Genomic DNA, 144,179 nt, shown 5'->3' on the forward strand with positions numbered 1-144,179 from the left:
AAAGTTGATCGTCGATAAAGCAGATGCCAGACTGAGATTTATTGGAAGAATCCTAAGGAAATGCAATCCGAAAACAAAGGAAGTAGATTACAGTACGCTTGTTCGTCCACTGCTTGAATACTGCTAACCGGTGTAGGATTCGTAACACATACGGTTGATAGAATAGATAGAGAAGATCCAACGGAGAGCAGCGCGCTTCGTTACAGGATCATTTAGTAATCGCGAAAGCGTTATGGAGATGATAGATAAATTCCAGTGGAAGACTGCATGAGAGACGCTCAGTAGCTCGGTACGGGCTTTTGTTAAAGTTTCGAGAACATACCTTCACCGAAGAGTCAAGCAGTATATTGCTCCCTCCTGCGTATATCTCGCGAAGGAGGATAAAATCAGAGAGATTAGAGCCCACACAGAAGCATACCGACAATTCTTCTTTCCACGAACAATACGAGACTGGAATAGAAGGGAGAACCGATAGAGGTACTCAGGGTACACTCCGCCACACACCGTCAGATGGCTTGCGGAATATGGATGTAGATGTAGACTCCGCCACACACCGTCAGATGGCTTGCGGAATATGGATGTAGATGTAGATGTAGAGAGTATAGCAGTGGAGTGTCACAACACCAGAGTTGTGAAGTCTTCACGTTTACTCTGCCTGCTGTGCTGAGGGTATCATGAGGCACAATGTATCGTTCTTTATGTTTCCCACAAACTATCCAAATAACGTGACTCTACGTAATGAGTGTTGTCATATGGCAAATCATATACAGGGTGAAAAGTATTTAAACCTACAAACTCTGGGAGGTTGTAGGGGACATCAAAACAAATATTTTTCCCTAATGTCATTTTTTCCTATGAGGATTATTAAAGCCAGTAGAGGCCATATTCAGCTCTTCAGTTGTTAGAGGCCATATTACGATCTTCAGTTGTTAGAGGGTGTATTATGCTCTTTAGTTGTAGGCGACTGCTGTCTACCAGTGTAGTAGTGCATTGTCTCTGTTTACTAATGGGTCCTTCCACCTGGAGTGAGTACACTGATATGATTGGTGCGTACTACGTAGCACACCACAACGGACGAGCTGCACAGCGGGTTTATCAACAACAATGTCCTAATCGCCGTATTCCGTATCATACGACCTTTGCTGCTGTATACCAACGTCTGCTTGAGACCGGGTCATTTAGCAGATTACCTGGGCAGGGATGCCGTCGCACGGTAAGAACGCTCCAATTTGAGGAAGCTGCCTTGCAGCTTGTGGAGCGGGATCCTTCAATCAGCACTTGTGCAATTGCACGTAACATGGGGACGAATCAGGCGAATGTGAGAACAGTTCTTCGAGAGCAGTTGTTGCGTCCATTTCACTTACAGCGTGTCCACAACCTGGAACCAGTTGATTATCCACCCAGAGGAGTTTTCACAGTGTTACCTGGAACAGTGTGAAATGCATCCTACATTTCCATCTTCTATGCTGTTAATCGATGAAACAACGTTCGGGCGTGATGGTGTCTTCAACATGGACATTTCGCATGTTTGGAGTGAGGATAACCCACATGCCACAGTTACCAGCGCTCATCAAGTGCTGTTATTCGTTAATGTGTGGGGGACTGTTTAACTGGACCGTAACTGCTACCTAGGCCATTAAATGGCAGGCACTATTACAATTTTCTCGCCAGAGCATTGCCAGAATTGCTGGAAGACGTCCCGCTCCCTACTAGACAACGCATGTGGTTCAAACATGACGGGGCGACGGCACATTTCAGTCGCCGTGTGCGTCGATTCCTGGACCTAGGGTTCCCAGAAATGTGGATCGGCAGAGGTGATCCTGTACCATGGCCTGCTCGATCCCCAGATATGTCCCCTCTGGACTTTATTGTGTGGGGAGATATGTGCAACCTTGTTTACGCAACTCCTGTTGCATCAGATGAGGATCTGATTGCCCGGATAGTAGGAGCAGCAAGAACAATTCGGGATACTCATGTGGTTTTTGCCCATGTCAGACAGAATATGATCCGATGGGGTAACATTTGTTTACGTGTCAATGGAGGCATTTTTCAAAATCTACTGTAATTCAAATTGGATTGTGTTACTGTGTTGTCTCTTGGTCATAAAAGAATGAAAAAGTGATTGTTGGTTAAATTAATTTGCCTTGAGATAAATCTTTCTCTACCGGTTTAAATACTCCTCATAGGAAAAAATGACATTACGGAAAAATATTTGTTTTTATGTCCCCTACAACCTCCCAGAGTTTGTCGGTTTAAATAATTTTCACCCTGTATATTTAAATTTGAAATGCTGTAGGCGTGTATTCCAGTACGGTTTGTGTGCAATAGGTACACTGAAGTTAAAAATGTCCTTTGCCTCTAGGTATTTGTATGTACATATATAAACACAGTAGCTACAAAAGCGAAAATAACATAATCTGTTTTCATTAGGTGCCACCAATTTGTTTGAACCTGTCTCTCTTTTAAATTAATCATTTCTTTAATACCTCTTCATCTATTGGTTACTAGGCTAGAACTACATTGATTATTATAGAAAAAACGAAGAGCAGCGAATCTTGTTTGATTCATTCTATGTACTGTACAGAAAAACGAAGTTCCTCATTTTAACATGAGTCGATTTTAATATGCATAAACAATTAAGCATTTTAATGTTTGTTTTTCATACAATTGTAATCATAATAACAATTTTTTATTTCGTAACTACATATATTAAGCTAAAAATTGTATGTCCCTGACACTATTGTATGAATGTTTCATATACAATACTAAAGTGCTGCTTTATGTCACTATGAAAATTCGACAGACCTGTCCTGGAGTATGCTGACACACCCACACTCAAGGTCTTGACATCAACTACCACCGCCAGATTGCGCAAGACCCACTTCGTTTCGTCAACAGTAATCAATAAATTGTTTCCATATACTTTCAAACAGCACCCTTATGAAAAAAAAGCTACTGAACATGGTGTCTGAATTCAGTTTCATGACCTTTTCGTTTTATGTAACCTTGTAAGTATAAATTAGCATGAGAAATTACCAGAATTCCTCTGACTATCTATAAACACTAACAAAGGAGCAGAATAAACATTTCAATAAGCCTAAGAATTAACTATTTGAGCTCAAAATAAAATAACTCTGAACATTCATCCAACCTCAGTCACATTATGTAAATATAAATAGTGAATGTAGAGTCTCGTACCACAAGGAAGCAAGGCATAGGATGGTGTTAAGGGTTGCCAGTATTCTCTTTCTACAACACAAATGCACTCGTGGATTAATACAGGTCTTACTTTACTGTGTGGCGAAGGCTTTAGTGTATCTCGTCAGGGTCGAAGATTTAATGAAGAACGCCATTCTGCTTAAGTTGTTTGTCTTTCTTGAGAGTCAGTCACTTGTTAATTATTCTGTCTTCTTCTTCTTAGCAACTGAGTTTCCAAGTGTGTGTCCTGTGTAAAAATCTTCCATCAATAATAATGGTATCTGTATCTAAACATGTTTAAACTCATTTCCTTCATCAGAGTCACGATTTCATTATCATGTGTTTAAAAAATTACCTAGTGCATTAAAACACTGACCTGGGTTTGTTTAGTTGTTAAAACGATTGTGCACCAGTTATGCACTATTGTTGGACATTTTCTTATTTATCGCAAAGAATCTGCTTTGTTCTGAAACTAAGTCTGATTGTATTACAATATATTATATATAAGACTCTGAAAACTGTTGTATGGGAAAACTGTTCAAAGCGACTGACTCGTATTTCTGTGTCTGTTCGATTTTTCGGGTGGTGCAGTGAAATTGTCTGCAAATGACTTCAATATACCGGTTATTTCTTACCTTTTTTAATGGTGATATTTGGTATTCTATGAATTTTCCTCTCAGAACCTTACTTATTTTGCCAAGACACAGTTGAAGAGAGCTAAAGCCACCATGTCGTCTTATACCTGTATTTATATAGAAGGCCTTAGAAGTTTTGACAATGGTGTTTACTACTGTGACTAACTCTTTAACCGTTTCTTGCATTACATGTGTCGATTTATTATTATCACAAAAGTCTCGGATTACTCTGTCTAGAGCTTTCCTATCAACAAAGTCAAATGCCTTTCTATTATTTTTTAAAATTTTAACATATCTTTATGTACCCATAGAATTCTTGAATGTATGTCTTTGTAGATAAAATAACCAAACTTTTTGTCTAGGGTTTATCCATTAAAACGAACTGGTACCATTCTACTGCATGCATTTTTTTCTTTTCTGAAAGCATCTTGAACTTGCTTATAAACGATGTCAAAAGTATACCTTTGATTCAAATTACAAATAGTCTTCTTACAGTACCTGACTCAATATTAAACCTATTGAAGATGCCTTGATGCTTGCTCTTTTTTTTCCTAGACGCCGTCTAGAGTACAGCAATTACATAAAACTGCTAAAATTTAAGGGTTTTTGTGACTAATTATTGTACCTAAATGTGTATTTTACTCAAGACAGTATACATTTTCCAGGCTTCCAGGGTGGATTTCCTATGTATAAATGGGAAAACCAAAATGGCCAAAGCTTGTTGATATGTGCCAAAATTTTAAGACTTAAATTATGTCAACACAGGTTAGGAAGGACCCTTCTAAACAAAAAACTTGGTGGGTGCCCAATGCGTTTATTGTGGATTTTCCAATTGATCACATAGCAATTTCATACCCAAACTAGAAAGAAATTTTAAAATGTACATGTTAGGAAAGGGGCTAATATGGATTCTGACCATTATTTAATGCAAATAAAAGTAATACTTCAACCTCAAAATCTCTTCAAAAGAAAGAATGTTATCCCAAAATCTAACACTGCTAAAATAACCCCAACACAACAAGCAAAATTGCTAAAAAACAATCCTACAATTCACGAAGTCTACAAGAAAAGTTAATCAGAACAGCACAAAATTTAATTCCGCTTCGAAAGAAACAAAAACACTCTTGGTGAAAAGCAGATTATGAAACAGCAGTTAAGTCAAGGCACGAGGCATTCAAAAATTGGAACAGTAAGAAACTGAAAATATGGACAACACCTTTGTAACTGTAAGAAGAGAAACACCTAAATTACTCCAACAGACTAAAAAAACTCCGAAAATGCCCAACTTTTAGAAATCGAAAAACACTTGTAGATGAACAGTACAAGAGACCTTTATAAAACATTCAAACCAAAAGTAACTGGTTAACAATCTCGAAGTCTTTATTTCAAACTGAAAATGGCTGTTGACTATTAACAACCAGGGAAATGGTATTTTCTAGTTAATTTGAAAAACTATTAAACTGTCCAGAACCAAAGAAAAAATTTCAACCACAGCAAACTAGTAAAACCAACCCTGACGCTAAAGAACATGACGAAAATTAAACAAATCAAGAGACTTAACAACAATAAATAGAAGACAGTGCAATCGCAGAACTATTAAAATCAGCTGACCCTAACGCTATAAAAGAGATCACACAACTAATAAGACATATCTGGCAAACTGAGATAATACCTTGAGAAAACCGGTGTTAAACTTCATGGTTAGTTTCAAAAGTCTCATGATGCGCAGGAACTTGTGAGTTTTTCCCTGTACCTCAGCTTGACCAATCAGCGATTAGCTCACTCGGCGCCATTTCCTTGTGTAGTAGTAAATATTGATGCCAGTGGTGTATGTTTTCTGATCTGTTCAGTTATTTTGTGGAATATAATTCAATATAGTGGTTGGAATAAAACTGATTTGAGACACAAGTCATGGAAGAAAACGTTACACCCGTTGGAGAAAGAGGAAGGCCAGCATCCAGAAATGTGGAAAAGTCAGGAAGCCAAACGAATGATGTTAGAAGATCCTGTTTTCTTCATTGTTTTCATATGAAACTGATCCTTGTTATTGGTTTGATTTGTTCCTCCACATAAGAATGTATAGGACTCTTTCTTTGGCACTTAACAGTGAGGAATAGCAAATTCAATATTTTAAGTCCATTTTTGAAAAATAAACAGAACCTCACAGTGTAGTTTGTTCTATCATAATAGGCAGAAGCCTTCAGTGCTGCCCCAGTACCCGACATGTCAACACCATGGAGGAGCATTTAATTGCTGTTCACTTTCTATGAACTATATTAAAAACTTTCATGATTTGTTTTATAAAACACCGGAAGGAGATTATCAGAATTAGTTCATATTGAAGTATGTGGAAATTCGCAACGTCACTAGACGTCGACCTAGAAAAGACAAATCTAGTCAAAACCAAAAGTCGCAGCTGCTTAGAACGACGAAATATTTTATACGAAGCACACAGAAAAATAAAGTTCCATTTTGCATGTCAACCTTCATAAATGTATTGGGAGTGTCACGATTCAGAATAAATAATATCACTAAACAGTTTCATCAGCAAGGTTTTGTACAAGACCGGAAAGGCGGCTTCAGGAGGGCGGCAGAATATGAACCCAAGAGAGACTGTGTCATGAAGTTTATCAATAGTCTAAAGTGTGTAGAGACACATTACTGTAGAAGACGAACAGGAAGACGGTATCTGCCTGCGAATATGAACTGTAAAATGTTATGGAAAATTTATTCCTGCAAGCCTGAAAACATCCTTGTGAAGCTATCTTACTTCAGGTACATCTTTAACACAAAATACAACGTAGGCTTTGGTACACCAAGAACTGATGTGTGTTGTGCATGCTTAAGCCTAGCTGAAAAGTTAAGACATCAGAGAGACCGATAGCGTCCCCAGTGCTACATTACGAAAAGACTTAGAAAACGGTATTTATTAAGAAGAGACATTTAATAATTGAAGAATATGTATTTTTATCATTTCTCTGTGTAAGTTTCGAGGGCAAAGAAATATAACAAAATTGTCTTCACTTCTACTCTTGTCTTGGTTGTGTGTAGATGGACATCTTGCGAGTGCTGGCAAATGTAAGCATATTTGTATGAGTTAAGCGGATAATATATTGATTCAATATTATTGCACACTTTTATTTTGTAAGAGGTGATCCCAATTTCATGGCCGCCTTCCTTGAATTAACCAGTATTCAAGTAATTTACAGTTCAACAATCGCAGTTGCCGATGCAGCCAACGACGTCATTACGTGACAATATTAACTTATAAAATTTATCGAAGCGAAATACTCACCCACCATTAAGGTAAGGCACATTTTTCTCCACAGCCGACCAACGTTGCAGAAAATATTTAGCTTTAAGATTCTTATTTTCAGTACCATAGCCAAGAGTCAGAGCCAGGACTCCGACTACAATACAATGGTTAACGGAGGTTAAAAAAAATACTGTCGCGCGTGTGTGGGCCGCAATTGTAATTAATAAGTAAAGATCTTTTGCTTTAAAGTGAACTGACTAGCCGAGGAAACTAATATGAAAAGTTTATTCCAATGTTCAACTTGTAAGCTCATGCTTTAAGATTCAGCGAGTCTAACATTCATTAATGTAGCAAATAATTTAAGATTCATATTGTTAAAAAGGAGAACTTCACAAAAGCATTTAACCGTAAGTCAAAATTGAATGAAATATCATTTTTATTAAGGCCCACCACATAAGTCGGCAACAATCAAAATAATACTAATAATATATTAAATTCCGACAGCTGACAGACGCGAGAGACCCTAACAAGAAAACTGAATTAATTACTGAAAAAAGGTTTCACAAGTTAAAGTATATGGCATTTTTAACACCCTGAAGGACAAAGATGTTGAAACGTTAATTCTTTCATTTGATTGTGAGAAGAATATTCTATTACCCAAAGTTCCAGATCAAGCATGCTCTTACAGCAGACAAATTTATGTCCAGAATTGTACCAGTGTTAAAGGTCACAGTAAATCTGAGTTAAACCGTTCCACTGTCACTTCTTATTGTTGGACAGAAGATGAATTCGGTCGAGATTCAAACCCTATAGCCTCATGTGTGTTTATTACATGAAACTCCCTAGGCATACCCCATTACAAACAAATTCGATTGGTATGTGCTGGGTCTCCTGCACAAAATAAGAATTCTACTTTGATTGCGATGTGTACGTTTTGGATTTCCATAAAGTCTCCCCCACATAACGATGGAATTGAAATGATTTTTCCAGTCACCAGTCATAGTTACATTCCTCAAGACCGTCTGTTTGGAAATATAGAAAGGAAAATGAAAACAATGGTAGTAATAGTACAGCTTGAACAAATGTATGAGGTAAGTTCGAGTCAGTCAACATTGAAATTGGTAGGAAGAGACTCCAGTGTTTCCGACTTCAAGAATTCTGTGAAAATTGCATTACGAAATCCAGGATCATGGCATTTTTCAATTTCAAAATGTAAGCGCATTTACATAAAGCGAGGAGTGGGAAATAAAATTCTTGGTCGGGGTGAACAAACGTACAGAAATGACTTTGGAGTGATTAGATCTGTGTTTAAATCTGGAGTAAATGCACTTCCACATCCCGAACTCATCCAACCAAAGAATTCAATCTCTATAGAGAAAAGGAGGGATGTTGAAAAACGTCTGACAGACCAGTATGGAAAAAAACTGGAGATAAACTGAGGAGCTCAAATTCTATAAGCACGTCATTGATGAGAATACATCAGATCAAACTGATCATGAGTGTATGTGTGACATGCTTCAAGAGGAACTTAATGGTGTGATATAAACATAGAAGAGTAAAATTATTTTCTGTTTTAGAAGTGAATCTCCTTCAAATCTTCAGTTTTCTTTTAGTAGCTTATTTTCTTTTGGTATTTCATAGTTTTTCTTCTCAAAGAATGCTTAATAAGTTTGAATTATTTTCCTGATTATAATATTCTACTTTTCTTTGTGATCAATAATTAGTTGCCATGAATGGAAAATTTGTAAATTTCTTTGATCACTAAACTGAAGAAATGTGCATGGTAGACATTTCTTTTCTGAAATTGCAAACGCTATTCCAAACTAGAGAATATCTTTTGTATACTAACACAAGCAAAGTCCATAAAAGATGATTAATTGGTATTTATCACGATTAACATCGGAATATAATGTTATATAGACACTGTAGAAGAGAAAGAGGCTTGCAGTCAGAACCAACCGAGTCACAACACGATAGTTCCCGCAAATCCAACTTTGTCCAAACAGCTCAATACCAAAACTCACAAGATCCAAAATGGGGATAGTCAAAACTTACATGTCCTATAGTTCATTAACAAAACTCACATGATCCATAATACAACCTTAAATAATTGTAATTTCTCAATAAGCAAACATAATCTGAAATGTAAATAATGATTTATAGCCATTGTTCTTGCACATACTGATGTCAATATATGGGACATGTGTATGAGACACGTAAAACACGTTTTTAGTCATTTGTGAAAATGTAGGTTTTTGGAGCATGTGAGTTATGCTTCTAACCAACTCATATGACTCAGTTGATGATGAATCTCTTTTCCATATTTTAAAGGAGCAAGGGCTAGATAATAAAACTGTAACACTGATTAAGGGAGTGTTAACTGACACTAGTTCTAGTGTTAAATTCATGGGAAAAATTTCTGATCCATTTGATATAAAGATGGTGTTAGACAGGGAGATGGACTCTCCCCATTACTGTTTAGGTGTGTTTTGGGAAAGGTGATTACAGAATGGCGAGAGCAAAAGTCGAGACAAAATCTAGGTAAATCAATCAAGTTAGGCAGAAGTAATATTAGAGTAGATTGTCTCACCTTTGCAGATGGTCTGGCAGTTTTAACTAGGGACATTACCACAGCTCAAAAACACACTGAAATTCTTAAAGAAGTTCTGGACTATAAATATCGTTCAAAAAAATGGAATATGTGACATGCATCAAACAAGCACCAAAGTTTTTGAACGTAAAATACGGAAAAATAAAAAGGGTTTTTCAGTTTACATACTTGGAGGAAATTATAAAACAAAACGGTCTGGAAAAAGCTGCGTAGAAAGGTAGTTGTCAAAAAATGGTACCTGCATTCAGATTTACACAAACAGTTTATAATAAAAAATCACATTCTATATTTAGTAAACGTAGGCATTACAACACTGTAATCAAACCTGAATGTCCTAATGGAGCAGAAACTCTAATTTTAAATGGAAAAAGGGATAATGAAACAATTCAAAAGAAAGGAAGAAATGTTATTAGGAAAGATATTATGCTCCATACTTACTGATGGAGAAACTTATTGGCTGAGAAGTAATAAGGATATAGAACAATACACAGACACACATGCTGACATGAGAAAACGAAGACTTAAATTTTATGGGCACATTAAAAAAGTGACACTCACTAGGGTGACAAAACAAACAGCAGAATTCTAAGAAAACGGAAGTAAGGCTGAAACTGAGTGAGTTAAATGGATCACTCCAATTAAGGAGAATCTTAAAGTAGATGGTATAAGTCAGGCAGATGTTACAAATAGAAAAATATTCAGGCAAAAGATATTTGCTTGGAAAGGTGGTCAGAGGGAAATCAGAATACGAACTAGACACAATGGTCTGATGAAGGAAAGAGACTTCATTCTGAGGGATGAAACAAATTCGGACACAAACGAGGTCAACCATCAAAAGTAGATTGTACCTCGGGTGGTCCAATAGGACCCATACGTGAATAATAATAGTAGTATATGTATGGGCAACAGAGACAGTGAATCCCTGTACTTTTCAAACAGTTTAATATCTGGTATTCACATGTTAAAATTGATCTCATAGATACATCTTACGATGTTTTCAGACAGATGCTGCCCTTTAGAAATATATTACTATTCTGTACTTCAGAGAGTAGATTAAATTAGATTCAGTTTTCGTTCCATAGACCCAAAAATGTGATGATTATCGTGGGTGTCGAGCGAGTCAGAAACTATAACATAAGAAACATAAAACATTTGAATATAAAGCTAACTACCCTGAACATTCGTCGAGATTTTCAAAATATGGGAATACATTACATTAAACTGGAACTGATAATATTTACAGAATTAATACAGTGTCAGAATGAAACATAGAGAACTCAATAGAGCTACTATAAAAAAGAAATGAAAATGGTCATTAATGGAAGAATGTACAAACTAATTTATTTTACTAAACGAAATGTTTTTACAGGATAGGCTTCTTGTGCTTTCTTGATTTGATTGGATTTTTTCTCAGCGCGAGAGGAGACCACCATGTTCCAGTTATGGCTATCCATGGGCGGGTACGGCACATCGAACATGGCGTTACCTAGGCGATATAGTTCATCCAGCGTCTGAAACAGCAAGTGCGGGTGTCGTGAGGTTTCCAGGAGTCACAGCGAGAATCATATGGCCCTTAGGGCTGTGCCGAAGATCGAAGTAACCGTACAGTTTGCGTGAAGCACATTTCTAGCTACGTCTGGTATTAGCGTTAATCACACTGAATGGCTGGTGTAATGAGTATTGACTCAGAAAAATGAAAGAAAACAAAATCATATTATTACAGTGACCACTGAAGATGCTGTAGAATAAAGCGAAACGCGTCTGGTCTTTAGAAGACTTTCATTACTGCTGCAAAATATAGTATGTTTACAACTGTTAGAAATCTTGCGTGGACGCACACATATTCGTCTTGACACGTGGCGAATCTGGACTGTCGTGTTACGAATATAGCTGTCAAACGCCAACTATCTTTTAATCGCAGTATTTATTTTTATTTATTTATTTAACCTAGCAAGATTCATGTCATTAGGGCCTCTCTTACAGCTAAACACCCTATCTAAATATTTTACATTGCATACACTACGATAAGCATATTATAATTTACAACTAATACAGATTACAAAATTTAGAAGTAACAATAGTGCAGAGGAAATCACACAGTTTACATTTTCTCATGACAAGTGCAACAATAAATACAAAAGTAACAGTCCACGAGCAGCAAATGAAACAGTCGAAATGCAGGGTCAAGTTATAAGAAGATTGGATTATGGAAAGCATATTAGCAAAATTTAATACTTAGACTGAAACAACACTGAGGAAGGACAAAGGCAATACAGCAATACAGAGCGTAGAGGAATGAAGCCAACAGAGAGTCAAGAAAGGCTAAAGAACCATTTTTGGATGACCAATCCAAAGAGATGAGTATAGTGATCAAAGTGGGGAAATTGGAACATGCCAATAAATCAGTTAAATAGTTCTTTGGACAGAGACGAATAAAATGACGTGAAGTGAAACATGAAGATGGAACGGTATTGTATGGGAAGAAAGACATAGCAGAAAGGGGAAACTAATACGCTGAAAAGCTGTAAGCAGTAAACAATGAAGGTTTAGAGCAGAGAAACACTGATAAAAACGACGCAGTAGACGACTGAGACTATATCTTGGGAAGCGAGTTCAACCATGCATTCAGACAACTAAAATGTTGCATAACCAATGGATCTAACAATATAGCAGAAAAACTAATCAAAGTTTCTGGAGAACAAACTGTGTCGTCTCATAAAACTTATATACGAAAATAGGGAACTTTAAAAAATGCCAATGTCAAAGAGAGCATCTTCAAAACAGATGTGAACACTATAGGAGCCTCGATTTGGTAACAAATGCCTCTCGGACTAATATTATTCTATGGAGGACGGTAGGCAGGATAGATTCAGTGATCGCAGATGACCAATTTGGCTATAGGTTAGATGTGAACACGTGAGAAGCAATACGAGGCTAACGATTAATTCTTGAAGAAAGGCCAAAGAAGGATAAAGCTACACTTAGGAAAAGCATTTGACAGGATGGACGTTGAGTTTGCTGCAGATATTGGAGCGTTAAGTGAAGCGATGTGATTAGAAGTGATGCTTGCCCAGATGCAAATAACCATCAGCTCTTCCTATAAGGCGAAAATTATAAAGCTAAAGTCGAGAAATCTTAGGGTGAGTATACAACACGCTGTTGTTCATTGCTCACTTAACAATGATCGACTGGAGACTACAGAATCCTTCTTCTATCTAGGGCGTAAGTAAACTGCACCAGACCCAATACCACAGAAGAGTATTCTAGTCCGAAGGACCTTTTTTTTTTTTTTTGAATGAGCAGTAGTAAAGGAACCGAAAACAGGTACTTGGGGAAGCAGAAAAATAAATAACACCCTTCGAGATGCGAACGCAAGGGACGGACCGAAACTGCAACACATAAACTTGGTCATGGAGGGTACCAGTTGCTCCACCTAACCTCTCTCAAGAGGATGGCAGTACAGAACTGTGAGCTGCTTCCAACCAACCCGACTATGCAGAAGAAGAAATACAGGGCTTACTACAAATGATTCATTCGTTTTTAAAGCTCTATATTTTCCAAAGTATTACATGCACAAATATGCTTGATGTATGAACAGAACAGCAAACTCGCCAAGTTTGCAGTTTGCGCTGTAGTAATATCCTATGAGTGTCCCTCTGGTCAAACGATGCACGACAAAGCTGCAGTAAGATGCGTCACACCACTCATGTAGCAACATCCAGTCATAATAGCAGCACTGACGCATTCTCTGAGCTGTTCCAGTGTTCTTGGCAGTGGTGGTACGTAAACACGGTCCTTAACGTACTCCCAAAGGAAAAAGTTACAGAACCTTAGATTAACCTCATATTCCTCAGCGGTATGCCCAGTCCAGCGATGTGGGAGTTTTCTTTTAATTTTTTACATCATACGTCAAGTTCCGTAGGGTCAAACTGAAGCGAAAATCTCGAACGTCAGCGAACGTGTCAATGCATGATATTACACCATAAAAGTAATAACAGATAAAATAAAATGATTATCGATAAAAAAAGACAAGCCATAAGTATATGTAATCGCAGTCAACAATATAACACAAGAATCAGATAAATTTTCCAAGGAACTCCTCGACAGAATAGAAGGAGTGACCCATGAGGAAACCTACAGTTTCGATTCGAAAGCGCGTGGATTACTGCTAAGGTTCTTGAATTCTTGTGGTACCGTAGCTTATTGAAAATGGATTCAGCAGTATACTGCACGTCTTTCAGCACCAGAGTCAAGGAAGTGCGATCCAAATACAGATGGGATTTCCCCCTAGTGTTTACTGAGTGAAAACTGATAATTCTTGGGAATAAGTTTATACTGTGAACAAGAAACGAGAGCAAAGAATATATATATTGAGAGGCCAGTGCCAGAATACCCTGACTAATGAACAGGGGTCGATAAGAGAATCGCGAACTTACACCACCTATTGCCCGAATCGCCCGTTTCTGCGCCAAAAATATCAATTGCGAGTGGGAGAGTTACTCCGAAATATAGTACCATACGTCATAAGCGAATGAAAATAAGCGAATTACACTACTTTTCGTGTCGAACTATCACTTATTTCAGATATCGTTCGAATAGTAAAAATGGCAGCATTAAGTCTTTGAACAAACTCCTAAATGGGGGCTTTCAACGACAGTTTACTATCTATCTGAAGACCTAGAAATTTATACTCCTCAATTTCAGAAATTTATACTGCTCAATTTCAGTAATAATATGATCTGAAATTAAAATGTCGGACTTTGTTGAATTTTATGTTAGAAACTGTAAAAACTGAGTCTTAGTGTGATCTGGCGTTAATTTATTTTCTACAAGCCACGAACGTATGTCCTGAACTGCACTATTTGAAACAGTGTCAACGTTGCACATAACATGCTTTACTAGCAATCTAGTGTCATCAGCAAACAGAATTATTTTAGAATCACCTGTAATACTAGACGGCATACAATTTACATAAATAAGGAACAGAAGTGGCCCCAGCACTGATCCCTGGGGAACCCCGCCCCCCACCCCCACCTCCCAACTCCATTAGACCATGCCCCATTCAGGCCCCACATCACAGCCATTCTCAACACTGTGGAGAATTACCTTTTGTTGTCTGCTGTTAAAGAAGAGGTGAACCAATTGTGAGCTACTCCCTGTATTCCATAATGGTTTGTTGTTTAGGCAACAACGAACTTCGCTGCTCCTACGGGGCTGGGAGTGTCTGTGCGTTGTTTTGTTGGCAGATGGAATTCTCAGATTAAATAGTCGGTTGTGAAAATAGCCACAGCTGCAAAACATCTTTACGAGGTATCCGTCACAGTCTCCTCACAGAAGCAAAACGGCCCATACCGCTACGCTTCTGTCAGTGCAGACATTAACATTCGGCGTATTTAGTGCACCTGCCACAGTTTCATGAGGATTTTCAGTGTCCCACACCCACACATTTTGGCGGTTAACCTTTCCAGATAAATGGAAGAATCCTTAATCACCGATTATTAGCCTGGAGCGAAATGTACATCCTCAAGTCCTTTCTGCACTGGGATGCAAAGTTGAAGGCGCCGCCCATAATCTTTCAGGTTAAACCGTTGCATGAACTTCAGATGGTGCAGTTTGAAATGTAACTGCCATCGCAAAATTTTCCACGCACTTTGCTGCGGCATTCCAAGTTTGTGACTGGTACTGTATGGCTGCATCTGGTACACTCGGTAGACTGATACTTTTTTGTTTATATTGGACTAGTCTCCATAAGCAGTCGATACTAATGCACAATCCTCTGTTTACATGGTGGTTCTTTTCCATAATTCCTTGTGAGTGCAAGCTGTACTGTTGTAACACATGATCCTGTAGTATCCTTGTCGCCACTGCAGAGTCTTGCACTGTAGGAAGCAAGGGACAAGATGTTGTTATGGGTGGCCAGTATACTCCTTAGCAAAAATGCACACATTGATTAATACGGTTCTTTATTTACATGAACAGATAGCTGCTACTTAACTTGAATTAAGTCCACGTTCTGTGGTAAACACTCATCAGTAATAATCCTCTTGTACACAATATCGGTAATATTGCTATTGCAAGCTTTAGTCTCACTGCTCGTCTCGATGTGGTCGCTATGCGCTGTCGTAGATTGAATGGAACAGTGAGTCAGTGAAGTGAGCGCTAATGTCAGCAGCGGCGGCCTGAATACTTGCTGACGAGAGGGCATTGGCGGCACGTTGCTTGTCAGTGTGTCTCTGGCCTCTCTAGTGATAGGCGCTCTTGATCCAGCGCCCACTGTCGATCTTACGCTACATCTTTTCCAACCGGTGTGCTGGCGACAACTTACACCAGCACAAAACCTCTCACATATTTAAGCATACAAAAACTCTTTCTTTACTTTGTCGCCATTTTGTCAAGGTACTGCACTTTTAATGTCAACTGGTGGACATTTGCCATTCTATTAATGCATCATTGATACCTGTACAGGGCATAGTTTGGAAAATGCAGAAATCTAAAAATGAATGAATCGTTTATAATCGCACTGTGCAGATTCCAGGAAGGTAGTTTGAAACTATGATGGCTAATTGCAGTGAACGTGAGAGAAAAGGTTGGAAACTGGAGAGATGTGGTAATATGGTACAATTAATGAAGACAAGAGGAAAGAAATTGGTGAGACTAAGAGAAAAGAGGATGAAGTAGGGTAATTACGAGAAGGTGGAAGCAGTAGCTTTACTATATTACGGAGGGAAAATTGTCCATACACATTAATTTTTTGTGGGTCACGCTATGAGGACGAAAGGGAGAAGTGCTTGAGCTTCCTCTTAAAACCGAGAGGGCATCGGACAGTGCGCAGAGCGCAAAGCCGTTCGTTATGGAGGCGGACGGAAGCGGAGTTGGCGAGTCTCTAGCGTCGTACCTTGGCGGCGCGCAGCAGATTGGGAGCGTGTGGGCGGTAGTAGCGTGGGATGATGAAGTCGGTGCTGCCCAGGGGCTTCATAACGCGCCGGCCGCCCTCCACGTCGCAAGACAGCAGCATCATCGGCGGGCCCTCCTCTGGATACACCACGGGCGGCCGCCGCGGCGGCTGCAACACGCCGTGCACTCTGACGTCACAGCAAGTGCCACAGTTCCTACACAATAACCTGAAGCGTCAGCCCTGTTGTCCACAGCTCTGAGGATTCGGCAGTGTTTAGCTCGAGGGTGGTTAACCTGTTCACGCAACTTTTTACACTATTTCTTATAAAATATTTCATACAGCATAAGTTGTAAAGGGACGTCCTCCTCTAGCATTACTTTTCATCAACAGTAGTAGTCGACACCTGTAATATTTATCGAATTTTGGTAGGTTCAGTATTATCTCTGCTGTTTCTCCGAAAAATTTGGTGTAATTTTATATACAATATGTTATATTTCAAGCTGAAACTTTTGAATACGAATTACTTTATTTTCGTTGTTACACTCGGTAGGTAGTGGCTCCGAATGCACAGCTAAATTTTTTTTATAAACATTTCAAAGTTGCGAATTATTTGGCACACTTAAAATTTATGTAATTAATTACACAATATAGTATTGTTTATTATGTTTATTTCTGGATTTATGTATAATATCATAATCTGAACTACTAGAAATTCACTTGTCAAGAAAAACTGTAAACCCTTTGGAATATTGTTATTACTGGAGAGTGAAGTAGTAGTAAGCATACCTCTGATGTGATAGGACGTACTTTTGTATTTTGAATGAACAATATAATTTCGTCTTTATTAATGTGAAAATTCGAAAGATAGTGTGATGTAGTAAAATGGGAGACAACAAATTATCGTGAAAACAAAAATTCTGCAATGACATTCTATAAAATTATTTAGATCAGTTGCGCCATTATAACCTAAAATGTGAGAATTTCCGCTTCAAGAATCAGACCTCCTAGACGTGGAGAACTGGAGCCAAATTTACGATATAAGATAAGTAAAACTCTGTAAATTTTACTCATCTCGAATATTCTGAATAGACTTTGCCAAAGTGTACAATAGCAACAACAAAGAAGGGAGGGGTGGATCACAAAGTGTACCAGACAGTAATTAATGTGTGTAGAGATTTTTAGAATCCCTTTTCCATATAACAGTAACGTTAAATGTAATATTACACAGCTATAGAAATGTAAGCTCAGGACATGCGCGGTAGTTTGTAAATATTTTATGAAGTGAGTTAATATCTCGGTACCACTGTCTTCAAATAGGAGTGTGATGCAATACCAACCAGTTCTGTTTATTAGCTTTCGATCATATAAAGGCGCTCGCAAAAGTAGGGTTTATTGTTAATCATAAATAGATATTTGAAGTAAAGCATTTTCACTGTACAGATGGGAAAAAATATAGTTTCATGTTACAGTTTCGCTTAATTAGTATACTTTACATGTACTAGTTAGTTAGTTGCATATTTCATGGATCATTTTGCATGATAGATCGTAATTTAGTGGAACGAGTCATTTTAAATATACATCGCAAATTAATTTGTGCATTTGGTTACATTCAGAAAATTTACAAGTTTTCCCCAAAGAGAAAAAAAAAAGATATACACATCTGAGGTAGTAATTCCTACCGACCACATTTTACCCATTAGAGTAAAAAAATTATTCTACAGAACAGAAGAAGTTGTCAAGGAAAACCTTTCGCAGTGTGTTTCCAAATTTTACTTTGCGGCCGGACATACATTTTATATCACTGGGTAAGTGATGAAAAATTTTTGTTGCAGCATTGTGTGCCCATTCATGTGTAAAAGACAACCTTAGTGTGGAGTAATGATATTTCTCCTTCTGGTATTGTAATTATGTATGTCATTGAGCATTTTGTACTGTACTGGATTATTTACAACAAACTTCATGAGGGAACAAATACACTGTGAAGCAGTAGTCAGAATGTCCACCTCCTTAAACAGCTGTCTACAAGATAATCTTGGGCGAGCACCACATATTATTATTACAGCACGTTTTTGCGCAATGAACACTTACTTTCTTAAAGATGAATTACCTCACATCAATATTCCGTTTCACGTTAATAAATGAAAACCTGCAGAATGTGTCAGCTTACATATTTGTCTCTGACAAACATTTGCAATGATTTTAAGCGCAAATGCGGCTGAACTACATTGTTTTAGGAGTTCCAAAATGTGCTTTTTTCAATTTAAATTCTTATCAGGATGTACACTTAAGAATTTTGAAGTTTCCACCGTATCTATTGTTTACTCACTATGTGTTACGGTTATCACTGGTGTACCATATAGATGTGCACATTCAGTGACATGTAACTTTTTAAAATTGAGGTTGAGACAATTCACAGGAAACCAGTAAATGACTCTTTAAAGAAATTTGTTTACGATTTCTTCTGTTTCTGTATATATGCTTGAATTGATTACAATACTAGTGCTATGTGCAGAAAGAAGTACTAATGCCTGTTGTGTGTTCGACAGAAGATTATTTACATATATGAGGAACAATTTTGGACTGAAGACTAAGCCTTGAGGAAGTCCATAGGTGATGTCTCCCCAAACAAAATTATGTCTTCGTAGTATAGTTATTATATTACTAAGTACAACTTTCTGCGCTCTTTGGTCAGAAACGATATTATCCGTTGGTTGCCTATACCACCAATTCCATAAAATTTAAACTTATCTATGACAATACTTTGTGATGTGTTAGCAAACTCAGTGAGGAAGTGATGGAGAAGTATCAAAAAATAGTTTTGTAGTTCAGTCTCCTATCTAGGTATATCATAAGCAAGCAATAAAGCTTCGGGAAAACATGATGCTAAAATGAACACACCTAATGCATCATAAAAGCACTAGAGCCTATCTCATTCATACCTTCAAGATTGTTATTTCATGTTATTGCACCTTAGATTCTGTTTCCACAGTTAATGCCTATAATTTAAGTTAGTTAGCCATTCAAGATGTGATTCTATTGCTTCTGTTCAGTGTGCAGTTCCTAGAGTTGCTGGCTACACAGAACTAGTGTCTGTCACATTTGAAGAAAAAAATTATTTTCAATGTATTTTTTTAGAAGTCTAAACATACGTAAACCATTTTTGCGGCGGTTAGTGCAGTTCACAGCTGAGCAGCCATCCATATTTACGATGAATTCTTTAATACTGTTAATTAGAAATTTTCTCTCGCATCGTGACGCTTTGCAAACAAGTACGAGTATTATACCTGCGATTTTTTCAACATGAACAAATTCTAGGGATTGATCGATGAGAGGATACGGAACAACAAATGTCTAATGAACTTATGTCTGTAAGTGCATGGTATCCATGCCAGAGAACATTTATTCAATCATGCATTGGCCGACTGCTGTGGCCAAGCGGTTCTAGGCGCTTCAATCCGGAACCGTACAGCTTATGCGGTCGCAGGTTCGAATCCCGACTTGGGCATGGATGTATGTGATATCCTTAGGTTAGTTAGGTTTAAGTAGTTCTATGTCTATGGGACTGATGACCTCAAATGTTAAGTTCCATAGTGCTTAGAGCCATTTGAACCATGCATTGTTACAGAGGCTGTGGCCTAATACACCCTGTACCATGCGGCCATAGTTGGGTGTGTGTAAGTCCCATATCATGTTTTGTCTCAAGCATTCACATCGACCAGTCTGCATCCACAGTGTCAAAGGCAGCATGAATACGCTGCTCCAGCATCTCCACATCTGAAGTTGGCTCTGCATACACGATAATTTTGAGATGGTCCTGTAACCAGGAATAGAACGGGTTGAGATCCGGTGAACGACCAGGCTATGCAAGTGGACACCCTCGTCCGATCCATCGACCGGGAAAGACATGATTGAGATGCGTCCGGATGTTAACGGCGAAGTCGGCTGCAACACCATCCTGTAGCAGCCACATAACACTTCGGATCATCAATGGCACTTCTTCCAGCAGGGAAGGCAAAGCCACCCACAAGAAACGCCGATAGGTCCAGCCTGTTACATGACGTGGAATGAAGACTGGTCCCAAAATACGGCTGCGAATTATCGCGGCCCACACATTCTGGCTGCACCAATGCTGATGATTCGCTGTAACCATACTATGGGAGTTCGGCATACTATCCCACAGATGACTGTTATAAAAGTGCCTAAAGGTGACCTCATATGTGAATAGTATGGATGACACAAGTCCCGGAATCGTGGTTGCCTGGTGAAGAAACCAGTAACAGAACTGCTCCTGATGCGGCAGGTCTATCGCTAGTAAGATGGAGACTAGAAATCTACCCTGTAGGAATCAGCATGGGATTCGAAACAGACGATCGTGTGAAACCCAGCTCGCGCTATTCGTCCACGAGACTCAGAGGGCCATAGGACACGGGCTCCCAGGTAGATGCCGCGTTTCTTGACTTCCGCAAGGCGTTCGATACAGTTCCCCACAGTCGTTTAATGAAGTAAGAAAGAGCATATGGACTATCAGACCAATTGTGTGATTGGAGTGAAGAGTTCCTAGATAACAGATCGCAGCATGTCATTCTCAATGGAGAGAAGTCTTCCGAAGTAAGAGTGATTTCAGGTGTGCCGCAGGGGACTGTCATAGGACTGTTGCTATTCACAATATACATAAATGACCTTGTGGATAACATCGGAAGTTCACTGAGGCTTTTTGCGGATGATGCTGTAGTATATCGAGAGGTTGTAACAATGGAAAATTGTACTGAAATGCAGGACGATCTGGAGCGAATTGACGCATGGTGCAGGGAATGGCAATTGAATCTCAATGTAGACAAGTGTGATGTGCTGCGAATACATAGAAACAAAGATCCTTTATCATTTAGCTACAATATAGCAGGTCAGCAACTGGAAGCAGTTAATTTAATAAATTATCTGGAGTTGGGCATTAGGAGTGATTTAAAATGGAATGATCATATAAAGTTGATCGTTAGTAAAGCAAAAGCCAGACTGAGATTCATTGGTAGAATACTAAGGAAAAGCAATCCGAAAACAAAGGTAGTAGGTTACAGTACACTTGTTCGCCAACTGTTTGAATATTGCTCACCAGTGTGGGATCCGTACTAGATAGGGTTGATAGAAGAGATAGAAAAGATCCAACGGAGAGCAGCGCGCTTCGTTACACGATCAAATAGTAATCGTGAAAGCGCTACTTAGTTGATAGATAAACTCCAGTAGAAGACTCTGCAGGAGAGACGCTCAGTAGCTCGGTACGGGCTTTTGTTGAAGTTTAAAGGACACACCTTCTCTGAGGAGTCAAGCAGTATATTGCTCTCTCCTACGTATATCTCGCGAAGAGACTATGAGGATAAAATCAGAGAGATTAGAGCCTACACAGAAGCATACCGACAATCTTCCTTTCCACGTACAATACGAGAATGGAATAGAAGGGCGAACCGATAGAGGTACTCAAAATACCCTCTGCCACACACCGTCAGCTGGCTTGCGGAGTATGGATGTAGATGTGGATGTAAGCCCTGCACACGCTCTAAATGATGAGGGTAGTAGCAACTGTCGTGGAGAATGTCTGGATTAGCATGCACCAATGGGCCAACTGCCTGGTACTGACACGGCAGTCGCCTTCCACAGTGTAAATCATATTTTCCTGCAAGTGCGGTGTCCGAACATTTCGGGTACGCCCTTCATGATGTCCTGCTTCATGAAACGGTCCTTTCCCATACAAACGGCGAAACACTACTGCAGACATTGACTGCTGTGGCTGGGATAGGTCTTCTGGCATAAACTTGCCGCCTGCCGCCCGTTGCCATTTGCCTTTCCGTAAGTAAACACCACGTCGGCAAGATCTCGATTCGAATACAGAACCATTATGTACAATGCTGTGTCACATCCACTACAAGGTGAGACAGCAAGAGAAGTGAATCGGATACATTACCAATTACTACGACGGGAGTGGGTGCTAGGGCATGACGGATAAGGAACAGTACCACCTTCTAGGAGGAAACCATACATACTAGAAATGTGGCTGCATAGTATAGTGTGTATTGGATCGCAATGTCTGTAACAAAGTATGATGGAATAAATGGTCTCTATCATTGAAACCATGCATTTCCGAACGTAAGTTCATCAGACATTTTTGGTCCGTATCCTCTCATCGATCAGTCTCTAAAGTTGGTACATGGTGGAAAAAGCCACCCCGTATACGTCGGGGAAAACATCGGACAGTTGGGCTCAGTTTATAGGAGTCTTAGCAAGTGGCAGGCTGGGGGCCCGTCTATTAGGTAGCTCCTCCCTTTTCGCCATTCAGCGGCACGATCCGTTGCTGACGGAACGACCCCACAGAGTCTCGCCGGCCCATTTAACCTGCTCCACCATCGCTACTCGCCCCACTGCTCGCTACGACCCTCCCCAGGGGTGAAACTCACAATTGTACGCACTTCTGGCAAAACGACCATGGTTCGCCGCCAGGCCGCTTGGGGCGTTTCAAGTTTGTCAATTCATCGTCCTGTCCTTTTCTTATCATGTGATTTAAAATATTCAGTATTTGTTTTGTTTCTAGTAAACAGATCCTTGTCTCAGCGCACTGTGTTTCTGGCTACAACTTGGGTGTATTACACTCTGAAGCGGGCTGTAACTATGTGACTCATATTCTGCTTAATTTTCGCTCGCATCCGTAATATTTGGCGGAGTAAATGATTCCATATTTGTTTCTGTTCCATATGAAACAGAGGCTGGTTTCAAAGCATTGCGTTGTGCTTACTTACGGCTTATGAATCAGTGTGGGAACTGCTCGATTTGAACTGCATTAGAAGTACACTGCTTTTATTGCACTTTATTTTTGTTTCCATCCGTTTTCCGTACTTTCTCGCATTTGTTGGAGAACTCCATGTTAGTAGCATTTGGCAGAACTGGCATTAAACTTTATTATATCTTATGACGGGATGACTGGGTGATTCTGCTTTGAATGGTGTTGCTTCCCGCCACTGAGTGCCATGCATCTGACAGGGATTTGCAGAGTTCAAATAGTTCAATTGGCTCTAAGCACTATGGGACTTTATATCTGAGGTCATCAGTCTCCTAAAACTTAGAACTACATAAACCTAATTAACCTAAGGACACCACCCACATCCATGCCCGAGGCAGGATTCGAACCTGTGACCGTAGCAGCAGCGCGATTCCGGACTGAAGCGCCTACAGCCGCTCGGCCACAGCGGCCGGCATTTGCAGAGTACGGATGTTGATGTACCACGAGTATGCTACGTAACTAGATTATTCCTCGAATGAAATTTTCACTACGTAGCGGAGTGTACGCTCATACGGAATTTCATGGCAGATTTAAACAGTGTACCGAATCGAGACTCGAAATCTGGACCTTTGCGTTTCGCTTCGCTGCAGAATGAAAATTTCATTCTGGAAAATTCCCTCAGGCTGTGGCTAAGCCATTTCTCCGCAATATCCTTTCTCCCAGGGGTGCTAGTCTTGCAAGTTTCGCAGGAGACATTCTCCTAAATGTCGAGGGTAGGAGACGAGGTACTGGCGAACGTAATGCTGTGAGAAAGGGTCGTGAGTCGTGCTTGGGTAGCTCAGCTGCCGGCACAGTAGCTCCGCTTATTCGGTCAGAGGGATGAATGCCCTTCACAATAAAAAATTCTAGTGAAGTACTCAACGATGAATTTGAAGGGGTGTCTTGTAATATCTCCCCAGACTAAACGCCAGGAGCAATGACGAACAAGATGAGAAGGAAAAAATAAATGCTAGAACAATTCCCCGCGAAAGACAAAAGCCTCAAGTTTGAGTTTCGGTCTGGTGCACAGTTTTAATCTGCCAAGAATTTTCATTTTATAATATTCCTCCTTGAAAATGCTAAAGATGCAACACGCTTATACGTGCACACGATATTAACAGGTACAACAAACAGTACATTTCAACAGACAATAACATACTCTAATCAACCTCTTGCTCCGACGAAATGCGCAGTTAAATGCCAGAAACTATGTAAAACTTATGCGAACAAAAATAACGCAGAATACGAGTGATATACTTACAATCAGTTTAAACCGAGCAATTCACAGGCAGGTTCGTAAGCAGTAACAAATACACACAAGTCCAAATGATACTATGCAACGATACGAACTTCTGTTTGATGTGAAACAAAAACGATTAGCGTGGAATCATTTAACCGCCCTATACTGCATTACAGATGTGAGGAACAATTTGGTAGTAGATGAGCAACGTACACTGAAGAGCCAAAGAAATTATTACACCTGACTGACATAGTTTAGGGCCCCTGCGAGCACGCACAAGTGCCACAACACAACGTGGCATGCACTCAACTAATGTCTGAAGTATAACTGGAGGGAATTTAGTTTAGGGCCCCTGCGCGCACGCACAAGTGCCGCAGCACGACGTGGCATGAACTCAACTAATGTCTGAAGTATAACTGGAGGGAATTTAGTTTAGGGCCCAAGTCCGTCGGAATGCACAATGTACATAAGTGGATGCAGGGGATCAGATAGGGTGCTTACGTACGTGTCATCTGTCAGAGTCGTATCTAGACGTATCAGAGCTTTCATATCACTCCAACTGCACACGCCTCACACCATTACAGAGCCTTCACCGGCTTGAATAGTCCCCTGCTGACACGCAGGGTCCATTGATTCATGAGTTTGTCTCCATATCCGTACACGTCCATCCCCTCAGTACAATTTGGTTCAAAAGGCTCTGAGCACTATGGGACTTAACATCCATGGTCATCAGTCCCCTAGAACTTAGAACTACTTAAACCTAACTAACCTAAGGACATCACACAACACCCAGCCATCACGAGGCAGAGAAAATCCATGACCCCGCCGGTAATCGAAACGCGAACCCAGGCGTGGGAAGCGAGAACGCTACCGCACGACCACGAGATGCGGGCGGTACAATTTGATACGAGATTCTGCCGACAAGGCAACATGTTTCCAGTCAGCAACAGTCCAATGTCGGTGTTGATGGGCGTAGTCTAAGCATAAAGCTTTGCGTCGTGCAGTCATTAAGGGTACACGAGTGGGCTTTCGGCACCGAAAGCCCATATCGGTAATGTTTATTTGAATGATTCACACACTTACACTTGGTGATGGCCCATGACTGAAATCTGCAGAAATTTCAAGAGGGGTTGCACTTCTGTCACGCTGAACGATTCTCTTCAGTCGTCGTTGGTCCCTTTCGCACAGGATCTTTTTCCTGCTGTGGCGATGTCGGAGATCTGATGTTTTACCGTATTCCTGATATTCACGGTACACTCGTAAATGGTCGTACGCGAAAATCCCCACTTCACCGCTACCTCGGAGAAGCTGTGTCCCATCACACTAGCGTCGAATATAACACCACGGTCAAACTCACTTAAATCTTGATGAGCTGCTATTGTAGCAGCAGTAACCGATCTAACAACTGCGCCAGACACTTTTTTCATATATAGGCATTGCCGACTGCAGAGCCGTATTCTGATTGTTTACATATCTCTTTATTTGAATGCGCATACCTGTATCAGATTTTTGGCGCTTCAGTATATTTTCAGTGCAATTCAAAGCGTGCTATACACACAGGAAGTCCGTAAGCGGGAAGAGAAAGTGAAGCCCGATGAATTTTAGGTTTTGGCAAGAGCTATATCTACTTGGTAATGGCCAAATTGTCAAAACTGCAATCTTGGATTAACAACTAATTAATTTTATGCTCAAAGGGCGACCACAGCAACACTTATTTGGCTGAGAAATCCAGCAGGTAGAAGCAATGTGTCTTTAGATTGAAATTTCTCGAATATGTTATTTTGCAAGGTCACAAAAACGTTTCCAGATACACACTTTATCACCGTATACGAGGTCTGCTCATAAAGTATAAATGAAACGTATTGTCATCTAATACCTGGTATTTCGCAATGCATGAAAACGGATTTTAATGGCATATTTTCCCATGTTCTAAGTTCACTGCTACGCCACTCGGAGCGCTACTGTCATTCAGTGTTTCTGTATCGTAACACATACCTTGCACTCCGCCGAATGAAGAACGTTGGAGAAGAAATTCTTGGATTTCGTCGATTCTGTTTACGTTCTATGAACTCATTCATTCACAAACACTTCACTCGTTATAATTAAATATTAGTTTATGAGGTAGTAGTGCTAAAAGCCTTCAGAAAGTATAAGATGAAATTCTAACATGGAAGTCGTAAGTTGTAGGAACTCACTCTAGCATAGTAAATAATACCTGGAATTATGAAGTCGAAAGAAGTAGGTTCATATCTTATTGATTTCAAATATTTTTTTATACACCATCACGTCTGTAAAAGACGACAACTGACCATTTGTGGACTTGGTATTGCTACGAAGATTTGGAAACCAGTAAATTTTGCCGCGCTGCACACGGCTTTGTTGGTTGCACGTGCTGGCATATATGCTTAATAAGCTGTACTGCTTCCTTTTGAAGACTCCATTGATCTTTGTCGTCGTTTGTACGTTGATGGTCGATTACACTTGGGGCCTGAAGATGACGCTTATTGGTGTCGAATCTGGTAGTATGTTTTGAACAAATGACGTTGAATTACAACACAGCTGTTGCTTCTAATTATCATTATTCAAGTACTTCATGTCTGGCTCCTGTCCCATTGTCCTTGATGGATTACCCGAGATTTCTCAAGTTTCTGTTTGTCTGGCAAATTTTCTTTTCCCCACAGCTTCAGCCCTGTACATTTTAGACACATACATTGTACGCATATCATCCACCCTGCCTCTCTTTCGCCCTCTGCCCTCGCTCCACCCATATTATCCACCCCCTCACTATGTCCATATCTTCTTCCTACTCTCTCTGTTCGTCACCTCCTCTCCTTATTCCTTTTACACCTGCCCACTACCCCTTTACACATTCTACCTGCCTCCTGCATCTCCTCCTGTTATTTTCTCTCCCTGTCCATCTCCTGCTCCCCATTCTCACACTTTGTTCGTCTCTTCCTCCGCTCCCCTCTCTCTATCTATCTATCGATCTCTTCCTGCTCAATCTGTCTCCTCTTGTCCCTCCCTCAATGCTCCTTCCCCCATCTTCCTACATCTTGCACTTCTCACCTCACTCTTATCATCATTTCCACCCCCCCCCCCTTCACCCAATGCTGTCCTCTTCTCGCTATCCCTATCCATCTCCTCCTCCTCCTCTCTCTGCCCCCTTCCTGGCCTCTCGCTCTGTTCCTCCCCTCCTCCTCCCCTCTCTCTGTCCATCCATTCCTGCCATCACTATCTCTGTACACCCCTTCCTGCCCTCTACCAGTCTTCTCCTGTCCCCTCTTTCTGTCCATCAGCTCCTCTCAAACCTCCCCAGCCATAATAATTCGCACGTATAGCTCCTGAAAAAGAGATTGATAAAGCAGGCAGATACTGCTGCCACAATACACCTTCTGTATTTGGCGGCCCACATATCAGGAGCATGAAAATAGTTTCATGGCGTCGACATATAGGTTATCCTGCAAAGGAGGTTGATAAGGCAGGCCATTACTACTCCAAAACAGCACGTGTCACGTGCAGGGCAGCTTGCATGTCGGTAGCTGGAAAAACGTTTCTTGCTGTTGCCATGAAGGATGCCTTGCAAAGCATGTCAGTGAGGTTCCCAATACTATTCCCACACAATACGACTGTTGTGCATGGTAGCATAGATGGGATGGGCTGAAAAAATATGTGATTCCTGTATCTCTGCTCCGACTGAAGAATGGGGGTTATAAACCCCACAGTTATGCTACTTATGTAGTTTGCTGTTGTAAGACAAATTTGGTTCAAATCGATCCATGGGCTGGACATACATATCTTATGTCTCCTTAATATATATTTCTGGCAAAGTACACTCCTGGAAATGGAAAAAAGAACACATTGACACCGGTGTGTCAGACCCACCATACTTGCTCCGGACACTGCGAGAGGGCTGTACAAGCAATGATCACACGCACGGCACAGCGGACACACCAGGAACCGCGGTGTTGGCCATCGAATGGCGCTAGCTGCGCAGCATTTGTGCACCGCCGCCGTCAGTGTCAGCCAGTTTGCCGTGGCATACGGAGCTCCATCGCACTCTTTAACACTGGTAGCATGCCGCGACAGCGTGGACGTGAACCGTATGTGCAGTTGACGAACTTTGAGCGAGGGCGTATAGTGGGCATGCGGGAGGCCAGGTGGACGTACCGCCGAATTGCTCAACACGTGGGGCGTGAGGTCTCCACAGTACATCGATGTTGTCGCCAGTGGTCGGTGGAAGGTGCACGTGCCCATCGACCTGGGACCGGACCGCAGCGAAGCACGGATGCACGCCAAGACCGTAGGATCCTACGCAGTGCCGTAGGGGACCTCACCGCCACTTCCCAGCAAATTAGGGACACTGTTGCTCCTGGGGTATCGGCGAGGACCATTCGCAACCATCTCCATGAAGCTGGGCTACGGTCCCGCACACCGTTAGGCTGTCTTCCGCTCACGCCCCAACATCGTGCAGCCCGCCTCCAGTGGTGTCGCGACAGGCGTGAATGGAGGGACGAATGGAGACGTGTCGTCTTCAGCGATGAGAGTCGCTTCTGCCTTGGTGCCAATGATGGTCGTATGCGTGTTTGGCGCCGTGCAGGTGAGCGCCACAATCAGGACTGCATACGACCGAGGCACACAGGGCCAACACCCGGCATCATGGTGTGGGGAGCGATCTCCTACACTGGCCGTACACCTCTGGTGATCGTTGAGGGGACACTGAATAGTGCACGGTACATCCAAACCGTCATCGAACCCATCGTTCTACCATTCCTAGACCGGCAAGGGAACTTGCTGTTCCAACAGGACAATGCACGTCCGCATGTATCCCGTGCAACCAAACGTGATCTAGAAGGTGTAAGTCAACTACCCTGGCCAGCAAGATCTCCGGATCTGTCCCCCATTGAGCATGTTTGGGACTGGATGAAGCGTCGTCTCACGCGGTCTGCACGTCCAGCACGAACGCTGGTCCAACTGAGGCGCCAGGTGGAAATGGCATGGCAAGCCGTTCCACAGGACTACATCCAGCATCTCTACGGTCGTCTCCATGGGAGAATAGCAGCCTGCATTGCTGCGAAAGGTGGATATACACTGTACTAGTGCCGACATTGTGCATGCTCTGTTGCCTGTGTCTATGTGCCTGTGGTTCTGTCAGTGTGATCATGTGATGTATCTGACCCCAATAAAGTTTCCCCTTCCTGGGACAATGAATTCACGGTGTTCTTATTTCAATTTCCAGGAGTGTATATAGATGAATGGGAAAGGAAATTGAGGATGTGTTAGTTTACGATCAGTTTAGCTTGGAGACGGGTAATATAAAACATGCACAAGAACTAGGACAGAATCATAAGAGCCCGCATCTCATGGTCGTGCGGTAGCGTTCTCGCTTCCCACGCCCGGGTTCCCGGGTTCGATTCCCGGCGGGATTAGGGATTTTCTCTGCCTAGTGATGGCTGGGTGTTGTGTTTTGTCCTTAGGTAAGTTAGGCTTAAGTAGTTCTAAGTTCTAGGGGACTGATGACCACAGATGTTAAGTCCCATGGTGCTCAGAGCCATTTGAACCATTTTGAATCATAAGACCGGAAGACCGAGAACGAAGTGCTCGGACCGAAAGGGCATAATACAGAGATATAGTCTTCCACTCTTACTGTTCAATTTATGAATCGAAGAAGCCATGGCAGAGATACGAGAAAGATTCAGGTGTGGAATTAAAATTCAAGGTGGAAGGATATCAATGACACAATTTGCTGATGACATTGATGTCTTCAGTGAAAGTGAAGATAAACTACGTGATCTGCTGAATGAAATGAACAGTCTAATGAGTATAGAATATGTTCTGATTGTAAATTGGAGGAAGACGAAAGTAATGAGAATGAGCAAAAATGAGAACACTGAGACACTTAACATGAGGATTGATTGTCACGAAGTAGACGAAATTAAAAGGCAGCAAAATAACCAATGACGGACGGAGCAAGGAGGACATCAAAATCAGACTAGCACTGGCAAAAAGGACATTCTTGCCCAAGATATGTCTACTAGTATCAAACATAGGCCTTAATCTGAGGAAGAAATTTCTGAGAATGCACTTTTGGATCATAGTAGTGAAACATGGACTGCGGGAAAACCGGAACAGAAGAGAATCGAAGCATTTGAGATGTGAGACTACAGACGAATGTTGAAAATTTGGTGGACTGATGAGGTAAGGAATGAGGAGGTTCTGCTCAGAATCGGAGAGGAAAGGAATAATTGGAAAACACAGACAAGGAGAAGCGACAGGATGATAGGACATCTGTTAAAACACAGGGAATGACTTCCATGGTACTAGAGGGACCTGTAGAGGGCAAAAAGTATACAGGAAGACAGAGATCGAAATACATCCAGGAAATAATTGAGGACGTAGGTTGCAGGTGCTACTCTTAGATGACGAGGTTGGCACAGGAGAGGAACTCTTGGCGGTCCGCCTCAAACAGTCCGAAGACTGAAAAAAAACCTCTATGCGTAGTATATTTTGCAGCCACTATCCACATATGCCGATGATTTAATTACTCGACTACATCAATATACGACAAATAGTTCAAGAGACATGATGCCATAAACAGTAAGTTTTGTGAAAAATTGACGCATCATACATGAAGTTTTAATATATTTATTCTTTACTACCAAGACACTGGTACAGACGAGTCAAATAAAGGAAATCCCTGACAGGTGGCAACGGTTTTGACAGCTGAGGGAAAACAGCTATAGGTGGAAACAGTATCCGCCTACAGAACTACGAAGAGGCGCTGTTAGAGATGTTTACAAAAGTGCGTTGTAGACACGCGGAAGAGCTGCTTTCAGCCTACAGAAACTGTTTCAATCATGTACTTAGACATTTGTAGGTTATGCATATTTCTTTGTGTTCCTCTTTTATATTTTTTAAGGTGTTTCCACGAATACATGGAAATGAAAGTTTTTCGGTACTTCAGACACAGTTCATTTTTTGTTCTCGTTTCTAATAGAAATTTGGCAAAATGAATACCTGGGTAATGCCGGGTTTGTCTGCTAGTTTCCAATAAATGTAAAGTAAACAAATTAAACTAACTGCTGAATCAAGCTTAAGTAAATGTTCTATTCGGTAACTGGATACTGAAAACACTAATATGTGCTAGTAAAGTAACGAACCATCAAATAAGCTGCTTTCTGTTTAAGTACAGTAGCAGAAAAGTACTCACATTAAAGTTCACTGTTTGTTTTAGTGCGCAAAGAACAATGCTAATTACACTATGCCACATAATAGGACAAAAGTAGTAATTTCTCTGACATGTTGCAGCTCTGAAACTTCGCTAATGAAAAGCAGTAATTCTGAAATAGATATTAAGCTGTTAGTTTAAATGATATGAACACTATCTGTTTTCATACAAGAATTTTTTCACAGAAAATGCCTTTGATTGCACAGAACATGAGTGATATGTGGTGTCCCTGAATTGTTTATAGGTTTGCTACCTTATTACAATTAATAATTTCAATTGCACAAATATTCCTATAGTAGTTAACTACCTTTACACAAACTTTCAGAGTTAGTTTACTAACCCACTACCTAAAGCATAGAGAGAACCTTAAACTATCCTGATTCCTAAATTGCATTTTGAAGAACACTTTCAACAGTAAACAATAGTAACATATACACATAAAAGGAATAGACAAACAAAAATATTATTATAAATCTGCTACCTGAGTAGAGATTTTGCACGCCTCTAAATGGCTATGGCTTCAACTTTGTTTTGTGCTCAATGTTTTTCTGGGACATTGTATATTCTAATAAATGATTTTTATGGTACTTCAAAGATAAGTAGAAAGTTTAATTAAATATCTTATTCTCTATGTATTGAACGTATGACCCTTACTTACCACGTGGGTAAGTTTGAACAGTACTGCAATTATTCTGTTCGTCACTTAAACTTTTGTTTTAAAACTCGAAAGGAATAGCAATTAATGGAATAGCAATTAATGGAATAGCAATTAATTTATTAGATTATTGTCAAGGTTTTAGTATTATGCAACAACGTCTTTATTATTAACGCTAGACGAAGAAGTCAAAATCCAGGTCACAAAAATAAAGATCAGTTAAATAAATGGCCAAAATATGATTTCCAGAAGAAGTACTTCTCAGTTGCGCAGAATGGATCTGTCTACATAATATTTATCCTCGCCATATTGACCTGTTTTACAACGAGAGAAGAAGAGTTCTAGTTCAGGGAGTTCAAAAAGAATGACGTCGTTTTTGCAGTTTGTCTTTATTGATGGAAACATGCTGCGAAACAGGGCCATATTGCAAAATATCCATAAGACACTAGAGTATTTGATATGTTATTAGATATACGCTGTGTGTTCACCACCAGCCATTAGGGTCTTATATGGACGGCAGCTAAGTTCGTCACGATTTTATGTAAGATTTATTTATAGACAGATGTCACTGCTGTTTTTCTGGTTTCGAGATTATTTATATCACGAGCCACATAGCCTCACAAGAAATAATCAACAGGAGACATTCTGTAGGTACTGGAGGCCAAGAATGTCGGCAACAATGAGGCAGTTTTTCATTGACAAGTAGTCGTTCAATGTTATGACACTGTGTGTGTGTTTGGGGTGGGCGGCAGAAGGTGAGAGTGGCGTAAGGCAATGGGTACACTTCATTCTGTTTGAAAGTGAAAGTGCTGGAGTCGTCCGAAAGTTGTGGAAAGAAAGATGTCTAAGGGATTTTGTGACAGCTCTTCCATCCAGCGCATTGTCCTCCAATGAGAATTGGCTGTACTAGTTTTCATAAGGAATGGTACAAATGAGTTTCGCTTTTGGTGAATCTTTTTTCGTCTAGAACGATTTTCGAGGGTTCTGGAGTCTCCACATGGGAACGTTATGCCTATTATGTTAACTACTAACATGAAACGTTCGAACACATATTGACTCTTACAGATTTGATAAAGCTCAGAAGTCAGCTACAGCAAAACATATATTGAAGTGATAAAAGTCATGGATACCTCCTAATATCCTGTTAGATCTCCTTTTGCCCAGGGTAGTGAGCAACTCCACGTCAGCATGAGTGCATGTCCAAAGGAACAGGTACTATGGCCACTACAGTAGTTTTGAAGTACATTAAATGTATTTGCAGTTGCGAATATTGACAACCATCAGCTGTATCATGGAGTGACAACAATGAAAATTTGTGGCAGAATGGGACTCTAACACAGATTCCGCTTATCGCTATAAGCAGGCAACCCATGTTCAAATCCCAGTCTGGCAAAATTTTTCATTGTGAACCCGGAAACTTTCCTGGTATAATAATTGGCTGTATTCATGTTGGGTCTCCAGCCAGAACGTACCGTCAACTGGACACAATATTTCGGCAGTCCACCTTGCCGCCATCTTCAGGTGAGTAGGCCATCGCATTGTCTCGCTGGAAGCTGTAACTGAATCAAACATGCTGCATCAGCTCCTTTATACACCGACTGTGGTCCACTGCGCGTGTGCTAACGTGACTGGCCTCTAGCGATAGGCACAACAGTGCACCAGTGGTATCAGTTCCGCCAGCTTTCACCAGTGGTGCACTTTTGTACCTGTCACTAGAGGGCAGTCATGTTCACACACGTGCAGTGGACCCACGGTCATTGTATAAAGGAGCCTCTGTGTCGTGTTTGATTATGCCTTCTGTATCCACCTTCCTTCCCCCACATGACTCTTGTATGACATCATCCCCTTCTCCATCCTCTTCCTTTTCTCCAACATATCCACATCCTTTACAACGTCTGTGGGCTTGATTCCCCGTCTCCTCCCAGCCCCTGGTGTCCTCCTTCCCTCACCTGTTGCTGTGCTGCACCTCTATCACGTATCCATCCCTCTCTCCACCTCCACACCCTCCATCTCCGTCAGGGAAATTTTGAGGGAAATTTCGAGCAACTCTCCTCCCAGATGTTGAATTTTGCCATGACATCTGAACTTCAGACCAACTGTTTCCCGGCCTTCCCCCCCCACCCCCCCACTCCCTTCCCCAGGGCCCCTTTTCCTCTCCCCTCCTTCTCCCAGAGTGCATTTTCCCCCTCCCCCGAGTCTCAGCATCCCCTCCTCGGATGTTTCCCTCCCCTGTCCTTCCCTCCCCAGTCCCCTTCAGCACGACCCCACCCTTGTCACCCTCTTCCTCCCTCTAGCACCGCCCCTTCTCCTATCTTCCATTCTCACTCATCCCTGTAACCCTGGCAGATCCTTTCAGTTTGTTCATTGTCATAAGTGTACTATGTCAGTGTTGTGTTTGGTGCTGTTCTCCCATGGTGTCAAAAGCTGTGATTTTAATAGTGTGCTGGACTTGTACATAGTGTTCCTGTAGTGATGGTGTTTCTTTTAATCATCACAGTGTGTGGTTTTTGTGTACAGATTTTAGATTTTAATCGCCATTTTTACAGTCGCCCCCTTTTTACGCTATCTTCCATTATGTTCCCACATTTTGTATCTTTGTTTCGCCGTATTTCCTACTTTATCTCGTTTTAAATGTCTTCCTGTTATGTACTGTCTCGCGGCTGAAGAACGGCACCTATGCTGCTGCCAGCCTGCCCCATATGGGGCATTGGAATATAATAAAGAAAAAAAATTGTTTGGTTTCAGTTCCTGCGAGATAGTGCGACAGCATACTTACCTGAAGATGGCAGGCAGGTGGACCACCGAAATATTGTGTCCAAATGAAGATATGATCCGGCTGGAGACTCGACATGAATACAACCAAAAATTTTCACTGTCGTTATTCCATTAGACAGATGATGGTTGACTATATTCGTAACTGTGAGCACCTTTCTAGGACAAATGTTGCTCATCACAGGAAGAGGAATCCGGAAAACTCCCGCGAAAAGCATGCTGGACCAGAATCACTGAAACACACTTCTGTTCAATCACGTTCCGTTTGAACGAGCGACATCGTGCTTCAAGACACGATCAATGTAACTGGTACTATCTAGCGGCGTTTTCGTAGACCTCCAGATCACCCCCCATTGTATCAACACAGCATTTGCTTCTCGAAATGCCCTTCCTTCGTAATTTAGAATGTTTTATAATCGTGTCATAGAGCAATGGCAACTACATAACGATAAAAAGTGTAATTCACAATATTCATAACGCTAAGTTGTATTCGTTTCTTTTATGGTTCTACCGATTTCAGTTACAGACCATCATCTGGTACATGGCAGCTACATAACGATAAAAAGTGTAGTTCACAAAATTCAGAACGCTAAGTTGTCTTGGATTCGTTTATGGTTCTACCGGTTTCAGTTACAAACCATCATCTGGTACGAAACTGGAATAAAAATACCTTACATGTTAAGAAAATGGAAATACGAATTTTTTTCAACTTGAGCCTAATTGATGTATATTTCTCAATTAATGTGTCAATAACTGCATTTTTATATTTCTATTCCCGTAATGTGTAAGTTGAACAGAATGGACAGTGTATTAGAGGAGGATAAGGTGAACATCAACAAAAGCAGAGCGAGGATAATGAAATGTAGTCAAATTAAATCAGGTGATACTGAGGGAATTATATTGGGAAATTAGACTCTAAAAGTAGTAGATGGGTTTTGCTGTTTCGGGAGAAAAATAACTGATAATGGCCGAAGTAGAGAGGACATAAAATGGAGACTGGCAATGGCAAGGAAAGCGTTTCTGAAGAAGACAAATTTGTTAACATCGAGTATAGATTTACGTGTCAGGAAGTCTTTTCTGAAAGTATTTGTATAGTGTGTAGCCATGTATGGAAGTGAAACATGGACGAGAAGTAGTTTAGACAAGAGGACAATAGAAGCTTTTGAAACCTCATGCTACAGAAGAATGCTGAAGATTAGATGGGTAGATCACGTGACTAATGAGGAGGTACTGAACAGAATTGGGGAGAAGAGGAATTTGTCGCACAGTTTGACTAGAAGAAGGGATCGGTTGATAGGACATGTTCTGAGACATCAAGAGATCACCAGTTTAGTATTGGAGGGCAACGTAAAGGGTAAAAGTCGTAGAGGGAGACCAAGAGATGAATACACTAAGCAGAATCAGAAGGATGTAGGTTGCAGTAGTTATTTGTAGATGAAGAGGCTTGCACGGGATGAAGTAGCATGGAGAGGCGCATCAAACCATTCTCTGGAATGAAGACCACAACTTCAACAACAAGAACAATACGTGAGGTCGTTTTGTACGAGATTCCTTCCAGATGATGGTTTGTAACTGAACCCGGTAGTACAATGAAACAACCCCAGAAAACTTTGTGTTACGAATTTTGTGAAACGTGAGGGCACTGTTGACAACTAGCTGAAGGAAATGATTGAAGAAATATAAGATTTTCATGGATATCTTTCAATTTGTCCCTATTTCGTGCCAAGTGTCCGTCAACAAATATATATTGTTCAAGTGATGCCATTATTTTTGAAACATATTGTAAAAATAAGTCTGTAAACTACAAGAGGCTGTGACTACTTCACATTGGAGTGCACACCCTCAGGGGGACACATGCCAGCACAGCAGGCGCGACTTACGTTAACTCGGCTGCTTCTGCGGTCCCTGTGGCGCGGAGTCTCCTCGTCCATATCCACGACGACCCTCTTAATCTTCTCGGCCAGGCGTCGAGGAGGCGGGCAAAACTCCGAATCTGAGTCCTGTGTCGGCAAAAGCGAGTTAAGTTAAATAAGTAATTAAAGATAACTGAGGGTCACTGTAGACCATTTTGATAGTTTTCTCTTTTGTGAAACTTAAATTAAACCTAGATTATAGATGTGATTTGGCATAGGTCATCCTTCAATCGATTGTAGAACTTGGAAACCCTTTTAGGGAATATTCGTTCACATTTTTGTTGAACGCAGTTGGTTTTTACCATCCTGTATTAAAACATTTCCTTTTATCAATAGTGCAATTTGTAAACGATGTTTTGTGATTAGAATAAATTTCCAATGGTAAACTTAACTGCTTTTTCGACGTTATTTTACCAGCTAACTAAAAATAGGAAAGCCTTGAACCCTTTCCACTATGTTTAGTTAGAATTAAGATTCTTTTACAGGGAGTGCAGTGGAGCTGACGCTGAGATCATTTAGTATTTGGTTATATCATCACTAGTCTCACTGAACTCTTCTGAATTCTACATGTCATGTGTGGTCTGGCGTCTCCTTACCAGCAACAGGTCCCAGGTTCAAACGAGTTAATTCCCTAAAAAACACGCTCAGAGCGTCGTTGCGCGAAAGTGGTAGGGAGACACGATATAGTACAAACAGACACCACCATGAATGTTTAGAAATTGACAGCCTTGAGAATTGTACTATTTATAGAGTAATCGAATTCCAACGGATTTCTTTTGGAACTCATGTGGATCACCTCACACTTTTCGTTATTTAGCGTCAACTGCCACCTGCCACACCATACAGCAATCTTTTCTAAATCGCTTTGCAACTGATACTGGTCTTCGGGTAACCTTACTAGATTGTAAATTACAGCATCATGTAAGAGAACTGCTCAGATTGTCACCCAGGTCATTTATATAGATCAGGAACAGCAGAGGTCCCAGGACGCTTCCCTGGGGAACACCTGATATCACTTCAGTTTTACTCTATGATTTGCCGTCTATTACTACTAATTGCGACCTTCCTGACAGGAAATCACGAATCCAGTCACACATCTGAGACGATACTCCATAGGTCCGCAGCTTGATTAGAAGTCGCTTGTGAGGAACGGTGTCAAAAGCTTTCCGGAAATCTAGAAATACGGAATCAACTTGAGATCCCCTGTCGATAGCGGCCATTACTTCGTGTGAATAAAGAGCTAGCTGCGTTGCACAAGAACGATGTTTTCTGAAACCATGCTGATTCCGTATCAAACTTCGAGGTGATTCATAATGTTTGAATACAGTATATGCTCCAAAACACTACTGCAAACAGACGTCAATGATATAGGTCTGTAGTTAGATGGATTACTCCTAGTACCCTTCCTAAACACTGGTGCGACCTGCGCAATTTTCCAATCTGTAGGTACAGATCTATCAGTGGGCGAGCGGTTGTATATGAGTGCTAAGTAGGGAGCTATTGTAACAGCGTAATCTGAAAGGAACCTAATCGGTATACAATCTGGACCTGAAGACTTGCCCGTATCAAGCGATTTGAGTTGCTTCGCAACCCCTAAGGTATCTAAACTCAGTGAGGTGCTGGCAATGGCGTCCTTGTCACCTTAAAGGCATTTTTGACTAAAATCAACTCAGCACGTGCAGTCTGAAAGGTAAGTAACGCTGACGACCTATACAGCGTGTATTTAGGGTAAAACTGATTTGCATCCTCATAGTGGCGCTACTAACCCGTATCTTATCTGATTTGCATGAATTTTGAATAGACATGTCTTTCATATGTAGAAAGATGCCTACCATCTTTCGTTTCTGTCGCATTACTCCTCCTTGGCGTCGCGACTTTTTTCCGTCGGTGTATTACGTGGTAAGTTATAAATAACTTAAGCTTAATCATAGCATCATACTACGGGAGTATAGATCCAGAAAATTACGAAAATTTGCTTGTTGGTTTTTTTATACGCTGAAACAGGAGTCACCTTTCTCTTTAAAATTACAGATTCAGAAGAGACTATCCTCTTTAAAATGACCTACGTTTTTGTATTTCTCTTAATCTCCTAAGAGGACTTTATAAAGAAAATGACACATTATTGTGGCAGGCCAACTAAATTTTATTACAACACTGGTATTTCAAAAATATTGATGATAGCACTTCATATTAAGTCAGTGCAAAAGATTTAACATTTCAAAAACTTCGCCAAACGTAAAACATCAAGGGGAACAGCCAAACAGCGATGTAGCAAGGTATGTAACAAAGAAGAGTAAATCAGAATCAGGTATCAAACCAGCTTCAATCAAAACAAATCATATGTAACAGAATCTAAACAGTGTGTCAAATGTGGGCAACTTGTCAACGAAATATTTTGGTAGTAACTGGAGGAACATTGAGATCCAGGAGTATTACAAGGAAATACAGTGCGCTTTGCAAAAGGTGTCTGATGATGCTGAAAGTGATGACTGCTATTCTTGAAATACACAGACTGATCCAATATTGATCGTGTAGTTTCAGACTGGGTGTTCACATGTAAATGTGTTAAAATAAAGAAATTTTGTATTCGTTTCTGTGCTGTCTAAAGATTATTTCAAGAATTTCAAAATCATTTTCTTTGAATCAATTGTGGGTTGTTGATGAAACATTGTAAATTAACGAAACAAACACTGTTTTTTACCTTGTTTCGCAATTTTATTATGAATGTTCCTGCACAACCTAGATTTTGGCTTATAAACCCTGTACTTGAAAATGGGCTTATAACTCGAAACGTAAGTTGTACAGTAACTGTAATTATAAAATTGTGAAACAAGGCAAAAAACAGAATTTCAAAACACTCTGTATCCACCCACTACATTTCCTTGGTGGGTCTTAAAAATCCCCTATGCCAGCCAATAGTTGAGTTTTAAGTTCCTCCAAGGAAATATTTCATAGTAATTTAGTACGTGTTACAGTGCTGTTTTAAGTATTTCGATTGCTATTCCTTCTTGTTGAACTCTCAATGTATGTTCCTTACAGTATAAATATGCAATTCTCTATGTGTAAATTATAATAATCAAAAATATACGTGTTTTCAACACTGTGGTGAAATGGGTGATAGGGCCTTTTGAACCTAGAGGATTCATGTGAAAACAAATAAAATATCTGCCCAAACAGCAGTTGGTGAAAAAGTTGGTTTCATTTTTCCAGCGAAGATACATACGTGCTCATAGCTCTTAACGCATGCGTTTTAGACCTTCTTGTTTTGGTCCGTACTACCACCTAATAATCTTAGCGACAAAAGTACCCATACTTGTTTTCCACAGTCAGAGGTATCAGAACGATTTTCGCTTTTACCTTTCGACTCGTTCGTTTCCGGACCAGAATCTCTTACCTTATATTGATACATTTACCCCTCTCCATCATCCCTGAAAGTTTGTAACATCATCACGGAATCGTCCTGTCAGTTTACCAATTACATGATTCTTGTAAACTACGTTCTTTTGTCATACACAGTGGGGTCGTATTCGGGAGGACGATGGTTAAAACCCGTCTTCAGCCATCCTGATATAGGTTTTCCGCGATTTTCCTAAATAGTTTCAGGCAAATGCTGGGATGGTTTCTTTGAAAGGGCACTGCCGGTTTCCTTCCCAGTCCTTCCCTAATCCGAGCTTGTGCTCCGTCTCTAATGACTCATTGTCGACGAAAAGTTATACACTAATCTCCTCCTCCTCTTCAGTCACTAAGTTGTTAATACCTAACAATATGGGGTAGGAGTAGTGAAAAAGACATAACTTCAGTTTGAGTTTCAGTTTAATTTCCTTCTTCTTAAATCCCTTACATCACTAGGAAGGAGGTCAAAGATTTTCGTGGTCAAATACTTAACTCGTTTCTGTACCACACTAAGGTTGAGTGATGGATCGTATATCATCTCCTGCTAACGTGTTAGACGCACTGTCTAATGATCAGAACACCCTGTTTTCCGGGTTCTAACCCAACCACACTTTAAATTTTCAATAAAAGATTCACCAACGGCGACGAAGGGCTGCCGGTATGAATAGTCACCTTCGTTCTGCTAGTGTCTTCGTCAAAGAAGACGAAGCAGTGGTGAGAGTTACAGGGCAAGCTCTTACATCCCGGGTGGGAAACTGTCCTTAAAAGATGAAAAGATGATCAGTATAGATATAGTGAGAGCCAGGGAAGTGAACGAAGTGGTATAGTTGATAAAGGCCTCGAGTTCTGGAGGATTTCAGTTGGATTACATCATAATCAGAGATTCCGAAATCAGATAGTGATTTGTAAGGCATAGCCAGGAGCAGATATAGACTCGGATGGCAATTTAGTAATGTTGAAGAGTAGGCTGAAGTTTCAGAGAATAGTAGACAAGAGTTAGTCTACGAAAAAGTGGTATACTAAAGTAATGAGGAACGATGAAATGTGTTTTACTTCTTCTGAGGCTATAGATACTTCGCTAATGAATACCGCTCTAGGCAGTTCAGTTGAAGAGTAATGCACATCACTTGAAAGAGCAACCACAGAAGTTGGAGGGACATGCAGAACTGCGAGGAAACTTTAGGTAACGGAATAAATGCTTCAAGTGATCGACGAAAGAAGAGAGTATAGAAGTGATGAAGGAAATTCAGGAATACAGAATTATAAGTCACTTAGGAACAACTAAATACAAAGTACAGGGAAGTCAAGATGAAATGGCTGCAGGGGAAAATGTGAAGAAATAGAGAAGAATGGTCGTCTCAAGGACAGGTCGAAACAAACTTTGGTGAAACTGAAAACAAGGTTGTCAATATTAAGACTGCAGTGGGAAAGTAAGTTGGAGAACTATCGCACCATCAGCTTAACGGCTAATCCATCCAAGTTGCTGACAAGAATGAAAAAATGTTACGAAAAAGACAGTTGCCACTCACCTTACAGCGGAGACTCTGAGTCACATATAGGCACAACAAAAAGACTGTCGGAAAGTGGTCTTTCGATCAACAAGGCCTTCGTCGGAAATAGACAAAACGCACTCATACACACTTAGGCAAATGCAGCTCACACACACACATAACCACTCCCCCTGGCTGCTGATTTGTGTTCGCGTGAGTGTGTTTGTGTAAGTCGTCTCTTTTCGACAAAGCCCTTGCCGACCGAAAGCTCACTTTCTGACAGTCTTTCTGTTGTGCCTATCTGCGACTCAGCATCTCCGCTGTATGGCGAGCAGCAATTATCCTTTTCATAATATTATTACATTCCATTCAGGAGTTTCCATTGTTTGATTTTGCTGACAAGAATAATGTACAAAGAATGGAAAAGAAAACTGAGGATGTGTTAGATGACGTTCAATTTGGCTTAAAGTCACCACAGAGGCAGTTCTGGTGTAGCGATTGGATTGATAATGGAAACAGAGAGTGAGTTGTTCTCGTACTGGTTCTTTTCCTCCTTTTTTTACCGTTGAAACTGTTACACTTACGTTCGTCTGGTCATAATGATCCGACGGCTATTAATAGTCATTCATGCATTCTTTCATTGAGTTTCTCGTTCCACTATATCCAAATCCATGTACATACCAATGTACATAACAATAAAGGTCACTGTTTACTTTGGAAACAATAGGCACTACGTTTTCGAAGATGTAAATGTTGGAGAGTAAGAAATCAGCTACGTCCGATTGAAAGAAGACTTTATGTTGTCAGCTTTTGACGTAGTCTAAATAATGGTGGCCTGTTATCACGAAACATATCGTCTAGCAGAAAGAGATTTACAGCAATAGGAAATGCATCTGATAGTGAGAAGCATGTTGCAGGTGATGTAAACTCTACTGGTGAAGACATCATTCAGTTTATATCAGAATCGAAAGATTGTGCTTCAGACAATGACGTTAGTAGTGACAATGTGCAAGCTGAAGGAGTATTTTAGTCAGAAGAACCACAGTTGGAGTTTGGTACCCTTTCCACATCATGGAAAGGCATCCAGTGTAAACTTAATGAAAGGAACACCTGGTCCTACCAAATATGCTACATCCAGAGTAACTGATATCAGATCCGCATTTCAGTTAATTAAGAACGAAACTCTTTGTAGTAATATGTTACAAATGACTAGTATTGAGGGCCGAAGAGCGTATTGCGACAAAAGGGAAGATTTAGATGAAATTACATCTGAAGCATGTATTGGCGTACTGTCGCTTGCTGGCGTTTATAAATGGTATGGTGATTCAAAAAGCCGCTTATGGGATCCAGACTCGGGTAGAACAATCTTTCCTGCTACGTTGTCACTGGAAGATGCTCTTTCGTATCTCTCGAGTGTTACGTTTTGCTGGTAAGTCTGATGGACGGGTGCTAGTTCGCATGCTCTAAAAACACAAATCTTCACTGGAAAACCACCTGCCGTGGCACATGAGAAAAACTAAGATTTGCTTGCTGTTGTGGATCTGACATATGGGCTAAGATGGAAGAATGTTACATCTGATAACTTCGTGGACAGTTAGAACACAACAGACACAGCTGCCTACTTTATCACGTAAAGGCGTCCACAGTTCAGAATTCTGTATCATGAAAGATACTAAGAAGTATTCTCGAGTACAAAGAAAAATAGGAAATTGTACTGGTGAGCCCAATTCATAATGATAAGGAAATAAGCAAGAGACAAGATAAAAAGCCAAAAATGATGCTATTCAGCAGTATGACGGATGGTGCAGTTGACACCCTGGACCAGCTTATTACCCCAAACACGTGCAAGAGAATAACCAATCGTTGGCCTGTAATTGTATTCTACAATATGCTTGATACTGATGTTTGCAACGCTTTTGTACTGTGGAAAGAAATCAGTCAAGAGTTCAAACAGAAATATTCTGGACGAAAGAAGAATATTGCTCGAGGAGCTAGGAAGAGCTCTTGCTACTTCGTACACTGAAGTCGATCACTTGTAGAATTTTGGAACACGTATTATGTTCAAGTATAATGAATTTCCTGGAGACTAGAAATCTATTCTGTAGGAATCAGCATGGATTTAGAAACAGACGATCGTGTGAAACCCAGCTCGGGCTATTCGTCCACGAGACTCAGAGGGCCATAGACACAGGTTCCCAGGTAGATGCCGTGTTTCTTGACTTCCGCAAGGCATTCGATACAGTTCCCCACAGTCGTTTAATGAACAAAGTAAGAGCGTATGGACTATCAGACCAATTGTGTGATTGGATTGAAGAGTTCCTAGATAACAGAACGCAGCATGTCATTCTCAATGGAGAGAAGTCTTCCGAAGTAAGAGTGATTTCAGGTGTGCCACAGGGGAGTGTCGTAGGACCGTTACTATTCACAATATACATAAATGACCTTGTGGATAACATCGGAAGTTCACTGAGATTTTTTGCGAATGATGAAATGCAGGAGCATCTGCAACTAATTGACGCATGGTGCAGGGAATGGCAATTGAATCTCAGTGTAGTCAAGTGTAATGTGCTGCGAATACAAAGAAACAAAAATCTTTTATGATTTAGCTATAATATAGCAGGTCAACAACTGGAAGCAGTTAATTTCATAAATTATATGTGAGTGTGCATTAGGAGTGATTTAAAACGGAATGAGCATATAAAGTTGATCGTCGGTAAAGCAGATGCCAGACTGAGATTCATTGGAAGAATCCTAAGGAAATGCAATCGGAAGAGAAAGGAAGTAAGTTACAGTATACGTGTTCGCCCACTGCTTGAATATTGCTTACCAGTGTGGGATCCGTAGCTGGTGGAGTTGATGGAGGAGATAGAGAAGATCCAACGGAGAGCAGCGTGCTTCGTTACAGGATCATTTAGTAATCGCGAAAGCGTTACGGAGATGATAGGTAAACTCCAGTGGAATGTTCTGCAGGAGAGACGATCAGTAACTCGGTACGGGATTTTGTTGAAGCTCCAAGAACATACCTTCACCGAGCAGTCAAGCAGTATATTGTTCCCTCATTCGTATATCTCGCGAAGAGACCATGAGGATGAAATCAGAGATTAGAGCCCACACAGAGGCATACCGACAATCCTTCTTTCCACGAACAATACGAGATTGGAAAAGAAGGGAGAACCGATAGATGTACTCAAAGTACCCTCGGCCCCACGCCGCCAGGTGGCTTGCGGAGTGTGGATGTAGATGTAGAAGCCGGGAAAACGTTGTCTCGAAATGCAACATCCACTGCTGTTATGTGAAAGATACAGGCGCAGGATCAGTCTCTATTGGGCTCTATACCAAGCTGTAGCAGCTCCATGTGAAGCTGCAAACGTGTCAGATATTAACTTTGCCCATGTAGTTGTGAAAATAAGACTCTTATAGAGTTCGGATTGTGAGAAACATGTTTGTACAGGTGATACTGCATATTACTGCCCAAACTGTAACAAATAATCATTGTCTAAAACTAACATGTCCACTTTTATTTACTTGTATTTTTATGAACGATTTGCACTGAACAAACACATGATTTGTCAGATGTACAGAAAGACGTACACTCGTATGTTAGGCTGGTGCATGACTTCGTAAGGTTCTTCCACAAGTTTAATAAACACATGACAGAGACTTTAGTTATCAATAATATATTCTCCTTCGCTATTTACAACAGGCTACCAACGCCGGGGTAACTTCCAGAATCAGCGACTGTAGAATCCACGTGGTTTTCAGGCGAAGAAGTTGTCGAGCCATGTTCGGAGCACATTTCCACCCGAAAAAGAAGTTCCTCGAATGTTGTTCGATAGAGAGCGGAAAAGGTGAAGATCTGAGGGCGCAAGGTGAGGTGAATGAGGTGGGAACGGAACGACTTCCCAACCCAACTCCTGTGTAGTATTCTTCGTCAGTCTAGAGGCACGCGTGCGAACGTTATTGTGGAGTAGCAGCACTTCGCACAGTCTTCCTGGTCGTTGTTCTTGGATTTCTTGTGCAAGACTTCTCAGCTGTCGACAATAAATGTCAGCTGTGATGGTTATACCTCGGGGAAGCATCTCGTAGAACACCACGCCGTTGCTGTTCCACAAGATGCATAACTTCGTCTTTTGTGGATGTGCACAGGTCTTTGCATGGGGAGTTGCTGCTTCGTTTGGGCGCCACCATTCCATTCTTTTCCTCATGTTAGCATACGGACACCATTAACGATGCAGGATAGGAATGGTCGGCATTGTTCTAGAGCCAACTGATGACGAGCAAGCAGAGATGCACATACGATCAACGTTGATTTTTGTGACTTTTGAACCTTCCCCATTGGATGCAAATGTCATGCGATGGTGGAATGATCATAGTTCATCACATTTGCAAGTGCTCTACTATATTGACGTAGATTTTTATGAATTAAAGCATTTAAACACCACCATAAAACCCCAAAGACCTCCCGGCACATAGAGAATCAATTATGTCAAAACGACCCTCTTTAAAACGAGAAAACCATTTTCTTGCTGTCCTCTCTAAAATGGCACTATTCCAATATACAGCTCTAATGTTTTTGTCCGCCTCCACTCCTTTCATCCCTCTCCTGAACAGATGTCTCTGTGGGAAAGTTTTCCTATTTCCCCACTTGGCACTCCATTTTCTAGCGTCTACAGCTCAATTGACTGGAATACTCTGGAATACTCGCTTTCAAATTCTGAAGGTGGCAGGAGTAAAATACAGGCAGCGAAAGGCTATTTACAATTTGTACAGAAAGCAGATGGCAGTAATAAGAGCCGAGGAAGATGAAATGGAAGCAATGGTTGGGAAGGGAGCGAGATAGGGTTGTAGCCTCTCCCCGACGTTATTCAGTCTGTATTTTGAGCAAGCAGTAAAGGAAACAAAAGAAAATTCGGAGTAGGTATTAAAATCCATGGACAAGAAATAAAAACTTTGAGGTTCGCCGATGACATTGTAATTCTGTCAGAGACAGCAATGGACTTGGAAAGGCAGTTGAACGGAATGGACAGTGTCTTGAAACGAGGGTATAAGACGAACATCAACAAAAGCAAAACAAGGATAATGGAATGTAGTCGAATGAAGTCGGGTGAAGCTGAGGGAATTAGATTACGAAATGAGATGCTTAAAGTAGTAAATGAGTTTTGCTATTTGGGGAGCAAAATAACTGATGATGTTCGAAGTAGAGAGGATATAAAATGTAGACTGGCAATGGCAAGGAAAGAAGAGAAATTTGTTAACGAGTATTGATTTAAGTGTCAGGAAGTAGTTTCTGAAAGTATTTGTAGGGATTGTTCCCATGTATGGAAATGAAACATGGACGATAAATAGTTTGGACAAGAAGAGAATAGAACCTTTCGAAGTGTGGTGCTACAGAAGAATGCTGAAGATTAGATGAGTAGATAACATAACTAATGAGGAGGTATTGAATAGAATTGGAGAGAAGACAAATTTGTGGCACAACTTGACTAGAAGAAGCGATTGGTTGGTGGAGCATATTCTGAGGCCTCAAGGGATCACCAATTTAGTATTGGAGGGCAGCGTGGAGGGTAAAAATCGTAGAGGGAGACCAAGAGACGAATACACTAAGCAGAAGGATGTACGCTGCAGTAGGTACTGGGAGATGAAGAAGCTTGCACAGGATAGAGTAGCATGGAGAGCTGCATCAAACCAGTTTCACGACTGAAGACCACAATAACAACAACAGCTCCATTCGCTATTTCCAGAAAACAAGATGTCAGTACGAAAACTCAAACAGGGAACTACAAATAGAAAACGGTAATCGATAAATAAAGACATAGCAATCGGAGCGCCAATATGCAAAACATAAATGCTACGAACTTACGCACCAACCTAATATATTGTTTATATTCTTAAAAGTGTTCTGTGTTGACAACTAACCTGTTCATTATCACTTTCTCATATCTTGTTCAGTGTTTTATTGCACAGATGAAGAGTGCCCTTTGTTACTTTCATGCACTTAGATCAACGTTGTACGACAAAAAGAAATAACTGTATATTTTATTTACATTGTCATGCTCTTTGTTGAAAATAAATTAACCATTATTATTTTATTGTATTTTGAACCATGATCTAAAGAGAAACATACACTGATACTTCGTTACATTTTTACGAAATATTCTTTGTGTTTAAAACAAAGATATCTACGTTTCTTTGTTGAATTTTCATCAGTAGCAATATTAGTTACATCATAATGCTTTAATTGGGTAGAAACAAGAATTAAATTATATTAAATTCCACATAATAATACTTCATTAAGGAAATGAAATTGGCCAAAAATGTCAATTTACAATTTATTTATTTTTTATTAGTAGACCTCATGGACAATAAGTTCCCAAAGTTTCAATGATGAAATCACATCCGAAGCGCCTGAAAAGTAATAAAATGTGTGACGCGACATTCCTGGAATACCCACTTTTTAAAGCAACGATTCCGTCATAACTTTCAAACAAACGTGCTTTGGTGTTATAGATCATCTGTGACTCTGTTCCATATCATAGAGGCAATAACAAACAAGCTAAACAAGCTTTTTTTTTTGTAAAGAAGCTAGTCTTGTTTTTCCTTGTGCCACTGGAAGAGATATACACAAGTGTTCAATTCTTTCTTCTTTAAATAATGCCACAATCCCAAAAAGTGTACAGAAAACTGGATACATTGCGTCTGCAGAAGGTAGTGAACACAAGACCTCTGAAACAGCAACAAACCAGCCATGCGAAAAACAGATTTACAGAGCGTCTCTGTAGCTGAAAAGTCAGTTGAAGACTTGGTAAAGGGAGGAAAGTACAAAATAAGTATCCAGAAGAGAAGCCTTAAAGGGAAAGGGAACCTTAAGTAGAAATCTGTGGATTTCTGAATATGTGAATAGGATAAAACGATAGGTTGAAATTTAAATTGTATTTCCTAGAAATTATGTTTTTTAAAGTTTATGAGCTTCTTCTCTGAATCTACAAAAGCCAGAATTACGAAATTTTGTACATTTAATTTTACAAAACAAATAATTGTTGTCTCAAGAGTAAATATTGAGATTTTGAGTGTAAGCTGAGATATGGGGCAAGGGGCTTGGAATTTTACATTCTACTTACAAAATTATAATGAAAAAGTTGTTCAAATTCTCCTATTCGATATATTCAAAAAACTTCATGAAAGTTGTGTGCTATCTTCAAAGAGATTAAACAGAGAAAATCTCTTGAATAGCTTCTGATTTTATATGTAAGTGTGTGTTTTGAAAATAAAATTTTTAAATTCTATAGAAAATGTTTAACATATATAATCCAAAGAACTTAACAGTAAATGTCTTAACTTCATGTAAAGTGTGGTACAAAATCTCATTACCATATTGTGGATTTGATGCATCTTTTACATAGTGGGTGTATTCCATGACGCCCACACCCCCCTCCGCCCCCCTCCCCCTCCTTCATTCAGTCCCCTAGAGTTTTGACCACTGGGTCATTACGATCTTATGTACCATGGGTGTAACTCATTTTTAAGGAGAACAGCAGAGTCAAGGAAGATTTATTGTGGAAACTCACTGTAATTATGAAAACATGTTATTTAAAGTTTCAATTGCCCTTGCGACTAATTGATAACGCTACAGAGTAACTGGGACGAGTCACTTTGAAAAGTTGGTGTTACATACGCCCGTGAGGCGCCTGTAGGGGAAGCTGGTGGGGGTGCTGCCCCAACTCTTGGAGCGTTTCGCCCGCGCCTCGTCCGACATCTTCATCAGCACCTGCTTGGATCGCCAGCTGTCCGACCGACCCATTACTCTGGACTCTGTCTGCGGAAAAGCGGCGCTGTGTTAGTCCAAGACTACATCACATTAAATTAGATTCAGGTTTCACTCATAATCCCAAAAATGAGATGATTCTCGTGGGTGTGGAGCATGTCAGAAAGTGCAACATAAAATAACATACAGCACTGGAATATAATACTCACTTCCCTGATAATTTTTCAGGAGATTGGCAAGATATGTGAATACATTACAGTATGCCGGAACTGCTAATATTTACAAAATTAATATACTGGCAGCATGAAAGCTTAGGTATGCTATTTTAAATAAATTTATCATAAACAAAATACCTCTCTTGACTGTTGTGACGAAGTTTTATCAAAGCTGAAATATAAAAGACATTTTTACTTAAACTGTCCCTGTTAAGACATTAACTTATAGAACAGAAGGAGTTGTCTACCAAAAAGTCTTTCAAACTCTGTTTAAGCTGTACTGTACCTGAAAGCAAGTTTTTAGTGGTTGCTGGCAATTTATTGAAAATGTGTGTTTTTATATCCTAGCGTTGATACTATGTATGGAGCTATTTGTTGGAAATAGAGACATATTATTTGCAAAAAAATTTATTATGGAATAAGCATACTGAGAAGTACTGGTTAGAATACCTGGTTTCTTGAACAGGTTTCTACAAGATATTCTTGAAATTACACCACAAATGAGTTTTATTACACCCTTTTGTATTGTAAAACTCTTTCTCGGTTTGACGAGTTATCCCAAAATATGATCCCATTTGACATAAAAGTAAGCAAAGAATGCAAGTTTTTTTTATGTTAATACCTACAACATCTGATATCATTTGCACTGAAAATACAGATTTGTTTAGACTAGAAATTTAACAGCGCCAGCCTCTTCTATCATGTTATAGAAATGCTGAAAGGAAATCCCTTACAGGTTCTGAACTGCATGGACGTCACTTTTCAAAGTTTAATGACAGTGAATTGCCTTTCAATCATTTATTAAAGACAGTGAAAATTTTATTATTTCTTATCTACTAGGCTGGCTATTTATTGCATATTTGCATCATCTGCAAACAAAACAAAAGTAGCATGTGGCCATATCATAGACGAGAGGTCATTAATGTACACAAGATGAAGCAAGAGACCCAGGATGAATCACTGACGAACACTACACATAATTAATTCCTAATCACATAAAGACTGATTGCTTACTCCATAGGTATTTCGCAACAGCACCCTTTGCTTCCTGTTAGTTAGGTAAGACTCGAAAAATGTAACACTGCTAGTGACACCATAATATTCTAATTTACTAAAGAGAATGTTGTGATTCGTACAATCAAAGGCACTTGACAGGTCACAGGAAATGACAATAGCCTATAATTTATTACCTAACGAATTACGCGCATTATAATTGTATTCTAAATAGATTTCCCTATATCAAAACCCTTCAGCAACCAAAGCTGTGACTTGGACAATGTATTACTTGCTGTCACATGCTTAAGAATATGCCTGAACACAACCATTCCAAATATTTTTGAGAAAATCCGGCAGACGTGAAACTGGTCGATAGTGTTACGATACATGTTTCACCCCTTTATTGTAAAAAGGCTAAAATTCGGCATAATTTAGACAGACTGGAAATGTTTCACTTATAAGACACTGTTTACACAAATAAATTTAGAAAGAACTCATGTCACATAAACACCCTTCGTTAATATTTTATCGTAACCACGAGAATACTTTGAGTTTTAAGGATTTTATGAGGGATGCTGCTTGTTTTGGAGAAGCGAGGGTCATTTCCATTTTACTGAAGTTATTTGTGTAGACTGGTCTCAGATACTCCATTGTGCACTGTTTACCAAACCTGATAACACAAGTTGTCAATTGTTGTTGTTGTGGTCTTCAGTCCTGAGACTGGTTTGATGCAGCTCTCCATGCTACTCTATTCTGTGCATGCTTCTTCATCTCCCAGTACCTACTGCAACCTACATCCTTCTGAATCTGCTTAGTGTATTCATCTCTTGGTCTCCCTCTACGATTTTTACCCTCCACGCTGCCCTCCAATACTAAATTGGAGATCCCTTGATGCCTCAGAACATGTCCTACCAACCGATCCCTTCTTCTGGTCAAGTTGTGGCACAAACCTCTCATCTCCCCAATCCTATTCAATACTTCCTCATTAGTTATGTGATCTACCCATCTAATCTTCAGCATTCTTCTGTAGCAACACATTTCGAAAGCTTCTATTCTCTTGTTGTCCAAACTATTTATCGTACATGTTTCACTTCCATACATGGCTACACCCCATACGAATACTTTCAGAAATGACTTCCTGACACTTAAATCTATACTCGATGTTAACAAATTTCTCTTCTTCAGAAACGCTTTCCTTGCCATTGCCAGTCTACATTTTATATCCTCTCTACTTCGACCATCATCAGTTATTTAGCTCCGCAAATAGCAAAACTCCTTTACTACTTTAAGTGTCTCATTTCCTTATCTAATTCCCTCAGCGACACCCGACTTAATTCGACTACATTCCATTATCCTCGTTTGGCTTTTGTTGATGTTCATCTTATATCCTCCTTTCAAGACACTATCCATTCCGTTCAACTGCTCTTCCAAGTCCTTTGCTGTCACTGACAGAATTACGATGTCATCGGCGAACCTCAAAGTTTTTATTTCTTCTCCATGGATTTTAATACCTACTCCGAATTTGTCTTTTGTTTCCTTCACTGCTTGGTCAATATACAGATTGAATAACATCGGGGAGAGGCTACAACCCTGTCTCACTCCCTTCCCAACCACTGCTTCCCTTTCATGTCCCTCGACTCTTATAACTACCATCCGGTTTCTGTACAAATTGTAAATAGCCTTTCGCTCCCTGTATTTTACCCCTGGCTCCTTCAGAATTTGAAAGAGAGTATTCCAGTCAACATTGTCAAAAGCTTTCTCTAAGTCTACAAATGCTAGAAACGTAGGTTTGCCCTTCTTTAATCTAGCTTCTAAGATAAGTCGTTGGGTCAGTATTGTCTCACGTGTTCCAACATTTCTACAGAATCCAATCTGATCTTCCCCGAGGTCGGCTTCTACTAGTTTTTCCATTCGTCTGTAAGGAATTCGCGTTCGTATTTTGCAGCTGTGACTTATTAAACTGATAGTGCGATAATTTTCACATCTGTCAACACCTGCTTTCTTTGGCGTTAGAATAATTTCTGCGTTACTTGCTTCAATATTTGGTACTACACTCCTGGAAATGGAAAAAAGAACACATTGACACCGGTGTGTCAGACCCACCATACTTGCTCCGGACACTGCGAGAGGGCTGTACAAGCAATAATCCCACGCACGGCACAGCGGACACACCAGGAACCGCGGTGTTGGCCGTCGAATAGCGCTAGCTGCGCAGCATTAGTGCACCGCCGCCGTCAGTGTCAGCCAGTTTGCCGTGGCATACGGAGCTCCATCGCAGTCTTTAACACTGGTAGCATGCCGCGACAGCGTGGACGTGAACCGTATGTGCAGTTGACGAACTTTGAGCGAGGGCGTATAGTGGGCATGCGGGAGGCCGGGTGGACGTACCGCCGAATTGCTCAACACGTGGGGCGTGAGGTCTCCACAGTACAATGCTGTTGTCGCCAGTGGTCGGCGGAAGGTGCACGTGCCCGTCGACCTGGGACCGGACCGCAGCGAAGCACGGATGCACGCCAAGACCGTCGGATCCTACGCAGTGCCGTACGGGACCGCACCGCCACTTCCCAGCAAATTAGGGACACTGTTGCTCCTGGGGTATCGGCGAGGACCATTCGCAACCGTCTCCATGAAGCTGGGCTACGGTCCCGCACACCGTTAGGCTGTCTTCCGCTCACGCCCCAACATCGTGCAGCCCGCCTCCAGTGGTGTCGCGACAGGCGTGAATGGGGGGACGAATGGAGACGTGTCGTCTTCAGCGATGAGAGTCGCTTCTGCCTTGGTGCCAGTGATGGTCGTATGCGTGTTTGGCGTCGTGCAGGTGAGCGCCACAATCAGGACTGCATACGACCGAGGCACACAGGGCCAACACCCGGCATCATGGGGTGGGGAGCGATCTCCTATACTGGCCGTACACCTCTGGTGATCGTCGATGGGACACTGAATAGTGCGCGGTACATCCAAACCGTCATCGAACCCATCGTTCTACCATTCCTAGACCGGCAAGGGAACTTGCTGTTCCAACAGGACAATGCACGTCCGCATGTATCCCGTGCCACCCAACGTGCTCTAGAAGGTGTAAGTCAACTACCCTGGCCAGCAAGATCTCCGCATCTGTCCCCCATTGAGCATGTTTGGGACTGGATGAAGCGTCGTCTCACGCGGTCTGCAGGTCCAGCACGAACGCTGGTCCAACTGAGGCGCCAGGTGGAAATGGCATGGCAAGCCGTTCCACAGGATTACATCCAGCATCTCTACGATCGTCTCCATGGGAGAATAGCAGCCTGCATTGCTGCGAAAGGTGGATATACACTGTACTAGTGCCGACATTGTGCATGCTCTGTTGCCTGTGTGTATGTGCCTGTGGTTTTGTCAGTGTGATCATGTGATGTATCTGACCCCAGGAATGTGTCAATAAAGTTTCCCCTTCCTGGGACAATGAATTCACGGTGTTCTTATTTCAATTTCCAGGAGTGTATATTCTGTAATGCTGTACAATGCTAAGATCAGAGCTGTTCCTAGGGACCAGATACAGACCCAGGCGCACTGTTAGCATTGACATTACCTGAGGACTTCGACAATAAATAGTGTTGTGGGACGGCCGATGATAAACAGAATATTGTCAAACTTAAACAGAATAGTGTCAATCTTCCTGGCAGATTAAAACTGTGTGAGGTACCGAGACTCAAATTCGGGACCTTCACCTTTCGCGGGGAAGTGCTCCACCAACTGAGCTAACCAAGAACAACTCACAACCCCTCCACACAGCTTTACTTCCACCAGTACCTTGTCTCCTACTTTCCAAACATCACAGAAGCAAAACTAGCACTCCTGGAAGACAGGATATTACGGAGACATGCTTTTGCCACAGCCTGAAGGATGTTTCCAGAATGAGATTTTCACTCTGCAGTGGAGTGTGCACTGATATAAAACTTCCTGGCGGACTGCACGATGTTGGGGCGTGAGCGGAAGACGGCCTAACGGTGTGCGGGACCGTAGCCCAGCTTCATGGAGACGGTTGCGAATGGTCCTCGCCGATACCCCAGGAGCAACAGTGTTCCTAATTTGCTGGGAAGTGGCGGTGCGGTCCCCTACGGCACTGCGTAGGATCCTACGATCTTGGCGTGCATCCGTGCGTCGCTGCGGTCCGGTCCCAGGTCGACGGGCACGTGCACCTTCCGCCGACCACTGGCGACAACATCGATGTACTGTGGAGACCTCACGCCCCACGTGTTGAGCAATTCGGCGGTACGTCCACCCGGCCTCCCGCATGCCCACTATACGCCCTCGCTCAAAGTCCGTCAACTGCACATACGGTTCACGTCCACGCTGTCGCGGCATGCTACCAGTGTTAAAGAGTGCGATGGAGCTCCGTATGCCACGGCAAACTGGCTGACACTGACGGCGGCGGTGCACAAATGCTGCGCAGCTAGCGCCATTCGACGGCCAACACCGCGGTTCCTGGTGTGTCCGCTGTGCCGTGCGTGTGATCATTGCTTGTACAGCCCTCTCGCAGTGTGCGGAGCAAGTATGGTGGGTCTGATATATATATATATAGCCTATTCCCTTCTGAATGTTAGAGCTGTTCTTGTTGAGGTCTTCAGTCCTGAGACAGGTTTGATGCAGCTTTCCATGCTACTCTATCCTGTGCAAGCTTCTTCATCTCCCAGTACCTACTGCAACGTACATCCTTCTGAATCTGCTTAGTGTATTCATCTCTTGGTCTCCCTCTACAATTTTTACCCTCCACCTTGCCCTCCAATACTAAATTCGTGATTTCTTGATGCCTCAAAACATGTCCTACCAACCAGTCCCTTCTTCTAGTCAAGTTGTGTCACAAACTCCTCTTCTCCCCATTTCTATTCAATACCTCCTCATTCATTATGTGATCTAGCCATCTAAACTTCAGCATTCTTCTGTAGCACCACATTTCGAATGCTTCTATTCTCTTGTTGTCCAAACTATTTATCGTCCACGTTTCACTTTCATACACGGCTGCACTCCATACAAATACTTTCAGAAACGACTTTCTGACACTTAAATCTATACTCAATGTTAACAAATTTCTCTTCTTCAGAAACGCTTTCCTTGCCATTGCCAGTCTACATTTTATATCCTCTCTACTGCGACCATTATCAGTTAGTTTGCTCCCGAAATACCAAAACTCCTTTAATACTTTAAGTGTCTCATCTCCTAATCTATTTCCCTCAGCATCAGCCGACTTAAATTGACTACGTTCCATTATCCTCGTTTTGCTTTTGTTGATGTTCAACTTATACCCTCCTTTCAAGATACTTTCCTTTCCGTTCAAATGCTCTTCCAATTTTTTTGCTGTCTGACAGAATTACAATGTCATCGGCGAACTTCAAAGTTTATGTTTCTTCTCCATGGATTTTAATGCCTACTGCGAATTTTTCTTTTGTTCGCGTTACTGCTTGCTCAGTATATAGATTGAATAACATCGGGGAGAGGCTGCAACCCTTCCCAACACTCTTATAACTGCCATCTGGTTTCCGTTCAAATTGTAAGTAGCTTTTCGCATCCTGTATTTTACCCCTTCAGAATTTGAAAGAGAGTATGCTACTGAACATTGTCAAAGGCTTTCTCCAAGTCTACAAATGCTAGAAACGTAGGTTTGCCTTTCCTTAATCTCCAATATCGGATGAGAATTGTGCCTTGGACCACATTATTATACTAGTAAAGCAGATATAAGCAATTAAAAAAAATATTGTGAATACATATAATAAAAAGTATAAACACATGATTAAATATGTATATGATGTAGGGACGTATGGGGTGTAGTATTTCGTCCACAGAGCTGCCATCTCTGACAGCACAATGGCTCTAAGCTTCGCTGAGTATCGATTCGAGGTGAACTTGGAAGACACGTGTGGCTACGTCATACCATGCTGCTTCAGCTCTGGGTCACAGTTAAGTAATCGTTAAGGCTACCAAATTTTGGTGTACCAGTCCCTCAGGAATCCATGGCCAAATGTTTTTCAGTAGGTGAGAGATCTGGAGAAAAGTCGAACAGCCTCTGTAAAAATAGTTCAAATGGCTCTGAGCACTATGCGACTTAACTTCTGAGGTCATCAGTCCCCTAGAACGTTTAACTACTTAAACCTAACTAACCTAAGGACATCACACACATCCATGCCCGAGTCAGGATTCGAACCTGCGATCGTAGCGGTAGCGCGGTTCCAGACTGTTGCGCCTAGAACCACTTGGCCACCCCGGCCGGCGTACAGCCTGTGTAACAAGAGAGATTAGGACAGCATGGCAAATATGCTGTTTTGCGATATCTTGTCGAAATATTTCGTTTCGGAGAGTATGAAGACTGGCAACAGCCACTGGCCTTAATGCACCCCAAACGTAGCGAAAGTTGAACAAATTTTCGTCTATGTCGTGCATAGGTGCTCGTGCTGTGAACCCAATGGCGCCACGTTGCATCGGCCCATGTGGTGAGCCTATATATTTCTCACGAATTCAATGTGGCAACACACGTTCTTCGTCCGAGGCCCCTTACACAGGTAAGTCCAGCATGAAGCTGTACATACAGTGCTTGACGACGAAATGTACCACCTTGGAGATATGGCGACCAAAGTGCTTTAGTGTTGTTGGTGTTGTTACCAGGCCTAATAGTGTATACTCTGTCCAGTAACACTAATGCGACCACCTGCCAAAAGCATGAATAACCACATTTTGCAGCGCAGAACGCTGCAAGAGCTGTAGCAAGAGAGCCAATGAGGTTCTGGAAGGTACTCACAGGGGTGTCCAACCAAGGCGACTCCAGTGCCCTGGCCAGTTGCACTAAGTTTCTCGGTTGAGGATCCCTCGTTCAAATCCGCCGAGTTTTGTGGTCGGGGGATTACAGTTAACATATCCAGGTGCTCTTCGAAACACGAACACACACGTCGAGCACGTTGCATTGTCCTGCTGGTAGATGCCGCCGGGCCAAGAGAAAACAACCTGAATGTAGTGGTCGACATAGTACCCAAGGATACGCCCATTGTTGTGTTGATCCATTGTGCCTTACACAATGACGTGATCACTGTCAGACTATAACGCTCCCTCCTCCAGTCTAGACCCTTCCAATGATTGTTGCAGGGTTTGCTTCCAGATATCCCATGTCATACACACCAACAGCCATCCCTCTAATGGAGCATAAAACGTGATTCATCTGAAAAGACCACCTGTCGCCACTCAGTGGACGTCCAGCTACGGTATTGGCTTGCAAATTCCAGCCTTCATCACCAATGAACAGCAGTCAGCTTGGATGCATGAAGCAAGCACCTGATGTAGAGACCCACACTCAGCAACGTTTGCTGAATGGTCGCTGAGGGGACACTGTTGACAGCCCCTTCGTTCATCTGGGCAGTCGGTTACTGAACATTTGCATGTCTATTCGCTCATATGCGTCTCCACAGCTGTCGTTCACCTCTGTCATCTATGGCCTGTGGTACACAACAGTGACCTCTGCACCGATTTTGGACAGTGCCATTTTGCCATGCACATTATACTTAACTACAGTGGCCTGTGATCAGTTTGCAAACGTAACCGTTTCGGAAGTTTTTCCATCGTTGGCCCAAAAAGCCAACGATCATGTCCTTTAGATGTCTGCTAAACTGATCCAATGCCACACTACGGCTGCATTGTTTTCTGTGTACCTCTGCCACATTTTATATACCATTCACTGTTAGCGGTGACACCTGCTTCTGTGAAAGGTTATTACGCACTGATATCGAACATAGTATGACCGGTGGTCACATTAATGTGATTGGACCATATGTAAGGGACGTGGCCAGAGTCAGCTAGTGAGTGATCACTGTAAAGTTCATGGGGCTGCTGCTTACTTGTGTGGAGACACCGTGATTAGCACCTAACAGAGTGTGAAATGTGCCTCATTGTGGGTCTTTATTTGGCCAACTAATCGAATCATGCAGCATCCATATTTGTAGGGCAGTCAGGTATGATAGTGGCCCAGAGTTGGACTACTTGGAAATGTGTTGGCCGGCATACATATCGCCGTGCTTCCAGTCAATAACGTCAACTCCACCACTGTCTTGTGCACCAAACACAGCAGCTGGGATTGCCATCCTACCCACACACTGCCATTAACACCACAAAATACCTGGCAGTGTTTGGAGTATTGGCATGTCCAGCAACTATAGGTTGCTGATGTATAGCATTGCATTATGTTTACAGATGAACTACCGTCCTGCACTAGCTCAGACGACCAACATTAGTAAATATCGTGTCGATGTGGAGAGAGGTTCCTCTCTACCAATGTTTTGGTGATACACAACAGTGTTAATCCTGGCGCCATAGTGTGGTAAGCCATCGGGTATCACTTCAGATCATGGCTAATAGTGGCTGAGGAATCTATGATGGTAGAACATTAATGGGACAGGCATCCCTGCGTCTTCATGTGTTACCTCTCATGTTACAGTATTGTGGTGCCGTTTTTCAACAGAACAATGCACATTCACTCTGGCTGCAATAACTGCCTTGATACGCCTGGGCACTGAGTGAAACAGAGCTTGGATGGCGTGTACAGGTACTGCTGCCCATGCAGCTTCAACACGATACCACAGTTCATGAAGAGTAGTGACTGGCGTATTGTGACGAGCCAGTTGCTTGGCCACCATTGACTAGACGTTTTCAGTTGGTGAGAGATCTGGAGAATGTGCTGGCCAGGGCAGCAGTCGAACATTTTCTATATCCATAAAGGCCCGTACAGGACCTGCAACATGCATTATCCTGCTAAAATGTAGGGTTTCGCAGGGATCGAATGAAGGGTACAGCCACGGGTCGTAGCACATCTGAAATGTAACGTCCACTGTTCAAAGTGCCGTCAATGCGAACAAGAGGTGACCGAGACGTGTAACCAATGGCAGCCCATACCATCACGCCAGGTGATAGGCCAATATGGCGATGACGAATACACGCTTCCAATGTGCGTTCACCGCGACGTCGCCAAACACGGATGCGACCATCATGATGCTGTAAACACAACTTGGATTCATCCGAAAAATGACGTTTTGACATTCGTGCACCCAGGTTCGTCGTTGAGTACACCATCGCAGGCGCTCCTGTCTGTGACGCTGCATCAAGGGTAACCACAGCCATGGTCTCCGAGCTGATAGTCCATGCTGTTGCAAACGTCGTACGAACTGTACGTGCAGATAGATGTTGTCTTGCAAACGTCCCCATTTGTTGACTCAGGGATCGAGACGTGGCTGCACTATCCGTTACAGCCATACGGATAAGATGGCTGTAATCTCGACTGCTAGTGATATGAGGCCGTTGGGATGCAGCACGGCGTTCCGTATTACCCTCCTGAACCCACCGATTTCATGTTCTTCTAACAGTCATTGGATCTCGACCAACGCGAGCAGCAATGACGCGATGCGATAAACCGCAATCGCGATAGGCTACAATTCGACCTTAATAAAAGTCGGAAACGTGATGGTACCCATTTCTTCTCCTTACACGAGGCATCACAACAACGTTTCACCAGGCAACGCCGGTCAACTGCTGTTGGTTTATGAGAAATTGGTTGGAAACTTTCCACTTGTCATCACGTTGTAGGTGTCGCCACCGGCGCCAACCTTGCGTGAAGTCTCTGGAAAGCTAATCATTTGCATATCACAACATCTTCTTCCTGTCGGTTAATTTCGCGCCTGTAGCACGTCATCCTCGTGGTGTAGCAATGTTAATGGCCAGTATTGTATGTATGGGTCATGTTTGTTGCTGCTACCAGGCCCAGTAGGGAGCACAACGTGCAGCCATTTGAAAGTGATCATCTGTAAACAGCCTGAATGGACAGCTTTGCAGTGGAGAACCCTGCAAGACGTGCGCGAAGAGAACCGGTGGTGTTCCAGAGGGCATCGACAGGGACGTGGTAGATGTGTATGGTACTCCTGTGGCCAGCACGATCTCCAGGCCTTGTAACGACACAAGTATACGTCACGCACTGTAGGAATTGCTCCGTTTCGTTTCTTAGAAGTTATTTCGTTATTCTCTGTCGTAACTTAAAATATACGGTCAGTAGCAGGGCAGTTGTAAAAACCTGTATAAAAGCAAGCAGTGAGATGATAGAGCGCTGAGGGCGCAAATGCCATTTAATGGCTGCAGGGTAACGTAAGGCAGCTCGCCGCTGTAAGGTGCTGCCACCATCCTGCAAAGTACGCAACTAATAATCTGTAACTGTGTTGTTTTAAATGTGTAACTGCAAATAACGTTTTTTGTATTAATGTCTATATATTGTTAAGCACATCTTACCGGGAAAGTACTTGGGCTCGAACAAACAGATCTGTATGAACGTTTGGTTACAGGACCATTGTGTACCTCTGAATGTGCTGGGTGTCGTTTTTCTGCAAAACTCTGCAGTCATGTTCTAGATATAACTGTAGATGTAATGGTAAACGCCATACGCAATGCAGCAATCGTAACTATAAATGTAAATGCGGAATGACAATAAAATGCTCCGAGCAATACGAACGACTGCAAAATGCACAGTTAAGAAATGCAAGTTGATCGCATGGCGCATTTGCACATTTTATAATATCAGTGCTGAACTCCACGTCAGTGACACTTTTGAAGTTGTTCACCGGTTCACCAATATCGTAGCCAGCGTTCTGTCACGCGTAACGAAGCATTTGTCTGTATATTTCCGCAGATAACTGATTGTAAATGACAGAATGCATATTCTTGATCAAGAATCTATCGTGCAAATTCGGCTGCATATTACTGGAACGTAGTTTAATGAAGTCTGTTATTCTCTTGGCATATATTTTATATTGCCTGAAGAAACACACATCCAGAGGTTGTGCATATTTTGTAGTTTTAGGCGGAATGATTTCTAAATCTACATGTTTTCCGCCAGATGCTTCCAGTAGTACTCGTTCATCCTTATCTCCAGACCAGGAGTCACAAAGTACTAATGACTTTCTCGACAAATGTGGATTCAAAACTGACAGAAAAAACGTCTTCAGATGTTTCGTCGTCTTCCCACTCACACTTGCATCGACGACGACATTTGGAGGGCACCGTGTTTCTATTTCCCTTGACACGCAGGGTCCAAACTTTCCACTGGATTCTTGGAGCAAATATAGAGTTTGTCTGCCAATCGTCCGTCCATTGATTTAGTAACATCGATCGTGTAACTATGTGTTGCACAGTTAACTGATTGCAACAGCGCGACAGTGTTTCTCTCTCTTTTCATGGATAGTGTTCTGTCACAAGAAAGTTCATAGTTGAACTGACTCTGATCACAGTTCCATACAGAACTAATGTCGATGTTGACATCTTGGTTTGTCGGGTGTCCTGCCGGATATCAGCGTCCTACTTGCACGATATTTCGGTCACGTAGCTCGTAACCTTCATCAGGTGCGACCTGAGACTGCTCCTCGAGTAGACCTGGTCCACGCGCCCATTCTCTGCGACCTGCTGGAACGTTGCTGCTCCGTTTTCCGTCCGCGGACGGAAAACGGAGCAGAAACGCTCCACCATTTCGCAGGGAATGGGCGCGGACCACAGAGGAAGCGCCTGCAGCCTTTGGTGGAGGGGGAAGGCCATAGGCATAAATACTGGACCAGATCCACTCGAGGAGCAGTCTCAGGTCGCACCTGATGAAGGTTACGAGCTACGTGACCGAAATATCGTGCAAGTACGACGCTCATATCCGGCAGAACACCCGACAACCCAAGATGTCATTAGATCACCGGGAAAGCCTGAAGAGTTACAATATCGATGTTTTCTCTCGTGATATGCTCATTTACGTCAGCAACAAACGTTTGAGCTCTTTCAGTCAGCTCTTCTTCGTCATCCTTATCTTTTCGTGATTAGAGCATAGTGATACGGCGTGATGTTATCCTAAACTCCTTTTTCAACATCATCATCATCATCATCATTTAAGACTGATTATGCCTTTCAGCCTTCAGTCTGGAGCATAGCCCCCTTAAAAAATTCCTCCATGATGTTAAACTTATTACTTCAAAATCTTTCTTAACTGCATCCAGGTACCTTCTTCTTGGTATGCCCCGACTCCTCCTACCCTCTACTGCTGAACCCATGAGTTTCTTGGGTAACCTTGCTTCTCCCATGTGTGTAGCATGACCCCACCATCTAAGCCTGTTCGCCCTGACTGCTACATCTATAGAGTTCATTCCCTGTTTTTCTTTGATTTCCTCACTGTGGACACCCTCCTGCCATTGTTACCATCTACTAGTACCTGCATATCCGTAACTTCAACCTTGTTGATAAGGTAACCTGAATCCACCCAGCTTTCGCTCCCATAGAACAAAGTTGGTCGAAAGATGGAACGGTGCAGAGATAACTTAGTCTTGGTACTGACTTCCTTCTTGCAGAAGAGAGAAGATCGTAGCTGAGCGCTCACTGCATTAGCTTTGCTACACCTCGCTTCCAGTTCTTTCACTATGTTGCCATCCTGTGAAAATATGCATCCTAATTACTTGAAACTGTCCACCTGTTCTAACTTTGTTCCTCCTATTTGGCACTCAATCCGTATATATTTCTTTCCCACTGACATTACTTTCGTTTTGGAGATGCTAATCTTCATACCATAGTCCTCACATTTCTGATCTAGCTCTGAAATATTACTTTGCAAACCTTCAATCGAATCTGCCATCACAACTAAGTCATCCGCATATGCAAGACTGCTTATTTTGTGTTCACATATCATAACCACCATCTTAACCATAATGTTTTTGTTCATCAATGTATGTTGAATGGTCGTCGCTGTAGGTACAGAGACACTGAAGCAACAGTTAATTGTATCGGTACTCGAAAGCCGTTTAAACTAAAGCTGTTGTGATACACATCATCTTAAACTTTTCAGTAAATCCTTCAGCTTAGATGTGGGGTAGATGCTAGAAGCTAAGGGCGAGGTGGATAGCTTAAGATATGTTTTTCGCTTCTTTATTATATTTTTCGTAGCAGTGGAAGTGAAACTGTGGTCTTGATTTTTATACGTCTTCTCACAAGAGATTTTTCTTCAGTTTTCGCCGATTATATTACTGCCAAGTCTTTTGTTTTCAACATATGATCCATAAATAATATGAACAACAGTGGAGACAGGTTGCAGCCTTGTCTTACCCCTGAAACTACTCTGAACCATGAACTCAATTTACCATCAACTCTAACTGCTGCTTGTCTATCCATGTAAAGACCTTTAATTGCTTGCAAAAGTTTGCCTCCTATTCCATAATCTCGTAGAACAGACAATAACTTCCTCCTAGGAACCCGTTCATATGCCTTTTCTACATCTATAAAGCACAGATACAGTTCCCTGTTCCACACTTCTCCATTATTTGCCGTAAGCTAAAGATCTGGTCCTGACAACCTCTAAGAGGCCTAAACCCACACTGATTTTCATCGAATTGTTCCTCAACTAATACTCGCACTTTCCTTTCAACAATACCTGAGAAGATTTTATCCACAACGCTGATTAAAGAGATACCTCTGTAGTTGTTGCAATCTTTTCTGTTTCCATGTTTAAACATTGGTGTGTATCTGCTTTTGTCCAGTCTGATGGAACCTGTCCCGACTCCCAGGCCATTTCAATTATCCTGTGTAGCCATTTAAGACCTGAAGTTCCACTGTATTTGATGAGTTCCAACTTAATTTCATCCACCCCAGCTGCTTTATTGCACTGCAATCTATTGGCCATTTTCTCCACTTCCTCAAATGTGATCCTATTTCCATCATCATTCCTATCCCATTCTACCTCGAAATCTGAAAATAGCTGATCGTATTTTCACCTACATTTAGCAACTCTTCAAAATATTCCCTCCATCTGCCCAAGGCATCCACAGGATTCCCCAGCAGTTTTACTGACCTGTCCAAAATACTCGTCATTTCCTTCTTACCTCCCTTTCGAAGACTGTTAATTACACTCCAGAATGGTTTGCCAGCAGCTTGACCCATAGTCTCCAACCTGTTTCCAAAGTCTTCCCAAGATTTCTTCTTGGATGCTGCGATTATCTGTTTGGCTTTGTTTCTTTCTTCAACATAACTTTCTCTGTCTGCCTGAGTTCTAGTATGTAGCCATTTTTGATACGCCTTCTTTTTCCATTTACAGGCTGCCTTGACTGTGTCATTCCACCAAGCTGTTTGCTTCATCCTACTTTTACACACTACTGTTCCAAGACATTCTTTAGCCACTTCTAGTACTGTGTGCCTGTACCTTGTCCATTCCTTTTCCAATGACTGTAATTGACTACACTCAACTAGCTGGTATCTTTCTGAGATCGCTGTTATGTACTTGTGCCTGATTTACTTATCCTGAAGTTTCTCCACTCTTATCCTCCTACATATGGACCTGACCTCCTGCACTTTCGGCCTCACAATCCCAATTTCACTGCAGATTAAATAATGATCAGTGTCATCAAAGAATCCCCTGAATACACGTGTGTCCCTCACAGCCTTCCTGAATTCCTGATCTTTTATGATATAGTCAATGACAGATCTGGTTCCCCTGCCTTCCCAAGTATACCGGTGAATGTTCTTATGTTTAAAAAAGGAGTTTGTGATTACTAAGCCCATACTGGCACAGAAATCCAAGAGTTGTTTCCCGTTCCTGTTGGCCTCCATATCCTCTCCAAATTTACCCATAACCTTTTCATACCCTTCTGTTCGATTTCCAATCCTGGCATTAAAGTCACCCATGAGCAGAACACTGTCCTTGTCCTTTACTCTAACAACTACATCACTGGGTGCCTCATACAAACTATCCATCTTATCTTGATCTGTCCCTTCACAATGCGAATATAATGACACAATCCTAATTTTATTGCTAGACACTGTCAAATCTATCCACATCAGTCGTTCGTTTACATACCTTACTGTAACTACGCTGGGTTCCATTTATTTCCTGATGTAAAGCCCTACACCCCATTGTGCTATTCCTGCTTTGACTCCTGACAGGTAGACCTTGTATTCTCCCACTTCCTCTTCTTTCTCACCCCTTACCCGAATGACACTAAGAGCTAAAACGTCCAGCCCCATCTTACTTGCAGCCTCTGCCAGCTCTACCTTCTTCCCAGGGTAGCCCCCATTGATATTAATAGCTCCCCATCTCATTACCATTTGTTTGCCAAGTCGTATCTTAGGAGGCCCTGGTTTGTCAGTTGGAGGTGGGACTCCGTCACCTCCAAAGGTCCGAGGCATTTTTCTCAGATTGTTGCCAGAATCATATTTAAAGTATCAGGGAAGCAGGTTGCTAGCCTTACTTGCCCCGAGTCCCATTGAGTTTTACCCCTAACGGTTGAGGGACTAACTGGTGGATTTGGTAGTCTTTGCCGTATGAGCACAAAGGTGACCGCGACTCAGAATATGTCCGAGATGCCCAGCCTTATTCCAAAGTAACTGGTACCCCGACTGTCGGGACCACTTACTTGGCCACTCATACGTTGCCCGTGGCTCATGAACTAGGACGTGACTACAGGAACCACACCATTTTTCAAATTAGTAATAAATCCTAGTGAATCTGCAAAGTTTGTACACCCGAGATTTCTGCCTACGTCCAATGCCCAATGTTGTAAATGCCAATAATAAACGGCGGAACCGCATTCTCGCACTTCATCGAATTCCGCCATTACACGCTCCTTGATGGTCTTGAACAGCAGTGTACGATTTCCTTTGAAAACTGCATTTCCTTCTCTTTTCTTCGCCACTTAATCCAGTATGTTTGTAATATTGCTTTTAGACTTCAGTTTACGGAATCTTTTCAGAAGCTTGTCGTAAGTGTCGAAACCTCTTAAGTAATAATCATCGTACATATTCTCCAGTGTGTTGTCAGCAAACGCCGTGATGATACTTGCAACTTTAACCTTCTCCTTGGGAGACGGTTAGTATTCACTGTCACTGCTTCCATCGCCTCTTCCCGCACTTGCCGTAGCACTATCGTTTGCAATGAGTTGTTCGTCATTATCATCCCTATCATCATCACTATGTGTTCTATGTGTTAGTGTTACAACAGTATCTGTTTCTAACTTATACTCATATTTCTGCACTATAATAGATACCAGAAAACATGCGAATGATTCGTCTTCCACACCAATACCATGTTCACGAAGAAGGGTTCTTCGTAACTTCATCTCAACCAGTCGCAATACCTTAGCAGGATTGATTACCAATCGCCGAGCCATCTTACGCTTCAATGCACAAATAATGTCACAAAACGCAACTTCAGAGGCACACGGCACCCTCCCTACTGGTCCCGACTGGCATACCGGCAGGACAGTGTGCAATGCGGCATGGCATGCGCAGAGACCTCTAACGGACGACTGCAGAGTTTTGCAGATGTGGGAGTGTCACTAGTGCAATAAGAGACCTTTACATTATTTCACAACGATTTTGGTGTATTTGTGTTTGTTTGAGCCCAAGTACTTTCCTGGTTAGTTTTAAAAGTATTGTGAACCTTTGTAATTAAAGCGGTAACGAGTCATGATTTTAGGCTTCAGTTAGAATCTAAAGGGAGTTCCCCGCGGAAGGTTAAGGCGGGAGAAACGTTGCGATAGAAAGTTCCAGAACATTTCTCTTTGTGAGTCGGAAGGGTTGCCCACGTGTCGAACTGTGTGGTGATTAAAATGAGCACACTCATTGTTAAACAGCCTCGGATGGATGGGAAATTATTGCTACACGAAATTCTACAGAAGTATGCAGCTGTTTGTTAACCAAGCAGAAGTGGTCATGTTATTACGAAGGTCAGTGGGAAGTCGGTGTTCGCTGCGAAGGCGGTAGACGTTACGTTACAAGAATTACCTGCTGTACAGGCCAGATCTTACGACTAGCAGGTCACTGTGTAAAAGCTAGTAAACCATCCACCGGTAGCAAACTCTCGTCAGAGGCTGCAGTGCGTTGCTCTACAGCACAAAAAGAATTGAAGTACTTATTTCTATTGTGAACTTCAGTGTATTCTATTTTCGATAGTGGCTGACGTATTGTAAACGTCATGGCTCGTCGTCCTCTTGTACATGTTAAGTAATACAAGTTAAGTGTTTAAAAACAACAAGCTTCATCACAGTGTTGTTATTTCAGTAGATGCTTAGTGTGTTCTTTTCACATACTGTGATATTTAATCAGCAACACTTCCACATCAGCTGGTTGTACGTAAGCCTATACTGAGTGCTTAAAATTAATATTGCCATATTAAGCAAAGCATCAGATTGTGTACAAAGTACCAGATATTTTATTAGACTGAGAAGCGTAATAAAAGCAGTTGCATAAGAAGACAACGAAAGGTATTGTGCTCATTTTCATTACTACAAAAAAGATTATTACTGTGGTGTTCAGAACATAATGTATTACTGATTCATGGCGTGTGACAAACTAAATTCATGTTTCAACAAAAGAGAAGAAAAGTGATTTGTTACGTTGCATTTAGGTACTATCACTTCAAAAATTCTTCACGTTGAAAGTTATGAGGAAACATCAGTGTAAAAACTCATTTCCAGTCATTGGTCAATTCTGTGTACAGATAATGTTAAAGAAAGATGTTTATAAGTTACAAAAATAACACCACTACAGTAGCTATGCACCTTCAATGCTTAGCAGCTTTTCACTCAACATTTAAGTATTATATTACGGTATATTGATAATTTTTACTTATGGACCGTCTGACAGCAACTGAATAAAACACCATTTTAGTGCCATACGCGTTTCCCCTTTATTTTCTGCAACGCATCATCAGTGGCCTGGAATACGTACATATGTTTCCTATTTAACCTACATTTTTGTCACTGTACCTATAGGTTATAAGCAGTTACGGCGGTTGCTATTTCCTATTAAGTAGTAATCTTTTGAACTGTACTTACAAGTTGCGTGGACAATTTCTTACATATTACGCTCCTGTTGCATTCTTGGTATTGTTATTCTTCTTATGAATGTCAATTTGCGGTGTTTTTCCATATTACACAGCACTAGGAACTGAAAGCTTGTTTCAAAGCAATGTTTTGGTTTCTATTGCCGACTGACAAATGTTTTTGCCAAAGATCGAATGTTATAGCCAAACTTTCTATTGTAATTAATGAAGGATCTGTGATCTGTTTGTGTATGCATTTGTGTGTGCGTTTTGCTTATGTGTGTGTGTTTGTGTGTGTGTGTGTGTGTGCCTCCAGAAGGTGAAGGGGGAAGAGTTTTTTTGTTTTATCTTTGTGTGTGCATCCCAAAGGTGAAGGGGGAAGAGTTTTGTTTGTTTTATCTTTTCATTTCCTTTATTAAGTGTAGTAGGGAGCCTGTGCTGATGTGTGTTTGTTCATTTATCACATACTTGTTTTCTGCTATGGCTTTCTGGATGTGGAAGTTTTTTTGTGTTTGTATAAGATGTTTGTCATGGTTGCTTATTCTCATTATTTTCATTTCTTGTTCCATGTTTGTAGGATAATGCTTATGGTGTCTTAAATGTTGTGCAAATGTGGAATGGTTTGTTTCAGACTTCCAACATCTGATAAGTTATTTGTATCGTGTTTCAAAATTCCTGCATGTCATGCTTATGTATACTGCATCGCAACTTTGACATTCAAATTTATATATTCCTCGTTGTTGGAATTTGTCCCTCTTGGTAGATGGCTGGCTTAGGTTTGATTGGAGGGTTTGCCCAGGCTTATATGCTATTTTGGAGCCCTGTCTCTTTAGGGTGTTTGCAACTCTGTGTGTTAGTTTATGTGTGTAGGTCATGGTGTACCATCTGGTTCTTTTCTGTGTAGTGTTGTCTTTGTGTGTGTTTGTTGAGTGTGTTTGTAAGTTTTCAGCTTGTGAGTTCTCTTGTATTCTGTAAGTGTTGTGTTTGTTTTGTATTTGTGTTTTTATTTTTTGATTGAGCCTGTGTACGATATGTGTGTCATACCTGTTGTTCCTAGCTATTTGTATGACTGTACTCATTTCTTGTTCATAGTTTCTCTTGTTGAAAGGGATTCTGTTTAATCTATGTAACATGTGTCTCACTGCTGCAAGTTTCTGGCTGTGGGGGTGGTTGGATGTGGAATGTATTATTGTGTCTGTGGCTGTTGGTTTTCTAAAGATGTTAAATGTATGTTTGCCAATTTTTTTTTTGAATGCCAGGAAAATTTATTTGATTTTCTTTTTCTTTATCATGTGTGATTTTTATGTTCTGATGAGCTATGTTATATTTCCGAACGGAGTTCACCTATTTTTTCACTTGGCTCATCTACCAGACAAATAATGTCATCCACGTATCTGTACCAATATATGATTTTTAAATTTTCATTAGTGGTTATCTTTTCAAATATCTGATTTTCTAGATGACTGATGAAAATGTTTGTTGGTGTTCCTGATATTGGGGATCCCATGGGCAGTTCATCACATTGTAGATAATATCCTTTCTCAAACTGAAAGTAGTTTTGTTCAGTTGTCAGTCTGACCATATCTTTTATTCCTTTTATTGCATCTGTGTTGAGGTTGCTGTCAGATGAGAGATTTTGTTCTATGATTTCTATTGTTTCTGTGATAGGGACGGAGGTATACATATTTTCTAAGTCGAATGTACTCACAGACAAACAGAAATACTACATACCATGGAAAAACCCACAAGCACCAACACTCCACAGTCAACTGAAAGTACATAAAGACGGAATGCCAACGAGAGCTGTTACCAACTTCAAGAAAGCCCCAAGATACCACATAGCCAAACACCACCAGAAGCTAGTTACAAAGCACTGTAAATAAGAAAACAAAAGAACAGAGATAAACACAGGAAACCTAATAGAAAACATACAGAACATATTGGTACCACACACAGCATCACAGCATCTCATTCGACATAAGCAATCATGACAAACATCTTATACAGACACAAGATAAACTTCCACATCCAGAAACCCATAGCAGAAAACAAACATGTAATAAATGAACAAACACACACCAGCACAGGCTCCCTACTACACTTAATAAAGGAAATGATAAGATGAAACAAAAAAACTCTTCCCCCTTCACCTTCTGGACGCACACACACACACACACACACACACACACACACACACACACATAATCAGAGCCCACAATATATATATAGGGTACACACCACAAAAAATGTATCTCACACACACACACACCCATAAGCAGAGCGCACAAAAAAATTATATATATACCACACCAAAAGACACACACACACACACACACACACACACACACACACACACACACACACACACACATGCATACACAAACAGATCACAGATACTTCATTAATTACACTCGAAAGTTCGGCAATAACATTCGGTCTTTGGCAAAAACATTTGACATTCGGCAATAGAAACCAAAACATTGCATTGAAACAAGCGTTCAGTTCATAGTGCTGTGGAATGTGGGAAAAACACCTCAAATTGACATTCATAAGAAGAAGAACAATACCAAAAATGCAACAGGAGCGTAATATGTAAGAAATTGTCCACGCAAATGGTAAGTATACTGTAAAACATTACTACTTAGTAGGAAATAACAACCACCAGAACTGTTTATAATCTATATGTACAGTGACAAAAATGTAAATTAAATAGCAAACATATATACATATTCAAGACCACTGATGATGCCCTGCAGAAAATAAAGGGGAAACGTGTATGGCATTAAAATTGTGTTTTATTCAGTTGCTGTCAGACGGTCCATAAGTAAAAATTATCAGTATACCGTAATATTGCACGCAACTGAGGAAGACAGGACTACAGAAGTTGAAGATTTCAGTGTCATTTTACATAAAAGTGTCTCAAGTTTAAAATAGGTTCCTTCTGCACTGATAAAAGTGTCTTTCGCTGTGGTAACGAACACATGTGTAGGATCCATACCGTTCATATGTGGTGTATGTCGCTATTTCAAAGTGGTTAGACGTATATTGTGTGCTCGCGTCCTGCTTGTTTGCATGTCGAATTACTATATCGGTTCCAATTATTCAAAATTAAAGATTGTGTGGTAAGAGATTACGTTTCCAGTGCTTAGAGCGATAAGTGAAATCAGCAAAGACGTATTACTCCATGCGAGTGTCCGCCCATTATAATTACGAGTCCGATCGCTAACCACGGTCATTTGTACGCGAAAACTGATCCATAAAAGGAACCGGGTGGGGCATCGCAATCTCCAGATCTGTCTCCGATAGAACACATGTGGAATGAGCTCGGAGGTCAACTCTGGCCCATTGTCAATACCCCGGGTATCAAGTACCAGCTGCAACACTGTGGGCCAGGTTGCATCAGTGGAGGATACGACTGATTTATACAACCTTCCCAACCGAATCTGTGCACATATCCAGGCCAGAGGGTTTGTACTGTCATACTGATACGTGATCTCATACTGCCAAGTACTTTGTAAATTTGCCTCGATATTAGAATTACTGAAATAACACGACATACCCACTCAACTCGTAGAATACCATTTCTTTACCTTCTCCCGTTCTGCGTGGTTCATTTGTCTTGTTGGGCTGTGTAGATAATGTGACCATCCCAGTAGTGGATGACGGAAAGTACTTACCATTGACACTACGTCCGCCGAGGGTTGTGAACGTAGCGACCCTCTATGAGAGTGTGGAATGCCACGCGAACGCTCTCTCGGCCTCGATCTTGATACCTCAGCGGCTGGACCCTGGCTGCACTCCTTTCGCTTTCTGGGCTTGTAGTGACTTGGCTCGGACCACACCTGTAGAGGATAATCAGTGTCTGAGGACATCCATTGCCGTGGTTCGCATCCAACCACTTTTTCCAGCTACTTGGCAACGGACCCATTTCAGGTGCAGTGTGTTGTGACAGCCACTGCTCTTTCTGCACTGCCTCTGCTCAGTGATCTACAGCATGCAGATGGACTATCACCTTCAAAGAATGAACATTTCCCGACAACAGTCAGTTATCTTGCTGACCTGTCTCCGTTTTGATGGCACACATGTGCAATGGAGGCATATAATTTGTAGCTAGCCAATAGTATGGCTTGCATAACATTTATTTTGAAGATTTCATCTAATTGTTAGCTAAATATACATCTAGCACGAGAATCTACTGAACTGAAAGCCAACTTCCTGTTTTTCCTCCAGTCAAATGCCAGGACGGTTCCTTTGAAAGAGCACGGCCGACGTCTTTCACCATCCTTTCCTAATCCGATGAGACCGATGACCTCACTGTCTGGTCTCCTCCCCCAAAACAACCAGCCAACCAACCTTGTTTTTCTCCAATTTGGTGTCATCCAGCGAGTGATTTCATGGTCATCACTGAAAAATACAGGAAAGTATGGGCATAGCCAGAAATCAGGCTTGTATTTTTTAGCTTTGATGGCCTCCAGCAACAGTACTTTTGGTAGTGACCTGGCGCATCAGTGCTGACAATGGAGTCTCCTTGCGACCTTCACGAAAAATACATTGAGTCACCCTCTGTGTCTTCTAATACGTGTGTTGGGACCACACCTGCAAAGGACGACACATGTTTGAGTTCAGTAGATACTCGGGCAGGCTGGCTTCCAGCGGCTGGGTGCGCCTACACATGCAAACGAAAGTGCGAACGCTCTTGCTGACCTGTCTGCTTCGATGGCTTCAAACGTCTGTGTTTGACGTACATCTGCAAACAATTTGCACTTTTTGAAGACAGCAAGATTCTGTAAATTCCATTGGTGTCACCGCTTGCCTGTGACGAAGGGGTGATTAGTCCAATTTCAGCCAAGTACTTACAAGAAGAAGCTGTGCTACCTGTCGCGATGAAATGTAAATCAGATTGAGAAGATGTCAGTTTTGTAGCCTGCACTAGCGCAGTGCACACGCTGATATAAAGTGTAATGATTGATGATGAGGTGAAGTAAAGTTATTATGCAGTGAATACTGAAGAAGGATTTTAGTTTACTTGCAATGTTAGGATCTGTGTTCTGAGTTATGGCATCAACAACAGAAGAGATGAAATATGAACATTATAGTCTAAACCATGTATGTGACTTAACATTATTTTGTCTTAACTAAACTGAAATCTACAACAGAAGTAATGCAGACAGGATCCGATATCAGTTAAGTAGAATTTGAAATGTGTCACACTGCAGACTATTAACTAAGGTACAGGCATATGGAATAGGTTCCCAGATATGTGAGCAGGTGGAAGACTTCTTAACTAACAGGATCCATTGTGTTGTCGTCGACGGCGAGTGTTGGTCAGAGACAAACACATAGACAGGAGTTGCCCAACGAAGTGTGATAGGACCTCTATTATTTTCTATATACTCAAATTATCTGTCATACAGGGTAGGCAGCAATCAAAGATTGTTTGCTGCTGATGCTGCAGTGTGCGGGAAAATGTCAAAGTTGTGTGACTGTTGGAGGATACAAGATGACTTAGACAAATTTTCTAGTAGATGTGATGAATGCCAGCTAGCTCAAAATGTATAAAATGTACGTTAATGCGGCTGAATAGGAAAAACAGACCCATAATGTTCTGTTACAGCATTAGTAGTGACCTGCTTGACACAGTCAGTTCGTTAAAATACCTAGGAGCAACACTACAAAGCGATATGGAATGGAACGAGCATGTGGGGATTGTGACAGGGAAGGCAAATGGTCAACTTTAGTTTATTGTGAGAATTATGGGAAAGTGTGGTCCATCTCTAAAGGAGACCGCACATAGGCCGCCAGTGCGAACTAGTTTTGAGTACCGCTCTAGTGTTTGAGATCTGTATCAGGTTGGATTAAAGGAAAACATCGAAGCAATACACAGGTGGGCTGCTAGATTTGTTACTGGTAGGTTCGAACAACACGTAAGTGTTACGGAGGTACTCTGGGAATTAAAACGGGAATAGCTGGAGTGAAGGAGATGTAATACTACTGAGAAAATTTAGAGAACCGGCATCTGATTGTGACCACAGAACGATTCTACTGTCACCAACATACATTTTGCGTAAGCACCACAAAGATAAGATAGGGCTGGTATGAAGGCAAATAGATAGCTCTTTTTCCCTCATTTTATTTGCAAGTGGAACAGGTTCAAATGGTTCTGAGCACTATGGGACTTAACATCTGAGGTCATCAGTCCCTAGAACTTAGAACTACTTAAACCTAACTAACCTAAGGACATCACACACATCCATACCAGAGGCAAGATTCGAACCTGTGACTGTAGTAGTCACGCGGTTCTGGACTGAAGTGCTCGGTCACCACGGCTGGCCGATTGGAACAGGAAAGGAAACGACTAATAGTGGTAGCAGGTACGTTCTGCCATACACCGTGGGGTGGCTGGCAGAGTTGGTAGCTCATCATGGTAGTAAGTCAGGTTTAATGAGATTTCTGCGACAGTATTTACGAATAATAAATATAGAAAACAGGTGCATAATGATATTTCTGCAACAGTTTTTCCGAATTACAGCAAGCACATGCCAATCAATGCCATGACTGATCTGCCTCCAGGTTAGTTCAAAAATGTTCAAATGTGTGTGACATCTTATGGGACTTAACTGCTAAGGTCATCAGTCCCTAATCTTACACACTACTTAACCTAAATTATCCCAAGGACAAACACACACACCCATGTCAGAGGGAGGGCTCGAACCTCTGCCAGGACCAGCCATCCAGATTAGTCTCCCAGTGCAAAGGTTCGTACACAACAGACAGACAGGTAGACAACAGATTCATTTATTGCATAGCTGTAAAGAGGAGGAGGGGGAGATTAATGTTTAACACCCATCGACAAGTAGGTCATTTGACATGGCCTAGCTGTAAGAAGCGAAACCAATAACATTTCCACAGATAAGGGGAAGAAACAGCTTTATCTAAAGATAGGTTTGTGTAAAATTATTTTCTATAATCTTATGTGAATCACATAATACTTGGAGCAAAATAACTTTCTAGAGTGAAACCACCTGCAAATATGAGTGGAATGATTACAATTTACATCCCAGTTGTATGATGCAATGCAATAATCAGGTTGAGAACCATTGAAATAGTCAAGCAGTGTGAGATTTTGCAGTGTAGAACGTTATTCGTGCTTAAAACACATGCTGTGTCAGTTCTAATATTTCTGCGTGGAGTCAGATGTGAAAGTATATTAGATGCGCGCAAAATGCGATTGGTCGCTAGATGTGCAGTTGGCTAGGGAAGCGTAGGGAAAGCGGTAGCGGTGGGGGGTGGGGGGGTGGGGGGGGGGCGCTCAGAGTGTTGTAGGGGAAATGCCGAGCGCTGGAGGGGAAGTGCCATTCTGAACTGAAGTCTATGCTCACAGTTTCAGTAAATATTAAGTGGGGCCCCTACACGGCCACACACGTGCGGTACTATTCAAAGCGATCTGTCACCTCTTCTTTGGTTAGTATCTAAAAAGAATTCTGCAGAAATGCAGTGATTTATTTTTTCCTGGTTTGTTAACAGTTTTTAACATTCAGAGAAGAGTCACAAGTGGGGAATTTTGAGTAAAACCTACGCATTTATCTTGTTGCCAGGTTAGTGTCTGCTTTCTTTGCCAAAACTCAGTGGAGTTTACAGACTCTCACCTCACTAACATGTTATGCAGATGCAACTGTGAGAGAATTCTGAAACAGTGGTTTATTAAGTGAGAAACTGAGGAAAAATAAGGTCAGCATCTTATTAAAAATCACATACTTAGTACAAAATAAATGTTAAATTTCTTCACTTACGTTGTTACAAAACTCACAGCATTCCTTGTTTCACCAGGTATCGCGATGGCCCTTAAAAATTACATTCTTTCATCGTAAAAATCTGTAGTTAGTGGAAAAACACGGTAGATAATGAAATTTTGCATCACATGTAGCAAACTACTCTTCTCTTTGTGTGCTATTGTTTGCCAAAATCTCATTTCGCTATCTCACACTGTTTATGAAATATGACGAATGTTGTGAATATTTCACACTGGCTTTATCGCTGGCGCGATGCGACCGGAGATGAGTGCGCTACGTCAGATAAATTTTTTAGAGATTGGTGATAGATAGAGGCCTCTGACCAAATTCAATATGTTAGCTAAATTTCATATGCAGCAACATATTATGTAATTTGCACCAGACCCAAAGTCTTAATGACCTCCATTTTTGATTGCAAACTTTTTCGAATTTCGCGCAGTGTCTTACATCCATGTAAATATCACAATAACTACAACCATTAACGGAATGATGAGCTCACCATAATGAACCTGACATATAAAGCTATAAGTAAAGCATAACTTTTTTTTTTTTTTTTTTTTTTTTTTTTTACGGAACAGTTTCCGTAAGATAATCCGAGAAACATGGAAATGCGTGCGCATCGATTCTGTTATCGCCGACCTGCCGAAGGGTTGCAAACACTTGTCGGCATTCCCTTCTGAATAAAGAATGAACTCGGCCAGCTCTTTGGACGAAAAATGGTCACTGAGCATCGGCCACTGTGTCCTGCACGACCGATACATCTTCCCTCCGCAGTCTATACATGCTCTGTGGATGATAAATCAGAGAACCAGGCAGGCTTGTCAAGGATCCATACATTCTTATAGGTGTCTGTGGTGTCTACTGCACTTTGTGGTCTTGCTTCATCCTCCTGGAATATGCAGTTTGATAATCTGGTCACAAAGGCTATACCAACAGAATTTACTGTTCTTCTCATACACTGGCGAATGTTTAGTCTCTCTTCAAGAATTACCATATGAGTACTGTTGTCACGTCCAACAGATCCCCACACCGCAATTCCAGAAGTTGGAAAGTATGAGACTGAAGAATCACTGCTTGCTGTGTCTTTCACAAAGTGTTCTGTGGACATGTCAAAGCTGATCTGACCTCCACAAACTGAAGCTGAGCTCATAGCTGGACACCAAAACATGCTACTCAAGTGTTCTAGTTCACTTTGGCTCCACACCATACAGTCTTTCTTGCCTGCTGTACGGTTTCAGTGGTAAACGATGCATAGCAACGCCAGATCTCAGCCCAGCTTCCAGTAATGAGCCGCCAATGGTCTCTGGTGATACTCCGCCCACAGCCTTCAAGCATATTTCAACAGTTGTCATCCATCTATTCCTCAATTCTAGTCAAACAACATTACGATACTGTCGTTGTGTTCTCCTTTTATAATGATTGTTGTATTGCCAGGCTACTGCCTGTAGTGTGGGTACCAACCATGCAATCGTGTACTGTACATTGCTGAAGATGCTGACTGTTAATGCTGCTCCCTCTGGAGACTGAATGGTAAAGAATCCGACAACTGCACAGACAAGTTACCGAGCTTTGAGCACCTGCTGCACAATTTTGTGCCCCAGTATAGTCACTAGAGTTGTAAGCATCTCCGCCAGGAACGCTGCCATCGTGACACTAGCTAGGTTACAAAAATCACTGACCCCTGGAGCTTAGAGCCAGTATCCATTCACCGAGTGGCTTATGACGTTACCGCCCAACTGCTGTGACTCCTGGCTTACTCAGGTTGCCACTAGGAGCCTGTCTATTGGAGTCCTCCTCAACTTACATTCTCACTCTGAACCTACACTGGCCATGCTTCACAGCCCACCTATCGGAGTCTAGGTTCAAGCTTTCATCTCTCTGCACCTTCTCTTTACCATGTCCAAGCTCACTGCCTGACTGGATCCCATATCAACTGTCCTCGAACTCACCAGATCATTGGACCTTGTCTCAGCTGCCCTCGAGGTCAGTGCCATGCTGGACATCTCAAGTGGACTCTAGCTCGCTACTTTGCTGGACCTCGTCCCAGTGGACCTAATATCGAATGTCCCTGTGCTCATCACTTTGCAGACTTCATCTTCACCATCCTCGAGTGTCCCTGTCTCGCTGGATGCTACCTTCAGTCCAACGTGCTAAGGACAAACACACACAACCATGCCCGAGGGAGGACTCGAACGTCCGCCGGGACCAGCCGCACAGTCCATGACTGCAGCGCCTTAGACCGCTCGGCTAATCACGTATCACGTGTGGGTCAAAGACTTCATCTGTGTAAGACCATTTCAGTGTATCATCAGTGATTGACTTTCTGCTTGCGCTAAGTAGCGCTGACTGAAGCCCTGGGAAACTGTTTGTTCTTTGTTACCTGGTCACATCAATTGTAGTGACTATTTATCCTTAGTTAAGAGCACTGCAGATTCATGCCTGCTTTCTTATCACATTATTGCCCTAAGTCTGTCTCGTCATCACCTGTTGTTCAATAATTGCTACAGTCAACTGTGTTTTTGATCTGTCAGTATGAATTTCATGGGAGTGATTCGACATTTCTGAAACTCTGAAACATGGCAGTAATCTGCATGTCCACATGCTCTGGGCATGTTGTGTTGCTATTTCCACCTGAAAAGTTCCAGTAATATTAGATACACAGAATGGCTATCAGTAACTCACACTATTCTTCGTCTGTAAAAATAGTTTTTGTGTACTGGAAATAAGCTCACCTAAGGATAACATTTCGAACCATAGTATCAGTTTGCTAGTGTTTGGTCATGCAGTTTATGCAATAACTACTGCGTTTTCTTTTGATGTATGTGAATGAAACTGGTTAGAGCAGTTCTCACTGAGACGATACGATATACCATACGACACATTGCAATAATGATCACGTGACTGGATGGTTACTGTGCGACACTCACATTCTCACAGGAGCAATGTGGCATATCACTGCCAACCATGTCATGGTCAATTTCACAATGTGTCACATGTTTAGTCGAGACTTGAAAAAGACATGACTCTCTTTCCAGAGTTAAAAACAATTTAGATGTGTTAGCTACATTTGGTACTCATCATTGTGTAACCTAAAATGCATCAAACGTCAACTGGCCAGCAACTACATACTTTACCACAAGCTTTTCAAAATATGCACTGTGTCTTACTTATTTTCGAAGTATCATAATAACTATGGGCATATCGTACCACCTCAGTGATAACTGCACTATGGACTCTCTTTCTGGGATTAAAAACAATTTAGATGTGTAATTTACATTTTGTACATACCACTGTGTGACCTAAAACGCATCAAACGTCAACTGTCCAGCAACATACATTCATACACTGGAGCACCAAAGAAACTGGTATAGGCACGCGTATTCAAATACAGAGATATGTAAACAGGCAGAAGACGGCGATGCGGTCGGCAACGCTTTTAAAAGACAAGTGCCTGGCGCAGTCGTCAGATCGGTTGCTGCTGTTACGATGGCAGTTTATCAAGATTTAAGTCAGTTTGAACGTGGTGTTATAGTCGACGCTTGAACGATGGGACACAGCATGTACAGAGGTAGCGATGAAGTGGGGATATTTCCTGTACGTCGATTTCACTAGTGGTATACCGTGAATATCAGAAACTCGGTAAAACATCAAATCTCCGACATCGCTGCGGCCTGAAAAAGATCCTGCAACAGCGGGACCAACGACGACTGAAGACAATCGTTCAGCGTGACAGAAGTACAACCGTTGCGCCAATTGCTTAAGATTTCAATGCTGGACCACCAACAAGTGTCAGCGTGCGAACCATTGAACGAAATATCATCGAATATGTACTTTCGGAGCCGAAGACCTCTCTTGTTCCCTTGATCACTGCACGACACAAAGCTTTACGCCTCGCCTGGGCCCGTCAACACCGACATTGGACTGTTGATGACTGGAAACACGTTGCCTGGTCGGAAAAATCTCATTCAAATTGTATCGAGCGGATGGACGTGTACGGGTATGGAGACAACCTTACGAATCCATGGACCTGCGTGTCAGCAGGGGGCTGTTGAACCTGGTGGAAGCTCAGTAATGTGTGGGGCGTGTGCATTTGGAGTGGTGTAGGACCCCTGATACCTCTAGATACGACTCTGGCAGGTGACATGTACATGAGCATTGTGTATGATCACCTGCATCCATCCATGTCTATTGTGTAGTCTGACGAACCTGGACAATTCCGGCAGGACAATGTGACACCCCACACGTCCAGAATTGCCACAGAGTCGCTCAAGGAACACTCTTCTGTGTTTAAAGACTTCCGCTGGTCACCAGGTTCCCTAGACTAAACGTTATTGAGCGTATCTGGGATGCCGTGCATTGTGCTGTTCAAAGAGATATCCACCCCCTCGCACTCATACGGATTTATGGACAGCCCTGCAGAATTCATAGCGTCAGTTCCATCCACCACTACTTCACACACTATTCGAGTGTATGTCACGTCGCGACACGGCACTTCTGCGTGCTCGCGGGGTCCCTACATGATATTAGGCAGGTGTACTAGTTGCTGTGGCTCTTCAGTGAATAAGCGTATAGTAATGTAGGAATACGTAAAAAATCACGTGTGTGGATTCATCCTGCGGTCTAACTGGGCACTCAGGTTGATGACAGAGTAATTCCCGTGTGAGGTATGATCGCGTGATGTGAAATAGAGGGTGATTGAGTCGAAAAGGGAAAATTTGATGGTTGGTTTGCTGCTGTGGTGGTGGTGGGTGAGGGGGGAGAAAGGATAATGGGAATAGGGGACGTGACCGTGGGCGTGTAGACTGATGGAAGTTTTAAATGTCATAGAGCGTTGGTAATATGCGCAAACAAAGTGCGTTTTGTGTACAGGCGTATTGCCAGAACCCGGATAGCTTTGTTGGAGTTCTGCGCACTTTTCGTCGGGAGTATAACTTACCTCCACTGACTCACCATTTTACTATGCTACCAATCTTTGGGTGAGAAACTTTGAAGCCACTGGTAGCAATATGAAGGAAAAAAGTGGTAGTGTACAAACAAGGCAGACCCCAGAATATATTTACAGTGTGTGTGAACTTTTATGAAGAAGTCTGTGAAAATCAACTGATGACATGGTGAAGAAGTTACTTTCTACAAATGGTTAGTGTGAAGAATTCTAAAAAATCGTCCCTGCCATTCAAGATTCAAGTTGTTCAACCCCTCTGGTATCAAGATTATAATAGCCGCATATGCTTTTGCCAAGAGATGTTAAATATGGTCATAGAATATGAAAAGTGACTTCAGGAAGCCGACTTTCGCTGTAGCCGTTTTTTTTCAACAAGCGTAACATCCGATACCAGTCTGATGAAAACCAACATAGTCTCTGTGAATCTCTTTTCCCATCAATAAACACTTTGGTGTACAATATCACCCGGCAGCGGTGGCCGATAGGTTCTAGGCGCTGCAGTCCGGAACCACACGGCTGCTACGGTCGAAGGTTCGAATCATGCCGCGGACATGGATGTGTGTGATGTCCTTCGGTTAGTTAGGCTTAAGTGGTTCTAAGTTCTATGGGACTCATGTTCTCAGCTCTTAAGTCCCATAGTGCTTAGAGCCATTTGAACCATTTGTGCAATATCACATCACACAATACTTAATTTTTGAAGGTGCACCTGTTAATATGGAGATGTAAGCCGTGAACCATATGCTGACAGGTTGGTAACATTTTTCTCTTCCTGAACTCGATGCTTATGATCCGGAAGAAGAAACACTTTCAGCAGACAGTGCAACAAGCCATACTGCTGCCGTGTCATTGGATTTGGCTAGACCCGCATTTCCTAGCCGTTTCGTTAGCACGAATCGCGATATTTTGTAGCCTGCCCATTACCCAGATGCACTGGCACCACACTCTTTTCCTAGGTGTTATCTCAAGCCTAACGTTTTCTACGAAAACCATTCACAACGACCAGAGATGATCTGAAGGTGCGAATTCCCCAAGAAATGAACAACCTTTTGTTTCAGATGCTATGCAACAATATGGGCGGATTTACTCTGACTCTGACAGTATGTGTGACACCAAAGACGTCATTCGATTGATACTAGATTAAATAACGATAACTTTCAAGGTAACCCCCCCCCCATGAACCATGGAGGGGTATCTGTTGAGAGGCCAGACAAACGTGTGGCTCCTGAAGAGGGTCAGCAGCCTTTTCAGTAGTTGCAGGGGCAACAGTCTGGATGATTGACTGTTTTAACACTAACCAAAACGGCCTTGCTGTGCTGGTACTGCAAACGGCTGAAAGCTAGGGGAAACTACAGCCGTAATTTTTCCCGAGGGCATGCAGCTTTACTGTATGGTTAAATGATGATGGCGTCCTCCTGGGTAAAATATTCCGGAGGTAAAATAGTCCCCCATTCGGATCTCCGGGCGGGGACTACTCAGGAAGACGTGGTTATCAGGATAAAGAAAACTGGTGTTCTACGGATCGGAGCGTGGAATGTCAGATCCCTTAATCGAGCAGGTAGGCAAGAAAATTTAAAAAGGGAAATGGATCTTTTAAAGTTAGATATAGTGGGAATTAGTGAAGTTCTTCCTGAAGAAGAGAAATTTTTTAACATCGAGTATAGATTTACGTGTCACAAAGTCGTTTCTGAAAGTATTTGTATGGAGCGTAGCCATGTATGGAAGTGAAACATGGGCGATAACTAGTTTGGAGAAGAAGAGAATAGAAGGGTTTCGAATGTGGTGCTACAGAAGAATGCTGAAGATTAGATGGGTAGATCATATAACTAATGAGGAGGCGTTGAGTAGGATTGGGGAGAAGAGAAGTTTGTGCCACAACTTGACTAGAAGAAGGGATCGATTGGTAGGACACGTTCTGAGGCATCAAGGGATCACCAATTTAGTATTGGAGGGCAGCGTGGAGGGTAAAATTCGTAGAGGGAGACCAAGAGATGAATACACTCAGCAGATTCAGAAGGATGTTGGTTGCAGTACCTACTGGGAGATGAAGCAGCTTGCACAGGATAGAGTAGCATGGAGAGCTGCATCAAACCAGTATTCAGGACTGAAGACCACGACAACAACACTAGTAACAAAGAAAAATTCTCTAAATCTCCAGATTGCTCGAATTTTGTTTTGAATTTCCCGTTTTTTATCTCATCCTATATAATAAACAATTTCCTCTCGAGATAAAAAAGAAACTCGTAGAATCACTAAGTCTCCCATACTCGATTATGTCGATCCTACTCATCAAAAGGCTAACGTGTGGAAGTTCACGCTGGCGATTATTAGCTGTGTGAGATACATTTGCGGCCTTAGCTATTTTGATCATTTCGCCACTACCTACTAACACGCTGTGTGTTGTCTCTGTCATCTTCCCAAACAGTATACGCCCTCTCGTTTATTTTCAACTCTTACTCTACTTTCTGAACAACACAGCAGAAATATTCTATCCCAAGAAAGTAAAATCGACTCTTCACCACTAAGTAACACAGCCATCTTTTCTCAAGTGGCTGAGTATTGGATGTTGGCTTGATGTGTATTTATTCCAATCTTCTATCAGTCCATTTCTTCCTTTCACCCCCCTCCCTCCCTCTCTGTATACCCATCCATATCCCTCTCTCTGTCCTCCTTCTCCTCCCCATGACTGTCCACTGTCTCCTTTTATCTCTATGCAACTCTATGCAATTCGCACCTCCCCCATATCCCTGACCAACTTCTCCTCCTCCCCCCCCCCCCTTTCATTGTCCACCTCTTCAAACCCGACACTCTGCCAACTCCTCCTGGCCCATTTACTGTTCACCTTCTCCTTCCTTCTCTCTGATCTTCTCCTCCTCTTAATTTTCTCTGTTCATATCCTCCTCTCCTTACTCTCTCTTCATATCCTCCACCTCCCTCTGTGTCTCCTCCTCCCTCTCTATTTCCTCCTCCCCCCTCTCTGCCAATCTCCTCCTTAACCCTTTCCCTCTCCATCCCTTGCTCCCCTCACTCTCTCCTCTTTCCCCCCTGTCTGTCCATCTCCTCTTCCCCCTCCCTCTAGTCATCTCGTCCTCACTGTCTCTTCCTCCATCCTCACATCCCTCGTATCTGTTTCCAACTCCTCCTTCCTTCACTCTGTCTCTTCATCTCCTCTTCCCCCACCCTTCTCTGTTCATCACCCCACCCTAATAAGATGTTAGTGGTTCTTCCTTCCACAGTATTTCTTTCCAGATAATAAGCAATATGTGTATGATGTCCGGTTGAAGTCGATCCAGAGATTAAGGAGGACATTTTTATCCACGACTTCGTCCGTGTATGCACATTTCACATATATTTCACAAGCATTTAACATATTTCACACATCCCTACACACACATTTCACCTGTATCTCAAGCGAATTTCGTCCTACACTTTCATTTTTACGCAGATCAATGTTTGCGACGTCATACCTCCTGAGCCACGTGTCGCAAAATGATATAATTTTGTAGATACATTCAGCGGGGATGTGGATACTGCCTGCGAAATATATTGTGATTAGAATTGGTAACAAGTAAGTAAAAAAATTAAAACGTGATGCAACAGTTTTATTGTAGGAACAGCGAAAACGTAGAAAGCGATAAAAAAATTTATTTCATCATTTTATGGGCGTGTCAGCGAAGAAAAGTTTCGTAAAAGTTTGAAATTATGTACAATGTTTGTTCCAAGTCACTCACTGCTCTCATTGTCATATTCTGGAGGAATAAAGGCTTGTTATTTGCGTGCCATGGGCTAAACTTCTTCACCCCCACTGCCACCCCTTTGACAGATAGGTGTTTCTTACCCCGGTGGCAGACAGTAAATAATGTGTGTACGAAGTCTGGTTGAAGTTGGCCGAGAAGTTTAGGAGGAGATGTAGAACATACATACATACACACACACACACACACACACACACACACACACACACACACACACACACACACACACACATATATATATATATATATATATATATATATATATATATATATATAACACAAGCATCTGTATGTTATGTATGGATATACATAAATGAGTTGACGAACAGGTTGAGCAACAATCTGTGGCTGCTCGCTGAGGGCGTTGAAGTGTACGGGAAGGAGGACAGAAGGTAACTCAGACAAACGTTTTAGCTCGTGTGATCAATGGGGGCTTCCAGTAAATGTAGAAAAATGTAAGTTAATGAAGATGATCAGGAGAAACAGTCCTCCTCAAATGGGAATCCCTGGAGGGAAGGCGACAATCTGTTGAGAAAAGTTAGAGAAACAGCATCGGAAGCTGTCTGCACAACGTTTCTACTGCCACTGACATACACTTCTTACGAGGACCTCGAAGATAAGAGAAATTAGGGGTCGTATGGAGCCATGTAGACTGTCATTTTTCCCTTGCTCTATTTTCGAGCGGAACGGGGGAGGAAATGACCAGTAGTGGTACAAAATACTCTCCGCTCATACGGGGTAAGTATGCAGACGCAGATGTAGCTATCAGGAATCTAACTTTGTAACAAATTTTCTCAGAATATTAAACTTTCCAACTGGAAAAGGCAGCTAATTAGTACCTTCTGTCACAGTAGCTGTCTTTTTCATATATTTGTTTGTAGCTTACTCTTGTAAACCATTCCTCCTCCATTACTTTTCCTTCACCCCTGTCTACAGAGTACTCTATTGTTAAGACTGTTCTTCATTAACAGCTATCGTCATTTCAATCTTTTCTCATTTCATAACCCCTTCCCTTTCGGATAATACCAAACTCGGTTTCAAATGTGCTAAACTAATCAATTTATTCTTATTCTCAATATCCTTTGTTGTTATTGTTGTTATTGACTGTTGTTATTTATGTTGTAATTAAATTTTTTCCACAATTATTTGCCACATGTGCATAATATAACCAAAGGCATGCAAAGGATTGAGAATGTTTTGTAATGTTTTTCGTTATGTGTTATTCCTCGTTCGATTCAACAATAGGAGTTAAGGTCCTAATTTGGTCAGGCTAAATAGGCAACAAATAAATAGCTCAACAACGGTTGTGCCCTATGTTGCTAAGTGCAGCGCTAAAATAGCTTCTCGAGTAAGACTGTTTCTACTAAAACCAAACTGATACTCTCCTATTCCATTTTGCATTTTACCTTTCATTCATATCGGCCAGCTCGTACTTTCTTTAGAACCGTAATAGCTACATTACTTTCATAACACAAGAGGTTTATCTTTAGTACTGTTATTACACAGGTGTTCATATTATTTCGTACAACTAATGTGATTATTTCAAAGTATCCACCAAATATATTATTCGCTACTTACGTGTGGCATGGCAGCGACACGTTGAACCGTTGTCCGAAGTTTAACCGCCTGTGAAGGATACATACTGTTTGTTAAAAATGTATTTCAGTGAAATGAAACAGAAAAAAATAGATTTAAACTGAACTGTAAGATTAAAATGCTCTAGGTGTAGCTATGAATGAACGGGGTTTGATTGTAAGGGAACAGCAGTTCGTACCTTGTGATAAAAAGATTTCATAGCAGCTACTTGTTAGTAGGGCACTTTTAACGCAGTGGTTATCACATTGGACTTGCATTCCCTAAATAGCTTCAGGCAAATACCGGGATGGTTCTTTTGAACCCCCAAATCAGCTAACCAACCAAGCCACTGTTAATGACTCTGATGTGAGAAGGAAATGCGAGGGAAGTACTGAGAAACGAAGTTTTCCATTTGGATGGACTAAACCCAATAAATGTATTTTAAAATGTGCAGATGAGCCTTTTCTACTACCAGTCAAGCTTGTTTGTTTGTAAACCTCTGCATTTCTGTAGAGTTGTTGCTTTAAGGTTATCGTATCTGAAGACTAGAGAAGAGAAAGTGGTTGACCAAACAATACGCAGTAACAGCCAGTTATGTATGATCAGATAGTTCACGTGACTCATTAATCAGGTATCTTTTGGCGGGCGCTAATGACCACGCTGTTTAGCGCCCGAAAACCTCAAACCACACACACACACACACACACACACACACACACACACACATCTTTTGGCAAAAAACTAAATATTTGCTTGAAACAATACAGGTTAATTATAAATGAAAAGCACAATATGGCGTGTGTTCGACATTATTAATTTATTTAGTTAAGTGTTTATCAACTAACAAGGTTATCCTAATACTTTACTGATTATCGTTGTGAAAGAGGGCAGAGGTTTCGTGAATAACTGAAATGTGATAAGCCCTTCGACTAGACTCTTTTCCTTCTTTGATCATCTTTAATTATGCTAATGGGATGCATATTATCACAGTAATGGTGTGTGTGGGAATTTCATTTCCTCGTCTCGATTTTCTTGTACTGTAACTATGTTCTGGGTACTTTCAGTTGGTTCCTGGGTATGCTTTATAAATGAAGAGTGCTAGAAACATGAGACAGGCACCGCAAGGCGAAGCCAGTGGAACGATTCATGGGGAGCTGTAGGCGCACCGATCTTCGCAGAAACAGGGGAAAAAAAGAGGAAGAGGTGTGGCACGCACGTCCTGCCCAGGACATGGAAACTGCTTTGGCACATGGAGAACAGGTGGACATGCCACTGTCCATTTATAGGAAGGCCGATGGGTGACTGAGATAAAAAGGACTTTGTTCCAAAAAGCGGAACTCTGACAATGTACAAGAGGCGCTAGGTGCTTTTGCAGGGTCATACTTAGGAAGATAAAGACTTCCTGGTTTTCCTGACAAGCTCAAAAACAAGCCATAGCTTACTTTTCGCTGGAGCCGAGTCAGCTACTGAGCGCGTAGCAAGCTTTTTTTTATGTTTTCGCAACACCTGTAGTGCTAGTCTTGTTAATGGCAGAATAAGCTCCGAATGGAGTGCAGTTGCGACATCATTAGGACTTCACACTGGGCAGAACTTGCTGTGTTTTTAGAGACGCGGTAAAAGGAGATGCTGAGGAGATGCGGATGGGAAGGTGGTGATCATGGCCCAAATGAGAGAGCATGGTTTCAAGGCACAGAGGCTGATGCAGCTGAAGTCATCGACAGCAGATGGAGGCTAGATTGCCGCTGCATTCGCAAGTCGCCAAGTCGCTGTGTCCCTACAGTCTGCTCACAGTTCAGTGAAGACTATGGTAAGCATCACCTCCACTTGTGGCGTATTAAAGAAACCGAGATTAAGGTAATACAGATGCAAGATAGCTACCACTGGCTCCTTATCAGCATTTCCTCAGATGTAGGATTCGTGGTTTCGGACAAACTGTTACCGTGATCATCATAGTCAACACAATGCACATGTTTGACAGAGTTGATGCAACTCCAGCTCCTCCAGTAACTCCGCCTATTCAGAGCGTTCGTTAGCAATACGTATAGTACAGAATATTTTTGTAACGTTCTTGTCAACATGATTGTGTTTTCTTACGTTCATATTTACATGTGTTTCACAATAAAGCGTAGTGTTACTTAAATCTCAAGTCCATTACCACAGTTAGTTCCTTTAAACTATAATATTACGTCAGTTCCCCAACTTCAGGATCACAGCTAGGGTCAATCAATTAAAGTGTTAGTTATTCCGTTGTGGACAGTAAATTTAGCACTGGATCTCAGTGATGTTCCTCAGTCTTTATCAGTCTCACATTCAAACAGATTTCACCTTTCTCTTTCTCACACCGGCAAGGTTTTGCACAACACTGGAGAACATGTTAGTCATCGGGAGCCAGGTACAAATACAGAGTAGCAGTACACCATTCCTCACAGGCACGTTGGACGTCCTCACTGATGCACCAACAAATCGACCAACTCCATTCACAGTGCGATTATGGTCACGTCCAATATCGTTTCTGCCATCCTGTCAGCTCTCAATGCCGACCTATCTTAACGGACCGATTCCTATAAACTACTGGCACATACACAACACTTAACTGCCATAACATACATAGGGAGCTGAGGGTCACGTGACCTCCTGGTAGCAGTTCTGCAGAGCTCCAAATCAACTTGTGTGCGCTTTTAAGACGGTAACTAATCGTTGACGTGGTAAGGTTACTTTGACATATACTCTGGAGCGCAAAATTTAAAAGGGAGATTTAGGGCAAAATTGCGAAAAAATCAAATTATTATTAGATTGAGTCTCTAACAATAACATCGCAAAGTTTCATAATAGAATTCTGGATAGAAATATGTTTTTAAAAAGTTTGTTTGGGAGTCTGTGCCTGCCACACCCCCTCTTGCTATGCTGTGATCCGCACCTTCTCTACGCTAGAAATTTCTTGTTCGTTAATTCTTCCTTTACACAATTGACATGAACTGCAGATGAGTCTAGAAGGCTATGAGAAAGATTATCTTTGCATGGTCCTTTGTTTACAACGTGGTTTTTAGAAGATGTAAAGCCACTGGGAGGTGGTAAGAGACTGACAGGCAAGGAAATTTTCACTTTACAGATATATCATGGCAAAGCTATCAGGGACAACTTACAAAGTGTGAAAACAATGCAGCAAGCCGTGTGATCGATTTTCTTTCACAAACTTTCCACAGATGATAATCCTCAACATTACCTTTGTGCCATATCGTGGTACTTATATCTTCAGGCAGAAGCCAGTACAAAGCCATACACCCACACATATGGTTTGTGAATTGCTGTTTTAGATGTTATAAAACCAACTTTCAGGTGCTGCTAAAAATGTGTACATGAGAAAACACAGAATACAAATAAGAGACACAATCACCTTAAATATATGCATTGTCCAAAAAGGGTATTTGTGTCCTCAGTTGTTGTGAAGATAGCTGCATGTGATGCCTGTCTATTGTTCAGTAATCGAACTGTATGTAGGATTAGGTACCTGCTGAGACTGGGTTTCCATGCAGTTGCATTCATACTGAAGAAATTCAGAAACGTCGATAAAGCACAACTGAAACAAAACTCAGGTAGCAGAAGAAAAAACGCAAAGGTTGGCTAGACAAAGCAGGTGGGGCAACGATTACTCCAAGAAGAGAAAAATATTTTGGATATGTACAGCATTAGTCACTAGAGGTATAACAATATTGTCAAAAACTGAAATAAAAAGTTAAAATGCGAACTGCCATAAACTGACTTTTTTGAACTATAATGTACCTTTGTTCAGGAACTATAAAAACAAACATTCTGAAATTTTGCAGAGTTATTAAGAATTACTTACTGAATTATCATGTGCAGCACTTTCAGGACTTTCACGTTACGTTTTCTGTGAGAAAAGTTCTCTTTTAAAATTTAAGAAAAATAGAGCAGTCCTGGGTAACACAAAAGTGAAAAATTAATTTCAAAGCAACTATGACATTAAACAAAAATGTGTTGCACACGTTTTATTAGCTTATAATGCAGATGTAAATTGTGAAATTCCAGTTTTATTGCTCTGTTGGTTTACGAGAAAAAGTGCACTATAGAAACAATAGTAATTAAAAATACAAATTCTTATAAAACGTAAATCCATACGCATTTTCAAACAAAAAAGTGCACAGAATATCAAGCATCATGTTGTACATAATAGTCTCAAATTTTACTATTTTAGCTGTAATATTTTTGGAGATATACAGGGTGTAAATGTTAAGTTAACAAACCAGAATAACTCGAAAAAGTAAGCTGTACACGAAAAAACGAGTAGAATCCAAAGTGTCGTTTGAGAGAGAGGAATTAGAGTTTTACAAACTCAACATTTGTAAAACTCTAATTCCTCTCTCTCAAACCCCACCCTATGGGGAGAAACCCAAATATTTGGGTCAACATTTGTAAAACTCTAATTCCTCTCTCTGAAACCCCACCCTATGGGGGGAGAGGGAGATTTTTCGTTTAGCGAATCAAAATTTACAAAGTAAATAAGTATTTTTTGTTTATCCGCAACCATTTTCCACGCAAAAATGAGAACATGTATTTTCTTGAATTACAGCGCCAACTACCAAGAACCAAAACAAATGTTTAAGACAAAATGTACATAGTTTTTTATGTAGAATCTGATTGTGCAGTAAAAAATAGGGGGTTTCCATTTGAAATTTTAAAGTTGCCTCCCGCGCCACCCCTATGGGGCGACGCCCTTGAAAATAATCAACTTTGGATTCTATACATTTTTTCGTGTGAAGCTTATTTTTCGAGTTATTCTGGTTTGTCAACTTAAAATTTACACCCTGTATAGAAATCATTTTGCCCAGTGTCAGCCGTTAAGGACGAAAGTAAAATTCGCATAGCTTGTCACTACCAAGTAATATAGCTCGATGAAAAAGCAGGGGACTGGTAGTGACAGAGGAGACTTGCAGTCTTGGCAACGAGCCACACTGGGATAGCTTAACTGGGGGCAAAATTATGCATGCGAGAGAAGGGTTTGGGTTCCAGATCTAGTGTAGCATACGACATTAGTCTGTTTGTCAGACAGCATCAGCCACTGCTTGCGATCACCGGAGACGTGTGCTGGAGCAGTGACGCCTCACCTGCTCCTGGAGGCCCTCTATCTTGAGCTGGTGCTCGCGGACTTGGCGCATGCACGGGTCGTCCAGCTTCTCGGGCGGGAGGTCGTTCTTGCCCCTCAGCACCGACTCCCACAGCTGCAGGTGAGCCAGTTTCTGTGGCAGGCACACACACAGAAACGGCATCATCACCACCACCATCATCATTGCAGTCGCTCTCGCAACAGCTTCGTTACCAGATATATTGTGACGGTATTCTACTCAACCTGTCTGTGATGCACGAATCATGGACAAGTGTTCATGTGTACAGGGTGCAGAAAAATAGCCTCATATTACGGAATGGACAACATTTTTCGCCATACTATCATTTAGACTTAAATGATAATTAAATGGACACCCTAGCTGCAAACAGACGTTGATGTATTTCATTGGGGACATGTTGAAAAAAAGCAGGAGATCCCGGATTCGAGTCCCGGTTGGGGCATACATTTTTTCAACATGTCCCCAGTTAAGTACATCAGCGTCTGTTTGCAGCTAGGTTGTCTATTTAATTATCATTTCCAATCTAGCAAAGCTGCTTGGTCATCAATGGTAACAGTTCTTTCGGGAACAGATACTACCGTCATATACATTTAGATTTATTTATGGAAATGCAGACTTTCTCAGGGTATTTCGTTGATGAAATCTTCTTGCATTATGAGCCCAGTTGCAGCGTCATGTTGTCATAGCTTATCAACGACTTTTCTACTCGTCTTCTTCCAGCAATGTGTTGGCTTCGTGTATAGTTCGTTCTATTACAGTCGCTCGACCACAGTCTCTTCTTCTGACTGCCCAATGGATGGGCCAATCGGATGCCTTGGGAAGAGACAAAGAGATGTCGTGGCTGGGGGGGAGGAGGGGGGTGCAGTGTTGGGGGGAGTTGAGGGGGGTCTGGGCGGTCGAATCCTGGTGCTGCCTCTCTCTTCTCCCAGCTGCCTCAGCCTATTTCACATCAGGGCATTCGCAACGTATTTTTTGCTGATGTTAATGTCAGAAATTCTCTGATGTGAAACTGGTGAGGGCAATGGGCACAGTAGAGAGGCAGCACCCGAACTCGACCGCTCGGAACCTCCCACCCACTCCACCATGCTGACTGCCCAATGGATGGGCCAATCGCATGCCTTGGGGAGAGACGAAGAGATGTCGTGCCTTGGTGGAGGGGGTTGCAGTGTCAGGTGGAGTGGAGGGGAGGGGGGTCTGGGCGGTCGAATCCTGGTGCTGCATCTCTGTTCTCCCAGCTGCCGCAGCCTATTTCACATCAGGGCATTCGCAACGTATTTGTTGCTGATGCTAATGTCAGAAACTCTCTAATGTGTAACTGGTGAGGGTAATGGGCACAGTAGAGACGCAGTTCCGGGACTCGACCACTCGGAAGCCCCCACCCCCTCCACCATGCTGCCACATCCATCCCCATACCGCTGCCAGTCGCCACGTCTCCTCCAGAGGCACGTGACTGGACTCTCTGGGCTCTCGGCAGAGGAGTCTGCAATCCAGCAGCTACAAAAGAACAGACTAGACACGAACCCAACACTTTGCCTGATTACGACGAGTACGAAACTTTGTGACAACATGATGCCATGGCTCAGCTAATAACCTGAGATTTCACCTTGATTATGTTTTCTCCTATTATGCCATTCTCAAGTGACAGCACGTCATGAAGTCTTTCAACACATATTGTTTATTTAAGAAAATACTTCCTTGGTGTCAACCATGTTTATGTATTCCATGTCTATAATAATACTAGATTCTTCAACATTTATGCTGTGTCCATTGGCTACAACACGTACACCAATAGTCATGCACTGTGGGTTGCCGCAGCTGTGGCCCACTAACGACTTTTCCTCTGGAGAGCAAACGAAAGCAGTACACATCAGTAGACACATCCGGTTGTTTTCAACTGGAGCTCCACCAACCACCACAGAAATGTGCCCCGTTAGCCTCGCTGCCAGAGGCATTGTACAGTGGCATGGTCTCCTACCTTCATTTCTTACATATTCCGTCCTCACAATTCTATTCTGCTCATCAAGACGCTTTATTCGAACACAAACTCGCTAAGGTAGAGTCAATTTTGTATGAATTCACGTAAGCGATATGTAAATCTAATAAGTAAATCACAAGTGCACACCGGGATTGAAAAAAGTTGAGGCTGGCGTACACAACATGACTGCAACAGGAATTTTCGTTCTAAAGAGGAAACCAGTCCACTGGAAAGACCGTCCCTTCTGAGGGCTGGATCAACAACATACATACTTTGGCCGAAGCGACCACCCAGAGAGAAGACAGCTTTCGCCGGAGCGAAGGGATAACGACCCCCATGTCCGACTTAAAAGCAAATTCTGCTACAGTGTGTGGGAGCGCCCAGAAGACACTTTTTTCATGGACCGACTGCATAGTTACGGAGTTCTCACAGCAGGACAGTATACACATAATGGGGATGCTACAGATTTGCGCATTGGTCGACCTAAACGACTCGTCATTCTCCCATTTAAAAGAGATACGCTGACTGGCGGAATATTTCTGATGCAAAGAGTCAGAGGAGTGAGAGAAGGCAGTGAATGATATACTCTTGCAACTTTTCTAGAAAAAGGGGCCGTTCCGTTGTTGCTCGTGGAGCAGGAACACGTAACGAGAGCGAATGTGATCGTACATGTACACAAAGAGCGAGGAACAAAGTCTCTCTTCAGTACTTCACTGGTAGAGCACCTCTGTCGTTATCAAATCGGAGTGACACACTATATTGAGTCGCTCGCGATTAAGCGTTGTTCACTGTGTTGGCCACTACACTGATTGCGCGGTGTGAACACGGACGGACTACCAGTTAAACGCCTGCGAGCGAATATTTTTCATTCGTTTAATGTTTTTCTTACAGTAACTTGCAATACTCCCATACCCAAGTATCCCACTAGTTACGTATGAATATATAGAATACTTTTCCTTACAACGGACGACTCCAGAAGTTATTTGTTGCTGAATGTTTTTCAAGCAGTTCTTGTTGGTACATTACGAGCTGTAGTAGTCTGAGGTGGATATTGTTTCTTGCAGGAGCCAAAGGGTACTTGTTGGATCAATCCATTGCGCAACTTGACAAAAATAAAACCCACACACTCACAGCATAAGAATCGCCGCCAAACAGTGTTGCTAGCACTGCTCTAACGAGTCACGTGCCTCCGCCGGCATTCTTCCCCAGTACCAGTGCTTAGGTCGCTGTCCAAGTGCTCTGTGGCCACTTTCACACTGTGGGCTTACACTCGCTGTGCCTACTGCCTCATCAATCGGAGTTCACACTGCCAAGCCAGCGAGGAGATCTGACTGCAGCGTCACCAGACTTTGTCCGTCTTTGAGCACCATACCACTCACCACCAATCACGGACCTCGTCAGTATGAGAAAATTTCAGTCCAACATAAGGGATAGACTTCAGCAGGAACCAAGTATTTCACTCTGACGTTGCAAGGAAACTTTTTTGCTGTATTCTGTTCCTTGGACTTGATAAATAAAGCCTCCTGTGTTATAATACACATGGGATGTACAGGGTGTTTCACAATTCATGCTACAGACTTCTAGAGGCTGTAGAGGGGACTTAACAGATCTAGTTTTACAAAGGAACGCGTATCCGCCTGCGTCATCCAGTGACTCTATAGAGCGTCAAGAGCTATAGGCGCTGGCGCCTGTAGTGGATAGGTGGTAGTACGCCCGAAAACAAGGGAAAAATGGTTCAAATGGCTCTGAGCACTATGGGACTTAACATCTGAGGTCATCATTCCCCTAGAACTTAGACTACTCAAACCTAACTAACCTAAGGATGTCATACACATCCATATCCGAGGCAGAATTCGAACCTGCGACCGTAGCACCAGTGCTGTTCCGGACTGAAGCGCCTAGAACCACTCGGCCACAACGGCCGGCTCGAAAACAAGAAAAAAGTGTGTGATAAACATGGGCTCTAAAATGCATACCTTAGGAACTTCGAGCACTTGTTCAGTTTCACTGGACAGTTTTTCTTTGTTTTGGTTCATACTACCACTTCTGAAAGTTACCTACCGTACCATCTTAGCAACAACAGTATCCGTACACGCATTCCGCTGTCAGAAGTATCATAACTGCTGTCGCTTGTCTCTTGCGATTCGTTCGCTTCCGTTAAAGGGACCCTTACCTGAAATTGATACTTTTATACTTCTCCATCATCCTAGAAAGCTTATAACATCATCACAGAATTGCTTTGTACATTTACAGGCACCGGCCCCTATAACTTGGACGCTCTGTAGTGTCGTTGGGTGACTTTTCCGGACTTGATCTATTACGTCCCCTCTAGAACCCTTAGAAGCGTGTAACATGAGTTGTGATACACCGAGTATAACTGTGGATGACAGGAGAGAACGTATGTAAATGACGAGGACTCCGTACTTATTTTACAATGGAGTGTGTAAACATGGTTGACATGAAGACATTCATCTTAATGAGAATGATTCATGAACGCATCTCATAGTGAACTATTACTTGAGAACGGACTAATAAAGTATTCAAATGGTTCAAATGGCTCTGAGCATATGGGACTTAACATCTGAGGTCACCAGTCCCCTTAATAAGGTGTAAACGTGCCCATAGTGAATATGTACAGTCAATAATAGTCCACGAGAAAAAAATTATACATTTTAAAATATTACAGGGCTGTGGGCGCAAGTAAATATAAAGTAACCGAACCTGGTATTAAAGTCACAGAGGGGTAGCGGACATCGAATCTAAAAAACTGTTTCAGATAACCACACGTCAGAAGTGCATCATTGTGGAGCTACAGCTATAAAACTGCAGCCATTCAACGACGATAAACGGACGTCTTTTTCACAAACAAAGCCCTTTCCACCAGACAGAATTATGTCACACAATGATACAAACTATCCCTGACTTCATACAATATATAAAACACAATGTATTACATAACCTAATTGTACTAAGATAAGCAAGCACTTGTGTTAGATAATTAGTATAGAAAGTATATTAGTCTGCCAGCACCATCACAATAATGAAACACAAGAAAAGCTCCTCGAAATTTAACATTGCCATTTACAAAAATGGATAGAATGGCAAATACATCTGGGAACGGATAAATCCAAGGAACGAAGAGCTAGTCTAAGAGAAAAATAATGCTTAATGTTAAATAAATTTTCCAGTGTAATCATTCTATTTGTCACATTCGATTAGTATATATACAATGTCCTCCTCATTGAGGAAGGAATCAAGCTTGTTGCATGTGTTTAACAGTACGGATTTGTCCGACTAAGCAATTAATAGCCTTACGCTAGTTTTCGCGTACCTGTAGTTAATTTAACAGGGCAGCTACACTCAGTAAATGTCACAGAAAATTCACGTCTAACGTTACCAGCCATGGATAGAAGTATAAATTTGCCTAGCTTTGATCGTTCAACTGAAATCATTATCTTCAGCTAATCTAATGAACAACTGTGCTCGTTAACAGATCAAGTGCTAGCTGCCGGTTAAGTGAGTTTAAATGCGCATCACTTCCGCGCGCTCCTCGCTAATTGGCTATCGTTTTCTGATTGTAGTCCCAATGTCTCTGCCTCCCGTCCCCACTTTTTGACCCCATCCCCCCTCTCCCCCCCCCCCCTCCCCTTCCGTCGGGAAGTTCCATTTGCCTAGACATCTCCCCTGCGTTGCTTTGGCCTTATAATCAGATAGTTTTCTCTAATGTGTCAACATTTGGAAAATTTGGAGCTACAAGGTGCTGAATTCCAGTAATAGGTAAAATAGTAATATAATAATAAAACTATGCTAGAAAACCCGACATATCCACAGAGGATAGTCATACTGAGAGAGTTCCCTTCTTGAAATACCTAGGTGAAAAGCCTGAACCTGCTAGGGGACGAAAAAACAATGACAGAGAACTAGCCTGCTGTCGCAGACCTATTATCACCGAAGTCCTACTTTTCTTGCGGGATGTGTGCAGCTGGCCGAGAGAGCTATGGCAATTTTGCCAAACCACAGCTTGTGTGCCGAATTCTCAACCGTCGCTGCCACAAAGGAACCAAGGATGGCCTGAAAAGTCATGTGACCGCGTCATTCATACCGAAGCAAGGTCCATTTTGCTGCCGGATTGCAGTTAGTGAATATGGGCAGCCTAATTCCAGATTGAAGTATCTCCATCCCATACCAGTATCCATATCGCAGTTCCAAAACGTTGTCTTCACTTTTTTCCAAGATGTTACTTGCTGTTTTATTTTCGGTTTGTCAAGCTGAAAACGGCATCGTAAAACTAGTGCTGTCTCCAAAGCCACATATCTCGTTGCTGTGTTTATAATCGATCTGTCTAATTTCTTCGCAGCCGTTGGAAACACTTGAGAATGTACCACGTGAGCCTGAAGCAGGTATGTTGCCAAGAATCGTTTCTATTTTAGGTGCAATAATTAGGTGCACAATGTTAAAACCAGGCAAAAAAGGGGGTCTGTTAAAGTTGACGTGAAGCAACGTGGCAAAAGCCTTTAGCAGCAAACATTTTCTGACGTGAGCGAGATTTTAAAGAAATTAGGAATAACTTTTAGGCATTGCCCTTAGCCTTTTTATAACTGTTTCTTTCTCAGACCAAGTGAATGCTGTTTCCAGGATGTAATGATTTATGAATTCTTTGTATGAAGTTTAACACTACTCTACGGTGTGTTCAGTCTAAGAGATGTAAGTTAAATACTGTTTGAGAAAATATGTGTTATTTAGGCTGTGGTATACAGTTTGATTTTGACTCTGACACTGAAAATAAATACAGGGATTCCAAACTGTCTGTGATACCATAAGCAGAACATTGGGCCATAAGTACGAAAGAGACTATCATGGAATTCTATGAAGTGATTGTCGTTCCTACAGAATCGAAAGCTGGGTTACCGCAGCAATAGAAAAAACATTCAGGCAGCAGAAACGAAGTTCCTAAGGAAGAGGAAGTGCTGCGCAAGAAGATATAAAGACATTAGAACAGAATTATATACTTTCAACATGAATGAAAAAATTCAAAAATATCGTGAATATTGGAGACAATACTCCACGAGAATGACAAGTGACAGAATTCACCCACATGATCCTGAATGGGAAAAGAAGATTGGTAGACGTCGAAAAATATGGGACTGATTTTGTTCTTGGATTAATACATTAAACAGATGAAAATTATATTTCTTTTTAATGATAATATAGAGAACATTTCAGTAATTACGTTGTAAAGTGACGTTACTGGAATACCCGAAGGGCGTTTATCCAACACCTAAAAATGACCAGGATTTTCTCTCCGCTGGAACATAAAAGTACAAAAAACTTGCCTTGAGGAACGAAAACAAAGTAGTTAATTCAAAATCTTTGTTTCTAGAAACTTTTCTTTGTCCCTGGAAAAACGTCACTTTGGGGACATGCTCTTCATATCGTCGCGGCCGGCTGAGTGGTGTCTTCCGCATCTCGGACGAGGCGTCCCAACACAGGCTCTTTGCTCTCACCATTCCCGCTGTTTCACTGAATGGTTCCATTACCCTCCTGACATTGGAGCTCACGATAACGGACAAAGCCAGTCTTCCGATTTTGTCTGCATGTGGCAGGAAAATGGGTCACTGCTCTAACGGACGAACCATCCCGCACTTGCTCAGATGTATCATCGTCACTGCACTGTACCTCATATCCGCGGCGAAGCTGACAACTGCTGTCAAAATAGCACGGCGCAGACATTTTAAACAGAGATACTAGTAACAAGTACTTTTTCTATATGGGGTTACAGATTTATGCAGCACCTAAACAGACAACTGTTTGACATTGGCCAACGGGTGTTAGAGACTTCGCCGACAAGTCGGTGGGTGTGGCGGGACATGTATACTGAGGTGAAAAAAGCCATAGGGTAGCGAAATGCACATATACATACTTGTTCATCATAAGAATAAATCTGACGTAAACATTACAGCATGTATTCTTCCGCCTTTGCTTGAATCTCTTTGTATTTCGTTTCATGTGGAGCGGAAGCCAAGATGCGTCCAGTACAATCAAGTACGATCATAAGGGTAAGTTTTATGCTGTGTTACACGCACATAGACAGCGATAATGTGCGGGACAACAGCTTTACCGGAGAATTTAACATGCACAGCACTGGCTAGCCAGCTAGTCCAACTAACCTGCAATGATGTGAGCAGTTGCATAAAAAGAGACGAACAGAGGAACACTACAGCTTCGAAAGTAATTTAATTTTTAAAGAGAATGAAATAATATTCGCCAAAACTCCAGCACTACCGCACACTTCTTAGGTGACTAGAAGGAAAGCATAAAATGCTCTCCTTCTCACCTAGCATAATATATTCTAATTACAGAGAAGACTGATGAAAGTTCCTAACTTAAAGACAAGGTAATTTTTCTGAGCAGCTATGTGTGACGCACAGATTTCGCCGTATGGTGAATACTGAAGCCACTGAAGGTATTATTTCCAATCGTCTGGTAATCGCTTAGCTCCTTCCCGATCCAGTTCTGCAACTGTCATCAGTTACGTTGGTAACGAGTCTATGAACAACAGAATCCACGAAGCCACCCAAGCGCCGCATTTTCTCCTCTTCTTTTATGACGTGCCGTTCTATATCCCGCCAGCATTCGGCAGACATGTGAAAAAAACTCCGTGCGTTAGTTGCAGTACACCTGGCACCTAAATAGTCTTTTTATCTCTCGCGACAAATCCCTCAACTTGGCTCCGGATCAATTCCATTGAGTTCATATTGTAGTGGTACAGTAAAAATGTAAAAATGCAGCTCGATGTTGTGAAAACGATGTCTTCCTTGTTTCTACGATGCTTATCGTTCTGTTTCGTGTGAGGCTACATCTGTGGTATGAAACAATATACATAGTCCATGTAAGGGGTATTTGGTATTTCATTTTTGTCTAGAAAAATAAACTGTTATATTTCCTTAGTTGAAGCAACCTTTATGAATATGTAATCAGAAACAAGAAGACGTGTATTATTCATAAAAATGATGATGTGTTTTACGATTACGAGATGTACGTATTTCAAATTGAACGAAAAAAAAAACGATGATCGAGGGGAGACTGGAACCACCAATCTACAGTACTGGCCATTAAAATTGCTACACATTCACAAGCAGCAGTGAAACATTGTTGTGATGCCTCGTGTAAGGAGGAGAAGTGCGTACCATCACGTTTCCGACTTTGATAAAGGTCGGATTGTAGCCTATGGCGATTGCTGTTTATCGTATCGCGACGTTGCTGCTCGCGTTGGTCGACATCCAATGACTATTACAGAATATGGAATCGGTGGGTACAGGAGGTTAATACGGAACGCCGTACTGGATCCCAACGGCCTCGTATCACTAGCAGTCGAGATGACAGGCATCTTATCCGCATGGCTGTAACGGATCGTGCAGCCACGTCTAGATCCCTAAGTCAACAGATGGGGACGTTTGCAAGACAACAGTCATCTCCACTAACAGTTCGATGACGTTTACAGCAGCATGGACAATCAATTTGGAGACCATGGCTGCGGTTACCCTTGACGCGATGATGAACTCAACGACGAACCTGGGTGCACGAATGGCAAAACGTTATTTTTTCGGATGCCTCCAGATTCTGTTTAAAGCATCCTGATGGTCGCATCCGTGTTTGGCGACATCGCGGTGAACGCACATTGGAAGAGTGTATTCGTCATTTCCGTACTGGCGTATCACCCGGCGTGATGGTATGGGGTGCCATTGTTGACACATCTCGGTCACGTCTTGTTCGCATTTACGGCACTTTGAACAGTGGACGTTACATTTCAGATGTGTTACGACCCGTGGGTCTACCCTTCATTCGATCCCTGCGGAACCCTACATTTTAGCAGGATAATGCACGACCGCATGTAGAGGGTCCTGTACGGGCCTTTCTGGATACAGAAAATGTTCGATGCTGCCCTGACCAGCACATTCTCTAGATCTTTCACCAACTGAAAACGTCTGGTCAACGGTGGTAGAACAATTGGCTCGTCACAATATCAATATGCCAGTCACCACTCTTGATGTACTGTGGTATTGTGTTGAAGCTGCATGGGCAGCTGTACCTGTACACGCCATCCGAGCTCTGTTTGGCTCAATGACCAGGCGTATCAAGGCCGTTGTTACGGTCATAGGTGGTTGTTCAGGGTACTGGTTTCTCAGGATCTATGCTCCCAAACTGCGTGAAAATATAATCACATGTCAGTTCTAGTATAATATATTTGTCCAATGAATACCCGTTTATCATCTGCATTTCTTCTTGGTGTAGCAATTTTAATGGCCAGTAGTGTAGTTGGAATTAGACCCATGGGACATTATTTCGGATATTGTTTGGGTGTTCCATATTGCGAGGTCTACAGTGTCAAAAGTATGCCGAGAGTACCAAATTTCAGACATTACCTCTCACCAAGGACAACGCAGTAGTCGACATCTTCGATTAACGACCGAGGGCAGCGGCGTTTGCATAGTGTTGCCAGTGCGTAAAATAACTTCAGAAATCAATGTGGGACGTATAAATAACGTATCTGTTAGAACTGTGGGGCGAAATTTGGAGCGACTGGGCCATTACAGCAGACAGCCGACGCGAGTGCCTTTGCTAACAACACGACATCGCTCGCAGCGCCTCTCCTGGGCTCGTAACCACATCGGTTGGAAGCTAGACGACTGGAAAACGGTGGCCTGGTCAGATGAGTCCCGATTTCAACTGGGAAAAGCTGATGGCAGGGTTAGACAAAGCCATGAACACAGGATGTCAACAAGGCAATAAGGCAGTGTGTAAGCTGGTGGTGGCTCCAAACGGTGTGGGGCGTGTTTACATGGAATGGACTGGGTCCTCTGCTCCAAATGAAACGATTATTGACTGGGAATGCTGATGTTCGGCTACTTGGAGACCATTTGAAGCCATTCGTGGAATTCATGTTACCAAGCAACGATATGATTTCATCAGGCCACAATTGTTGGCGAATGGTTTGAAGAACATGCCAGACAACTCGAGGGAATGATCTGGATGTACCCATCTACCGATATGAATCACATTAAACATTTACAGGACACAATCCAGAAGTCAGATAGAGCACAAAATCCTGCACTGGCAGCACTTTCTCAATTATGTGACGTCTATATTTCATTTTTGCAGGGGATTCCAACGACTTGTTGAGCCCATGCCACGTGGTGCTGCTGCATTGCGTCGGGCGACAGTAGGTCCGACATAATATTGGGAGGTATCCTATGACTATTGTCACCTCTGTGGATCACGTTGGATGGTGCGGTCTAGGGTCGCTACTCAGAAGAGAGCGGCGACGCTTACCGCTGCCTGGTGAGCCCTCTCGTTGATGCGCTCTTGCAGGTCGTCGTGGTACATCCTGACAGTCTCGTGCTCCAGTTTGTCCATGTAGACGTAATTGCTGAGCTCCACCACGTTCGTGCCCATGAGGCGGCGCAGACGGCCAGCCGTCTTGTCTTCCCGCGCACTGGAACAAGCCACGCAAAAAAGGAGTCTAAGCTCTGACCACTTGGGATCCCAAAAGTAGCCCATCAATGCGTCCACGCGTGTGCTTTCTGTGACAGCTATCCAGCTACTCACCCACAGTGGTCTGCTTTGTGAAACATGCATTTAAACTGTACAGATTCCGTAACCATCTGAAGATTATTTACTGTACCTTAAGCCAACAACATCTAACACAAATATAAACAGTCTTGTTGCTATGGTTTCCATTCCACAGACTGGTCTGATGCTTGTCTCCATGCTACCCTATCCTGTGCAGGTTTCTTCGTCTCCGAGTAACTGCTGCAACTTACACTCATTTGAACATGCTTACTGTATTCATCTCTAGGCCTTCCTCTACAATCCCCCCAGGCGGCCGCTGTGGCCGAGGGTTCCAGACGCTTCAGTCCGGAACCACGCGACCGCTACGGTCGCAGGTTCGAATCCTGCCTCGGGCAAGGATGTGTGTGATGTTCTTAGGTTAGTTAGGTTTAAGTAGTTCCAAGTCTAGGGGATTGATGACCTCAGATGTTTAGTCCCATAGAGCTTAGCGCCATTTTTTACAATCTCTCCCGCTCACTCACACACTCACTAATTTCCCTCCAATACTGAACTGGTGATCTCTCGATGTCTCAGAATGTGTCCTATCAACCAATCCCTTCTTCTAGTCATGTTCTGCCTCTAATTTCTTTTCTCTCTCTAGAAATTTTGGCTCTCCATTCCCCCCCCCCTCGCTCTCACACACACACACACACACACACACACACACACACACACACACACACATAATCTCCAAAATCAACAACCTGTTCATCGTTTCATGCCTCATGAGAATCGATTCGGTAAAAATTTACTGTCACTGGCTAATCCATTCAGCTGTTTTACTGATCGTATTTCATTCACCTAATCTATTTCGAAAATATATTGCCTCACTTTCAACAAAATACTGAAGTCTTCAGTTTCAACATTTCGTTGACGGCAGCAACAACTTTGTCTAAATTCCTTAAAGTGTTTATTAATGGTTCTGTCAACAGTTGTACTATTTATTAGACGGCTAGTTTCGAGCCTTACATGTTCATTTTCAAGCCTGGCTTCCTGAGGCTACAAAAACAGTACGTAGTTGTCCATGAAAACTGAATACAAAAGTGTTATTGCAATAAAAATTTCAAAGGTAGCAGAACCTAGTTATTTGAGCACAAACATACCTGCAGTGAAAGTCTCTGATCTTAATAATAAACTTAAAAGTGGCATCATATGCTCTGTAAATGTTTGCGGGATGAATGCCACGATCCACACATGCCTGTTACCAAGCCCAAATCAAACTGTAGGTCAACACAGCCAACAGCGTCAGGAAACTTCCGAAGGCGCTAGCGTTGCGTCTCACGTTCAAGCGCACGTCCGCCGCCAATGAGCATTTCGCGTTTTAAAATGGGAATGCGTCTAGGCACCATTATTAAACCTGACATCAACACAGTGAATGATAGCAAAAATTGCACATGTATTACACAAATACTAGTGTGAGTTTGCGTTGCACATACAAATGGCTGTCTTCCAAACGTCTACATACATATACACTGAAGAACCAAAGAAACTGGTACACCTCCCTGGTGGCCAGTGGAAGTGTTTAAACTCAGAAGAGTGTTCCTGGTGCCACTCTGTGGCAATTATGGACGTGTGGGGTGTCACATTCTGCTGGAATTGTCCAGGATCGTCGGAATGCACAATAGACATGGATGGATGCAGGTGATCACACAGGATGCTTATGTACATGTCACCTGTCAGAGTCGTATCTAGACGTATCAGGGGTCCCATATCAATCCAACTGCACATGCCCCACACCATTACAGGGCCTCTACCAGCTTGAACAGTCCCCTGGTGACATGCACGGTCCATGGATTTATGAGGTTGTCTCTATACCCGTACACGTCCATCCGCTCGATACAATTTGAAGCGAGACTCTTCCGACCAGGCAACATGTTCCCAGTCATCAACAATCCAGTGTCAGTGTTGACGGCCCAAGGTGAGGCTTAAAATTTTGTGTCATCCAGTCATCAGGGCTCCGAAAGCCCATATAAATGAAGTTTCGTTGAATGGTTCGCTCGCTGACCCTTGTTGGTAGTCCAGGTTGAAAACCGTAGCAATTTGCGGAAGGGTTGCAGTTCTGTCACATTTAACGATTCTCTTTAGCCGTCCTTTTTCCTGTTCTTGCGGGATCTTTTCTGGTCGCAGCTGTGTCGGAGATGTGATGATTTACCGGATTCCTGATATTCATGGTACACTCGTGAAATGGTCGTACGGGGAAATTCCCACTTCATCGCTACCTCGGAGATGCGCCGACTATGTCACCACGTTCAAACTCACTTAAAATCTTGACAAACTGCCATTGTAGCTTCAGTAACCGATCTAACAACTGCGCCAGACACTTGTTATCTTATACAGGCGTTGTCGACCAGAGCGCCGTATTCTGTCTGTTTACATGTCTCTCTATTTCAATAAGCATGCCTATGCCAGTTTCTTTGGTGGTTCAGAGTAGTTTACATATATAAAACATTTAAAAACATTACATATCGTTTCAAATTCAAATGGCTCTGAGCACTATGGAACTTATCATCTGAGGTCATCAGCCCCCAAGAACTTAGATCTACTTAAACCTAACTGATCTAAGGGCATCTCACACATCCATGTCCGAGGCAGGATTCGTACCTGCGACCGTGGCGGTCGAGCGGTTCCAGACTGAAGCGTCTAGAACCGCTCCGCCACACCCGCCACAATACATTGTAACTAGCTTGTTTAGGTTTTTATACTGGTAACGCCACGTAGCATTCTGCGTGAAAATCACTGGCTGGCTGGTTGGCATTGTTGGAACATTCGCCATTGTAGTGTTGGGCAGTTGGATGTGAGCAGTGGGTAGTGTTGCGCAGTTGGAGGTGATCCGCCAGCAGTGGTGGATGTGGGGAGTGACATCGCGGAGTTTTGAGAGCGGATGATCTGGACTTGTGTCCATCAGAGAGAGAGTAAATTTGTAAGACTGGATGTTATGAACTGATTATATATATATATAGTAGTTCGAGTAACAAAGATTTTTGTGAGGTAAGTGATTCATGAAAGGTATAGGTTATTGTTAGTCAGGGCCATTCTTCTGTAGGGATTATTGAAAGTCAGATTGCGTTGCGCTAAAAACATTGTTTGTTAGTTTAGTGTTGATCAGAATAGGGTTCAAATGGCTCTGAGCACTATGGGACTTAACATCTGTTGTCATCAGCCTCCTGGAACTTAGAATTACTTAAACCTAACTAACCTAAGGACAGCACACAACACCCATTCATCACGAGGCAGAGAATATCCCTGACCCTGCCGGGAATCGAACCCGGGAACCTGGGCGCGGGAAGCGAGGACGCTACCGTACTACCACGGACAGCGGATTCAGAATAGGGAAAGAGCGAAATGTCCGAGTACGTTCAGTTCTGCTCAGCTGTTTGAAAATCAAATAACGTAACAGGTTTATCAGCACAGTAATTCATTAATTTTTCTAAAGGGACGTTTCTCCGTTTTGTGGAAAACAGTTACACAGTTGTAGTAAAACAGCGTCTCATAGCACAGAATGATGACTACATCATGTCGTGCACGTCGAAGGAGCCCAGAATCACGTTCTCCGTAAGCGTGAGCTCCTTTGCTTCGTTGGCAAAGCAAACATTGCTGGGAACGCAATAGTTCGTTGGGAGTCTGTAAGCATCTTTTAACTTTTTGTACAGAAATTTGTTTGATTTCGCCATAAGGCTGTAACCTCCCCATTACTAATCGGCCTATCCTGCTTGCGAAATAAAACATGACGTGGATCGCGTTTATGCCTAGTGAATTTTTACTAATAAGGTAAGGTTATCTTTCCCGAAGAAATATTACCGATAAGTAGGAGGAAATTGGACAACAGACCCTTCTGATGGAAAGGTCTGCTAAAATTAAAAGTAATTAAACCGCACAGGGTTATGATGTGGAAAAATGAGAGTTATCTTGTACATTCACTCACGAACAACACTGGACAGAAATGGGGTACCACTGATCATTAATCCAAAAGTTACACTGATGAACGAAAAAGAAATAATGAACGGTCGCCAGCCCACTCGGGCGATTTACATCCAGAATCATGTACAAGATGATGGGAGAGAAAAACATGTATTACGAAACACTGTTGTGGCAACTGAATGTTGTCACGTTTTTTGACACTAATTTTAAGTGAGTATGTAATGATAAAGAAAACTGAGAAGTCACTCTTAAGTTGTGTTTCTCATTAAATGAAAAAATCGAGTAATGATTTGACAATATGCAATTAAACTGTATGTCAGCATTGAACTTCGATACATCTACGTCTACAATGACGTTCAGTGACCTCAACGTAACGTCGTCAAAGAAATTTAGAAAAAAAGCAAGCACTTTTTCCTTTGGAGTTACTTATTTTGCAAACTGGATCTCATATTACTGTTTGAACAACTGAGCCTTTTTTTACTGACTTGTACAGAAGTAGACAATAGAGCACGTACCAAACCAAACAGCCATGTGCTCCAAGCTATATGTGAAATAAATAAAACTACAGCACTCTTAATTTGTGCATTTCTTTAGATCTGGATTTTTTTTCCAGTGATTGATTCTCAAACTTGAAAAATGAAATTACTTTACTTTGCTCAAATACTGTAGCTTCTGTTGTACAACAGTTAATTGAAAGTAGACTGAGACCAAAATTCTTAAAAGTGAAATTATTCATTAATAAACTGGCTGTAACTATTCCATTTGTTTCTTATGACACTCGGTTAGCAAATTAAGGACAAAAAAAAAAAAGGAACAAGACCGTGCTTGGTAACAATGTCGAGGCAAATGTGGACACAATCGCCCTGAGTTTAACTGATTATTATTTAAATAAATGTTATCAATCAAATCACATTCAGTTGTGCTGCTGGGTTAGCCATTAATACTTTCTACCAATGAACAGTCTTACTTCAGTGCTGTGCATAAGGCAAAACTCGTACCCGACGACGAATCTGTGTTGTTGGAATTGCTGCTGCTGTTGAAGACGGCAGCTTCTTGTGGAGCACAGCTAGTTACAGGAACGGGTAATCGTAATTAATACAGCTTCTTCCGACCATTCACTGTCCTTACTCCTGCTACTAGACGTCTGGCCGTCGTGTACATGATGTCGTCGAAATGGTACACTATACTGCGAGAGTGTTAACACCACACTTGCGCACACTACAAGCCCTGGAACCCATCTCTTTCTTTCTGTGCGCTCCGCGCAACAACTCCCCCCAAAGGTTTTACAATTCACAAACACTGCTATTACCGCTGCTAATCGATGCAAATAACAATTCCTTTGGCTTATAAGTTTCACAGTAACACACAGATAAATACAATGAAATGTCAACAGACTTCTACCTACATTTACACATACAGTGAAGCAATGTCCTTACTCATAAAGAGAAAGCATTTAAATTACAAAAAATTATATACCGGTAGCAGCTGCCATGCATCCTGCATTCGCAATGTTACAGGGCCTCCTTGCTATTGATTATCACACTTCTAATTTTGTTTCCTTTACGTAATTTTATAAGGGCGTTGGTTAGAGGAAGTCTACGTTTCGTGTTCAACAGCATTCTTTTTTCTTGCGGGGGAAATAAATTATGATTCACATCTATTTTCTTCTTCAAAACTACCTGATAAAACCTTCTGGTATCCTGCTCTACCAATTGACACCACTTTCTGCAAAGTGATGAAGCACTTTTGCATCGTACTCCTTCTCCTTGATTACGACCAGAGAATTGCTTTTGTCAGACTTTATTGTCAAACCCTTACCTTCCTTTAACTCCTTATTATTAGTAGTGATTAATCTACTTTCAAAATCAGGTATGCCGTTTTTATTATCCTTACGTAATTCCGTCTACAATTATTTAAAAGCAGTCTTGATTGCAACCGATGTAAACTTCTGACCAGTTTCGTCCTTTTAATTAAGAGCCATCATCAGATTTTGCACCATTGGGAAGACAGCGAAGGTGCCTGACCCGCTGTGGAGGCCTCGGTCACTGTAAAGTGATCAGTTCCTTTGGCTTGCTCAACACTAGACATCTCATTGTAAATGTATACAGACTTAACCTCTGATTTTGAAAGTACACTACTGCCCATTAAAATTGCTACACCACGAAGATGACGAGCTTCAGACGCGAAATTTAACCGACAGGAAGAAGATGCTGTGATACGCAAATGATTAGCATTTCAGAGCATTCACACAAGGCTGGCTCCAATGGCGGTACCTACAATGTGCTCACATGAGTAAAGTTTCCAACCGATTTCTCATACACAAACAGCAGTTGACCGGCGTTGCCTGGTGAAACGTTGTTGTGATCCCTCGTATAAGGAAAAGAAATGCGTACCATCCCGTTTCCGACTTGGATAAAGGTAGGATTGTAGCCATCGCGATTGCGGTTTATCGTATCGGGTCATTGCTGCTCGCGTTGGTCGAGATCCAATGACTGTTAGCAGAATATGGAATCGGTGGGTTCAGGAGGGCAATACGGAACGCCGTGCAGGATCCCAACGGCCTCGTATCACTAGCAGTCCAGATAACAGGCGTCTTATCCGCATGACTGTAACGGATCGTGCAGCCACGTCTCGATCCCTGAGTCAACAGTTGGGGACGTTTCCAAGACAACAACCATCAGAACCAACAGTTCGACGACGTTTGAAGCAGCATGGACTATCAGCTCGGAGACCACGGCTGCGGTTACCTCAGACGCTGCATCACAGACAGGAGCGCGTGCGATGGTGTACTCAACGACGAACCTGGGTCCACGACTGGCAAAACGTCATTTTTTCGGATGAATCCACGTTCTGACTACAGCATCATGATGGTCGCATCTGTGTTTGGCGACATCACGGTGAACGCACATTGGAAGCGGGTATTAGTCATCGCCATACTGGCGTATCACCCGGCGTGATCGCATGGGGTGCCATTGGTTACATGTCTCGGTCGCCTCTTGTTCGCATTGACGGCACTTTGAACAGTGGACGCTACATTTAAGATGCGTTACGACCTGTGGCTCTACCCTTCATTCGATCCCCGCGAAACCTTACATTTCAGCAGGATAATGCACGACCGCATGTTACAGGTCCTGTATGGGCCTTTCTGGATACAGAAAATGTTCGATTGCTACCCTGGCCAGCACTTTCTCCAGATCTCTCACCAATTGAAAACGTCTGGTCAATGGTGGCCGAGCAACTGGCTCGTCACAATACGCCAGTCACTACTCTTGATGAACTGTGGTATCGTGTTGAAGCTGCATGGGCAGCTGTACCTGTACACGCCATCCAAGCTCTGTTTGACTCAATGCCCAGGCGTATCAAGGCCGTTATTACGGCTAGAGGTGGTTGTTCTGGGACTATGCACCCAAATTGCGTGAAAATATAATCACATTTCAGTTCTAGTGTAATATATTTGCCCAATGAATACCCTTTTATCATCTACATTTCTTCTTGGTGTAGCAATGTTAATGGCCAGTAGTGCAGATTAGTCATTTCTATTACTAAGAAGTCTTCAATGATAAACGCAGGTTCTGCCTGCACGCAAGTGGTGGCCATCTGCGAGGATGACATAGACCTGGTGAGCGCTGTCTCGTAGAGGGCTTTTGTCGAAGACACTCTGGTCCCAGCCCAGCCCTTCTGGTGTGCGGTGATATTAGCTACAATTCTTGTACACCTTTGGTATTTCTGGAAGGGACGCTAACCAGAGCTCGGTGTGTGCAAGATGTTGTTAGACCCGTTCTTGCAACAGGGAGATGATGTGTTGTTCCATTTGGATAATGCTCGCCCACACACTGCCCGTGATACTCAACGTGTTCTGCAAGGCATGCAGCAACTTCCCTGGCCAGCACGATCTCCGGATTTGCGTCCAATCGAGCACGATTTTATGGGATGAGAAGCCACTCTTTCAAATTGTCAGCCAACTACTCTTACAGAACTATATGAACATCTCTAGCAGGCGTGGCACAACGTATCCCAGTACAGAATTCGCCATGTGAACGATGGATGGATGCCAGAATCAATGCCTTCGTTACCGTCCATGGAGGCAGCAACACCCCCTAATATGGGTCGATACCTGGTACCTAGTACGCAGCTCGTGGTCTCGCGGTAGCGTTCTCGCTTCCCGAGCACGGGATCCCGGGTTCGATTGCCGGTGGGGTCAAGGATATTCACCTGCCTCGAGATGAGTTGGTGTTTTTATATCGTCTCCATCATCATCATTCATCCCCATTACGGTCGGAGGAAGGCAATGGCAAAGCACCTCCGCTAGAACCTTGCCTAGCACAGCGGTGCACGTCTTCTGCATCGTCCCCTACGCTCTGTCAAGGAGTATGGGACTTCATCATCATCATCATCATCATCATCACCTTCACAACCTGGTACCTCAGAACCGCATGTGCTCTTGATCTGCAAATGTAATCGTTTCGTGTACTCTATATGCAGTGTTACAACAATAAATCTTGAGTAAACAGGAAACCTATATATATATATATATATATATATATATATATATATATATATATATATATATATATATATAAAATTGACGATGATGGCTCTGATTCTGTGTTTGACGTCGCCGCTATGGCTCCAGTATAATAGGACATGTTTTTGTAAAACAGATCTGAAGATGGTAGTTATAGAGCGAAACCGGTAGTCTGAAGACAATTTTTGATCATAGGCGTGAAGTGAAGGAAATTTATGCTGTAAGCTAAGTCAACTGTCCGTGGACTCTTAAGTCAACTGTCCGTGGACTCTAAGTCAACTGTCCGTGGACTCTGCGCAAATCAGCAGTAATAATTATGTTATAAAAATACTTGGTGAAGGATGAGAATCAACTGTAAATCCTTAAAACAGAAAGAGTAAAAGTAAAAAAATGCGTTTTTTTTTAAATTAAACTTCAAATAAATAAAATTATTTTAAAAGTATTTAACCTCACATCATAAGTATTGAAATTTATGTCAATATAAATTATAGGGGCCTGAGAGAGCAGCTAGGTACCTAACGTATCCAGATTTTCTGGTAATAACTGGGTTAAGCCCATAAAAGTTGTGATACATGCATTCAATTCTTTTTTAAACCGACGATCATTGTCGGTATCATTTGTGGCTGAAGTAGTTTTTCCTTTACGAAGAAAACTAATACCTACAACATTGCTACGTTAACTGATCGCTCTCCGAATTTTTCTATTTAATTTATGAGAACTACGAGGCTGACAATTAATTTATAAGGATTAATTTAAACTTGGACTGAACTCCGTAATGCCACAGTGGTTTTACTTTACGTCGAAGAAACAAGTCTCAACTAAGAAAAAAAAAATCCTAGTAAACGATGAATCTGTGCAAAGTACTTTAGCAAAATAATGTTGATACTATTACGCGATTGTACTGGTGAAAACCCGACATTGTGACGTCAGTTTTTCCCCAGCATAAAAACTGCGTGTATAAACTGTCATAAAACACCGAAAAAGGTAAGTAGAAGACGAAAAATACAGTAAAATTGTATTACTTATACAGGTCAGTCTTTTCCACCTGAAGGGAAAAAGAAACATTGCTGCAGATGATAAGCTGTATGCACTCCGTGGCAACGTTTACACAAAACAGTAGTTAGTTTTATGTAACATAATGTTAAATATTTTATTCTCTTAATGAAGAAAACCCGCCTCATTCTAATAGCGACAGACAAGGGAACTTCCCCATCGCACCCCCCTCAGATTTAGTTATAAGTTGGCACAGTGGATAGGCTTTGAAAAACTGAACGCAGATCAACCGATAAAACACGAAGAAGTTGTGTGGAACTATGAAAAAAATAATCAAAATATACAAACTGAGTAGTCCATGCGCAAGATAGGCTACATCAGGGAGCGTCTGAGCTCAGGAGCGCCGTGGTCCCGTGGCTAGCGTGAGCAGTTGCGGCACGAGAGGGCATTCGTTCAATTCTTCCCTCGAGTATGAAGTTTATTTTCGCGAAGTTATGATCTGTCCGTTCGTTCTTTGACGTCTCTGTTCACTGTAATAAGTTTAGTGTCTGTGTTTTGCGATCGCACCGCAAAACCATGCGATTAGTAGACGAAAGGACGTGCCTCTCCAATGGGTACCGAAAACATTTGATCGCAAGGCCATAGGTCAACCGATTCCTCCACAGGAAAACACGTCGGATATATTCTATACGACACTGGTGACGGCATGTGCGTCACACGACAGGAATATTTTGTCGACCCACCTAACTTGTACACTTGGCGAATAGGTAAAAAGATTCTTCTACCTTGCCCGATTTAGGTTTTCTTGTGGATGTGATAATCACTCCCAAAAAAGTGATGAAAACATAAGAGTTTGTCACATAAACTGCAACAAATGAATGCAACAATTTCACAGTCGCACAGTTTTCCCTGTGCTCTGTCAAAACATATATTTTTTTAATTGTTCATACAACGTCCCCATATTACAGCGCAGTTACCTCGCATCAGACAGACGGACGGACAGATGATAATTGTCTGAAAATAAACAATTAAACCTTTCACTCGAAGGAAGACTTGAACCAAGGACCTCAGGTTCCGCCGCTGCTCACGCTAACCACGAGACCACGGCGCTCCAGAGTTCGCACTATCCTTGATGTTGCCTATCTTGCACATGGACTACTCAGTTTGTATATTTTGCTTATTTTTTTCATAGTTCCACACAACTTCTTCCTGTTTTCTCGATTGATCTGTGTTCAGTTTTTCAAGGCTTATCCACTGTGCCAAATTATAACTAGATCTGATGGGGGGTGCGCCGGTGAGGTTCTCTTGTTAGAAATATACGTAAAACATTTCTTTGCATAGCTTCAGAAAGTGTGTCACTTTATTTGGCTGCATGGTCAAACATGAGCTATAGTTATAGTTTCTGGATCGTTGAAATAATTATTGAATTTTAGGCAGAAGAATAAATTTACAATCTGCGATGAAAGAGAAATAAATTAATTGTATCTTGCATAAGACGGAATTTTGTACCGAGCACGTCAGTTGAAAGAGCTACGATGTCCTGTACCGAGACTGCAGAAGAAAACTCTTGGAATAATTTAAGACTTACATGTACTCCACATGAGGAGGCGTTTTAAATAACTTGTCGAACGACTGCGGCTTCCGTTTGTGGACCACGATCCCAAGATCTCTCTTCACCTGTTTCTCGGCCCACAACGCCATGACGTCAACGAGATACTAGACCGATCTCGACTACTCACGTAACGGAGCAACGGCTGTCGCTTCTTAACAATGCCGTTTTGACAGCTGTGTTGCAGCGGCAGAGATCTTCTTTAAAAGAGAAACGGAGAGCGCCAATGAAGTTATTTGTGTCAAGGCAAAGCAATATCGCGTTCGGGAATCAGCCTAAGACTGGAGTGATACTGTACCCGAATGACATGTGATCGCCCCAAGAGACACGGCTAGCGTCGCCAGGCTATAAATTAAATAAATATACTGAACACAGGGAATGAACAGCTCTGTTTTATGGTAAATTATTTTACGTATTTCGTGTAGGTCACTTCATCTCCACATAACTGTTGAAGCGTGCCATCCTCTTGAACCTAGTCACCGTAGTCAAATTTTCGTCCCCCCTTATCATTTTACCCGTTACACTATCCTCAAAATTAACTATTCCTTCATGCTTAAAGATATGTTCTCCGAACTAATTCCGACTTTGAGACAAGTTTTGCGTAAGTGTTTTATCTTCCTGAGTTGACGTAGCACCTGTTCACTAACTATCCAATCTACCTTTCCAATCTTCAGCTATCTTGGTAACATCGCATTTCAGAACCTTTCATATTCTGTTTGCCTTTACTGATTACCATTCACATTTCACTTTCTTAAGTAGTCACAAGTCTTCCTAAAACTTAAATTTTTATTGTGTCTAGCCACATTTCTCCTTTTCACAAAAGCTTTCTAGCTATTGGCAATCTGTAGATTATATCGTGTATACTTCTGTCAATATCACTTACTTTGCTGCACATACAAGAAATTGTTTTGTTGCTGCCTGTGTCTCCTATCTCGATCTGATTCGCTCGCTATAGCCCGATTTCATTCGACTATAGTCCATAGAACTTACTTTACCTTTGATGATATTCACATTGTAATCTCTTTTTAAGACACTATCTATTCCGTTCACTGATCTTTAAATTCCGTTGCAGTTTCTGACGGGGCTACAATGTTATTGGCAACTCTTAAAGATTTTTTCATTCTCCCTCAATGTTAGTTCCTTTTCCTAAATTTCGTTTACAAAGTGCTCTATGTACAACGTGAATAACCTCGGATATAGGCTACAACTCTCTCACATTCTCTTATCAACTCTTGCCTGCCTTTCATCTCCTTCAACTTTTGTAATTATCTTCCGGCTTTTGAATAAGTCGTAGATAGCCTCACGCTACCCGAACTTTATCCTTGGTAGCGTCAGAATTACAAAGAATGTTTTACAATCAAGAACGTCAAAAGCTTATTTCCGAATCCAAAAACGATGTAAATTTGTGTTTGCCTTTCTTAAAACGTAATTATATGTAAACGACATTATCCGTATCTGGAACTTTAATCTTCCCTTCTCTTTTGACAGCTGCTGCCTGGGAGGATTTGTATAATAAAAGTTGCGGATGTTCACTTGATCAAATACTTAGTATGAATACAGGGTGACAATTATTGAACTATATGAAAAAAAACGTAAATTAGTTAGAAGCTACGGCGTGCACGCACTTTGTTCAGCACGTAAACGTCACTACTGATATTCGGATTTAAACCAAGAGATGTTCGATATGCCTGTCATCTTTAGCGGTGATGTCGCGCAGAGTATTAGTGAAATTCATCATGAACCGCTGAAATGTTAGAACATCGATGCTGTCGATGACCTCCTGAGCGGCTGTTTTCAGCTCAGCAATGGTTTTCGGGTTATTGACGTGCACCTTGTCTTTCATACAGCCCCACAAAAAGTAGACGCGTGTTCTCAGATCCGTATACAAGGATAATCCCAAAAGTAAGGTCTCCTATTTTTTTTTTATAAGTACACAGAGCTCTTTATTTTTACAGTGGTTTACATCAGTTTACAGCTTGAACATTTAGCTATTTTTCGACATAATCACCATTTTTTGTCAATGCATTTTTGTAGACGCTGTGGCAGTTTTTGTATGCTCATGTCATATCAGCTTGCCGCCATGCTGTTCAGAAAGTTGTGAACTGGTGTGATTGTTGCTTGGTCTCAGGTGTAAAATGGTATGCCCAGGTTTCGTCACCCGTGACAGTTGAGTTCGGAAAGTTGTCCTGTTCGGCTGCAAGGCGGCAAAGAAATGCGCGGGAAGCATCAACTCGTTGCCGCATGTGGTCCTCAGTCAGCATGCGTGGCACTCATCTTGCGCACACCTTCCGGTAGTTCGATGTTTCCGTTAAAATTCTGTGCGCGGTGCTTCGGGAAACCTACGGAACCAACGTGCAGAGATCATCCAGGGTGATCCGCCGATCCTCACGCATGCTTTGCTCAACCTTCAACACTGTCTCCTTACAAATTGACAGTCTCCCGCTCCTTTGTTCGTCGTGAATTTCGGTCCGACCAACTGCAAACTCTCTACTTCACTTACGCACAGTTTTGACATCCATGCACGACTCACCGTACACTTCTGTCAACTGGCGATGGACTTCAATCGGCGCAATGCCCTTTGCGTTCAAAAACCGAATAAGTGCGCGCAATTCGCACTTGGCGGCAACATCCAACGGGAGCTCCATTCTCAACGGCTGCCAAGCCGAGACTGAGTTCCTCAGCGCGGCGTGCGCATGTTTACATACAGCGCGTGAAGCACTCTTCATAACAATGTAACCAACTGCCACACAAACAGTGTTCTGTACTTATAAAAGAAATGGGAGACCTTAGTTTTGGGATTGTCCTCGTAAAACGGCGGGCGGACGAGGTCCATGCCAGTGGCCTCTGGGAACCCCACAGCCAGAATGCGATCTTCATAGAGCTCCTCCAGGGCATCACTCTCCTGCTTCGATGAAGTCGACCTCCGTCTTGTACGAACCACATCTTGTCGAAATGAGGGTCACTTTGGATAATGGGAACGAAATTTTCTTTCAAAACCTTCACATACCGTTCGGTAGTCACCGGGCCATCAAGGAATACCGCATCGATTATTCCGTGACTGGACACTGCACACCACACAGTCAACCGTTGACGGCGAAGAGACTTCTCGATAGTAAAACGCGGTCCCCCAAATGCGCCAATTTTGGGTTATTGACGAACCCATCCGAATAAAAGTGGGCTTCGTCGCTAAACCAAACCATAATGCGCATACTAATTCCCAACATGCCCAGCGGCCAACCGTGCAGTTTGAACGTTCTAACGCAAGCCGTTCAGAAGATACCACGATTTTATTTCATATAGTTTAACAGTTGTCACTCTGTACCTAAGTAAATGAGAGAAGGTAAGTGGAAAAGCCTGCTGATTGCTCAGTGGTTTCGTCGTAACAGGGCCGCACCGAATCTCTGCCAGTATTCAGTTTCCTGCCTCTCCGATTAAATGGAGGTAGGCTATGTCGCTGGGTCTTGGAATTCTAGGGCGGTCGGGCTCTTTGACGAGGGTAAATGGAACTCTGGACTTGATGCCAAGGGAAACAGCGCATGTATCGGAGAAATAGCGAGACCCAACGTAAGCGTTCAGAAGTCGAGACGAAAGCGTCATCACTGCCTCTTATCGCTCTGTAGGTCGTAAACCCCCGAAAATAATGTGTTTCTAACAGGAGTGGAGTATTCTACACAGCGTCGTAAGCACAAATGAAAGTATGGGCTATTACGTTGGACGATGCCTAATGCCACAGTAACTTTAAAAACGTGATAATGAGCTCCAAGACTGTTGCCACAGTAACTACTGTAAAGGTTGCTCCACAGTGTAAAAAATTCATGTATCTCGTAATTTCAACGAGCAAATCGTTTTGAGGTTCTACTTGGATTTAACTTGTATCATTATAACGAATGCCTCTGAGACTGATTTTCAATTATCCTCTGTTAAGTATACGAGGAGGTAAAAAAAGAAGGGAGTTGTCATTATACCACAGACTTGAAGCCGAATTCCATCATCTTACGTAACCAACAAACATTAGGTTCACCCCACTGATACCTCCATGGTTCACCGCGGTGATTTGGTACTTTGATGTGCGGAGACGTAGTTGTTTCGTAAAACATTGACATTTGAATAATCGTTCACTTTATTGACATGTACGAGATATGATAGCACATCGCGCTGCTTTCCTCGTGGCACACGTTTATGGGCTAACAAAGAACTCGTAGTTACCTTTTCTGCGAACGTGAACATTAAAAATGTTGTGCATACGAGATGAAAATGTAACGAAACATTACCAGTACGCAAAAAGCTCTGGTTTCGGAGATCCGACTTCATTTGTTATCGACACAAATGCGTTAAAAGTGGAACTGAATGGATTACGGAGGCGTCCTGTAACGCAGCAAGTTATTACGAGATGACATTCGTTGCAGTAAGGCACACAGCCGCCTACTACAGTGGCTGCGGGGTGACTATGTTCCTTTTCGCTCTGCTCACAGCACAGCTGACGCTGCCTGCCGTGAGAACTGCACAGCTTACATTCAGTCGATATGAAGATTCATACCTTCTACGAATCTAAATAACCCATATTGGTTATTCTCCAATTCTGACCATATTTGGTAAACCGGCTTTTTTATTAATGGAATGATGCTTCCCAAATTTCAAATTTTTATTTATTATAGTTCTGGAGATAGAGAAAATTACCTAAAAGTCCTAAAACCTACGCTGGTTTTTTAACTCCAAGTTAGGAACAATAACAGATTGGCTTTCATTATCATTTGAAGCCATTCCAAATTTATCAGTGCATAAAAATCAATAAAAATACGAGGGCGATGTTCTTGAGGACAATATTATAGTAATGGAAGAGATTGTAGATGGAGATGAAATAGCAGATATGATACTGTCTGAAGAGTTTGACAGAGCACTGAAAGACTTAAATCGAAACAAGGCCCTCGGAGTAGACAACATTCCATTAGAACTCCTGACAGCCTTGGGAGAGCCAGGCTTAACAAAACTCTATCATATAGTGAGCAAGATGTATGAGACAGGCGAAATACCCTCAGACTTCAAGAAGAATGTAATAATTCCAATCCCAAAGAAAGTAGGTGTTGTCAGATGTGACAATTACCGAACTGTCAGTTTAATAAGCAACTTCTGCAAAATACTAACACGAATTTTTTACAGGCAAATTGCAAAACTGGTAGAAGCCGACCTCGGGGAACATCAGTATGGATTCCGTAGAAATGTTGGAACACATGAGGCAATACTGACCCTATGACTTATCTTAGCAAATATTCTAAGGAAAGCAAACCTACGTTTCTAGCATTTGTAGACTTAGAGAAAGCTTTTGACAATGTTGACTGGAATAATCTCTCTCAAATTCTGATGGTGGCAGGGGTAAAATACAGAGAGCGAAAGGCTATTTACAATTTGTACAGAAACCAGGTGGCAGTTATAACAGTCGAGGGGCACGAAAGGGAAGTAGTGGTTGGGAAGGGAGTGAGACAGGGCTGTAGCCTATCCCTGATGTTATTCAATCTGTATATTGAGCAAGCAGTAAAGGAAACAAAATAAAAAATTGGAGTAGGAATTAAAATCGATGGAGAGGAAATAAAAACTTTGAGGTTCGCCGATGACAATGTAATTCTGTTAGAGACAGGAAAGGACCTGGAAGAGCAGCTGAACGGAATGGACAGTGTCTTGAAAGGAAGATATAAGATGAACATCAAGAAAAGCAAAACGAGGATAATGGAATGTAGTCGAATTAAATCGGGTGATGCTGAGGGTATTAGAGTAGGAAATGAGACGCTATTTGCTGTTTGGAGAGCAAAATAACTGATGATGGCCGAAGTAGAGAGGGTATAAAATGCAGACTGGGAATGGCAAGGAAAGCGTTTCTGAAGAAGAGAAGTTTGTAAATTCGAGTATAGATTTAAATGTCAGGAAGTCGTTTCTGAAAGTATTTGTATGGAGTGAAGCCATGTATGGAAGTGAAACGTGGACGATAAATAGTTTAGACAAGAAGAGAATAGAAGAATTCGAAATGTGGTGCTACAGAAGAATGTTGAAGGTTAGATGGGTGGATCAAATAACTAATGAGGAGGTACTGAATAGAATTGGAGAGAAGAGAAATTGTGGCACAACTTGACTACATGAAGGGATCGGTTGGTACGGCATATTCTGAGTCATCAAGGGATCACCAATTTAATATTGGAGGGCAGCATGGAGGGTAAAAATCGTAGATGGAACCCAAGAGATGAATACACTAAACAGATTCAGGAGGATGTAGGTTGCAGTAGGTACTGGGAGATGAAGAAGCTTGCACAGGGCAGAGTAGCATGGAGAGCTGCATCAAACCAATCTCTGGACTGAAGACCACAACAACAACAACAGAATTTTCTTTTTAAAACTTTAGTCACTGTGCATTACGTAATACAAAAATCGGTCAAAATTGTTATTTGGATGATGGAGAGTGTACGTGAGATATACGTTAAAATTTAATATTTCATTTTTCGTAAAACCTTGTACAAACGAACCGTGGGCAAGTTATGTTGTAAACACAATTCAGGTGACGTATGTTGATGTGTGCTTGCTTTTGGATAAAAGCTTCCAGAGTAGAAGACAGAGGCGGAATAATTTGAAGAATATTTCGGACTTCGTTTATTTTCATTAAACAAAATACAAGAATGTGAAGTTTTGGTGCCATTAATTACTATCAAATTAGTGATTGGATAAGGCAAGATTTGCCGCAAGAATGATTTGGTCGTTTAGATCAAATGGCTCAAATGGCTCTGAGCACTATTGGACTTAACATCTATGGTCATCAGTCCTCTAGAACTTAGAACTACTTAAACCTAACTAACCTAGTGACATCACACAACACCCAGTCATCACGAGGCAGAGAAAATCCCTGACCCCGCCGGGAATCGAACCCGGGCGTGGGTCGTTTAGATCAACAGTCAATCAGAATTAAGCTGTTCCCGCGCGGAAAGAGAAGTGGGCATATAGGAGAGTACCTCGAGAGAGTCGCTTGCTAGCCGGTCTACGGATAACACGATGTCAGATATCTCCTTAAAAATTTTCTGTAAGATGAAGAAATAGTGAGCTAATTTCGGTTCGAATATATCGTAACTGAAGTGACTGGAGTTACGAACAGTTTAAGGAAAGTTTGGTGTTTCTAAATTAAATAATTTGAGAGATAAGAGCGGGTGAACGTTCTGGCCGTAGTAACAACTCTGTGTGCCGTGTTTCGTGCTCTGTACGTAATATTTTGGCGAGCGCCTTTTACGAATAAAACCACTGAAACGAACGAATGTTTAACTCGCCAATAGTTGTGGGAATGTGGCTGGCAGAATGTGAAAATTAGTCGGGTCGGACTTACCAAAATTCTGGCTGCTTTTCGAGTGAGTATTTGTTATGCAGACAGTGAACTATGAGTGATAACGTTTTACCATATTAAATATGGACTAGATAGCCGTTTCACGTGTTTCAATAGGAATAAAAAGCAGAATTAATCTAATATTAAACTCTTTTCTGCAAGTAGGATGAATATCCCGAACGTCCGATTTTTTAATCATGAACTTTCAGGAACTGACTTTCAGCTAGAGTTACGCGGCCTCTGTGTGGTAGGTATTAGGTGGTGGATTCATCAACGCTGCTTTACACTGCCTAGCACGTATCTGCTACCACAGAGTGAAGGGACATCGGCAAGAATCCTATCGAGGTAGGTGGACTGAAACACACCGCAGCCCTTTTCACATCATAACCTTGTATATAAAGAAAAAAACAAGTTACATTAATGAAGGCAAATATACCGTTATACTGGAGGAAATACATGTTCAAGAACGAAGAGAAAATTCGGAATTGCCTTCCTGACTGTATGTTATTCACGTAAGTACTGTAACTTTTAGTACTATTTAAAAGAGCTGTTGCGCGCACACGACAGAAATAGTGAACAAGAAACATTCGTAAATAGCTGTCTGCTAAAGTTTTGGGCTTTAGGCAGGCACCCCCCCCCCCCCCCCCCCCGCCCCCCGCCAATCTCTAAACTTTTTATGACTCGATAAGGGTTGCTAATTGCTAATGGCGGAATGCCGGAAACTGGTTTGAGCAAATAAAAGCAGCTTACGTCGACACTTGTGAGTCAAAAGTGAACATCAAGTACGCAAAGCTGCACATCACACAACTTCCAAATTTTTGAATATAGATTTTGTTGCTCAGCAGAATATCTAAATTAGGTTGGCCAGGTGGGCTCTTCCCGCAGAGGCTGATGAGTCAACACATTGTGACCACTGCCACCTGGTGGCATTGCGGCCACGTGACGCTCAAGGGAAAGTACAATGGCGTGCAAATCCTGATGACGAAAGTACCTATCGCATGATCTGTCACTGCGAATTAACATGGCGACTGGATAGGGCTGTTCTCTTTGCCCCACGACAAATATACTGAGTTCCATTGATGCCCGCACGTCGGCGGCAACGTTTGTAATGGTGGCAGGAGCGTAGGGACAGGGCCAACAGGAGTTGGGTTCGCGTGCTCGTCTCCGATGACAGTAGAAACAGTCTGAGTAGTGATTCTGGCCGTACACTGATACAGCGAGAGGTAGGACCACGTAATGCACTCAAGAGTATCGGCGAACATGGTCGTGTTGGTGGTCCAGCTGTTACGGTGTGAGGAGGCTAACACAGCATGGGCGTACTGACCTCCAAATCTTTATACAAGATACCCTCACCGAAGGAGGGAAGGAAAACATAGGTACAAAGAAGATATCTGCCAAGAAACCATGGGTAACAGGAGAAATACTTCAACTGATCGATGAAAAGAGGAAGTACAAAAATTTTCCTAGAAACTCAGGAATAGAGAAATACAAGTCGCTTAGGAGTCAAATAAACAGGAAGTGCAGGGAAGCTAAGATAAAATAGCTACAGCAAAGAGGTGAAGACATCGAAAAAGAAATGACTGTCGGAAAGACAGACTCAGCATACAGGAAAGCCAAAACAACCTTCGGTGACATTAAAAGCAAAGGTGAAAAAATATATTGAAAGAGTCTATGTGGAGTAAGATTTGTCTGATGTCATAGAAGAAGAAACAGGAGTCGATTTAGAAGAGAGAGGGGATCCAATATCAATATCAGAATTTAAAAGAGCTTTGGAGGAGTAAAGATCAAATGAGGGAGAAGGGATTGATAACATTCCTTCAGAATTTCTAAAATCATTGGGAAAGTGGCAACAAAACCACTATGCACGTTGGTGTTTAGAATGTGTGTATCTGGCGACATACAATCTGACTTTCGGAAAACATCATCCACACAATTCCGATGACGGCAAGAGCTGATAAGTGCGAAAATTACCGCACAACAACTTCACAGCTCATTCAACCAAGTTGCTTACAAAAATAACGTACAGAAGAATGGAAAAGAAAATTAAGGATGCACTAGATGACGGTTAGTTTGGCTTCAGGAAAGGTAAAGGCCGGAGAGAGGAAATTCTGTCGTTGCGGTTAATTATGGAAGCAAGACTAAAGAAAAATCAAGACACACTCATAGGATTTTTCAACCTGGAGAAAGCATTCGACGATGTAAAATGGTGCAAGATCTTCGAAAATATGAGAAAAATAGGGGTAAGCTATAGGGAGAGACGGGTCATATATAATATGTACAACGGCTAAGAGGGAATAATGGGTTACCAAGAAGGAAGCGCTCGTATTAAGAAGAGTGTAAGACAAAGATGTAGCCTTTCGCCCCAACTGTTCAATCTGTACATCGAGAAAGCAATGATGGAAATAAAAGAAGGGTTCAGGAATGGAGTTAAAATTCAAGGTGAAAGGATATCAGTCATACGATTCGCCGAAGACGTTGCTATCCCGAGTGAAAGTGAAGAAGAATTACATGATGTGCTCTACGGAATGAACAGTATAATGAGCACAGAATATGGAGTGAAAGTAAATCGAAGAAAGACGAAGGTAATGAGAGGTAATAGAAATGAGCATTGCGAGAAACTTAACATCAGGTGAATACCGTCTAGGTATTGTTGAACTACAGACAACAGGAGTCGTGTACCTCCTTCCTGGTGAAATGACTGGAACTGATAGTCTGTCGGACACCCTCCGTCTAACAGGCGCTGCTCATGCATGGTTGTTTACATCTTTGGGCCCGTTTAGTGAACAGTCGAAGGGACTGTGTCTGTGATACAATATCCACAGTCAACGTCTATCTTAGGAGTTCTGGGAACTGGGGTGATGCAAAACTTTCTTAGATGTGTGTACAATGGTAGGAACCAATTGTTTCCATAGGAAGGGAAGACACACAGCAGTCAGTCGCAATCCCTTAGTTTTTATTACCTTTTCAAATCTACATTTCGGCTATAAATAGCCATCTTCAGTGCTAAACATTTTCGTTACAATTCAACAGACTCGGGCAGTTCATGTCACAATACGTTTTTATATGTGTATGGGGAGTCTACTTCTGCCTATATAGCGTAAGAATATATGCTGACATTAACTACACGAGTAATGAACATGTTTAGCGTTGAAGACGGCTATTTATGGCCGAAACATAGATTTTCAAGCATAATAAAAACTAATGGTATTCCGACTCACTGCTGTGTCCATCTCCTTCTCTACGATCTAAGTCATTGTGCACAACGGTTCCTAATGGAATCAAAGTTGGTTCCCTAGTATTGATTCGAATAGCATTGCTATTCAAGAATAGAAACTGAATGTAGCAAGCCGCGTCTGGCCTGATTATCGACGACGAAAGAATCCGTCTAGTCCGCTGTATTCAGGGCGCATTTATTTTGCACTCTGCAACCAGCTGGAAGCGCAAAGGCTGCAGCGAGGAGTGCACCATGGAGAGGTGCTACGTGCGCGAAGCCGCGGGAAAAGAAAGCGAATGTGAGTCTAGGAGCAAAGAGGCGAGTGGTGGACGGCCATTGTCAACCGGTGGACTGCACGAGGGCGGGATGCTGGGGGGGGGGGGGGGGGGGGGGAGGGGGACTGGCAAAAGGCCCATCCAGACGGAGTCTCCACGTGGCAGCGCCCACTTGTAGCCAGTGGATGCGAAATACATGGAGGAGGGGGGGGGGGGGGCGCAAGAGACCTGCAGGCGATAGTGGCAACGCCTACTGCATCTAGCCAGTCCCAAAGGTAGATGTTTTGTCCACGATGGAGTGCACTGTGCGGTAAGAAGTAGGCAAGAAATCACGTAACTGTTGCAAATCACAGTGACTAAGACGTCGTAGTTTTCACAATAGCCACAATAGCCACTGCACAGTAGCTGGTTGCGATTTCAGTCACAACTAGAAAGCACGAGAAGCGACTACAAGACCCAACCACATTTCCGTGACCATCGTCCTACGTCAATGCTCAATAAAAACTCGCAGGTGGCAGGACTGGGTGAGGGTGTTACAGAAAGCATGTCGGCGAGATGTGGAAAACAGTGTAGTCATTGTCGTAATGCTGAAATGGAGGATTGTTACTAGTTATGTGTTACTCTTTAGCTTGACGCAATTGGTATTAAACAAAATTAAAAAAATTCCATTTATAATACACTGCAGTAACACTACTTATGACTGTAATCAACATCTAATGTTTTTCCTACCATTTACGTATCTATTATATTAATTGGTGTTATAATAATGGGCATATATGAGTATACAGAGCCATTTGTATACATCATGCAGTCCTCAAGTTATAACAATGTGTAACTTTTAACTATTCACTTCTTTTATATGAGTCATAAACTCTAGAGGTACGCAATACAGGATGCAATATAATGTGAACGTTAATAAAACCGGTAAAGTGGAAAATGGAAGAAAAACGTCTCATGGCCATGTGTCCAGAAGTGGTCGGTGTGTGTGTGCAACGACAAAAAGTCGTCGTGGAACACAGTACAGAGTTCCATCGCATCCACATCACAACAGATGTTCAAAGTGGCCTTCTCGGCATGGAAAGCATATATTGCGTCATGGACTGCTGACCTCTTTCACATGTTCCAGCCTCTCTCTGAATGGCGTCACAGCCGTTGTGAACATGCTGCTGAAGGGCCTGCCCTTCATCATACAGAACGCATTTCAGATGCCCCCAGAGGTAACAATTCGGGGGGTTTAAATCTGGTGATCTACACTCATGCTCATAAATTAAGGATAATGCTGATACATGGTGAATCAACGCTCTGGGGTGGGGGTTAGCAGTTTTAAATCATTAAATCACCTAGGGGTATTGAGGCGTCGCAACTAGTGCGCGATCGCCCATTTGTCTATTAAAAACTTTACTTCAGAATGTAAGCCGGTAGAGTATTATACGGGCAGTAACGGACGAGTTGTGTCCTGCAGACTGACGTCACGACCATCTGTTGCAGCTGTGCGTGCGGAAGCAGTGGAGCAGCGCTTGCAGGCCACTTACATTATACGAAAGTAAAAATATTAATAACTAGTAAAGGATAACCTGAGGAACGTCATATTTGATGTACATCCTTCTATTGTGAATACAAACAATATGTCAAAGTCTGAGATCAAAAATAGCTGTATTTTGGACGTTAGTAAAATTCCATAAAAAACGTAAATTTCCGACAGTCAAGAATTTAAATAAATACAGTGATGTAATAGTTCACCTTCAGTGACTACGTACGAGGATATGATAACAGTTTCAGTTTTCATATATAAATTTGGAAAGTTTTTAGTTTCAGAAAACCTCTGTGACTTTTCTATAACAATAACTTCAAGAATTGTAAGTAAATATGTGTGTTGTGTGTTAGGGTGCATGTGAATGAGAATGCGTGCGTGAGAGTATGTGGGACGTTCGGCATTATTAAAAATCATTCATGTAGTTCTCTACAGGAACTGGCAAGGGTTCCAACTCTGTAACGTGGGAACGAATCCACTAGTGGTTCCCATACTAGTGAATGTCCAAGTATGTATGCTTATGTATAAGACAGCCAGAACACTCACGACTACATAATAAATTTCCAGGTATAGAGTAAAGTTTATAGTTCATTTTGTTTTGTTTATTTAATTAGAGAGTTTTGTGTTACTTAATTTGATGACGTCAATGAGCCTAGAGAAGTGGTTGGTGCTTTGCTAGTTTTTGGCGCGAGCCGCGCCCTAGAAGTGAGTTGTCATTGGTCGTAAGTGCTGACAGCCAATGAGAAGCGAGACGGTTGGTCGCCTAGCGAGGAGATATAGTTTTGAGTGTGGGAGATGGAGAAGGGAGTCGAGAGCTAGCTTTGATTTGAGGCGGTTATGCTGGATGTGACTTTTCGCATTATGTGTAAGATGAAGTCTTGGGATGACTTCCGCGTTATGGTCCAGTGTTAATGGTATCTGGTAGAGACCATAAACTGTTTATGAAACTTTAGAGTGTTGTGATAATTCGTTCCGACGAAAATCGCGAATGAACTTTGAATTATATAGCGTGGCGGTACTGAGTATATTCTTACTGAGTATTTTATGGCGAGCATAATTTTTTACTAAAGGCAACCACTAAATATCGTGTAGTAATTGTCCGATCATTGACTGTGTTACAAGTAATTGGTTTCGGAATGTGGGATGGTAAAAGTTCTGGCTGTTTTAGGTATGGTGATAACTGTGAGAAGAAACTTTAGTAATTGTCGTAAATGTGGGCTGATGATCTTGCTTCACGGCAAGATCTATTGAAGGTTTAAATTTGAACTTCATGTTTAAAGTACGAGAGACATCCCCTTTCCGAATCATTTCTTTAAAGTACATAGACAATTTTCAGAAAATTTTACTTATAGCGGCCTCCGGCGTGTAGCTATGAGTTTAGTTTCCTCAACGCTGCTTTTCTGTGATCTCGTAAGTAGCTGCAGTCAGGAGTTTACGTGCGAAGATCTACCACTGTAAAGATGTAGGTGAACAAAAATTATAAAAGAAATTGCATTGCAGCAGCAACACATAATGCGTCGCAATTGGTGCATCGCATCGCACGCAAGTAAAAACCGTCGCAGTATGACCATGCAGTGCATTTGTCCTGCAGTCGTCGCACGGTGGCGGTGGCAGCAGTCCACATACGCAGAGGTCTGTTGGTGCATGTCAGAGTACGGTGCAGCGAGTTAGTGTGGAGACGTTTTCAGACATGCTAATGGTGACTGTTTGTTCGAAATGGCTCAAAGAGCACATATTGACGACGTTATCGGGGGAAGCAAATTAGGGCGACTGGAAGCTGGTCAAACACAGTAGATCGTAGCACAGGCCCTTTGTGTGCCACAAGGTGTGATCTCAAGATTATGACAACGATTCCAGCAGACAGGAAACGTGTCCAGGCGCTACAGTACAGGACACACACAGTGTGCAACACCACAAGAAGACCGATATCTCACTATCAGTGCCTGCAGACTTCCATGGAGTACTGCAGGTAGCCTTGCTTGCGACCTTACCGCAGCCACTGGAACAGTTGTCTCCAGACACGCGGTCTACAGAGGACTGAAAAAACATGGTTTATTCGCCCGGAGACCTGCAAGGTGCACTCCACTCACCCCTGGTCACAGGAGAGCCTGTAAAACCAGGTGTCAAGAACACAGTACATGGTCATTGGAACAGTGGTCTCAGGTTATGTTCACGTACGAGTCCAGGTATAGTCTGAACATTGATTCTAGCCGGATTTTCATCTGGCGTAAACGAGGAACCAGATACCAACCTCTTAATGTGCTTGAAATGGACCTGTATGGAGGTCGTGGTTTGATTGTGTGGGGTGGGATTATGATTGATGCACGTACACCCCTGCACGTCTTTGACAGAGGAACTGTAACAGGGCAGGTGTATCGGGATGTCATTTTGCACCAGTATGTCCGTCATCCTGATTTATGATAACGCGCCGCTCCACCGAGCTGCCATCGTGGCGGAGTACCTTGAAACAGAAGATATCAGGCGAATGGAGTGGCCTGCCTGTTCTCCAGACCTAAACCCCATCGAGCACGTCTGTGGTGTTCTCGGTCGACGTATCGCTGCACATCTTCAAACCCCTACGACACTTCAGGAGCTCCGACAGTCACTGGTGTAAAAATGGAGGCTCTACCCCAGCAGCTGCTCGACCACCTGATCCAGAGTATGCCAACCCGTTGTGCAGCCTGTGTACGTGTGCATGGTGATCATATCCCACATTGATGTCAGGGTACATGCGCAGGAAAAGTGACGTTTTGTAGCACATGTGTTTCGGGACGGTTTTCTTAACTTATCACCAATACCGTGTACTTACAGATCTGTCTCGTGAGTATTCCTTATGTGGCTATGCTATTAGCGCCAGTTTTGTGTAGTGCCACGTTGTGTGGCACCACATTCTCAAATTATCCTTAATTTATGAGCTTGAGTGTAGTAGGCCATGCTACAGGGCCTCTGCGTCGTATTGAGAATCTAGGGAAGATGATGTTGAGGTGTCGATGAACTATAATACCGAATGGGGTGGTGCTCCATTATGCAGAAATATCATAACCTGTCTTACTGGCGAAGGCACATACTCAAGCAACCAAGGCAGAGTATCAGGCAGAAAGTCTAGGCACATTTCTCCATTGAGGCGTTGTGGAATAATAACTGGTCGCCAAGAATCCCTGAGCACACACTGACGCTGAAACGATGTTGATGAGACGCCTCAACCATTCCACGAGCTTTATCTGTGGTTCAAAATGGCTCTGAGCACTATGCGACTTAACTTCTGAGGTCATAAGTTCCCCAGAACTTAGAACTACTTGAACCTAACTAACATAAGGACATCACACACATCCATGCCCGAGGCAGGATTCGAACCTAAGACCATAGGGGTCGATCGGTACCAGACAGTAGCGCCTAGAACCGCACGGCCACTCCAGCCGGCAGCTTTGTCTGCAACTCACAGACGGCGATTATGCAGACTGATGACACCATTTCTGGTAAAGGTTGCTTCGTCGGTAAAGAGGATTGATGACATGGATCCCATACTTGTAATGGACTGGTGCTCATAATCCTTGCACTCGTTGCAGGTGATACGGATAGTAGTCTTAGTTATCATGCAGGACACATATAATCTTACATTTGGTGGACCACTTGCCTGGAGCTTTTACTATGGTTCGTCTCAATATCCTATAGAACACAGTCCTCCAGATCCAGTGTACGCACAGACTGCCACTTCCCTCCACGTTCGTCTGTATTAAAGAACCCATGAATAGACAGACGCCCAAAAAGGGCTGGAAATATTGTGTTACGTGGTTGGTGACTACGAGGGTACTTCTTTTGGTATAGCTGTGCTGCCCCCCGACCGTTTCCATCTGCTTGGCCGTGCACAAACACCATCTCGGCTTGTTCCCCACATGAATACCGGACCATTCTACTGCTTACAGTACGGGGCGTCAACCACACAGCTTGCAACACAAAAGGAACACACGACAAAGGGGCAGAGGAACTTTCATTCGCCAGCGCCATCTACCGTTGCAAAAACGCATTTCCGGACACATTTTTATAGCACCTTTTTTCCTCCATTTTTACTCAGGAATCCGCCCCTGCAGTTTGTCGGCTTTATTTATGTTCACCCCTGAATATTAACCTCCTAGACCTTAAGCTAGATGTGTACTATATACGTTTTTTATGGCTTCTGGATATCAATCTTCGAACGCGATTGACTTCATGAGAATATTACGGAATAAACCGGAATATTGCTCATTATTCATTAGCTTATTGTTGTCTTTCGAGATTATATTTCACCTTATATAATAGTTAATGGCTCAATTGTACTACTGTTGGGCAGCCATATATATACTGGTTGGTTATCACAGAGACTGATCGAACTGGTTGCATCTGGTTCAAAAATGGTTCAAATGGCTCTGAGCACTATGGGACTTAACATCTATGGTCATCAGTCCCCTAGAACTTAGAACTACTTAAACCTAACTAACCTAAGGACAGCACACACATCCATGCCTGAGGCAGGATTGGAACCTGCAACCGTAGCTGTCGCGCGGTTCCAGACTGAAGCGCCTAGAACCGTTCGGTCACACCGGCCGGCTTGGTTGGTGCTATTGCTCTGTTTCTTTCTTTTCTTTTTTTTTGCATTTGGAATGGTATTCTGCCACAATCTGTGGTTCTCTGAGGTTCAGTGCTTCCTGTGTTTTTTTATTATTTTTGTTGCTTAGCGAGCGGGCGGTGCTCAGTGTTTTTGCTTCAACTGTGTTGATATGAATATGATTTCTCACATTTACATTGTGTGAATTTGTAAAGGATTTTCGTTGTATTGACAGCCTTTGTCTTATTAGAGTCGCATCTGAGTTGTATTGGTTGGATGGCAGAGTTTTCGTGTAGCCCAATAATAATAACAATAATAATAATACTTTATTCAGTATCGGATGATTCGTTGTATATGTACAAAACAGGTTACAATTCTTTGTACAGAGGAGAATAATACATTCTTCCGAATATGTCATTGATTAATAAAATGATTAAATTACGAACAATATGGTTTGTTTAAGGCTATTTAGAAATCTTTTGGAAGCACTTCTTATTCTCCATGTAAGTATGACGTTTTTCTAATGCATAAAAAGGATTTTGAAACAATAGTTTCTTTAGCTGAAATTTAAGCTTCATTGTGGGTAGGGTCATAACTTTACTGGGCAGTGCATTCGCTAACTTTAAACCTGCATATTGTGCACCCTTTACATAGAGAGCTGTTCTGGGGCTGCTGACGTAAATTTTTGTCGATTTCTATTATTTTCCTGATCGAAATCAGAACAAATGTTGGGCTTCAGTCTTTTAATAAGTAATATGGCTTTTAAAATGTATATATCTGTTACGGTTGCCATACCACTTTTTGGAAAAAAAGTCATGGCATGATTCTTTATATTTAGCTCCACAGATGATTCTAATATTCCTTTTTTGAGGTAGCAATAGCTTATTTATATTTGCTTTGCTTATTGCTCCCCAAATTTCTATTCCGTAATTCGAGTGAGAGGAAAATAGACCATGATACGCGGTCTTTAGGGCAACAGTGTCTATGCATAACTTACTAATCATATTAAATATATTCTTAGACAACTTACACGGTAGAGTGTCAACATGTGTGTCCCATTATAGATTGCTTTGCATTTCTAAACCGAGGAATTTTACTCTGAACTCATTTTTGCTAATTAATTGTCTATGTACAGTTTAATTTCATCATAAAATCTAATGTTCTTAAACTCCATGAGACATGCTTTACTACTGCTTACACTTAAGTGGCTTTCATTAAAGTACTGAACAGTTTCATTTGCCACGTTATTGCAGTGGGTCTCTAGTTCGTTAAACGATTCCTTTTTACACACGATGGATATATCATCTGCATACAGAACTAGTCTGCAACTTTGAGTGCAATATCTTATGTGATTTACATAACTCAAAAACAGAGAAATGTAGGGTCCCTCTGAATAGGTCAGGCGTGCACTACACGCCGGAAGCGGCTATGAAGGTAGCGGAGTACTTGTGGAGTGCACATGGTTTTTTTTTAGGTTAGAGAATTCCCTCCCTAGGCCCGACAAGACGCCTCCTGAGACGCGGCAAGGCAGGAGTAGGCAAAATGCAACAGGGAATAACAATATTAATAAGCTAACAGTAAACTCCAGGAGCGTCTATAGAAAGGTCCCAGAACTGCTCTCATTAATAAACGGTCACAACGCCCATATAGTACTAGGGACAGAAAGTTGGTTGAAACCACATGTAAACAGTAATGAAATCCTAAACTCAGATTGGAATGTATACCGCAGAGACAGGCTGGACAGTGAAGGGGGAGGCGTGTTTATAGCTATAAGAAGTGCAATAGTATCGAAGGAAATTGACGGAGATTCGAATTGTGAAATGATTTGGGTGAAGGTCACGGTTAAATCAGGCTCAGACATGGTAATTGGGTGTCTCTATAGCTGTTGTGGCTCAGCACCTGAAGAATAATTTGGAAAATATTTCGAGTAGATTTCCCCACCATGTTATAGTTCTGGGTGGAGATTTTAATTTGCCGGATATAGACTGGGAGACTCAAACGTTCATAACGGGTGGCAGGGACAAAGAATCCAGTGAAATATTTTTAAGTGCTTTATCTGAAAATTACCTTGAGCAGTTAAACAGAAAACCGACTCGTGGCGATAATATATTAGACCTTCTGGTGACAAACAGACCCGAACTATTTGAATCAGTTAATGCAGAACAGGGAATCAGCGACCATAAAGCGGTTACTGCGTCGATGATTTCAGCCGTAAATAGAAACATTAAAAAAGGTAGGAAGATTTTTCTGTTTAGCAAAAGTGACAAAAAGCAGATTACAGAGTACCTGACGGCTCAACACAAAAGTTTTGTCTCAAGTGCAGATAGTGTTGAGGATCAGTGGACAAAGTTCAAAACCATGGTACAATATGCGTTAGATGAGTATGTGCCAAGCAAGATCGTAAGAGATGGAAAAGAGCCACCGTGGTACAACAACCGAGTTAGAAAACTGCTGCGGAAGCAAAGGGAACTTCACAGCAAACATAAACATAGCCAAAGCCTTGCAGACAAACAAAAATTACGCGAAGCGAAATGTAGTGTGAGGAGGGCTATGCGAGAGGCTTTCAATGAATTCGAAAGTAAAGTTCTATGTACTGACTTGGCAGAAAATCCTAAGAAATTTTGGTCCTATGTCAAAGCGGTAGGTGGATCAAAACAAAATGTCCAGACACTCTGTGACCAAAATGGTACTGAAACAGAGGATGACAGACTAAAGGCCGAATTACTAAATGTCTTCTTCCAAAGCTGTTTCACAGAGGAAGACTGCACTGTGCTTCCTTCTCTAGATTGTCGCACAGTTGACAAAATGGTAGATATCGAAGTAGACGACAGAGGGATAGAGAAACAATTAAAATCGCTCAAAAGAGGAAAGGCCGCTGGTCCTGATGGGATACCAGTTCGATTTTACACAGAGTACGCGAAGGAACTTGCCCCCCTTCTTGCAGCGGTGTACCGTAGGTCTCTAGAAGAGCGAAGCGTTCCAAAGGATTGGAAAAGGGCACAGGTCATCCCCGTTCTCAAGAAGGGACGTCGAACAGATGTGCAGAACTATAGACCTATATCTCTAACGTCGATCACTTGTAGAATTTTGGAACACGTATTATGTTCGAGTATAATGTCTTTTCTGGAGACTAGAAATCTACTCTGTAGGAATCAGCATGGGTTTCGAAAAAGACGGTCGTGTGAAACCCAGCTCGCGCTATTCGTCCACGAGACTCAGAGGGCCTTAGACACGGGTTCACAGGTAGATGCAGTGTTTCTTGACTTCCGCAAGGCGTTTGACACAGTTCCCCACAGTCGTTTAATGAACAAAGTAAGAGCATACGGACTATCAGATCAATTGTGTGATTGGATTGAGGAGTTCCTTGATAACAGAACGCACCATATCATTCTCAATGGAGAGACGTCTTCCGAAGTAAGAGTGATTTCAGGTGTGCCGCAGGGGAGTGTCATAGGATCGTTGCTATTCACAATATACATAAATGACCTTGTGGATGACATCGGAAGTTCACTCAGGCTCAATGTAGACAAGTGTAATGTGATGCGAATACATAGAAAGATAGGTCCCTTATCATTTAGCTACAAAATAGCAGGTCAGCAACTGGAAGCAGTTAATTCCATAAATTATCTGGGAGTACGCATTAGGAGTGATTTAAATTGGAATGATCACATAAAGTTCATCGTCGGTAAAGCAGATGCCAGACTGAGATTCATTGGAAGAATCCTAAGGAAATACAATCCGACAACAAAGGAAGTAGGTTACAGTATGCTTGTTCGCCCACTGCTTGAATACTGCTCAGCAGTGTGGGATCCGTACCAGATAGGGTTGATAGAAGAGATAGAGAAGATCCAACGGAGAGCAGCGCGCTTCGTTACAGGATCATTTAGTAATCGCGAAAGCGTTACGGAGATGATAGATAAACTCCAGTGGAAGACTCTGCAGGAGAGACGCTCAGTAGCTCGGTACGGGCTTTTGTTAAAGTTTCGCAAACATACCTTCACCGAAGAGTCAAGCACTATATTGCTCCCTCCTACGTATATCTCGCGAAGAGACCATGAGGATAAAATCAGAGAGATTAGAGCCCACACAGAAGCATACCGACAATCGTTCTTTCCACGTACAATACCAGACTGGAATAGAAGGGAGAACCGATAGAGGTACTCAGGGTACCCTCCGCCACACACCGTCAGGTGGCTTGCGGAGTATGGATGTAGATGTAGATGTAGATGTAGAAGAGGACCCAATCCTGAGCTCTGGGGCACTCCATATTTTATATTAATTATTTTGGTTTTGTGTGCACTACCTGCAGTTTTAAGTGGTACAAACTGTTTTCGGTTACTCATATAACATTTTATTAGGTCATGAGCAGTGCATCTGGTGTCAATGTTCCATTATCGAACAGGACAGTGGCGTTCACACAGTCAAAAGCTTTGTCAAGGTCGAGGTATATGCCCGCAACATACCAGTTGGCTGGCAGCTGCTACACAGACACTTCCTTATTCCTGATATGAACGTCAGAAATTATATCTTGTTTACACCCACTCATGGGCAGTGCAAATATGATTGCTGTCGATCGTTTGTACAAATATGTAGCAAACTGGACACTGCAACTTCATTTGATTATTGTTTAACGTTGTCAGTTTATATAACCAGCCAAGATTTTCATTTCACGTGAGGTACTTCATATTAACCCTTACATATTTTTGCATTTTATATTGTGTTATGTTTTAATATTTTCCCGTTATGCTTATAGGATCTTTTATTTAACTACCGCTACTTACCTGCAAAAACACGACGATGTGTAATGACTGTCACACAACAAACATGTTTTAGGTCGGTGTGTGTTGCATAATAAAACTAAAGGACTGAATGTGTTTTTTATTGTTCACTTTTTATACGCACTTTTCTGTAGTTTTACATTTGATGATGGCTCGTGAATGAGCGAAAACCCGTAATCAGTAAAGACAATTTGCGATTCTGATGCAGGATTTTTATCAACACATGTTTTAAACTAACAGAGCGCATTGCGGCGGTGTGGCTTTTTCGTGTGCAGGCTGCAAATTAGAATTCACCTACCTCAGAACCGCGACTGCTCGATGTCCTTTCACTCGGCAACATAGATACTTACTAGATGATGTAAAAGCAGCGTTTATAAAAAAAAAAACATGTAATATCTACAATTACTGAGGCCACCCAACTTTAGTAATGAAATAAAGTTCTGTAGAAAAACTGACATTAAAAAATTTATGAGGCAGTAAGATAATGGATTGGTTTCTTGAAAACCATGTCTGAAATTTCTAAGAAAAAAATGTTTATTTGTTCTTATAGCCAAAGAAATGGAACTATTCAGTCCACATTTAAACTATTGGTTATTTTCGTCAAGTTCACAATTCATACACTCATTTCGCATGCACAGCAGCCAGAAGACTGTCCAAACCCAACTCTAGTTAAACAGCGTTTTCAAAGTCATTAATTTCATCACTAATTTAAATTAATACATTCTGTCCTTCTTATGGATTTCTGAAAAAAGAAAACTGCTTGCTATAAATGATCAGTGGTTGAATACTGAAACATGCCACGCGGATACTATGAAGACCAAATTTCACACGTGAATATTTGTCCAGTTAAACAGTTCTAGAACTTCCAAACTTCACAACACTGTCCGTAACTACATCAGCGTTAGTCACACGCAACAAATGCTAGGAACTCAGTATTCCTTCATTTTACACATAATGAGAAACATCACATTTAACAGGTCCTTCCGCGACCGAAGCTGGCGAGCGACTCCTTTCTTGCAGCCTCACTCCCAGTGTAGCTGTCAGGTAACGAGCGGGAACCGCCTCAATTCTGATTGGCTAACCATACTCGCTGCCAATCAGAATGCTCGCTCAGGATCATACTCGTGCCAAAACTGGCCTGCACCAATCCTCACAAACAGACGCATCTACGTCATTCTGATATACAAATATTAAACAAATGTTTAATAAACGAAAACGAAAAGGCAATAAATCAAAAAATATCCCATCTCACTTTCTGGCTGTTCTGTTCCAGTCGAAAACACAGCTAGACATACTGTACGTCATCAGCAAAGTGGGTAACTTCCCTATGACCACTTTCCCAAAACAGGTTTTTTATATCTCTTGCTGGTTACTTAAGACGGTATAAAATGCAACATTAAAATTTGACGAATGTCCCACATACACCCTCTCATTCACTCACACAGTTGTATACTCCCACAACAATCTTAGACACCAATAGTAATTTTGTCTGATTTTTATATTACGAAAATGAAAAATAATTAAAGTTTTGGCATGAAAAGCTCAATTAATTAATTCTGCACACTGAGAGTTCTGTTTATGTTTTCCAGTTATACCAAACGATAAATTATTATATTTACAAACTGAATTTAGTTCCCTAAGTGTCAGTTTTTGACTTTTTTAGCACTTTTTTCTATCTCTGAAAGTATGATAGTTATAAAGCTGAAATTTGGATACAATCTTCTCCTGAATGTCAAAAGGTAGTGTATCGATTTTGAAAATGATTGAATAATATTAGGTTCTTATAGGTGGGGAATATACGGGCGCTGGATGTAGATCTGTTGAACAAATGACCCCACAGATGATCCAAGGAGCTACCAACAACGATTCAGCAAACATTTCTGGGTATGAGCTTCCGCAGAGGGTCCCTGTTTCATGGACCCATGCTGACTGCTACTCATCGGCGAAGAAGGCGGAATTTGTACACTAGTACCGCAACTTTACTTACGATGCCGCTTTTGTAGCGCATACTCAAGGTGACCTGCAAGAGCTTGTGGATAAATTCTCTACTGCATGCAAGATCTTCTCCATGTCTATAAACGTAAAGCAAACGGTTGTCATGGCACTAGGTTACACAGATCTGCCTGTCATCAAATTGGACGGCTCCTTGTTGAAGGTAATCGATAAATTCTGCTACCTTGATTCAATAATGACAGAAGAACTCTCCCTAGATGACGAGATAAATGCAAGAAAAGGAAAGGCTGTCAGCACTTCCGGAAAGTTCCGCACACGAGCATGAGACAACAAACACCTTACATTGTCGACAAAAATACTTGTACATCAATCATGTGTACTGAGTACTCACCCGTATGGAGCTGAGACTTGGACCTCGTATGCCAAACAGGAACGAAAACTCAAGGCCTTTCAACTGCGGTGCTTACGGAGCATCTTGGGAATATACTGGCAGGATCATGTGAGAAATGGTATGGTTCTGAAAACTGCAAAACAACAGAGTATCACTGACACGATCAAGCAATGTCGCCTGCGGTGGTTAGAACATCTGCATCGCGTGGACCACTCCCGTCTGCCCTGGCGTATATTACTCAGTGAGATAGCAGGAGCAAAGAGACCTCATGGAAGACCTTCACTAGGCTTTAGGGATTGTGTCAATTTGTGCGCATTTAGTATTGACAGTGACAAGTCGGAGCACCTCGCTCACGATAGCAGGTAATGGAGGAAACTGACTGCAGATGGAAGCAAGATGCATGACCAAGTATGGGTAAGACAGCTTAGCTGCTAAACGATATCGTAGATCTGAGGTTATGTCTAACCCTCCTGCTGGAGTTATAACACTACCGTCTGCTACTGCTGTACAATAACCTTAAAGTTGTAGGCAGGTCGTGAAACAAAACTATCTTGTTAAAGCAATTATAGTATAAAGCAACAGAGCAGTGTTACCCACTGAGAGGAATTTTGTTTTGTTGACCGTGTTGTACCTAAGAGAGGTGGCTTATTGGATATGATAGTCAGAATTACGTAAATATTTGAACAGTAACAAACAAATTTTGCCTAGCTGCACTGTTTAACGGCTATAGAAAACGGTCCCCAGCCTAACTAGGCAAGAGAATGATTAACATTCTCGTTCAAGAAAATAGTTATTAATAACTTTAATGGATAAACACAACCAATACTTTGTCACACGCGAGTGCAGTGAACTCTGACACATACATATGTTTACGGTAAGATTGAAACTAACAGTTAGAGCAGCACAAACTATTTGTAAAATCATAACAGATACCGAAACACACTATTACTTTCAGGGCTTACACAAACTGAATGGTCTTTATAATGTTATTATTACTATTCACTGCAGAATCATTAATTGGATATAGGTTAAGTCTCTCTCAGTTAAACACTTTACTATTTAAAATGAAAGTTAATTGGAATCCACTGACAGGTTGTTTCTCACTATCTTTTGAATAAAGAAATAATTTTTTTTCATAATTAGTGGTCTTCCCATTGCTTGTTACCTAGCATTAACACAACAGGCAAACTGTGGATCCTGTTATATTATTAATATGCACATCCAATACACGAGCGAGACAAACACTTAGCAAACATGAGTATATAACGTTCCACACTGCAGTTGTCCACTTTTACTACATTGAGACACAAAATTAACATATATGTAAGATACTGACTCACCTTCTGCGATTTACAACAGGCAGTAATGTGATCATTTACTAAGAAAACTTTATAAGCCTCAGTCTTAAGAACTTTTTATTTGAAGTTGCAACAACACATTAATAAGCAGTTTTACTAGGATAATTTTTTTCATCAAGCATCATTAACTTTAACTCACTCTCTAGCCATATTAACTTTAACTTTCTTTTTACTACGTTCAAGAGGCATCAATTAGCAAAACACTGGGCTTTAATGTTCTTTCAGTAAGGACACTCGGAAATCACTTTAGTTCAAACGGAGAGGAACCTGAGAGGTGTTATGATAAGGAGAAAATTCAAGGTAGGTACATAAATTCAGTTATAAATTACCTTATGTTTGAGCACCCTAACATATCCATTAAGCTGATCCGTCACTGTACATTGCTATAGTGCTCCATTATAGTGATTGCGCAATGTGGTGGCGATTGCATGTCGGCAGGTGGAATTGCAGGTAGAATTGTTGGACTCTGTCATTTCTTGGTGCGGTGATAGATACAAATTCCAGAATAGTTCCAGCTGTTTACCGATCCATCCGAGGCATTGGAAACTAGGAGAAAAAGCCTCTCTCGGAACCAGCACAATATGCAACATACACATGGTAGTGTACAGTTTGGTAGCTCGTCCCCGACTCGTAGCTCGTCCCCGACTGACTCTTGTTCCACCTTTTCTACATGGGACAACCACAAATTGCGGGCGCTACACAGTTCCGTTCCCGAGGTGAATCACAACAACTTTTACATACAGAATAACTAATAACCCCAAGTGAGGATCAGCAGTTTACATAATTGTAACCAAATACATTAAATAAAACAAAACATTTGCACATATTGACATTTCTACAAAAAAGTATTCATTGAGAAATTACTTTTATATATAGTAAGTTTTGTTCCCTTCAAATGGGACAAAGAATTTAAATGACAGATATACTACATTGCATAGAATCATATCATGACATCGGAGTTCTTACAAAGAAAGGAGTATACAATTTTATGTTAGCGATTCAAACAAACACATTTACATAAGCTCAATGATGTAACATTAAATAAAACAAAAGCAAACTAAATCAGTAAAGCACTAGGGTTATGGTGTTTCAGGGTGACTGATATCGCTTGTGGACCCCAAGTCGGCTCTCGCATCGGACTTTTGAGCCACCAGCGAAAATGTCTCCAGGATGCCACTTGAATCTTCAGACAGGAAGCATCAGTCCATTATACAGGGTGTTACAAAAAGGTACGGCCAAACTTTTGTTGACTTCGGTGCTTGTGTTGACATGTGACACATTGATCTGCAGTACTAGCATCAAGCAAATCAGTACGTAGCATCAATAGGTTAGTGTTCATCACGAACGTGGTTTTGCAGTCAGTGCAATGTATACAAATGCGGAGTTGGCAGATGCCCATTTGATGTATGGATTAGCACGGGGCAATAACCGTGGCGCGGTACGTTTGTATCGAGACAGATTTCCAGAACGAAGGTGTCCCAACAGGAAGACGTCCGAAGCAATTGATCGGCGTCTTAGGGAGCACGGAACATTCCAGTCTATGACTCGCGACTGGGGAAGACCTAGAACGACGAGGACACCTGCAATGGACGAGGCAATTCTTCGTGCAGTTGACGATAACCATCATGTCAGCGTCAGAGAAGTTGCTGCTGTACAAGGTAACGTTGACCACGTGACTGTATGGAGAGTGCTACGGGAGAACCAGTTGTTTCCGTACCGTGTACAGGCACTATCAGCAGCTGATTGGCCTCCACGGTTACACTTCTGCGAATGGTTCATCCAACAATGAGTCAATCCTCATTTCAATGCAAATGTTCTCTTTACGGATGAGGCTTCATTCCAACGAGATCAAATTGTAAACTTTCATAATCAACATGTGTGGGCTGACGAGAATCCGCACGCAATTGTGCAATCACGTCATCAACACAGATTTTCTGTGAACGTTTGGGCACGCATTGTCGGTGATGTCTTGATTGGGCCCCATGTTCTTCCACCTACGCTCAATGGAGCACGTTATCATGATTCATACGGGATACTCTACCTGTGCTGCTAGAACATGTGCCTTTACAAGTACGACACAACATGTGGTTCATGCACGATGGAGTTCCTGCACATTTCAGTCTAAGTGTTCGTAAGCTTCTGAACAACAGATTCGGTGACCGATGGATTGGTAGAGACGGACCAATTCCGTGGCCTCCACGCTCTCCTGACCTCAACCCTGTTGACTTTCATTTAAAGGGGCATTTGAAAGCTCTTGTCTACGCAACCCCGGTACCAAATGTAGAGACTCTTCGTGCTCGTATTGTGGACGGCTGTTATACAATACGCCATTCTCCAGGGCTGCATCAGCGCATCAGGGATTCCATGCGACGTAGGTTGGATGCATGTATCCTCGCTAACGGAGGAAATATTTTACATTTCCTGTAACAAAGTGCTTGAAGTCACGCTGGTACGTTCTGTAGCTGTGTGTTTCCATTCCATGATTAATGTGATTTGAAGAGAAGTAATAAAATGGAAAGTAAGCGTTTCCGGGTACATGTCCACATAACGTATTTTCTTTCTTTGAGTGTAAGGAATGTTTCCTGAAAGTTTGGCCGTACCTTTTTGTAACACCCTGTATAACGCAACTGGACGTCCACTGTGTAACGTCAGGTGGCTTTTGCAACAGTCATCTGAAGTGCCAAGGTCAGAGAGGCATTCCCTGGGCAGTCATTGTTCTGGATGCAATGGATCAACACAAATATACACATATCTTTGGGACCATGTCCATCCCTACATGCAGTTTGTTTCTCCTAGGCTCGATGACATCTACCAGCGGGATAATGCAACGTGTCACGCCGCTCGCAATGTACCTGCGTCGTTCGAAGGGCACCAGGATGAGTTTGGCGTACTCCCTTGGCCACAAAACTCCCTAGATTTATACTCAGTCGATAATCTTTGGGATCACCTCGACCAGGCAGTTCGTACCACAGATCCTGAATCGAGAAACCTAGTGCCGCTAACCACGCCACAGTGGGCATGGGTTCACATCTTTGTGTGTACTGCCAGATCCTCATTGACTCTGTTTCTGCACGTCTCGCACCGGTCCATTGTTCAAAATATGGCTATTCTGGCTTTTGCTAAGTGGTCACATTACTGCGACTGGGCTCTGTGAAAGTAGTATTTAACATTCCGTGTTGCGTGCCATCTGCCGAACGAAGTTCGTACTTCTTTCCAAGATACTTGCGTCTCGAAGTCGAGTGTGGCTGTGATTTCAGTGACAAGTCGCAACTAGAAGTCGCAAGTGGCAACTAAAAGTAGCAATGTGGTGTGGCATCTCATTTCACTATCGCTGGACGCGACGCGGCATTTGGTCTACATCTACATCTACATCTACATCTACATCTACGTACAAACTCCACAAGCCACCGTACAGTAGTACCTCTACCGGTCATTTCTCTTCCTGTTCCATTCGTTAATAGAGCGAGGGAACAACGACTATCTACATGCCTCCGTATGAGCCCTTATTTCTCGTCTCTTACCTTCGTGATCCTTACGCGAAATGTTTGTTGGCGGCCGTAGGATCGTTATGCATTCAGCTTGAAACACCGGTTCTCAAAATTTGCTCAGTAGTCTTCCTCGAAAACAACGTCGCCTGCCCTCCACAGATTCCGATTTAAGTTTCCGAAGCACATCCGTAACACCTCCGTGTCGTTCGAACATACCGGTAACAAATCTAGCAGCCGGCCTTTGAACTGCTTCGATGTCTTCATTTAATCCGATCTGGTGCGGATCCCATAAACCACAGCACTACTCAAGAATAGGTCGAACCAGCGTCCTATATCCGTTCTCCTTTACAGAAGAACTACGCTTCCCTGTAAACTGAAATCGATCATTTGCCTTCCCTACTACAGTCCTTACAGACTCATTCCATTCCATATTGCTTTGCAACGTTACACCCAGATCTTTAAACGACTTGATTGTGTCAAGTAGGAGAGCATTAATGCTATATCCCAACATTACGGGTTTGTTTTGCTACTTATCTACATTTAAAGC

The 144,179-nt window shown here is 42.0% G+C and overlaps 1 protein-coding gene across 1 annotated transcript; it reads right to left on the reverse strand.

The window, feature by feature from the left end:
* Nucleotides 1-11,040: 11,040 nt before the first annotated feature.
* On the reverse strand, nucleotides 11,041-95,297 carry LOC126290095 (uncharacterized). Its single transcript, XM_049984907.1, has 8 exons — nucleotides 95,245-95,297; nucleotides 92,065-92,196; nucleotides 86,945-86,992; nucleotides 72,560-72,724; nucleotides 49,758-49,898; nucleotides 37,170-37,289; nucleotides 16,596-16,763; nucleotides 11,041-11,211 (listed from the first exon to the last, which is right to left on the reverse strand). Exons 1-8 carry the CDS (start codon nucleotides 95,254-95,256, stop codon nucleotides 11,041-11,043), a joined length of 957 nt encoding a protein of 318 aa, XP_049840864.1. The 5' UTR covers nucleotides 95,257-95,297.
* Between the last annotated feature and the right edge of the window lie 48,882 nt (nucleotides 95,298-144,179).

This window comes from Schistocerca gregaria, chromosome 1, assembly GCF_023897955.1.
Source record: "Schistocerca gregaria isolate iqSchGreg1 chromosome 1, iqSchGreg1.2, whole genome shotgun sequence".
NCBI lineage: Eukaryota > Metazoa > Arthropoda > Insecta > Orthoptera > Acrididae > Schistocerca > Schistocerca gregaria.

What these genes read in the sequence shown, in the direction of transcription:
- LOC126290095 (XM_049984907.1), bottom strand. An exon ending in GTGTCGCTGCCATGCCACAC is followed by an intron (nt 72,725 to 86,944) that starts GTAAGTAGCGAA and finishes TATCCTCTACAG; the next exon opens with GTGTGGTCCGAGCCAAGTCA. An exon ending in CCTACAGGCGCCTCACGGGC is followed by an intron (nt 37,290 to 49,757) that starts GTATGTAACACC and finishes TTGCCGACACAG; the next exon opens with GACTCAGATTCGGAGTTTTG.